Genomic DNA, 123,374 nt, shown 5'->3' with positions numbered 1-123,374 from the left:
CCCCAGTCCTCAGCAGTCCAATCCCTGTACCTTTTGCAGAATATCAGTATGTCTCTGATGTTTTTCCTGGAGAGAAGTGGCTTCTTTGCTGCCCTTCTTGACACCAGGCCATCCTCCAAAAGTCTTCGACTCACTGTGCATGCAGATGCACTCACACTTGCCTGCTGCCATTCCTGAGCAAGCTCTGTACTGGTGGTGCCCCGATCCCGCAGCTGAATCAACTTTAGGAGACGATCCTGGCGCTTGCTGGACTTTCTTGGGTGCCCTGAAGCCTTCTTCACAACAATTGAACCACTCTCCTTGAAGTTCTTCATGATCCGATAAATGGTTGATTTAGGTGCAATCTTACTGGCAGTAATATCCTTGCCTGTGAAGCCCTTTTTGTGCAAAGAAATTATGACAGAGTGATCTCCAGCCTTGTCCTTGTCAACACTCACACCTGTGTTAACCAGAGAATCACTGACATGTCAGCTGGTCCTTTTGTGGCAGTGCTGAAATGTTTTTTGGGGATTCAGTTCATTTGCATGGCAAAGAGGGACTTTGCAATTAATTGCAATTCTTCTGATCACTATTCATAACATCCTGGAGTATGCCATCATACAAACTGAGGCAGCAGACTTTGTGAAAATTTATATTTGTGTCATTCTCAAAACTTTTGGCCACGACTGTGTGTATATATAGCCTTCCTGTATTTTGTTTCAATCAAAGCACATTCTGCCTAGTGGTACGTGTTGAGTTTTGGCTGCAATCATGTTTTTGTGGGAATATTCAGCTAACCAATCCAAAACTCTCAAGGAATGAGGTGGTGTATTTGGTGTAGCAGTAATGTTATACCATGCTATTATATTTGGTTATGTTGAATACTAATGAATGATTATTTGATCTTCCAAGAAATTGATTCAGATTTGATCTAACTTTAACCAGAAATTGAAGCACACCTAGCCTAGGCTACTCTTTTTCCTCATGCAAAATTTGATAATCCATAAACGAGAGAGCCCATGTGTGGCTGTTTTTATGAAAATCTGTGAATATTTGGCCAAGGAAACCTTTCTGGTTGGTCTCAGGGAATGTGAAACCTTTAGGAAAGGAGACTTCTAAAACAGGGGTTGAGTGAAGTTGTAGCAAATATGTGGAATGAGCATGGAGAGCCTCACAAATTTGTTTAAATTACCTTATATTTCAGTCTAATACAGCTATTTATTTTTGAAGGTCTTCATCAGAAGTACGTTTTTTGTAAGTTGTTTGGCCTAACTTTCCTCTCCAAGTTTAGCTGGAACCTATCCCGAAAGGATTTGAGAAATATGATTGTTTGACCGATAGGCCTATGACATTGGCCTACGTCTCGTCTTCCACTGTGCAGAATATAAGATCTCAACAACGATTGGAGAGACTGGTTCAAATGTCTGACTGAAATACGGGACAAATCTACTTTTTTTAATAAATTAATGGTGTTTGAATTTGTTGTTACAATGTGGGACCTGGTTGTTTGGTTCTGGGACGAGGGTCAAAATGCAGGATTGTTCCGCACAATCCGGGACATGTGGTCCCAACTACCAGGGGCCCCCCACCCAGAATTATTATTATTGGGAAACCTGCTAAACGTCCTGTTATTCTACACATTTTGCCATGAGCTTGAGACAAAATGTTGCAGTTTTAAAGCTAATTTCCTCCAATTCAACACATTTTGCCATGGATATTTACATGTTAATATGCTATCTGGGGGGCCACGACCCTAAAATCCCCCAAAAGCGCGGTCGGTAATCCTGCCCCGACTGTGCTTTAGATCAAATCAGAATCCACATCTACTTCCTTCTCACGCCCCCTTTCTGCAATGTAAGTTGCCTATTCAGCATATTACTCTGTCTGCCAAATTGCCCTATAACGCTAGCCCTTTGCCTCCCATGCAGTCAGGTGAGTCAAGTGTTCATGCTGTAAATCCCTTACTCCAATGATTTCAAAGTTCACTTCCGCATTACTGGACATGAGAAGGACCCCCCCCCCCCCCCCCCCACACACACTTAAAATCTGCGAGATGGGTAGATGAGCGTCTCTGAGATTTATTCACATTGTGCATCACAATCTCAATTGATAAGGATACTTTAAAAGGAAGGTAAGCAAAGAAGCCATATCTTTCCTCCTATGGGTTTACGATTCTCTCGTGTTTACTGTGTATCTCCAGATTTGTCTTCCGTGATTTATTTACGTTATTCAAGAGATAATGCTTGTTATACTGTATGTACTGTATGTTTTGACAACAGGTTCATGATGAACACTGTAGTTTACCTTACAAAAGTTTTTTTTTTCAAAAATAAGGCCACATAATACTGCTACAGTACCGATACTGTGTTACCTAAAGTCTTCTTGTCATGCCAGTATTTAGTACGTCCTGTGTACTTCACAGTATGTATGTTGTTTTTAACCTCGTTGCATGTTCAACATATCTTTTATGAGATATTGCTCATTGTTGTAACTACAGTAGTTTAGGTTGACCAGACACCAATGTCTTAACTAGTTACTGAGTAAGGTTTCTTAAAAAATAAAAAAAAACGGCTGTCACATGACTTGGCTCAGATGAAGGATTCCGATGTTGAGTTGAGACAGTTTTAACACTGAAATGTTTTCATCTCTGAGGACGGAGAGAAGGAAAGGTTTGTCCGGTATAGTGTTCAGTTTGAATGTATGTGGGAATAATAGCCTGTATTGTTACTGTAAAGTATAAGTAAGCACCAGCTAAAACCTACTACAAAGAATTATGGATTTAGTTTATCTTAGTCCAAAAAGTACAGTTGAAGTCAGAAGTTTACATACACCTTAGCCAAATACATTTCAACTCAGTTTTTCACAATTCCTGACATTTAATCCTAGTAAAAATTCCCTGTCTTAGATCAGTTAGGATCACCACTTTATTTTAAGAATGTGAAATGTCAGAATAATAATAATTATTTCATCACATTCCCAGTAGGTCAGAAGTTTACATACACTCAATTAGCCATTTATTTTGGGAAGTGCACCAGTCCCTCCTACAGTAAAGCACCCCCACAACATGATGCTGCCACCCCCGTGCTTCACACCCGGGATGGTGTTCTTCGGCTTCCAAGCCTTCCCCTTTATCCTCCAAACATAACGATGGTCATTATGTCCAAACAGTTCCATTTTTGTTTCATCAGACCAGAGGACATTTCTCCAAAAAAGTACGATGTTTGTCCCCATGTAAACCGTAGTCTGGCTTTTATGGTGGTTTTGGAGCAGTGGCTTCTTCCTTGCTGAGTGGCCTTTCAGGTTATGTTGATATAGGACTCGTTTTCCTGTGGATATAGATACTTTTGTACCTGTTTCCTCCAGCATCTTCACAAGGTCCTTTGCTGCTGTTCTGCGATTGATTTGCACTTTTCGCAGCATAGTATGTTCATCTCTAGGAGACAGAACGTGTCTCCTTCCTGATAGCTGCGTGGTCCCTTGGTGTTTATGCTTGCGTACTATTGTTTGTACAGATGAGCATGGTACCTTCAGGTGTTTGGATATTGCTCCCAAGGATGAACCAGACTTGTGGAGGTCTACAATTTTTTTTCTGAGGTCTTGGCTGATTTATTTTTATTTTCCCATGATGTCAAGCAAAGAGTCACTGAGTTGGAAGGTAGGCCTTGAAATAAATCCACAGGTACACCTCCAAGTGAAATAATCTGTCTGTAAACAATTGTTGGAAAAATGACTTGTCATGCACAAAGTAGATGTCCTAACCGACTTGCCAAAACTATAGTTTGTTAACAAGAAATTTGTGGAGTGGTTGGAAAGCGAGTTTTATTGACTCCAACCTAAAGTGTATGTAAATGTGCAACTTCAACTGTAAATATGTTGGAAATAGCAGACTTCAAACACAGTTCCCAGTCCAGGATATGAGCTGGCATTGCCCTGTGAATACAAAGAGCATGGCATGATCTGGATGATATTATCTATAAAGCCAATCATTTTTACAGTCCTGTTGAATAGGCCAGTAAAAGAAATGAGGAGGTATAAAACTATATGGTCAGCAGCAGGGTTAGGTTGGACTAACTGTGATAATTTCTTCAGATTCACCGTATTGACACAGTCCAAAGACAGAACTTTTTCACTCTGTACTCCAACCATGGGAATCGGGAAAATCATGTTCAGCCACCGGACATAGACGTTGCTATTTAGGCTGATTTGCAAACGGACTACCTTACAGCAATTGCGAGTACTGTTTAGTGTTCCAACCAACAAATAGTTTGTTTTGAAGTGACACAAAATATGGAGATTGGAACGAATACTCAAAACTTTGCATTGAGCCGGGTACTGTAGGCTGATTTGACAAGTAATGGTAGTGAGGTTGATATTACTCTCTCCCTACAGGTGAATATATATAACCGTCAGGATGGACGGGGAGGAGTTCGAGACAGGCCGTATCCAGGTGCTTCAGGAGCAGCGTATGGCTGTCCAGAAGAAGACCTACACCAAATGGATGAACAGTGTCTTCACCAAGAACGGGGTAAGAGGAATGGAGGAAAGCAAATGGCCCTCTGAGGCTATAGCGGGTGTCAACACCCACTGCTTCTCCCTCAACTGTTTAGGGTTTAAACAACGGCCTGGCTCAGTGCCTAGTCCTGCTGCCTTTGTGTAAAACGCCTTTTGTAATTGTTTTGGGGTAAATGTTTTGCTCAGTCATTGTTCTTCATGCGTATCAGCTTTTTAACTGTCGTGCCTTTTAAGTACCGTGCTTATCAAGTGTCTCAAAGTAATGTCATACACTAATCACATACTCTTGGTGCTGGTCGAAAGGTTCAACTTGAAAAAGACCAAAGACAACACTTCACTTTAACCTCTCCTTAGCAGCTGGCTGACCTCCTAGTCAGCCCTTGCAAAAAATGTTTTTAGTTTTTAAACTGCAGTATAAGTCCACTAACTGCAGTCGACTCTGGTATTTTAAAGGCTGTAATTGCAGAATAACGTCGGTGTACTGAAGTGGAACTGCACTGTAACTGCAGTAAAAAAAAAAAAAAAAATTGGATGCAGTATTTGCAGCATACTGCAGGTATTCTGCACTCTCTCTGCAATCTTTTTTCATAAAGGAGACCTCAAAGTATCTAATTAGCCACTATCTGTGAAAGCTGTAACAACATGTTGAAGCTTGACAAAATCATAATTATCTCACAGACACTAATCAGCTGTTGGCTCTGAGGTAATATTGGCTAATAGCAATGTAATAAGGAAATAGATCTGTGGTAGATCAATGCCAGCAATATTTGATGAATCCAAAATTAGATTAAGATTAAGCTGTGAAATGTGTTCCATTTCGCTACATTACATTCCATCCATTCCTCTGAGATGTACTCAATATGAGCCCGATGGTGCAAAACTGAATGTAATTGGCAAGAAGCTCAAGTTATTCAATTCAATACACCTTTATTCATCCCCTCATGGGCAATTTAGATGGGTAGGGCTATGGCTTCTTATCTCAGATCAGTTAGAGAGGACATGTAGGGCCAGAACTGAGGATTGAACTAGCTGACGGGACCATCATGCTTTATGGACTCTAGACAGGCAACAGTGCTGACGCTTGGTTAATATGTAACCTCACTTTATCATCTATGGCAGGGAGAGGGGAGAGACAGAGAGAATCCAAGATCTGGCATAAATATTGCACCAGCCAGACACACAGGAAGGAAAGAGTCTCTTTTTATAGCATTAGCTTTGTTTAATGTTCCATTTCTAGGGTAAGATAACATTGTTATTCAGATCCCATCACGTCAGATCTCTCCGAGGAACTGAAGGTAACATAATTGGTCAGAATATGGGCACTGTTCTTTCTTTTATGTCCCTCTTTTTCCTGCATGGGAACAAGGCATATTACGATTGTTGACACCCACACCATGTGAGGCAGATGCATGGTTCACCACATGTATTTGAAATGCTTCCCCTTCCCTTCCCTCCCCTCCTCCTCCTCTCTCTGCCTCTCTCCCCCTGAGTGTTGTTCTATCGAAATCAGCCCACAAGTAACATTTGCGGTGCATATCACGGTAGTGGAAATGTTGCATGGCAGGCAGAGGCCTGTATATAATCTTTTGACTGGACACCACTTCTCTGGAATTACCCATACATAAGCATTTCACTGTAAGGTCTGTTGTATTCGGAGCATGTGACCACAAAGAAAACCGGATCACAAACACACCAAGTCAACCTGAATCTGTATTTACAGTAAAGCATCATGCATTGCCAACTCCTATGGTCATTGTCATGACATGGTCATAGGTATTTTTTGTATTTTATTAGGATCTCCATTAGCTGTTGCAAAAGCAGCAGCTGCTCTTCCTGGGGTCCACACGAAACATGAATCATAATGACATAATACAGACAAGAACAGCTCAAGGACAGAACTACATACATTTTTTTTAAAGGCACACGTAGCCTACATATCAATGCATTCACAAGCTATCTAATAGATCAAATAAGGGAGAGGTGTTGTGCTGTGAGGTGTTGCTTTATCTGTTTTTTGAAACCAGGTTTGCTGTTTATTTGAGCAATATGAGATGGAATGAAGTTCCATGCAAAAAGGGCTCTATATAATACTGTACGCTTTCTTGAATTTGTTCTGGATTTGGGGACTGTGAAAATAACCCTGGTGACATGTCTGGTGGGGTAAGTGTGTGTGTGTCAGAGCTGTGTGTAAGTTAACTATGCAAACAATTTGGAATTTTCAACACATTGTTTCTTACATTAAAAAAAAGAGGAGTTGGCTATAAAGCACAAACAGATCTGGGATCAGGCTAAAGTGCTCTATGCTGTACTGTAAAAATCTACAAAGACTTGAGCCAGCAGGCGTGCATACTGCAACAGTGATGTATAATAACCAGTGTAATGATGTAATGGATGAGCCCTGGCCTGGTACCCCTCCCAGCCTCCCACCACCGTGGATCCAGAAAGACCAGGGCAGATCAGGCCTACTTAGGCGCTCCCATAATTACCCCTCTAGGAGAGAGGCAGTCAGCAGACCTGAGTAAATACTATTTGAAATCTTTCAAATACTTTGAGCAATTGTTCTTGCCTGCCTGGAGTGGTGGGTTTTGCCGTTTTGGAACTAATGTATTGGTCCATTAAGCCAGGCAAGCTCAATCAAGCACAGAAAGTATTTGAAATTAATTAGAATAGTATTTGAACCCAGGTGTGGCTGTCAGGAGGTAAAGCAATCTGTTCTGAGACATGATTTCCCTGGCGTCTGGATTAGGGAGTGGCTGTCACACTGGTCCAAGAGGATAGGTGCAGGAAAGGGCGGGAAGGAGAAAAGAGAGGTCGGGGGAGGGAGGGAGGGAGGGAGGGAGGGGAAGGGTGCTTGTCTGAGTCACACTTTAATGGAGCACAGTGGCAGCAGGCCTAACTAACAGGCCCCGATGTCAGAGCCTCATAGCCCTGGCTGCAGCTGGCTGACTGGGCCGGAGCCAATCTAACATTTCCTGTACCTCCTAACCCAATGTCTCAAATTTACACAGGTCACTGAAAATAGACACCACAGTATGTATGAGAAAGTGAATTGGATTTTTGCAGAAGTGAAGGTGATGACGAGTTGATCATAGTTTCCTTCCTGACTTGCACCATCTGTGAATAAAATGTTTCATCACATAAGCATATTGCTAAGGAAGAGATGAGCAGGTTTAGAGCTTTACTCTAACTAGCCGCGTTAGCTGGGTGATCAGGTGACGTCACAGAGGTGCAGTCTCATGACAGGTTTCGTAACACGGGTCAGTCAGACAGGTGTTCTGTTAAACAGGAAGTGATTGTTTATCACCTATGTCAGTACATCTTCTATCATGTTACAAATCATGTTACAAATCTTCTATCATGCTATGCTTCCAACTGAAACTACTACTACAATAGCAGGAAATTGGCTAGCTGGACGAAGCATGATCATATATTCAACAGTCCAGTATAGCCATTCTGTGCTGTCAACTAAAACTAATAGTATGGAATTACTTGGCTGGAACATGTGACTGAATAGAAGAAACTATGCACACATATCATGTTTCTGAGTGCATGCAGAAAGCAAATAACGAAAAAGGAAGAACCTCCAGCACTCTGGGGATCATGGACGCTCCACATACAGTACCAGTCAAATGTTTTAACACACCTACTCATTCAAGGGTTTTTCTTCATTTTGACTATTTTCTACATTGTAGAATAATAGTGAAGACATCAAAACTATGAAATAACACATATGGAATCATGTAGTAGCCAGAAAAGGGTTAATCAAAATCAAATCAAAATGTATATTTGAAATTCTTCAAATAGCCACCCTTTACCTTGATGAGAGCTTTGCATTCTTTCAGCCATCTTCACCTGGAATGCTTTTCCAACAGCCTTGAAGGAGTTCCCACATATGCTGAATATTTGATGGTTTAGCAACCAATATCTTTTGGTTGCTAAATTATTCCATATGTGTTATTTCATAGTGTTGATGTCTTCACTGTTATTCTACAATGTAGAAAATAATAAAAAGTGGAAACTAGTAAAAATAGAAGTTAAAATAGAAAAACTATTGAATGAGTTGTCTGTTATTATCTATGCATAGTCACTCTAATATCTCTACCTACATGTACATATTACATCGACTAACCGGTGCCCCTGCACATTGACTCTGTTCCGGTACCCCCCTGTATATACAGTAGTATCGCTATTGTTATTTTACTGAATTACTTATTTTTTAACGTATTTTTCTTAAAACTGCATTGTTGGTTAAGGGCTTGTGAATAAGCATTTCACTGTATGGTCTACCTACACCTGTTGTATTCGGTGCATGTGACAAATAACATTGGAATGGTGTCCAAACTTTTGACTGGTACTGTACTTACAGCATTCAACAATTTAATGGACTTCACACCAATGTATTTTTTTACTAGACCTTCATCAGAGTTTGACAACCCCCCCTCCCATTTACACACACATGTTGTCTGTCCCTCTCCAGGAGAAGCTGTCCCTTAGTGATGTGTACACAGAGCTGAAGACAGGGGTCCCCCTTGTCCGTCTGTTAGAGTTAATCTCCAGGGAGAAGCTGCCCACTCCCAGCCGACGCACCCTACGGGTCCACTGCCTGGAGAACAACAGCATCGCTATCAACTTCCTCAAGACTAAGGTACATTCACAATACAGAGTTTAGTGAACTGAAGGATTTAGAAATCCCCCAAAATATCTTACCCCGGGACACTTCGCATGATAACTAATTCTGCAAGGGTCTTTGAGGTAAATTTTTAGGGAAACAGGCCTGTGAAGTGTCATGGGGCAAGACGTTTTTTGGGGCTTTTACAGTTCTGTGGTTGTTTCTGAGTTGTTGGGGGTATTGTTTTGCCTCTGACAGTAGTTCACATGAACAAGTATGCTTACTTTTGTTTTGCAATTTCAGAAACTAAAATTGGATTATTCCATCTAGACTAGTCGATAGCCATATTTATTTGATGTTCTCATGTACCCCTTTTACGACTGTACGTTTTGGATTTCTTCTGAGTAGTTATCAACCAGTACCTGCTGACCTTTCAGATTCGTGTGGATCTGATTGGCCCTGAGAACGTTGTGGATGGAGATCGGACCCTGATCTTGGGCCTGCTGTGGATCATCATCCTACGCTTCCAGATCGGAGCCATCAATCTCGATGAGGTATTTCTCATATCAATTTAAAGAGTAGAACAGGCTAGGAACCTCTGGCCAGAATAGTTACATTTCTATAATACACTACATGACCAAAAGAATGTGGACACCTGCTCGTCAAACATCTCATTCCAAATCATAGGCATTAAAATGGAGTTGGTTCCCCCCCTTTGCTGATATAACAGACTCTACTCTTCTGGGAAGGCTTTCCACTGATGTTGAAACATTGCTGCGGGGACTTGCTTCCATTCAGCCACGAGCATTAGTGAGGTCGGGCACTGATGTTTGGCGATTAGGCCTTGCTCGAAGTCGGCGTTCCAATTCATCCCAAAGGTGTTCCATGGAGTTGAGGTCAGGGCTCTGTGCAGGCCAGTCAAGTTCGGACTGCCAGATGGACTGCCGTCGGACTACCAGATGGTGAAGTGTGATTCATCACTCCAGAGAACGTGTTTCCAATGGCGGCAAGCTATACACCACTCCAGCTGATGCATGACATTGCATGGTGATCTAAGGCTTGTGTGGGGCTGCTCGGCCATGGAAATCCATTTCATGAAGCTCTAGGCGAACAGTTATTATGCTGACGTTGCTTCCAGAGGCAGTTTGGAACTCGGTAGTGAGTGTTGCAACCGAGGACAGACAATTTTTACGCGTTATGTGCTTCAGCACTTTGCAGTCTCATTCTGTGACCTTGTTTGGCCTACCACAATATCAGCACTTACAGTTGACTGAGGCAGCTTTAGCAGGGCAGACATTTGACGAGCTGACTTGTTGGAAAGAGGGCATCCTATCACGGCGCCACGTTGAAAGTCACTGAACTCTTCAGTAAGGCCATTCTACTGCCAATATTTGTCTATGGAGATTGCATGGCTGTATGCTAAATTGTATACACCTATCAGCAACGGGTGTGGCTGAAATAGCCAAATCCACTATTTGAATGGGTGTCCACATACTTTTGTATATATAGTGTATTTCCTCTGTCCTGGGCGTGACCTGGAATACACCTCACTGAATGAATAGAGATTATACACTGAGTGTACAGAACATTAAGGACACCTGATCTTTCCATGACATAGACTGACCAGGGGAATTTAGGTGAATCCAGGTGAAAGCTATGATCCCTTATTGATGTCACTTGTTCAATCCACTTCAATCTGTGTAGATGAAGAGGGCGGGACAAGTAAAAAAAATAGTTTTAAGCCTTGAGACAATTGAGACATGGATTGTATATGTGCCGTTCAGAGGGTGAATGGACAAGACAAAAGATGTATGTTCCTTTTTGAACGGGGTATGGTAGTAGGTGCCAGTTGCAGTAGTTTGTTTCAAGAACTTCAATGCTGCTGGGTTTTTCGCGCTCAACAGTTTCCCATGTGTATGAATGGTCCACCACCCAAAGGACATCTAACCAACTTGACACAACTGTGGGAAGCATTGTAGTCAACATTGGTCAGCATCCCTGTGGAACGCTTTCGACGCCTTATAGAGTCCATGCCCCAACGAATTGAGGCTGTTCAGATGGCAAAAGGGGGTGGGTTCAACTCAATATTAGGAAGGTGTCCTTAATGTTTTGTATTATATGTCATACTATATTTGAAATTTGAACTTCATGTGGCTCAAAGAAATGTGAAAATGTTAATTAAAATTACAAGATGTGATACAGTATATTGTTCTCATCAAGTAAGTGCCAGAAATGCAGACTGCATACTAAGTCTGGTCTACCGGTTTCAGGCAAGTGGGGGTGCCAGCAACGCCCGTCGTTCTGCCAGGGAAGCTCTTCTGATCTGGTGCCAGCGTAAGACAGCAGGATACTCCAACGTCAATGTGCAGGACTTCTCAGGAAGCTGGAGGAATGGGCTGGCATTCAACGCCCTCATTCATGCCCACCGGTACAGAGCAGCAAGGGGAAAATGGCAGGATAGTTCCGAGCGGCAGTTTCTAAGATTCAGATTAAGCCTATTTTAATGGAGAATCTCCATTTTAAAACTGATTTTTAATCATCCAGAAGTACATTTGCTTAATCCGGGTCTGAGAAACTCCCCTAGGAGTTTACAGATGTATAGTTTTTGTTTACTGTACCCATCATATTTTTTTTAATGGATTTATTTTTGTCGCAGACCTGACTTGTTTGATTATAATCGTCTTCGTGAGGAGGACCCTAAGAGGAACCTGGGCCATGCCTTCTCTCTGGCCGAGAATGAGTTTGGCATCCTACAGCTGCTGGATGTGGAGGACATCGATGTTAAACACCCAGATGAGAAGTCCGTCATGACCTACGTCTCTCTCTACTACCACTACTTCTCTAAGATGAAGCAGGGACAGACCATCCAGAAGAGACTGGCCAAGGTCAGAATCCAAAAACGTTGTTACTAGGAATTTCTCTTGGTGATGTACATACAGGCATCCACAGTCCTAATCCATCCTGTCTATGGTTATGTATAGTAAGATGTGTGAGGAAAGCTTATCCTTGTGTCATATCCACATCAGATCTAGCCAGGGATGGGCCCGTCTGGCCTGGTGGCTCAGTTGGGATGATGATAACAACATCCATTCTCTCTTCAATGTTGACAAAACAATAGGCGAGGCGACTGTGCAGTGTACACAACACACACACACACACACACACACACACACACACACACACACACACACACACACACACACACACACCACATTTTCATATCCAGACCTAGGATTCAGGTGCCCTCTGTAGGCCATTAGTTGAACTGCACCTCTCCTAATCTTGAATGTACTGTAATTTCTAAATGAAGGCAACGCCTCCTCTGACTGACCTGTGGATTAGGCCGGGGATTTCACTGTGGAGCAATGGGAGGACGGGTGGTGCTACTGCTAGAGCTAATCAGATCAGTACAAACACCGATCCTGTAATGCAGACCAATGACTGCCCGTTGTGGGGAGAAACAGACACTGAGACACACTGTAGCCGGAAGCTAGGGGCATAACCTGAGTTTAACCTACTACTCACTGACTGACAACTCCTGCAAGATTGGGCCCAGCCAGCAGGACTGACAACTTGGAAGGAAGGGCTTAATCTGACCCAGTCAGTGAGAGAGACTGTGAAGTTAGTTGCTCTGTAGTGGATCTGAGGTCGAGAGAGAGACAGGGAGCTCTATCGAAGGACAGTACGCTAGCGTCGTTTATGTTAGCACAGTGGCCAGAGTGACCTGACCTGCAGCAGGACCGAGTGGAGTGCTGTTTGTTTTGAATGTACTGAGCCTGAGGACTGAGCCAAGCCGGGTGACACATCATCATCCTCTCATCATCACCACCATGCTAACACGTGGAAACAGACACAGCAACGTGTTTCTGCAGTGCTGAGGGGGAGAGCGAGAGCCTCTGTGGTGTGATCATAAAGGTGTATTACAGTACAGTAAAGGATGACTGGCAGGTTGCGTCGGGGATAAGGCGGCAGTGAGAACCAGACACTATGAGAATTTACAAAGAGCAGTGGAGCTGACAGGCATAACATGTCCTTCGGTGGCAGTTTGAGTAACCAATGGTTTAGATGGAAACACAGGAGGGAGTCCACCATTGGACCCCGAATGGAGAAACTGAGCAAGGTGTGTAGTGTATGTGTAGGCCTAGTGTGTATGTACAAGTATAGTGGGTGAGGTGTGTACGGGTGTAGTGTGTGTGTATGTAGCCCACTTGTGTAGTGTGTATGTACTGGTGTAGTGAGCAAGGTGTGTAGCTATGCCTGGACTTAGTTTGGCTTAGAGATTTGGCCTTCTGCACTGTGGGTTTCCCACAAAGACAAAAATGTGGTTGAGAAAGCCCTCAGTGCTGAACTTCTGAATGTCAGGAAATGGCTATGTGACAATAAGCTGTTACTTCACCCTGGAAAAACAGAGTCCATCTTGTTCGGATCCAAAGTGAAACTGAGGAAATCCCCTGATTTTAAGGTGGTAGTAGGGGACATAGTAGCCACAGCAAAAGACTCTGTTAAGTATCTTGGATCTGTGCTAGATAACCATCAGACAGGGGAGAGCATGGCACAAAACCTTATCTCCAAAGTGAACCATAAAATTAGGTTCCTGGCTAGAACCTCCAAATATCTGGATAAGAATGCAATGGGGGCATTGTCAGGGGCTCTTGTTCAATGCCACTTTGACTATGCGTGCTCTTCCTGGTACAATAGTGCCCCCAAGATAATGCAAAATAAATTGCAGACATCTCAGAACAAATTAGGATTATTTTTAAACTTCCAGCAGTTAACCATCTTGACCATTCCCACTTTGAAAGTGGTATGGGGAAAGAAACCTTTTTTTTAAACTCAGCTGCCTTTCTTTGAAATAATCTTCTGAAAAATGTGAAATGTATTACCTCCATAGGTAGTTTCGAGTTCTCACTGAAAATAATTATTCAATAGTAGCATGTCTCAAAAGTTTGTTGTATGTGGCTGAGAAGGAAAATGCCCGGGATAGCATATGGTCTGCCTTTTGGTGCCTGTTGCTTATCATGTTGTGATTGTCTTGAATATATTAGGGATTGATTGTTTCATATATTAATGGTGTGTGAGACAAGAGAGATGTACCTGCCCATAGTTGTTTATCATGAAAGGGAATTGTACTAATTATCTGATGTTATGAATCAAACAACAATTTGGTCTCATTGTCTGTTGCCACTACTATTGTCACTTAACTTAGTTGCATTTCCCCTTCCCTCTTCAAAAGGACCACAATGGAAATAAGCTTTTAAGCTTATTGTGTTATCCTTGATGATTTGTCTTGAATTGCATGTGGAGGCGTCACCGGCGAGCGCCCTTGTGTATGATTTTAAAAAAAATGTTTGTTGTCAAATAAATTCAATCAATCTTAACCCTTTTAAAACTCTTTTTGCAACTGCAGTGTATGTAGTAAACATTGTTTGACATCATTGAATAGAGAATAAAGAATGACTGATTGCTCCCAAGCAGCCACAAACTATAAATTATGCAGAATGCACAGTGCCCTCTAGCCTTCAGATTGAATGAGATGACATGAACTTTATTTCAATATGTTTTCATTATCCATAGGAGGTTCTACTGTATGTTTCATGTGTATCTTTCTGATTCGTTAGTTTAATAACTCCCTCCCTTCTTCTTCCAGATCGTGGGTCTCCTGAAGGAGCTAGATGATCAGAAGATCCTGTATGAGAAAATGGTGTCTGACCTCCTGCGGTGGATCAAGACCAAAGTGGTGGAGCTCAACGATCGCTCCTTTCCCAACTCCCTGAGGGACATGCAGCAGCTGGTGGCCTCCTTCAAGACCTACCGCACCGTGGAGAAACCCCCCAAGTACCAGGAGCGAGGGGCAATCGAGGAAAACTTCTTCAGCCTGCGCACCAAGCTCATAGCCAACAACCAGTGGGCCTATGTTCCCCCAGAAGGAAAGACCCTGGGGGACATCGAGAAGAACTGGGCCTTACTGGAGCGGGCGGAGCATGAGAGAGAGGACGCCCTCCAGAGGGCGCTGCTAAGGCTGGAGCAACTGGAGCAGCTGGCCCAGAAGTTTGGCAGGAAGGTAATGTTTTTTGTTTTGTAACTTATTTTTTAAAATTATTAGGTGTTATTTGATTTATCATTGAGGACCACTTCGGAAAGAAGTGTTTTATTTAATAATAATGCTTGCATGTCTTGGTCTTTGGTTAAACTTTCTATAAAGCACATGCATATAATGCTCTATTACATCCTTTATAATGCCTTATAGTACACTTCTAATGGGTTATGACACTGACTAAAATTCAATTCCATCCATTCAGGCAGGGCTGAGGGAGGGCTATCTGGAGGACACAGCCCAGCTGATCAGCAGACAGGACCTGAGGGGGTTAAACAGCCTGGAGGAGGCCCAGGCTGCAGCCCGGAGACTGGAGGCCCTGGGGACAGACACCCTGGCTAGGGAGCCTCGCTTCAGAGCCATCAGCGACATGGCAGCTGTCATCGAGAAGGGGAACTACCACAGCAAGGCCCAAGTCATCCGGAGGTAAGGCTTATAACTAAATTACCACGGTAAGGACCAAGTCACCTGGAGACTAGCAGTTGCCATTGGCGTTGGCTAATGGGGATCCTAATAAATCAAAGTCACCTGGAGGTAAGGCTTAGAACTAAATGACCACAGCAAGACTCAAGTCATCCAGAGTTAAGGGTCAGTTACCACAGCAAGACTCAAGTCATCCAGAGGTACAGTAAGATTCAGTGCTGTAAGACAGTGAAGGTAAATACTTAGTAAATACCCCAACAATCAGTATGTTTGTTTCCCATTGGTCCAAATAATTCATCAAAAATGAAATTAAGCCTACATGATTGAATAGGAACAGTGAGCATGTAGGAAGCATATCTGCACTGGTGTTTACCGTCCGTCGTTTCAGAGAGGTGAGCATCACAAAGCGCTGGAAAGACATCCTGGTTCAGTTGCAGCAGAAGAGAGAGCAGCTGGGGGACATTGTGAACACACTGAGTGTCCTCAGGGACATCGAACTGGTTGCCCAGGAGCTCAGAGATCTACAGGTACACAACTGATGGACAGCAAACAACACAGTAGAATGTATAACAGTATTACGCTTAATGCTTCATCCTTCAATTTTCATACTTAATGTAGGTTTTAGCAGGGTCCTCTGACATTGGGAAGCAGCTCCCGGAGGTGGAAGCCCTGCTTCAGAAACAGGACCTGCTGGAAACACAGATCTCTGCTCATGGAGAGACTCTGAGTGCCATCAGTAACAGTGCCTTAAAGGGGACACACCGAGTTGCACAGCAGATCCAGACCAGGGTCAAATCACTCAATGCTCAGTACAACTCTCTGGTGGCCCTTAGTAAGAACAGGTGAGCACACACACACAACAACTTAGGCCCACATTTAATACATTGTAATAAACCCCTGGTTTATTTATACAACTATTTTAAGTATAAGTGTGGTTGTACCTTAGCAATGACAATATTTGTGTGACAAACGGCTTTCGTGGTGTGTTTGTTTCAGAGTGGTTTACACAGTGTAAACACAATCTGCAATTGATTGAATTGGTTCTTAGTTGGAACTTACTGATAATTGAGACCTATTAGTAGTGTAGTGCTTTGTCAAATCTAGATCCACAGGAATGGTAACTGTTGATTGATGTGGGTCTATTTAAGTGATAATGCCCGAGAAGCTGGTGTTTTGGAGGATATATTGGCATGGGTGTTAGTCGAGAGCCGGTGTTGTGCCGAAAATCTCCCCCCCCCCCCCTGCCAGAATTCCCCCACCCCCTTCGCGTTCTTCATTGCTGCCACTTGCTTGCGAGTTGAGATTTCTGCTCTTCACTCCGTTGTCAATTTAGCCTACATTTCACTGATCTAAGTAGCAGAAAGCATTTTTGTCTGCAGTTTTCGGTTTGGCTATTTGTTCCAAGTGTATGCGGCGGTTCTAGCTTGTATGGCGCCCTGGGCGAACCCCCCCTTCAGCACCCGCGCCCGCCCCCGGCAAGATGACGAACTGGGCGGCTGCCCATGTCGCCCGTACCTAAATCCGCTACTGATTTTGTATCTATGTAGTCTATTAAATACATCTCTTTGCCAACGTTTGTCATCTCTCCCATGTCTTATTCAACTAGTATTTTTGAAAGTGTAAGGATAATAATTCAGCTATAGTTGTTCTGAAATGTTTATTGCTTTCCAACATTTTTACTTTCCAACATTTTTATTTATCTTTTCAAATCAAATCAAATTTTATTAGTCACGTGCGCCAAATAAAACAGGTGTAGTAGGCCTTACAGTGAAATGCTTACTCGAGAGCTCCTAACCAACAGTGCAGTTTCAAAAAATACGGATAAGAATAAGAAATAAAAGTATCACGTTATTAAAGAGCAGCAGTAAAAAATAACATGTACAAACATTGGTTTCGAGGGCATTATCATTTTTATACAACGGGTTACCAACATATTCAAATAATGATTTACATATTTTAATCAAAAACGTTATTTTTAATAATTTTTCATATAATTTAATCCTTCCACAAAGTCCCTAAACAAATCTAGGGATGCTACCCAAGCCGGCTATTCGCTCTATTGGTTCGGTTGCCAGAGACGCGACTCGGTCTTTCAGTCTTTTTATTCTGTATCTATGGGCGCGGCGTAGTCGTTTGTTCTAAATGTTCCATTGATAAAATTAACTTTCTTATCCCTTGCTTGCTAGCTAGCCAACCACGGCTAACTTACAGTCATATCAAACAGTGCAGACAGAATAACAACAGTAGCTGCATTTGTTTAAGCTGTTTTGTGGTGACATTTATTTGGATACATGCATAACAATGAGCTGAAGAGACACTCTTGTTGGGGCACTGTTGTCAAAGGAGCTAGCCAACAACACAGCTAACATAATAACTTCCAACTGAAGCTGGAAAGACTGCAAACTAGCTACACTTCGTTTTGTTACCTTTTTTCAATTGATATTTCTTTGTATTTATCCATAAAAATGATGCCAGCTGATTCATGATTTCGACTGGCTGAGAAACGCTGCCTGCTTCTCTCTCGTCCCTACTCCGACCCCTACAGGTTCATTACCATGGGACAGTTGGAGATCGAACTTGAATATGGAAACAATGTTGCACATGTGGGAGAGACAAACAGCAAGGTTTATACAAGTCTCCGCTGTTGAAAACGAAATGTTAGTCTAAAATAAATGTGAGATAGTGGAGATCAAGTTGATAACTTCCCTGCCTGGGCTGATGAGACAGAGGATTGAGCAGTCAGGTGGAACAGAGTAAATAGGCATTTTAACTTCATAGATTTAGCCAGTGGTAACTTGTGGAATAGGCTGGAATGCGCTTCTAACCAATCAGCATTCAGCATTAGACCCACCCGTTGTATAATTAAGCAATAAAGCCTGAGGGGGTGTGGTATATGGCATATATACAACGGTTTAAGCGCAGCTCTATCGTGCATAAATTTATTTTGTCCCCCCACACCAAACGTGATCTCGACACGCAGGTTAAAATATCAAAACAAACTCTGAACCAATTATATTAATTTGTGGACAGGTTGAAAAGCATTAAACATTTATGGCAACTTAGCTAGCTAGTTTGCACCTGCTAGCTAATTTGTCCTATTTAGCTTGCTTGTTGTTGCTAGCTAATTTGTCCTGGGATATAAACATTGAGTTGTTATTTTACCTGAAATGCACAAGGTCCTCTACTCCACCAATTAATCCACAAATAAAATGGTCAACCGAATCGTTTTTAGTCATCTCTCCTTCCAGGCCTTTTCTTCTCTTGATTATATTGCGATTGGTAACTTACATAAATTAGGTGCATTAGTGCCACTGGCCTCGTTCGTCTTTCAGTCACCCACGTGGGTATAACCAATGAAGAGATGGCACGTGGGTACCTGCTTCTATAAACCAATGATGAGATGGGAGAGGCAGGACTTGCAGCGTGATCTGTGTCAGAAATAGAACTGACTTCTATTTTAGCCCTTGGCAACACACTTGTTGGCGCGCACAAGCAGTGTGGGTGCAATAATTGAATAATATAGATTTCTAAATTTATTTTGCAATGCTCGCGCACATGACACGAGCGGTGTAGTCAGCCTGTTAGCTGTGTATTGGCCATACACCACAAACCCCCAAGGTGCCTTATTGGTATTATAAACTGGTTACCAACATAATTAGAGCATTACAAATAAATGTTTGGTCTTACCAGTGGTATACGGTCTCAGCATTTAAGGCTCAAACCACCCAATGTATTATGTTGGTTATTGTTTTAATGAATCAACAGGAGGAAAATGCTAGAGGGCCAGCTGAAGCTGTTTGAGTTTTTCCATGACTGTGAGGAGGTGGAGGCGTGGATCTATGAGAGGTGGCTTCCCCTTCAGTCTGCCAGTCTGGGCAGAGATCTCAGCCAGATCCAGCTGGCAATTCAGAAACACAAGGTCAGACCTTGGTTGCATCACAAATGACACCCTATTCCCTATAGTGCACTACTTTTGACCAGGGCCCTCGTCCAAGTAGCACACTATATAGGGAACAGGGTGCTATTTGGGTCAGGCCTTCTTCAGTCACACAAACAGTGATTATTCAACTTCAAGTTTAATTAAGCTTACATAGCAGTCAATATAAACTTAAACCCATGGCATGATAAATACTTTGGCATAAGCCTATCTAAATACATTGGCATTTAAACAAATGAAAATATGTAATGTCATAATGTGAACCAAACCCTCACTTTTATGTGTTTGTTGACCCATCGCTGTTTTGGCAGGTTCTTGAAGCCGAGGTGCAGTCTCATGAGTCTCTGTGCTCAGGGGTCGTGAGTAGAGGTCAGGAGATGTGCAGAGGGAAACACCCCAGTGAGGAGGACATCCAGAAGTCGGTCCGGACGCTGAAGAAACAGTGGGAGCACCTGAAGGATGATGTGGTCAATCGCAAAAACAGACTGCATGCAGCCATCGTTATCAAACAGGTTACAACTATTAAAACAATGCAGAAATAAAAGTCAGAGAAACAGATGGTTTGTCAGAGGAATTACATATAGGAGTATGTACGTAATAGGCTGGTTCATTGACATTCTCTATTTATTTTATAGACCGTGATAGTTTGAATGTAGAGGGGAGACAGATACAGAGGGAGACAGAGAGGAAGGACTGAGACGGGATTTGTACCCACGTCACTAGGGGTATATGTGTTTCGGATTCTGGGGGGCTAACCACAACGCCAGACTCTGGCATGTGATATTCTCCTTTCCAAAGAATTAGATAGAACACTAGATTGGACATTAGCAACCTGGCAACATAACTACAGGACAGCCATCTTGGTCAGGGAAAGTTTTGTTTAAATTGTATTATATTATTTATTATCTGTTATTTTCCTCTTCAGTACTTTGCTGATGTGACCGAGGCCAACTCGTGGCTGAGTGACAGGAAGCCCCTCCTGATCAGCGAGGATTATGGGAAGGATGAGTCCTCCACCAGCGCCCTGCTGCAGCGCCACCTACGGCTGGAAAAGGAGATGGGAGCGTACGTCGTGGAGTTGAAACGCTTGGGAGAACAGGCCAAGGGCGCCTCCCAGCTGGCCCCGCTCACAGTAAGTTCCCCATCAATCACTTCAGAAAGTATTCACACCCCTTTTTCCTAATTGTGTTGTGTTACAGCCTGAATTTAAAATGGATTAAATAAAGATTTTTCTTTCATTGGCATACACACAATACCCCATAATGTCAAAGTGGAATTATGCTTTGACATTTTTACAAATTCATTAAAAAGGAAAAGCTGAAATGTGAGTCAATAAATATTCAACCCCTTTGTTATGGCAAGACTAATTCATTCAGAACTTAAAATGTGCTTAACAAGTCACATAATAAGTTGCATAGTCTCTGTACCCCACACATACAATACTGTATCTGTACAGTCAGTCCCTTTTTATAAAAAAAAATAAAATAAAAGTTGTACTAATTTTATAATTTTTCTTCCACTTTGACATTTAGAGTATTTTGTGAAGATCATTGACAAAAACAATTCAATGAAATCCATTTTAATCCCACTTTGTAACAACAAAATGTGGAAGAGGTAAAGGGGTGTGAATACTTTCTGAAGACACTGTAACTAAACTGCAGCTTTTTAATGTCATTGTGTCATGAATACATCCTCAAACACATTGGTTTTAATAATAAAAAAAATGCTTATTATTAAAATCCACCCCCATTGACTTCCAAGAGTTGCTGAGGACTTTCATATTTTTCCGCAGGCTGAGGCCCAGCAGAACAAGATGCCACAGTACAGTGATTCCTCTGGTGACGAGGAGGGATTGACCACACCTGGGAGAGTGACCTCCCTCAGAGGAGCAAAGATCACTCAGACATCTACCCAGACCCATACACAGGAGGCTAATGCCAAGATCAGGTTTAAATACACAAGAGGTACAGATTCTCAACTTCAATAGATTATGGATTATTTATAGAAACAAATTGTAGAAAATAAATTGTGAAATGTTTTTCATGTTACGTTTCTAAGGTAAATAGTCTCTGTTTTCCAGGTGTGACGGTGTGGGACCGTGGGGAAATTGTGACTATCCTCAACAGAGACAATGAGGATACGTTTCTAGTGAGGGACAGCAAAGGCAACGAACAGCTGGTGCCAAAGACGTACCTCACAGAGCTCCCATCATCTACAGTAAGCCTCACTATTAGCTGTCTCTGTGGCCTAGTAAAGAGCTTTATGGCACTTTACCCATTTGAATCATCGCAAGTACAATTGTGTGCCTACATTAACTCATTAACCGGCCCGCATAATCCCAGGTTGAGATCAACGATCTACACCCCTCAAATTCAAATCTGGACCTCAAAACCAGTTCCACTGTTTTTCCCCCTGTATTATTCCCCTCTAGTCAGGGACTGATTTAGACCTGGGACACCAGGTGTGTGAAATGAATTATCAGTTAGAACATAACACCAGCAGTACTCCGGACCTTGTAGGGTAAGATTTGAATACCCCTGGTCTACACAGTTTAAACTTCATAATTTTCCATTTTAACTAGAACACTCCCTCTACACCACCTCCATCCACCAATGGGGTTACTGAAAGCCCCACAAAGAGGGTGAACCGGGCGCGTCGCAGACGTTCCATGCGCCGGGGGACCGCTGAGATCCAGTCCTCTTCGATTCCTGATCCACATTACCAGAGAGAAACCATAGAGAGTGCCCAGAGCAGTCTAGACCGGGACTTCAACAGCCTGCACAACCTGGCTAATGTGAGAAATAAGACCTGGGGTTTCAGATTCTCCTCTACATTTTTGGGGAGAAAAATGGTTTCCCATTGCATCACATAAGCAGTACAGCAATACAAATCATTACACTACATCTAAGTTATCTACATTATAACGCTACATTTTGTTTTATGCTTTGACATCTTTGTGAAGACATCTTTGATGATGTAGTGGCAGCGCCCAGTACAGAGAATAGGACCTAGAGTGATCATCCTGTAGCACACATGTAAGTTGTCACATACTGGCAACCAAATTGTGTATTTGTGTCTGATTTCTCCACCATACAGTCCAGGAGGAAAACTCTGGAGGAGACGGTTCGGTTGCACCGCTTCTACAACACCTGTGAGGAGTTTGAGTCCTGGATGGAGGACAAGGAGAACATCCTTAACACCTTCAGTCCTAACTCTGACAACGTGGGTGTGGTGCAGGCCAAATATGAGGTAATAAACCAGCCTCATCACTGAGATTATTCCGGACTTCATAACACATTCATAACACACACAACAAAATAATTAGCAGTACATCAGTGTTTGTCTCTAGTGCTATTATTTACTTGATATAATAGTTGGAACTCACCTTCTCATGAACTCCCCATGTTCCAGAACTTTCTGACCGAGCTGGCAAGTGGGAAGGGCCAGCTCGATGACATCACCAGACTGGGGGAGGAGCTAGTGAAGAGCAGACACAGTAAACACAGAGAGATACAGGCCAAGCAAGGACAAGTCACACGCAGGTAGGTGGACTTGCAGAAAACTATTTTGTAATAGTACTACTGACATCTACTAAGAATAACATGATCAACACAGTTTTTCAGATTAGATAGTTCTTGATTGTCTGTTGTTCACAGAAATGTTTATTGCGTACAGAAAATGCACTGCGTTTTACTGAGACGCACACACAATGTTTAATCATTGAAGAGAGCTGTCCATGTTGTTATTGTTGTTGTTGCTAGGTGGGAGCGCATGCAGAAGCTGAAGGATGAGAAGGGCCATGAGCTGCTGAGCACGGCGGATGTGCAATCCTTCCTCCAGAGCTGTGAGGAGGCCCGTGCCCAGCTCATGGAGCAGTTCACCCAGCTGGACACTGTGGACGGTGTGGGTACTACCTCCACAGCCCTGGACACTGAGGAGAGGGCCCAGGCTCAAGCACAAAGAGACATACAGGCCCTGGAGAGGAAGATATCATACCTCAAGAGTGTGGCTAAAATGTAAGGCACAATTGTAAACCTCTATATGTGTCAGACAACCACCACTAGTCCAAGACTTTATACTGTTACTGTTGATAGTTTTGAGTGTAATGCCAGTTAGTTATTCATCCATCCATTCATTCACGTTCTACTTATCTGTGTGAACCAGGAAGCAGGACTGCAGCCCAGCAGAGGCCGCAGCCATCATGGAAGAGGTGCGGGGCCTGGAGGCTCTGCTGGAGCAGGTGAAGGGCCAGGCATCAGAGAGACAGAGGCTTCTGGAGGAGGCCAAGCGGCTGCAGCTGTTTCAGCAGGAGACCAGGGACCTGCTGCTGTGGGCCGGGGCCGCTCAGGACCGCCTACTGGAGGACGACACAGCCTCGGACGTGACCTCCGCTCAGACCCTCCTGAATGACAACCAGGATCTGAGGATAGAGATCGACGCGCAAAGGGAGAGGTGAAACAGAATTTTGGGTTCTTTCCTTTCTGGAAAATGTACTTATGTTTATAATAATATGCTATGTGCTGCATGCTGGGACATGGAGGTATCTGATGATGTTTTCATTGCAACTATTTCTCAGGTAAGCAGTGTTTCTAAGGTAATGTAGTAGGAGAAGGATAGTTTGTGATGAGACAATAGGAAAGCATACACAGTGGTTTTTTTGTACTGTCCTTTATTTAGTTTCTTACAGACATATTCATGAGTCATGACGCTGGGAAAACATACAGTGCCTTGAAAAAGTATTCAGCCGGCCACAAGTTCTTCTTCAAGTAGTCCCCCAGCCACAAAACCCCATAAGGAAAATAGTAAACAATAAAATAATACAAATAAAAAACTGAAATGTCATCATTTTATAAGTATTCATCCCCCTGGCTCAGTACTTGGTTGAACCACCTCTGGCAGTTATTAAGTCTCTGAGTTTCCCTCCCCCCATCCGAAGTTGGGTAGTCATCCCAGTGACCGGCAGACCACCCCTGCCCCCCCAGATTCCAGGGCCACTGAGAGACCCATCTTTTGAAAAGAGCACACAGAACAGAAGCAGATCAACCGCCAAAAGCATTTCCAACGCCCTCACCTCGATTTGTATTATATATAGTTATCAAAACACACAGAACCAGTCAAAAGTTTGGACGCCTACTCATTAAAGTTTTTTTTAATAAAAAAAATAATAATAATACAAATGTAACTCTTTTCTACATTGTAGAATAATACGGAATACATCAAAACTATGAAATAACACATATGGAATCATGTAGTAACCAAAAACGTGTTAAACAAATCCGTGTTAAGCCACCCTTTGCCTTGATGACAGCTTTGCACACTCTTGGAATTCTCTCAACCAGCTTCACCTGGAATGCTTTCCCAACAGTCTTGGAGGAGTTCCCACATATGCTGAGTACTTGGCTGCTTTTCCTTCACTCTGTGGTCCAACTCATCCCAAACCATCTCAATTGGGTTGAGGTCGGGTGATTGTGTAGTCCAGGTCATCTGATGCAACACTCCATCACTCTCCTTCTTGGTCAAATAGCCCTTACACAGCCTGGAGGTGTGTTGGATCATTGTCCTGTTGAAAAATAAATGATAGTCCCACTAAGTGCAAACCAGATGGGATGGCGTATATCGCTGCAGAATGCTGTGGTAGCCATGCTGGTTAAGTGTGCCATGAATTCTAAATAAATCACTGACAGTGTCACCAGCAAAGCACCCCCACACCATCACACCTCCTCCATGCTTCATGGTGGGAACAAAGACACACCGGTTGGAACCCAAAATCTCAAATTTTGGACTCATCAGACCAAAGGACAGATTTCCACCGGTCTAATGTACATTGCTCGTGTTACTTGGCCCAAGCAAGTCTCTTCTTATTATTGGTGTCCATCTGAGGTGCAGTTAACCCTAATGAACTTATCCTCTGCAGCAAAGGTAACTCTGGGTCTTCCTTTCCTGTAGTGATCCTCATGAGAGCCAGTTTCATCATAGTGTTCAATGGTTTTTCAAATCAAATTGTATTTGTAACATGCACCGAATACAACAGTGAAATGCTTACTTACAAGCCTTTATACAACAAGGCTTTAAGTTAGAGCCAGTTTGCGCTCTTCTGTGAAGGGAGTAGTACACAGCGCTGTACGAGATCTTCAGTTTCTTGGCCATTTCTCGCATGGAATAGCCTTCATTTCTCAGAACAAGAATAGACTGACAAGTTTCAGAAGAAAGTTCTTTGTTTCCAATGTCTTAGCTGATGGAGCTCAGGTACAACCCCTTCCCCTGAAACACACACATGCTCTTCCCCCGTTGTGACCATTTTCCCAAGTATCTCTGAGCAGTCAGACCTTTGATCATTCCATGCCACCAGGGCCACAATACTTTTCCCACTCTCTGATTATCTGAGTGTGACCCCCTTCCTATGGGTTACTGCAGGCAGTGTTGCCAGCACTGCCACTACCTGGGTGGGAGCACCCCACCGGAATCCCCACCGGCTTGGTACAAGGTCATCAAGGTTCTCATTAGCAGCTTTGATAAAATCCTTGTATGTTATGCTCACCCATCAGGGGGCTTTGCCAGGCAGACTCAGAATCTTGAAGGGGCGGTGCTGCTTTAGTAGGTCTCTGATCGCATTTATCTTTCTGTTTTGGCTGCCTATCGGCTACTTGCAGTAGGCCCATAAAACAGATTAGGACTTCTCCTTAGTGTGAGGGTCGTTCAGATCGGTGTCTAGGGTATAGGGTTGGAGACTGTTCCATCATGATAGGACAATAAATAAATCAACTATATTTAGAATTTATTTCAAAATGTATATCCCATATCTGCACAAAATTGAAAGCTCTCTCTTATAACCCCTGCTTTCAGACACACACAAGTCTCTTAACTTTGCACACAGTGATGGAGCACTGTGTTTTGGATCATTGTCATGTTGAAAGACCAACTTCTTCTGCAGTTTGATTGTTGTGGTAGAGGGGCGCAGGTTTTTATCTAGTATGTCTCTGTATTGTGCGTCATTCATTTGATTTGACATGGTGCTCTGGGCTTTGTGGATCAATCTGAGACAACAAAACATGGTAAAAGTGTTGGAGGGTGAATACGTTTTTAAGGCACTGTATGTGTGACACATTTTTTTTTGTAAATGTCACTGTAATGTACTTGTGTTCGTCTAACTAAAAGGGTGAAAGACATGGAGAAACTTGGAAAGTCTCTTGAGGAACAATCGAGGGGAAACCGAGGTGTGAAGGACGTCCAGCAGACGCTGGGAAAGCTGAGCCAGGAGTGGACCAAGCTGGACAAACTCTGGGGCAGTAGGAACAGGAGGCTGGAACAGGGGGTGGAGCTACAGAAGCTGAATCAGGAGGCTGATCGTATCGAGGCAGCCCTGTCTGGGCATGAGGCCAGGCTGAAGGTCAAAGACCTGGGGGTAAGATAAAATAGACTGTACGCTGTTATACAATTAATGGGAATATAATAATAAGCCTTATGGGTATGTGGCGATGGATGTGTCTTTGTGTATGTATGTGTGTTTGTTCAGGTAAGACCACCTCTGTTCTCATCCAGTGTGTTTGTCTCTCCCTCTCTGTGCTCAGGACTCTGTAGACAATGTCCACAGTCTGTTGGGCAGACAGGAGGAACTGGAGGGCCTACTGAATTCTCTGGACCAACAGATCAGCCTCTTCCAAGACAAGAGCAAGGAACTCGTCAACAAACGACACTTTGCTGCCAAACAGTAAGGCTTATGTTGATGACCAGTTTGGAGACATTTCCCCCAAATGTATAGCAAATGTGTAGCAGTGAACAATGTATTGTTCAAATAATTTTTTTCAAACATTGAAATAATCAAATAATTTTTTAATGACTTTTTAGAATACAGGAGAGGTCACAGACTATTCAAGAGCGCAATAAGAAGCTTGGAGAGAGCTGCAAACGAAGACGGACCCTCCTGCTTGATTCACATAAGTATCAGGTACACTTGATACAGAAACCCACATTCTGGGTACCTTTTACAATGGCAGTTAAGCGCTTGAACATTTCTCATGTGTTTGTCATCAGGAGTTCCAGAGAGATGCTGAAGAAATGCTAATGTGGATGGAGGAGAAGTCCAAGATAGCTGAAGACGAGTCGTACCGGGACCCTACCAACATCCTCCGCAAGCTGAAGAGACATGAAGCAGCTGAGAAAGAGATGCAAGCTAACCAAGTGTGGCTAGACAGACTCACACAGGTATCACAGGGCTTTCGCCATCCTATCTTTTCTATACCTAATGGCTCATAATGACACCTTCTCTCATCTTCGCCATGAATCGTGGCAAAACTACAACAACAAAAAAAGCACTTATGGAGAAGAAAAAAAAGTCTGTTCACTGTTTGTTGCTCCCACTTCTTAATAATGCTATTGGTGATACAGATGCAAAGTTTCAACCAACCTGATAGAAAACTTGACAAACGTTCAGTAAAACTGGACCACTAAAACCAGTTGGGGGAGGAGATGCTTGTGGATGAGCACTACCAGAGCCAAAGCTTTAGGATGAAGGCCTCCTACTGTACTGTGCTGTTAAATCTTGTACGGTAAGCCTAGTCGCTTTCCATTCGTTTGGGGAGCAAATGCTACTGTTACTGTACTGCTATATTGTACTGTAAGTTAACCTGTTGTCTGGTTCCATCAGTTGGGAGAGGAGATGCTGTCGGAGGAGCACTACGAGAGCCAGAACATCAGGAGGAAGTCGACCCAGGTTAACAGTCGCTGGGTCAGGCTCCAGGGGAAGATGACTGAGAGAGGAGACAAGCTGAGACAGGCTGGGCAGCAGGAGCAGCTCATGGAGCTACTGCAGGTAACACACTAACAACCTCTACACTACCTACCTGGATCTAGTTTGGCTATCGATTTGTGGGTAAGAATGCTGTAGATAAATGTGGGTAGCACGCTTCATTTTACGGTACCTTTTCCACTGGTATAAAATAAATTGGTCAATCATAGGTTATTATTAGGATGTTATTACTATTTTACAAAGTAATTTAATTAGTTATTTCTTGACCATAAATTGAAATGTGTTGATGATGCTTATGATGCCGATCATAATTTGGTCTCGTCCACCAGCCAGCTCTCTCTCTCTCTGTCTATATGAGCTAGCAATTGAACCTGAGGATGGGGTAAATTGTAATCACATTGTTCCCAGGATGCCAAGCTGAAGATCGAGGCCATCCAGAGGATGTTGCAGAATGCAGCCAAAGGTCACGACCTTCGCTCCAGCCGCCAGCTCTTGAAGGAGCACCAGCAGCTAGAGGCAGAGGCCCAGGAACTGGCTGACAAGATTATCACCATCGTGACCCGGGCCAAGCACCTGGCCACTAACCACTTTGACTCCCAGAGGATCCTTCAGGAGACAGATACGTACATGAAGCTGTAAGTAGTAAGGACCGATTAATGTGATCTGTAATTAGTAGCAGTAAAGCAATCCACGGATCGATCCATTGATTGATCCAATTGATTGATCCATTGATTTATGCATTGAATTAGCTAACCTAGTTCTCTATCTAGGGCCCAGAGTTTTTCCGGTTCAGGTAACATGGTCAGAAAAAACATCTGTCTCCTATTCATAATCCGTGTGGATATTTTTGAGACATCATCTCTGTCTGCAGGTTCAAGTCGCTGCAGAAGCCTCTGGATTGTCGCAGGGCCCAGCTGGAGGCGTCCGTGGCTCTGTTTGGCTTCTATCACGATGTAGACATAGAACTCTCCTGGATAACTGAACACTACCCATCCACTGGCTCCACCAACTATGACAAGTCCCTGGCAGGGGCTATCAACCTAATGCAGAAACACAAGGTATCAGTCTGGTAACAAGAAAATAATGAGAAAGTTTGATTTACATTTTATTTTATGTCTAGTCATTTTTGTCTCTCTTATCCAGAGTGACTCTCATCCAGTATTTTTGGTTAGTTTGTTTCCTGCCCAGGGTGGACAGATGTAAATGAGTTAAAGCTGGTGCAATATATGTGTTGTGCATAGTCCCTGACAAAAATCAAATGTGTGTTCTGTGATCAGGAGCTGCAGGCAGAAGTGAACGCCCACCGTAAACACTTGAACCGGGTCCTGGAGAAGGGGCAGAGCTTGGAGAAGTCCAGCCAATATGATGGAGAGGAAGTCCAGCAGAGGAATACACACCTGGCCACAGAGTGGGAGGAGCTAGAGGCAGCCTGTGACAAGAGGGCCATCCACCTGAACAGGGCCATCACTAGAGAACAGGTAGGGCTAACAGGAAAGCAGAATCCTGATTGTGATGGATCCAAAGCATTCCAGCCGGTGTCTATTCCACAAGTTACCACCGACTAAATCTGTGACGTTAAAATACCTATTTACTCTGTTGCATTTGACGGTGCAATCCACTGTCTCATCAGTCCAGCCAGGCAATTTATAATCACGATCTCCACTATAAAAAGCATCTAGACATTATCTCACATTTCTTTTAGACTGTACCTCTGAAGGACAATAATCATTATACCTCATCACTGTACTTTTTTGCTCCTAGATCTTGCTTGACTGTGCGGAGCTGGAAACCCGTCTTTCTGAGACTCTAGCTTTGGTCAGCACTGATGAGTACGGCAAGAACGATCTAGCCACCCAGAGCCTTATCAAGCAACATCAGGTACTGTAACCCCATTCTCCTGTTCTCTTGTGTTTGAATTGGCTGTATTCAAACTATACGTCACTGTCAACAGTTCTGTTGTTTGGATATAGTTGTTATGGATAAAGCCATCTGCTGAATGGTCATAGTATGCTGTGATAATCAGAGGAGTTAGTTAAAGCATCTACAGATCTAGGGACCACTGTCTAATGCATCTGTACGGTGAGGAGCATGGTGTCTAATGCAGCTGCACGGTGAGGAGCATGGTGTCTAATGCAGCTGCACGGTGAGGAGCATGGTGTCTAATGCAGCTGCACGGTGAGGAGCATGGTGTCTAATGCAGCTGCACGGTGAGGAGCATGGTGTCTAATGCAGCTGCACGGTGAGGAGCATGGTGTCTAATGCAGCTGCACTGTGAGGAACATGGTGTCTAATGCATCTGCACGGTGAGGAGCATGGTGTCTAATGCATCTGCACGGTGAGGAGCATGGTGTCTAATGCAGCTGCACTGTGAGGAACATGGTGTCTAATGCAGCTGCACTGTGAGGAGCATGGTGTCTAATGCAGCTGCACAGTGAGGAGCATGGTGTCTAATGCAGCTGCACTGTGAGGAGCATGGTGTCTAATGCAGCTGCACTGTGAGGAGCATGGTGTCTAATGCATCTGCACTGTGAGGAGCATGGTGTCTAATAAATCTGCACGGTGAGGAGCATGGTGTCTAATGCAGCTGCACGGTGAGGAGCATGGGGTCTAATGCAGCTGCACTGTGAGGAGCATGGTGTCTAATGCAGTTGCACGGTGAGGAGCATGGTGTCTAATGCAGCTGCACGGTGAGGAGCATGGTGTCTAATACAGCTGCACGGTGAGGAGCATGGTGTGTAATGCAGCTGCACTGTGAGGAGCATGGTGTCTAATGCATCTGCACGGTGAGGAGCATGGTGTCTAATACAGCTGCACTGTGAGGAGCATGGTGTCTAACACAGCTGCACTGTGAGGAGCATGGTGTCTAATACAGCTGCACTGTGAGGAGCATGGTGTCTAATGCATCTGCGCGGTGAGGAGCATGGTGTCTAATGCAGCTGCACTGTGAGGAACATGGTGTCTAATGCAGCTGCACTGTGAGGAGCATGGTGTCTAATGCATCTGCACGGTGAGGAGCATGGTGTCTAATGCATCTGCACTGTGAGGAGCATGGTGTCTAATGCAGCTGCACTGTGAGGAGCATGGTGTCTAATGCAGCTGCACTGTGAGGAGCATGGTGTCTAATACAGCTGCACTGTGAGGAGCATGGTGTCTAATGCAACTGCACGGTGAGGAGCATGGTGTCTAATGCAGCTGCACGGTGAGGAGCATGGTGTCTAATGCAGCTGCACTGTGAGGAGCATGGTGTCTAATGCAGCTGCACCTTGAGGAGCATGGTGTTTAATGCAGCTGCACTGTGAGGAGCATGGTGTCTAATGCAGCTGCACTGTGAGGAGCATGGTGTCTAATGCAGCTGCACGATGAGGAGCATGGTGTCTAATGCAGCTGCACAATGAGGAGCATGGTGTCTAATGCAGCTGCACGATGAGGAGCATGGATTATGTAATGCTGCTGTCTCTGTTGTGTGTACTGCAGGCGGTGGAGGGGCAGATGGAGGTGCTGAAGGCCCAGGTGGAGGAGCTGGGGGATAGTGTGGCGTCAGCCGTCCATGAGTGGAACCTGGACGAGGTCAACAGACCATACAGCCGCATCAGCAGTCAGATGAGCCAGCTGCAACACCAAGCCCAAGTCAGGTGAGCTCAAGCAATCAAAAACATGACATTTGATACAAAGATGCCATGAGATCATGGTTTAATGCCCCCCCCCCCCCCCCCCCCCCAAACAACAGGCACCACAAGGAGACATATGTTATGGGTGAGTGTCTTGTGTGTAACAGAGGACTTGTCTACCTTCTCTTAGGGGCCAAAAGCTGAGGGAGGCTCTCCACCTCCATGAGTTCAGACGGGAGTCTTCAGAGCTGGACGACTGGATCACACAGCAGAGACAGATAGCCTCCTCTGAGGACTACGGAAATGACTATGAACATGTAGTGGTGAGAAATACCATCTACCACTACTGTCTATACAGTATATATTTGCACAGATCTCCAAAATGTTCAGTTGGAAAATATCATCCAGATTGTGAGCGTGACTAATGCTTATTTCTTCCAAAATGTGGCATTTGTCATTGAAAACAAAATTTCAACAAATGTTCTTGATTTCCCATGATAGCTACTGAATGGTAAATTTGAGGCCTTCCTGAAGAATTTGGACGTGGGTTTTGATAGGATGCGGAGCTGCAAAGAGCTTGCTGATAGTCTCATTCAACAGAAGCACCCTCAAGCTTCCACCATCAGGGATACACAACATCAGCTCAGGTATGGGCACCTAATCGATACTCTTTATTGCTCACACTACCAGTCCACTGTATAAATTAACAACGCATGTATCCACATTCAAATGATGAAATACAACTCAAATCTGGTTGAAATGACATCATTACATGCTTCTTAACTTGTTGCAATGATGATGTCATTTCAAGCAGCTATGTCTACTGGGATGAAAGTCATGTTAAAGAGATCTTACCTGAGGACCTGAGTCGGTTGTTTTTGTCTTGTTTCCCTCCTGTTTGATAGTTTGTCATGGAAGGAACTGCAGGACTTGGCCAAAGACCGCAAAGACCGTTTACTCAAAGCCGAGGAGTGTCACAAGTTTTACAGAGATCTCACCGATGCCTTAGGACATATTGAGGTACAGTTTAAGCATAAATAAATATATTTTGGATGAATTAGAAATTGTCTTGAAAGTAGGGCTCGTGAGTGGCGCAGTGGTCTAAGGCACTGCATCTCAGTGCTAGAGGCGTCACTACAGACACCCTGGTTCGAATCCTGGCTGCATCACAACCGGCTGTGATTGGTAGTCCCATAGGGCGGTGCACAATTAGCCCAGCGTCGTCCGGGTTTGGCCGGTGTAGGCCGTTATTGTAAATAAGAATTTGTTCTTAACTGACTTGTCTAGTTAAATAAAGGTTCAATCAAATAAATACTCTACTGTTCAAAAATGTAGGGTCACTTAGAAATGTCAATGTTTTCCATGAAAACATGAGTTCCAAATTAATAGGAAATATCGTCAAGACATTGACATGGTTATAAATAATGATTTTTAATTGAAATAATAATTGTGTCCTTCAAACTTTGCTTTCGTCAAAGAATCCTCCGCTTGCAGCAATTAAATCCTTGCAGACCTTTTGTTGTCAATTTGTTGTGGTAATCTGAAGAGATTTCACCCCATGCTTCCTGAAGCACCTCCCACAAGTTGGATTGGCTTGATGGACACTTCTTACCATACGGTCAAGCTGCTCCCACAACAGCTCAATAGGGTTGAGATCCGGTGACTGTGCTGGCCACTCCATTATAGACAGAATACCAGCTGACTGCTTCTTCCCTAAATAGTTGCATAGTTTGGAGCTGTGCTTTGGGTCATTGTCCTGTTGTAGGAGGAAATTGGCTCCAACTGAGCGCCGTCCACAGGGTATGGCATGGCGTTGCAAAATGGAGTGGTAGCCTTCCTTCTTCAAGATCCCTTTTACCCTGTACAAATCTCCCACTTTACCACCACCAAAGCACCCACAGACCATCACATTGCCTCCACCATGCTTGACAGATGGCGTCAAGCACTCCTCCAGCGTCTTTTCATTTTTTCTGCGTCTCGCGAAAGTTCTTCTTTGTGATCTGAACACCTCAAACTTAGATTTGTCTGTCCATATAACTTTTTTCCAAACTTCCTGTGTTCGTTCTTTTGCCCATCTTAATCTTTTCTTTGAAATTGGCTGAGATATGGCTTTTTTCTCGCATGGAATAGTCTTCGTTTCTCAGAACAAGAATAGACTGATGAGTTTCAGGAGAAAGTTCTTTGTTTCTGGCCATTTTGAGCCTGTAATCCAACCCACAAATGCTGATGCTCCAGATACTCAACTAGTCTAAATAAGGCCAGTTTTATTGCTTCTTTAATCAGGATAACAGTTTTCAGCTGTGCTAACATAATAGCAAAAGGGTTTTCTAATGATCACTTAGCCTTTTAAAATCATAAACTTAGATTAGCTAACACAACGTGCCATTGGAACACAGGAGTGATGGTTGCTGATAATGGGCCTCTACGCCTATGTAGATATTCCATTAAACAATGTGCCAATTCCAGCTACAATAGTCATTTACAACATTAACAATGTCTACACTGTATTTCTGATCAATTTAATGGACAAAAATTGTGTTTTTCTTTCAATAACAAGGACATTTCTAAGTGACCCCAAACTTTTGAACGGTAGTGTATAATAGCTCAGTGCCTTGCTGAGAGGCTCAGTGTTGCTCAGAGTTCATATAGAGTTCATCTCTGTGTAAAATTATCAGTCTTGACCTACAATGTTTACTGTGCTCCTTATCCGTGTGGTGTCAGGACGTCAACTTAATTTAAGGCACTGATCTGACATCCATCCATCCACCCCCCCCCCCCCCCCCCTCTCACTCTCTCTCCAACCACCACAGGAGAGGTACAAGAGCATTCCTGATGACATCGCCAGGGACCTGCGAGGGGTGCTTTTGCAGCTTCGTAAACACGAGGCTCTAGTCCACGTGCTAGCAGGGAACGAGCAGCAGGTACTAAATACAACACATCAATAGTTTACCCACAACTTTTGTGAACAAATGTTCTTATTGACTCGCTTTAACAACAATGCAATCAATGATAATCCGTTCACCCAGAATTCCGATTTGTTTTTGCCCTGTATTATACTGTAGATTGTATAAAACTGTCACTTACTCTTCCATTTTCTTGATCTAACGATTGAGCTAGGGCTTTCTAAGCTGTTCTTTGAGGATATTTCACTCAGTGGTTACTGTAATGGAGGTTTTGTGAGCCACGCTTGTATGATAAGTAACCTTGCCTTAGACTTGCCCAGCGGGCTAACACAATCTTGTGGCGCACAGGTCACTCAAATTACCATCCAGGCCAGTTGTGGGGGTTGCCTGCATGTCTTCATTGTCCATCTATGAATCTTCCTGTCATATGGGTTGTTCTTAGCTCCAGGAGTTGCTGGATATGGCAGACTCCACCCTGGACCTGTGCTCCCCAGAGATGAGGGTTCTCCTGCAGGATCAACAACAGAAGGTGGTGGAGCACTGGGAGAAACTGCGCCTCCACATGGACCAGAGGGAGGGAGACCTCAAACGGGCACGCCAGCGCTACCTCTTCCTCAACACGGTAACTGACTCTATATTAACCATTAGAGACACCATTTCCATTTGCAAACTCTCTCTGAGCCTTTACCAGGACTAATAAGCATTGTCAATGGCGATTCTACATTGAATGTGCTTTTTAGTCCAGGGTAGACTTCATTTGAGTCTAGGAAATCAGCATTAAGAGTTTCCTAGTTCTTGTCACACTGATTGATTTGGATATTACATGATGTATATATTGCATGTTGGTTTTAACGTCAATCTATTTTGGTGTTCTAGGTCCAGGACTATGCTCTGTGGTGTGCCCAGGTGCTGAATGTGATGACAGCGGAGGAGTCTATTAGAGACGTGGCCACCTGTGACCTGCACCTGGCCCAGCACCAGCAGCTGTGGGCTGAGATCGTGGCCCGGGAGGAGACCTACGACCAGGCAGTGGCCATGGGGCAGGAGCTGCAGGTGCAGGACAGACACAACGCAAGAGAGGTATTCAATTTAAGAGATCTTTATTGCCACAGAAACACAATTCAGTTGCAGCAGAATTACACACATTGAATACACACCCTGTATGAGCATATACAACTCTGTATTCCTGTAAATGTCTCAATGTTTTCTGTGAAAATATTGTCTACTGTCCCAGCATTCTGAGGCTTGAATACATACAAGATGAGAGAGTTGGTTTTACATAAATGGTACCTAAATAAGCTGGCAATGTGTGGTGTCTTCCTCCTACCAGGTCCAGGATAAGCTGAGTGGTCTACAGGAGGAGAGGGACTCACTTCATGGCCACTGGGAGAGGAAACAGAGAGGCCTGGAGGGGACCCACCTGGAACAGGTCTTCTACAGGGACACAGAGAGCATGGAGAAGATCACCAACTCCCAAGAGGTCAGAGGTCAAAGCTGGTCAATCAAAGAATATATGCTCTGTTTCAAGACTCACATTGTCAATGCAAGCCCCTCTGACGGTGCAATTACATCCATTTTGAAGCAAAACACATGTTCTCCTATGCTACAGTACATGTTCATATTTTGAATGCCCCCAACTTCTTGTTTTGCCTTCCAGATCCTTCTGAAGAACAGTGATCTGGGGACGTCAGTTGATGAGACAGAGGGACTCATAAAACGCCATGAAGCCTTTGAGAAACTCCTCAGCACTCAGGAGGACAAGGTCTGAATTCAAGCCTCCGCTGTCCGTCTTTATGAAGGGCACTATCCTATTGTCCTTAACTCTGAAAGCGCCAACATCATTTTAGCTTACAAACACCAACTGGGATCATTTTTGATAATTAGTAATGATTTCAAAGAGATACAATTGGTAATCATTTCAGAGAGATACTGTCTGTCAAGCAGTGTTCCCCCAAATAAGCATTGGATTTTTTTTTATTACACCTTTATGGTCAAAATGTGATGGATCAAAATAGACACGTTTGTATGTTTTTCATGATTTGAACAGATATTTTGATTAATTTCATCCATGGCCACTTGATATTAACATTTGTCTGTTATTCATTCAAAGTGTTGTTTCTGTGGTACTAGGAGGCTGAAAGAGGTGGCGATTGAGCTAATCTGACATACCTGTACGACGTAAAATGGCAACTGATATTGGCTATATAGGTAATAGGTAATATAGGTGCCGGTGCCATCACACTTTCAACTCTACCTTTGGAACATTATGGGCTATCAACTCTGTTCCAATTGCATCTGAAAGATGATAACCACAACTTGGTTATGTAGATTGTGTTATAGTGGCTGCTACGCTCCTGAGGGGCCAAATCTGGGGTTGCTCCATATCTTTAAACGCAGCATGCAACAATTTCAACGATTTTACTGAGATACAGTTCATATAAGGAAATCAGTCAATTGAAATAAATTAATTAGGCCCTAATCTATGGATTTCATGTGACTGGGCAGGGGCACAGCCATTGGTGGGCCTAGGCCCACCGACTGGGAAGCCAGCCAATCAGAAATAGTTTTTTCTCACAACAGGGCTTTTATTACAGACAGAAATACTCCTCAGTGGCATTGTGTAATGTGACTAAAATGTACATTTTAGAGTGGCCTTTTGTTGTCCCCAGCACAAGGTGCACCTGTGTAATGGTCATGCTGTTTAATCAGCTTCTTGATATGCCACACCTGTCAGGTGGATGGATGATCTTCACAAAGGAGAAATGTTAAGTAACAGGGATGTAAACAAATTTGTGCACAACATTTGAGAGAAATAAACTTTTTGTGTACATTTCTGGGATCTTTCAGGTCATGAAACATGGGACCAACACTTTACATGTTACGTTTGTGCCAAATTTGGTTTACAAAGTTTACTATTGAGTCAACATTTTCAGGTTTGCCACACACCACTAGTATACAAAAGACAATATTATTTTTAATTCCTCCATATTAACACAGAAATCATGGTAAAAAAAATGTAGGTAACTAGTTGCTTGACAAAGTCCTAAAATGTCAGTAGGATAAAAAAAAATGTTTTAAATAAAAAGACATGGGTGATTACATTTTTAAATTGAATCATCTATGATATAACATACACTGTCAAGTGTTCTGTGTATGTGTCTCAGCCTGTTCAACCACATCACTCTCATTGCTCTTTAGATATCATTGCTGAAGGACCTTGCTGAGAGACTGAAGAAGGAAGACTTCAGTCGTGAGAAAGCCGGCCACATCCACAGCAAGTTGAAGGCCCTCCTGGAGAGGCGAAGCAGGATTAAGGGACTGTCAATCAAACGCAGAGAGGAGTTGGCCATCTCCAGGCTGCTCTGCATCTTCAACCGCAATGCTGCCGAGGTACAGTACCCCACATCACCTGTGGTCAGACGTGGGTTCCAATCCAGGGGCCAGGGTTCCGGGCCAGAAGCACGCTTTTGACTACACTTACAGTTTTGCTTTGGTACTGCAGTTTAACTGATGTCTGGCCCAGAAAGACAATTCCGGTAGACGTCGACATGGAAAAGTCAAATTTGAACATTTCTAAGACGACACTTTAGTCATCACCTTTGAGTACAAACTATCCATTGACGTGCTTAGCACGCTCTGACAGAGTTCCCAGAGCATGTTCGCGTGATACTGCTGTCTGTCCAGTGTGCACTGAGTGCTAGTGTGCACTGAGAAAGAAAGAAAGATGTAAAGAACCACGAAACGGTGTATGCGAATGTGAGTAGATTACGTTGAAAACTACGGTCGGCCATCTTGGAAGCAGTCTAGTTATTTTATTCATCAATGATTCAAATACTATTTGTTTTCTTTCAACTACTTTCACCCGTTGAGCCTGGCTGACCTGGAGTGCCAGGTGGGCTTGGACTTCGAGACTAGTCCTTTAGTTCCCTTGCACCAGAAAAGCTCAATCAAGTGTAGATGGAGTATTTAGAGATAAATAATTATGGAAAATAATGACTATTTGAACCAAGGTCTGCCTGTGGTAGATGAAGTGATGTTGTGATGTTGTCTGTCTTTGGCCCAGGCTGAGGAGTGGGTGTCGGAGCGTATGCAGAAGATGCAGGAGGACTCCAAGGTGGACCTGAGCAACCTGCAGACCAAGATGAAGCTGCTCCAAAAACATCAAGTCTTTGAGGCAGAGATTCTCGCCCACAGCAGAATCATTGACTCAGTGCAGCTGGTATGAGCTGTTATTAAACTACACTGAGGAGGGTTTCTTGTCAGTGATAACTACAGTGCATAGTTCAGTAACACTTCATCCTTATAATCCTTTACAACTTCTTATAAGGATGTAGGAGCCTTTATAATGTCTCATAATAAGTCATAATATGTCATAGAGATTCATGTATCAATGTTTGAGCTGACTCAAACTGACCCCTGTGCTGGCCTAGGCTGGTGAGGAGCTGGTGTCTCTGCATCACCCTAAGTCCCAGGAGGTTCGTCGTAGTGTTGCAGCTCTGGAGAAACACTGGGAGGAGCTGAAGCTGGCGGTGGCTGCCAGGGGGAAGGTTCTAGAAGACAACAGAGACTTCTTGGAGTTTCTGCAGAAGGTGGACCAGGTGGAGGTCTGGATCAGACAGAAGGTAAGAACGGACTAGAACAATTGATGAAGGAGTCCGAGAAGAGCTATGAAAAGAAGTCCCTGCACACTTGAATCAGATGCAAGTTTCAGTGTTAAATGTGTTAAGCTTCAGTCAACAACAATCTTTTTTGTCAGAGCACACCACTTAGAAAAACAATGTATGAAGGAACTTTCAAGAGGAGGCAGTATGGCAATGTGAGACTTTTTAGATGAGAATGCAACCACAAAACGTTGGATTCCAAGAAGAATGCAGGAGCTACCACGATACCAGTAGTTGTCAGCATGTCTCGCATATTGATAATATAAAAAAACAAACATGGAAATCATAATTTTTTTTACATAGATTTGTTATGTGTTTTCTGTTATTTTTCAGGAGGTGATGATAAACATAGGGGATGTTGGCACAGACTATGAGCATGGGCTCCAACTGCTGAAGAAACTGAATGAGTTTAGAGGGTCAGGCTCTGGGGTGAGTTTGTTTCTGAACGAACATACGGAATTTACAGTGCTGACGTTTTCCATCGCTGCTGGACTTGGAACTTTGGGTGAGTTTAGTGACACTTATCAAGAAGGAGAATTGGAAAATTGAATTGAGTGCGTTTTATTTCAGGAAGTCACAGTGGACGATGCTCACATCAAGGCCATCAACAGCCTGGCTGCTCGGCTGGAGAGGCAGAACAGTGACGAACTGGCCACAGTGAAACAGCGCAGACAGCAGCTTAATGACAGGTGACACCCAACCTACTGGGAAAATTTGTTGATGATGATGATGACTGTGGTGATGTTTGTCCTTCAAGAGGAAAACTATTTCTACCGCTCACAGGTTCCATTGCCTTTATTCAACCAGAAAAGTTGTAATGTGCTGTACACATACTGTAGTGTAATTATATATTTGTTGGACCTGCTCTAACACCTTTTCTTTTCACCACACCTTCCATCAGATGGAGTAAGTTCCATGGCAACCTGAGCAGCTATAAGAAGAAGCTGGAGGCAGCGCTGGTGATCCACTCTCTCATCAGAGAACTGGATGAAGTCCGGGAGAGAGCCAATGAGAAGGTTGGAATGGCTTCATCTTAACCCTTCTCTATAAAACCTACTTAATATTACGTCTCTTACTGTAACTTACTGTAACAGATGTCATATGAAGATATCACAGATCTCAGTTTCAGAGTACAGTATTTGAGTATACACCTGTCATGATATTTTCTAAAGTAATTTCTCTGTAATTAATATTACCTGATTAAACTAATCATGTAAATGTAATTAACTAGAATGTCGAGGCACCACGGAAGAATGTTTATAGAGCTGTTGTCTTCCGAATAAACTCTTAAAGACCTGGTAATCTTTTAAATCAATAGCAGTCAATTATTATTATTCTTTATTTTTCACACCTTTTTTCTCCCCAATTGGTAGTAGTTACAGTCTTGTCTCATCGCTGCAACTCCCGTATGGACTCGGGAGAGGCGAAGGTCGAGAGCCATGCGTCCTCTGAAACACAACCCAACTAAGGCGAACTACTTCTTGACACAATGCCCATCCAACCCGGAAGCCAGCCGCACCAATGTGTCGGAGGAAACACTGTACACCTGGCAACCGTGTCAGCGTGCACTGCGCCCGGCCTGCCATAGGAGTTGCTAGTGCGTGATAAGACAAGGATATCCCTGCCGGCCAAACCCTCCCTAACCCGGATGAAACTGGGCCAATTGTGCACTTTCACCTGGGCTCGAACCCAGAATCTCTGGTGGCACAACGCCACTCGGGAGGCCCAATCAATCACCTTATTCAGTCTCATCTGAACGTCGTAAAATTCTTGGTTATCTTCAAGAACCCTGGCTAACAAGTTGAATAAGCAATAAAAAATTGGTTTAATTATTTATTTACTAAATACCTAAATAATCACACAGAATTGCATATACATAGGATGGATCATACATTGATTACTAATTATGTCATACAAGAAAACGTCCCTAGTGGATGGAACCGGTATGACAGCTGGTTACACAAAGAAAAGGGGTTGAGTTTGAATTAAAGCGCGGGAAGACTGAGGAACAAAGGGATTGGGTCTCTATCGGACCTTATGAAGCTATGCTATCGGAAATACAGAATCTTATGCATTCTAAATAACCGCTCATTTTGGAAAAGGAAAATGTAAGAAATATTTACTCTGAGTTGTGCTTCGATAGATTGGTTGTAGATGGAAGGCTGGGTTGCCCAGCAGAGATCCCTCTTGTCCTTTGAAGAATATGTTGTGTGGTAGAACGGATACGTTGTAGTACCCTGTCTTTCTGAAGAGATTGTCCGTTCTTTCCTAGCCCACGTTTACAGCTGCTGCTGCTAACTTGACATCTAGGATGTATCACTTCTTTAGTGAATAAGAGTTCAAAGTTCATACCAAGTTGCCATACTTTAAGCTCATGCTATATTCTGTCTGGTATAGTCTAAATTCATCCTTCCAGCGTGTTGATCACCACCTCCACGTTGAAATTCGCCCTTTTAAACGTATGGACATCAGTCCTCACTTCACCGGGAACACAATGTTAATTTCGCTAGGTTGTAGTCGTTCAACCATTTGCAACCAGAGCTCCCGCTGAGGTTGGCTTAGTTCTGTAGTTGGTATTAGCCCTTTTAAATGTATGGACAGCAGTCCTCACGTCATCGGGTTCACAAGGTTGACTTTTCCTCAACAGGCTTTTGTAGTGGTGGAGAGAAGGGCATGTTTCATAGTTTACAACCAATGTCTGTTCACATGATCGGGGCCACTGAGTTGAGCATAGTTCACTTATGAAAACAATTCTCTCATTTAGATGCTAAAATTACATTTCATCTTTTCACAAATAGCTTCATATTTAAACATTTAAATTGCACAATAGTTCCATGTGAATCTGATACAATGTGTAGACTTTCCAAGATACAGTTTATGTCATCCTATCATCAGTAATAATGTCTCAGACTTCAACTGATCTGACATCATATTCTTTAAGTACCAACGGATATTTTCAACTGGTTGGATTACCGAAATATGGTTCCGTTCCCCACCCTTTTGATGTTACCAGACTCTCTCTATGTTAGCTTTTCCAAAAGTCAAGTCTGTAGAGTAGAGAGAGGAAAGGGGGGAAAGGTATTTATGGGGGTCATAAACCTCACCAACAAGGCAACGTCATGACACACCCTTGTTGTCTTGACAGTGTGTCCACATCATATTATATTTAATTCCTATCTGCTGGGATTCCTATTGTAGATGCATCTGCTGCAAGGCCAGGACTGTGGCTGGGATGTGGAGAGTGTGGAGAATCTGATACGACGCCACGAGGAGACTGAACGCGAGGCTGGAGTCATACAAGAAAGAGGCAAGGTAAGAAGAAGCCACAACATGGCCCGATAAACTGTAATACGATTTACAGTGAAAAATAAAAATATAGTTGAATTGAATCGAATATTTGAAAGACCAACTAATTGCATCCTGGTCTTGTGTTGATTTGCCAGGCACTGGAAAAGGACACCGCTGACCGCCTAAAAGCTCAGTCTGTGATGGCCGACAAACTGAGCAAAAAGCAGAAAGAGGTCAAAACCGGCCTTGTGAAGCTGGAGAAGGACATTAAACTCAGGTGTGTTGCAAATAATAACTGAAATATCCTGAAAATATGTACTCTTTCCCAACGTGATACACTACACGACCAAAAGTATGTGGACACCTGCCCGTCGAACATCTCTTTCCAAAATCATGGGCATTAATATGGAGTTGGTTCCCCTTTGGCTGCTATAACAGCCTCCACTCTGCTGGGAAGGCTTTCCACTAGATGTTGGAACATTGCTGTGAGGACTTGTTTCCATTCAGCCACGAGCATTAGTGAGGTCGGGCACTGATGTGGGAGATTAGGCATGGCTCGCAGTTGGCGTTCCAATTCATCCCAAAGGTCTTCGATGGGGTTGAGGTCAGGGCCCTGTGCAGGCCAATCAAGTTCTTCCACAATGATCTCACAAAGTTGTAAGCTCAGAATCGTCTAGAATGTCATTGTATGCTGTAGCGTTAAGATTTCCCTTCACTGCAACCTAGCCCGAACCATGAAAAACAGCCCCAGACAATTATTTCTCGTCCACCAAACTTTACATTTGGCACTATGCATTGGGGCAGGTAGCTTTCTCCTGGCAGATTAGACCGTGGGACTGTCAGATGGTGAAGCGTGATTCATCACTCCAGAGAACACGTTTCCATTGCTCTAGTCCAATGGAGGCGAGCTTTACACCACTCCAGCCGAAGCTTGGCATCAACTTACAGTTGACCGGGGCAGCTCTAGCAGGGCAGAAATTTCTGACTTGTTGGAAAGGTGGCATCCTGTGACGGTACCATGTTGAAAGTCAATGAGCTCTTCTATAAGGCCATTCTACTGCCAATGTTTGTCTATGGAGATTGCATGGCTGTGTGCCTTATTTTACATACCCGTCAGCAACGTGTTTGGCTGAAATAGCCAAATCCTCTAATTTGAAGGGCTGTCCACATACGTATGTGTATATATAGTGTACTTTGATCTTGCAAAAATGACACAATGGAATCATTATTCAAGTCATTATGACAGTATAGATGTGTGTGCTCTGTTAGGATACCATCTACTTCCATTTGTATTATTATGGGGTATGGGGAAGCAGCAGAGAGACTTATAGGAAGTGATGTTACAGGAAGGAGAGGCTGCAGGAAGCTCACCAACTGCAGCTGTTCAAGGCTAACCAGCGCCTCCTACTGGACTGGACCCTGAAGCAGAGCTCTGAGATGGGAGAGAAAGGCCTGCCCAAGAGCAAGAACGAGGCAGAGCGATTCATAGTAGAACATCAAGACTGGAAGGTGACGACTGATTATGATATTCAAGTTATCTTGGCTCTCTTTCTAGGTCTTGCTCTTTATCTTTCTAGGTCTCACTAGAAAAGGAGGTTTACAAATATTTTAACCTCCCATAAGACCCATTTTTAAATTGCAAACGTATGTTTCGGGAAGAGATGAAATGTGTTAATGTGTTCTAGACTGAGATTGATGCACGGGGGGAGCGTATCGACTCTGTCAGAGACTTTGGCCTGAGTCTGGTAAAGTCTGGACACAGCTCATCATCAGAGATCAATAAGTCTCTGACCAAGCTGGAAGAGGCCAAGATGGGTCTGAGCCAGACCTGGCAGATCAGGAAGAAGACTCTGGATCAGGCTCTAGGCCTACAGGTAACCCTAACTTAGAGACATTTGTACAATTTATGTTGTGAATGTAGCTCATCGAACATTAGGCATGTTTTCCTGCTTATTTATTGCTTATTGGCAGTCAACGCACCTAATAAAATAAGGGTAAAATACATTTAAACAAGTTACATAAATCTTGTTTTCATTTCAGATATTCCTTGGCTACATGGAACAAAGTGAGAGCTGGTTGAGCAACAAGGAGGCCTTTCTGGCCAATGAAGACCTTGGGGTAGGAACTCAAATGTATTTGCTCATAAATTATGTGTGAACAATTTATGTAGGCCTTTTTAAAGGACTTATGAAGGCTGCATCAGATGTGTTGTTTAAATTGTAACATTGATTGATTATTGCAGAGTTCTCTATCTGATGTGGAGACCCTCCAGAGAAAGCAAGCCCTGTTTGAGAACACTCTGGATGCTCAGATGGAGCAGGTGGAAGGAGTGGAGCGGTTCGCCCAACAGCTGATCCAGCAGAAACACTTTGACTCGGACAATATCAAGTGCAAGAGCGAGTCTGTGCTGCTCAGGTAGAAGCCAACAATGAACTATGAGCCAAATATTTCCCTGTTTTCAAAGACTGCCCATATACAAATATATTGTTTGGTGTATGCAATGATTTCTTCTGCCTTTGTTTGCTATACCTGACTCAAAAAACATGCCTCTCTCCAGAAAAGGAAAACTGTTGGAAATGAGTAAGGTTCGCCGGAAGGCTCTTGAAGAATCTCTACAACTCCAGAAATTCCTGGGTAGCAGCTATGAGGTATGAGAAGTTGGGTCTGCTTGATGAGTCCACTTTAACCAACTCAATGTTAGTGTGGGTCTATGAGGTTGGTATGCAAGACTAAAACATAAGTGTACCCCTGAGTCAATACTTTGTAGAAGCACCTTTGGCGGCAATTACAGCTTTGAGTCGTCTTGGGTATTTCTCTATTAGCTTTGCACTTCTGGATTTGGGGATTTTCTCGCATTCTTCCCTGCAGATTTTCTCAAGTTCTGTTAAATTAGATGGGGAGCGGCAGTGAACAGCAATCTTCAAGTCTTTCCACAGATTTTCAGTGGGATTCAAGTCTGGGCTTTGGCTGGGCCACTCAAGGATTTTCACATTCTTGTTCTGAAGCCATCCTGGTGTTGCTTTGGCTGTAAGCTTGGGGTCATTGTCCTGTTGGAACGTAAATCTTCGTCCCAGTCTAAGGTTGTTTGCATTATGAAGTAGGTTCTCATCAAGGATTTGCCTGTATTTGCCTCCTTTCATTATTCCCTCTATTCTTTCAAGTCTCTCAGTCCCTGCCACTAAAAAGCATCCCCATAGCATGATGTTCCCACCACCATGCTTTACGGTTAAATGGGTGATGAGCTGTGCCTGGTTCTCCAGACATAGCGCTTTGCATTCATGCCAAAACTTTTTGTCTCATCAGACCACTAAACCTTTTGCCTTATGATCTCAGTCTTTTACATGTCTTTTTCCAAACTGATGTGCTGTAGAGACTGTTGTCCTGGCAGGTTCTCCCATCTCAGCCAAGGAACTGTGCAGTTCTGTGTGTTCATTGGGTTCTTGATCATCTCCTTGACCAAGGTCTTTTTTGCCCGTTTGCTCAGTTTGGTTGGACGGCTAGCTCAAGGCAGAGTCTGGGTAGTTCAATATTTTTTCCATTTCCCAATGATGGAGACCACTGTGGTATTGGAAACTTTAAACACTCTAGAAATGGTTTTATACCCTTCCCCAGATATATGCCTCATCACATTTCTATCTCGGAGATCTACGGACAGGCCCTTGGACCTTATATAGACAGTTGTGTGTCTTTCTAAATCATGTCCAAACAGTTGAATTGGCCACAGTTCAACTCCAATCAAGTTGTAGTGACATGGATTATCAAAGAAAATTGGATGCTTCCTGAGCTTAATTTGGAGGTTCATAGCATCGGGTGTGTGAATACTTATGTAAATTTGATATTTCTGTGTTTCATTTTCACTTTGTCATTATGGGGTATTGTGTGCAGATGGGTGAGAACTAATCTATGTAATCAATTCTGAATTTAGGCTGTAACACAAAATGTGGAATAAGTCAAGGGGTATGAATGCTTTCTGAAGGCACTGTAAGTAATGTGTAGTACCTTGAACCTGTAAAGTAATGTGGGATAACTGGAACCTGCAGGTGTGCTCGTGGCTCAATGAGAGGAATGCAGTGGCCCTGGATGAAAGCTGGAGAGACCCCATCAACCTCCAGGCCAAACTGCTGAAACACCAGAGCTTTGAGGCCGAGATCTTAGCCAACCGTAACCGAGTTGACACTCTTACTAAGGTATGTGTGAAGAAGTGCTTTCAGTGCACATTAATCACAGAGTATTATCTCAGTACTTTCCTATGGCTTATGACAGCTCAATACACCTTAAGATAGAATAACATAGCTCTCTGTCCTTCATAGAATCTGCAAGCTCTGAGACCAGTGTCTCGGCAGATGTTATCCACAGTATAGTTAGTTAGCAGTGACTGGTCTAGGCAAGTGTTATTGAGTCAATGTTCACCACCAGGAGGGGGAGAGAATGATAGCAGCGGGTCACTCCACTCCTGGGAAGATCAAACCGTGGCTGAAGGACCTTAACCATGGCTGGGACCTGCTCCTCAACAACTGTAAAGAGAAGAAATCTCGTCTGCAGCAGGCCTACCAGGTATTTGCACCTCATAGATTGTACTCATCTTTGATGATAGATACAGTAGATGATACTGTGAAAAAGAGAATGTAACTTTTATGAGATGATAAACTAAAAATCAAATAACATTTTATTGGTCGCCTACACATACAAAAGTATGTGGATTCGGCTATTTCAGCCACACGCGCCGTTGCTGACAGGTGTATAAAATCGGGCACACACCCATGCAATCTCCTTAGGAAAACATTGGTAATAGAATGATCTTACTGAAGAGCTCAGTAACTTTTAATGTTTTTCCGGAGCTTCGTGAAATGGGTTTCCATGGCCGAGCAGCCCCGCACAAGCCTAAGATCACCATGTGCAATACCAAGCGTTGGCTGGAGTGGTGTAATGCTCGCCGCCATTGGACTCTGGAGCAGTGGACACACATTCTCTGGAGTGATGAATCACGCTTCACCCTCTGACAATCCGACGGATGAATCTGGGTTTAGCTGATGCCAGGAGAACACTATCAACTGCGAGCCAGGCCTAACCGCCCAACATCAGTGCCCGACCTCACTAATGCTCTTGTGGCTGAATGGAAGCAAGTCCCTGCAGCAATGTTCCTGCAGCAATGTTCCAACATCTAGTGGAAAGCCTTCCCAGAAAAGTGGAGTTTGTTATAGCAGCAAAGGGGGGTCCAACTCCATTTTAATGTCCATGCTTTTGGAATGAGATGTTCGATGATCATGTGTCCACATACTTTTGGTCATGTAGTGCATTTGCAGAGACAACATCCCCTCCAGGTAAAATAATCAAGTAATAAAGCATTCTGCTTTAAAGGCCGAATGCAGCTGTTTTTATTTCAATATCAAATCCTTTCTGGGCAACAATTAAATACCTGACTTTTATAGTTTTCCATAAAAATGGTTGAAAATAAACAAAAATAGCTTTTTAACAAAAAAAAATTATCAAACGAGAATTTAGCTAGGACTGTCTGGGAGTGGTCGGAGTTAGACTCTCTTTAGTTATTGGTCTATATTAAAACAGCAAAACCTGCTGAATAGAAGGTATTGTGTAGATTGTTGTACAATATGTTTTAAAACACATTTTGACTGCTCTTGGTCTTTAAGTAAAGTGTTAAGCTATAATTCTTCTATGAATTTGTTATTTTCTACCACCAGGCTTTACAGTTCCAACGTTCTCTGGACGACATCGAGGAGTGGCTTGGGTCCGTAGAAGTTGAAGTAACCAACGAGGACTGTGGCACTGACCTCCCGTCAGTCAACAGGCTGCTGAAGGCTCTACAGGACCTGGAGGAGGTAGTGGATGGCTATCTGGAGAGGGTCCAGGGCCTGGTGGATACAGCCAAGGACTTCAGCTCCAAGGGCAACTTCCTGGCCCAGGAGATCCAGCAACGAGTAGGCCAAACTGTCAATAGGTAAGTTGTTGTTTTTTGTCGAAGATATATAAATAATACTGGCAAAGCATATTATGTCTTTGATTCTCCCAAACTACATTTAAATATTAGTCCGAGTACGAGACAGATTAACAAAACACATGTTTATTACTATGTAACAGAGCACATACACACCAATACTGCATGGCTGTGAGACTACGCTTGTGAAAGGAATTGTAAGGGTTTTGCACAGTAGTAAGTTTTGGGACTTTTTTTTTTTTACATGATCCTTCAAAACTGATTTTAACCAACTTTCGTTATTGCAGATATAACAGTCTGGCTGAGCCATTGCAGAACCGACGGGAGACCTTAGAATCCTGGCAGCTGTTGTTCCAGTTCTACCGTGACATGGAGGATGAGCTGGTCTGGGTCCAGGACAAACTGCCCTCTGCCTCCGCCAAAGACTGGGGAACCTCCCTACAGAGTACTCAGTCTATGGTCAAAAAACATCAGGTCAGAGACAGGGATGGTCAATGTTCCAGTTTGCAGTTAAAATACTAACAACAACATTGGGCTTGGGGTTCTGTCAAGAACTTTGTGAGAAATGTATTTGTAAAAAGTGTTATGTATGTAAGATTCCATTGGTTGATTGATTGAACCTCTGTGTGTATGTGTGTGCAGGCTCTGGTGCAAGAGATAGCGAGCCGTACCCCTCTGGTGCAGGCTGTCCAGAACGCAGGGCAGAACCTGGTGAGGGGCAGACACTTTGCCTCGCATGAGATCAGCGAGAAGCTGGCTGAGCTCAAGAAGATTTTTGAGAGCCTGACGAGAGAGTCAGAAAACAAGGGCCGACTGCTACAGGAGGCTCTGAAAATACAGACCTTCCTCTCTGAGGTAGATAACTTTGACCACTGACCATACTCTCTATACATTCTCTTTGGACACAAACACAGGTTCCACAATCCACAAAAACTCTCTCCTAATACATCTTTCTACAGTGAGGGACTTATGTGCCTCCCAGATATGATGCCCACTGAAGAACCTTTTATAAGCTTACGTTTCTCTTTAGGTTTCAGAACTAGAACTGTGGATGGATGAGCAGAGACCAATGTTAGAGTCAAAAGATTTTGGGAAGAGTGAGGAGGCCACCGAGGTCCTCCTGAGGAAGCTGGACTCTGTAGACCTGGACATGGAGAACCAGCGGCTGAAAGTAGAGTCTCTTCAGGAGACTGGCGCTAAACTGGAGCACTGTGGCCACCCCAACAGGTACAGTATACAAACCTTACAGTATGTACATTATTCACTTTATCTGTTATCAATGTCAGGAATTAACATATGTGGTTTCACAGATATATTCATATTCTATATTCACATATTTAACTTCATTCGCGTATTTGAAACATGTACATTTAGTGATTTCTAAATCCATTTAGTTTATTTCTTAATGTTTGTCTCTCATTCCAAATGTTGTAAGCCCATTGACATGATACCATGTCTCTCATTTCACGTCAGCCATTTAGTGAGTAAGAGTCTTCCAGACGTGCTGGGTGAGTATGAGAGTCTGCTGCGTGTCTCTGGCTCGCGACGGGCAGCTCTGGAGGATCAGCTGAACCTTTATGTGTTTGAGAGAGAGGCCCGGGAGCTGCAGAACTGGCTGTGCTCCCGCAAGACCCTGGCTGAGTCAGAAGACTTTGGACAAGACCTGGAGGATGTGGAGGTATAGATGCAGAGTGGACTATTCCATTGGTTCCATTATACAGAACAAATTAGGTGCAGCTCAAGTGTTTTTAAAAGTTTTGACCCATGTCTTGGAGGATGGGAATAGGGCCAGTATGGATAAGCCAAGTACTGGACAGTTTGTTTCAGCTGTTGGGTGTATGTAACGTTTATATATTGCTGTAGCGAAAAAATAATCTTTGTGAGATTACAGTCTTGGTAAAGTACTGTAATCAGACAAGTAATGATCGATATCGAATGCATTTTAGTTTAGAGGCAGGCCACACTTTTCATAATAAAGTTACTGTCTTCCAGATGTTGCAGAAGAAGTTTGAAGACTTTGTGGCTGAGGTGAACACGCTGGGCCAGAGTAAACTCAACACTGTTCAACAACTACGACAGGAGGTGAAGTCTGCTGAAGGCCCGAGACGAGAGGCAGCGCTGCACAAATTATGGGACGACCTCAACCAGAATGTGAAGATTAGAGAGGAGGTAAAAGTCTAAGTCCAGTTCTTCTATCAATAACATTATAAGTCACTACTTAAGTGGGACATTAAACGGTAGGGCAGAATCTACTCACAATTCTATAGTGGCCCTATTTCTTTTCTTTCCCCCAGCTCCTGTACCAAGCTTGATGTGCGTTAAACACGCTCCTTCTAAGTATTGTTTATATATTACTGTGGGTAATTGACCTGAGCCATGGTGATTTAGCAGCCATTTTGTGTGACAGAACCTGAAGTCTGCCCGAGAGGTGCACCAGTTTGACCATGACGTGGACGAGCTGAAGGGTTGGATGAGTGAGAAGGAGGTGGTGTTGGACTCTGACGACCACGATCACGATCTACTCAGTATCCAGGCACTCATCAGACAACATGAAGGACTGGAGGTACAGTACACAATCCAAGTTTATTCAACATGTTTGACTGAGATGGTAGCAGAGCAGTTTCATTGAGGCAGACTCCATTAGCCATCCAAGGCCTGATGACTTGCTTTAGCTCCCTAAACGAATGCATTTAACTCGGTGGGCTAACAGCCGGTTACACTAACTCACCCATCAAATAACTGTTTGTTTCCAGAGAGACTTGGCGGTCATCGAGGGAGAGGTGTCTCGGACTAAAGAGGAGGGGCGGGGCCTAACCAGGAAGTACCCCCAGGTGCAGGCCAGTCTGGGTGAGAGACTACAGGAAGTGGAGGCTAGCTGGGCTAGTCTGCATGCCAAGGCCATCCAACGCAGGAAGAGACTGGGGCAGGCTGAGGCTATGCAGAGATACCTCACAGAGTGGACAGAACTCATGTAGGTCTACTTCTTTTGATTTCATGTAATTAGGTTTGATAAGCTAAGACCCAAGATGAGACCCAATTCTGTAATGTCACATTTATGATGTGCTTATAGATGTGTAATGTATGCTTTATGAACGTATAATTATTGAGGTGTGATTGATCTAATTTGAACATTTTAAAGGAAATTTAAGTGCGATTACGTTTTCAATCATGAGGTTATTTTATTTTTCCCTGTGTTGCCCAGGGCATGGCTGAAAGAGACCCTGTCCCTGGTGAGAGGGGAGGGGTCAGGAGGGGAGGGTGCTGACCTGGAGCAGCTAATCAAAAGACACGAAGAGTACCATGTTCAGATTGACAAGCAGCTCAACAAATCACAGGCTGTGAAAGATGAGGGCAGATACCTCGTGGAGGAAGGCAACTTCATGTGCCAAGAGGTAATAGCACAGTACTTAACAATTAAGACATAATGTCAAAGAAACCTAAACATCAATGTAATGCTAAGATACGGAAATGTTACGTTTCTCTTTTGCTATTGAATTTTTAGCATTATTTTAAGCATTATTGCCCTTGTTTCTATTAATATGTCTTGTGCCACAATGTTAAACATTGTTATAGGAACATTGAATAAAGCTATCTATTGCTGCCAAATTGCAGTTGGAGGAGCGTCTTCTGGAGCTGCAGGAGCTGGAGACGCGGGTGCAGGAGGTCTGGGAGGAGAGGAGGGTGTTGTACCAGGAGGAACTGGAGATCCTACATCTACAGAGGGAGCTGGAGCAGGCAGAGCACTGGCTCAGTACCTACGAAGCTACTCTGAGGGTAGAGGAGTACGGGGTGAGTATTTTAACTGGTGGACAGCCCAATTAAAAGCCTAGGTGTTAACATAGGATTGTGGCGCAGGAGACCAGGGTTTGAACCTTGTCACTTATATAAATCATCATGCTTTCTGACAATAGTATGAAATAGTGAATATTTTCTTGAATTCCAGATTTTTGATGATACTGGTCATTGGTTTTTAGTTCTATGTAATTTCCTTTTTGACCCACTAAGTGAAAGTTGGTTAAGCCTGGTTAAGATGCTCAGTGATGTCTCCTTTCCCAGGACTCTGTGTCAGACGTTCTGGAGTTGATGAAGAAACAGGAGGACTTGGAGGCTATGATTCAAGCCCAGAGTGACAGGTTTAGCACCTTACAGAAGAAGAAAACCCAGGTGAGTGAAAGATGAGAGGAAGCTATTCACCTTTCCTGACAGCTGATGTTGAATTTTGGCTGTTGAATTTTGGCTAACTCCATTAAACCACACAACTCCTTTTGGTTTTCTTTGAACAATGACAACCCAAAAGATGGCTTTGGCATGGATACAGTACATTACTCTCACACATAGTTTTATAATATATTTTTTTAGAGAGAGCAGAGATTACAAAGCTTCCATGGTGATGATGGAGACAATTCCAGGAAGAAGCTTTCCAGGGTGACCTCCCTGAAGAGGAAACCGTCTGACCCGAAGACCCCCCGACACACTGGCCCTAAACCCCTAAAACCCACAGACTGGGTCCGCAGAACCAGCACCGGCAAACCTGATCCAGATTCATCTCCCTCCATCTCCAGCGGCCCCAATCCCAGCCCCGCCCCTAGGGCCCTGACCACCCAGAACCTTGCCTCTGTGGCCCTCTCTAGATCCCCACGCTTCGCCCCTCCAGTCAACCCTCCTCCATCCCCTCCATCCTCTCCCGCTACAGAGAGCAGTAGCCACTCCTGCTACAGACCCCATAGATTGTCAGTGAAGGAAGAAGAGTTGCCTCCCACAGATAGACCATCTATCGCCCCCAAGCCAAGGCTCTCCCTCAAAAAGACCTTAGCCAGGCATGAGGAGCTGGCCCCAGAAACACCTGTGTCGGCCCCAGCCCCAACCTCACCTGAGCCAGCCTCACATGCATCTCCCCTACCCTCACCTGTATCTGCACCTGTCCTCTCTGAAAATCCTGAGCAGCCAGATAACGAACCCACCACACCCCCTAAACTCCCTCCCCTCTCCGGAGATGTCCCTCCCCCCTCCGGAGACCTGCCCCCTTCCCCTCTACTGCTACACCACAGGAAACTAGAGGACCTACCAGAGGAGATGGCTACGCTGTCAGACTCCACATCTGATGTGAGATCAGATCACTAACTAACTAATTAACAAACTACACTCTGAATCTGAGTGGATAGCACATGTTTGTTTACATTTTACACTATGTCTACTGTTTTCCATCTTGAGAACTGTGTTGTTTACATCTGTGTAGGTCAGTGGTCAAGTGCCTGCCAGAATGGATGGGATGTTGGAGATCAAGGTGAAACAAAGCGGAAACAAAGTAAGACCCTGTTTTACTTTCTCAATGCGGAGGACCGAAACATTCTGACCTAAAAACAATTGTTGATGCTAGGTCATCTCCAGTGTTTTTTTTAATGATCAAATCATTCATGATTTACAGTAAGATAAAGCAGTAGAACTGTGAAACTGTATTGGTTTGCAGGGGTTGGAGAACTGGGATGCTGTCTATGCATTACTGGAGAGGGAGACACTCAATCTTTTCAAAGACAGAGACGCAGCTACAGAGGTACTGCGTATTCATGAAGTCTACAGAACAATATTTTGAAGTTAAATTCACAGGTGCTTTTAGAGAGAATAATGACTTTTGAACGTACAGTATGTCACTACTTTTTTTTTTTTTTTACAGAGGTCTTCCCTATGGCCCCCCATCAATATGGTTGGAGCAGTGTGCAAGGAAAACCCATACTATAGGAGAAAAGACCATACCTTCAAACTAACGTGAGCCTTAAACATTACTGAAAGAGAATCCATGCTTAAAGTGGAAAATCAAGCTATTTCTAAGTACTGTATAAAACATGCCATGTTAGAAGTTTGAGGATTTGTAGATAAAGTATACAAAGACTGCCTCCTCTGACAAAATGTAATTGCATGTGACCGTCTGTTCTGCTGTCTGTGTATGTCCGTTAGTCTGGATGATGGAAGTCAGTACCTGTTCGCTGCCTTTAGCCGAGAGCAGCAGCTCAAATGGGTAGAGGAACTTCAGAACTGCACCAAGTCTGGAAGCTCCTCTGACTCTGAGGATTCTGAGTAAGGCAACTGTCAAACAGAAGGTCCATTTCTTAAAATGTTGTTATTATAAATTAATAACACATCTTTTACCAGTGCCTTTACTGGAATAGTTTGCCAAATAAACAATTTATTTGAATCCTGGTGTTTTTGAGTGTTGTTCTCATTATAAAATTGAGTGAATATAGTATCTTGATATTTGAAACATTTGCCAATTCCCATTTCTTTCAGGAACTCCTCAAAGGACACAGTAGATCATCAGTACTCCAAACAGGTCAACATCAATGATGCTTCTGAGAACAAAGGGTTTCTCAGAGTTGGCTCCAGTGAAAGTGTTGGTTCCAGAGTTGGCTCCAGTGAAAGTGTTGGTTCTAGAGTTGGCTCCAATGAAAGTTTTGGTTCTAGAGTTGGCTCCAGAGAAAGTGTGGTTTCCAATGAAAGTTTTGAGAGCGATATAGGGCCCCCACCAAAGCCCCCCCATACCTATTACAACAAACACCGCTACCCTACAGGAGGGGGGACCAAAGATGAAGGTGAGACTACACATGCATTAGTTTCCCACAACTTGAAATATTACAAAAAACAGCCATTTTGAAACTGAAATAAATTCCAGGTGAGACTGCATAACCAACATAATGGTTACAAACAACGATTTTGGTACACAAAGAAATTAAATTCTTCACTACATTTTTTGGCATGTTAACATTGTAATTATATTAATAAATCCTTATAAAATACTCTGAAATACTTTGATGCCACATAACATAATGTGCGGTCTTGTTCCAGGGACTGTAATAACTCAGAGCCTGAGTTCCTTACAGGGGAGGCATCCCCCCACCGCCCAACCTCCTCTACCGCCACAAAGCCTCAATGACCCTGAGACCAAAGACAAACCCAAGAACAAGAGTGTCTTCAAGAAGCTCTTCGGAAAGTGATTTGGGATATTTCCTGTGTTATTAGAATAGAGTCATCTTAACAATTTATATCTTAATATTACCTTTACAATGGTCAAATCAAATGCCACAATCTTTCTGTCGTTAACCATTAGCATTGGTTTATGATATGTTAGCAACAATTTCTATGTTCATTTTCTCCTTGTGCTGATCTACTCAAGATGGCTGCATGCTCATGAGATTTTATGCCAGTGCCTATATAAAAAGCGAATGTATTTATTCAATAGAAATAATTACATTCAGTTTGGCCTATTTCATTTTACACATTTCAAACCACAATCATTTTCGAATCACCACATTTGGTAATTGAACTAATATCTCTTGTGTAGAAACGTATAAATAGATCATCCTTACCATGCTCAAACGAAGTTTCACGTTAATTATGCATTATGTCAATGACAGATTTGCCGATATTAGAATTATACATGTCTATTTTAAGTAAATATGTCACCGATATTTAATTGTATGGATTATAGGCTGCCAATCTTGTTTTGAAAATGTGAAAATATTTTTAACAGCATATTGAGTGAGAAAGAAATACATGATATGAAGTGTATTCTTTAAATAGTTTAATTGAAATGAGAGGACATTTTTCAACGTTAGTATCATTTTTGCAATTCATTTTAATGATTATGATGGGTGTACTTTTACAACTTTTACATTATACATTTTGCAAAAGTCATTCGTATTTTAATTACTTTCGGTTTAGACTGCAACTAAGAATCAACTAAATGACATATTTTAGATTGGGAATGTGTTAGTATAATAAAAGCCTGCATTCAGATAAAATAAGGGGACAATTTTTGTCATCCAATATTCCACATGTATTACGCTTTTTTGTGTAGGCTAGTAGCCAAAATACCTTCACTTTTGATCATCTCATTAAACGGTTATGAATGTTTTGCGGATTCTGTAAAAATAAATGTCTTTGATGGAAATGTTCAATTTCACTGGAATTGAGAAATGCGTAAAGAATCGGACCACAATATACAACCCTACAATAAGTGTCAGCAAAGTACATGCCACAAATGAATGATCTTTCAGCATTTTCGATCCTAGGCCTTCCGGACTATATGCCTTCTTGAGTCAGCAACATTTGCTACCGCTTGATGGCGTCAGAGACAATAAAGCAACAAGACAGTCTATCCCTTGCAGTTAATTCGAGATGTTGCCGTGTGATTTAACATCTTGAGCTTTGTCTATTTGTGATTATTGCATTTAACTTGTTAAACAATTTGGGTAATGTGCCATGATATTTCAGGTCATGGGTTTGATTACTCATTTGGTGTCATTAAGACTAGACGTGTGGGTAGAATAAAAATCATAAAGGGGATTTCATATGTGGGCTCTTTTATTGCCTCAAACACAATGATTGTAATGTATAGAGGTTATGGGCAAGATAATTTATTTTGGTAGTTTGTTTCTGGATCATTTCTGTGCGGTGGTTAGTATTTATAGTAGGTTTATTTATTACGTTTACATTAGTTTGAGGTTTTCCAGTAGGCCTAATTAAAGGACATTGTGTTTTGAACACGGTAGCCTTAGTTTGAATTGTAATCGAAAAGAAAAAGAAAAAAAAACAGCCCAATTGTATAGTAATAATAACACATTTGACATTTTCAACAATTTAAGGCTTAAGAAGGCCTATACAGAGAATCTTTAGAAATCATTCATAAGCAAATGTCATGCTCTACCAGGTTACAGGGTGGAAAATGGTTTATTTGTCAAAGCACCAGATGTAGCCTTACAAATTCTATTGAATATTAACGCATAATATATGTGCCTGTATTTCCTGTTCTACAAAATCACATCATTCCGCTTGCTTGCAAAAAATATTTCATTGTAAACTATGTTGGTAACCCCAAGCCTATAGAATTGTCTTCATTCGATAGGTTATTTGATCAGAAGCCAGTCCCTAGTTGTTATTCGGATCACGCGTCTCCCAAAGCAGCTGCAGCTGATTTAATGAATCACCACACAGCTCAAAGATTTAACAATGTTGTTCTCGGCCAGTAAAATCAGTCAAATAAATCGGAAATACATTATTCTTGAGAAAATAATTTTAAAACTCCAAATGATAGGCTATTTCCCAAAATGACAAGATTGTAAAAGGGACACATCTCTTATCCTCAATTTTGTGTTTTGTTTCTAATTCATTCAATAGACCTATACACGATAGTAAATTAAAACCCCCTGATGTGTATTCAAATTGGCTTTATATTTAGCGTTACTTTTCATCTTTAAGATTTATTGCAGGATACAAATGTATGCCACACACACATACCCAATTTAAGCCTGGTTAAATTGGGCTCCCACTCCTTGAGTAAACCAATAAGTTCATAAAATAGCCGACTGTACATTAAGGGAAAACGAAAGGCAAATAGTCTCTATTCACCTTTTGAAGTATGGTTCAAATATCCACACATTACTACAGAACACAACAGTCAAAATACTGTAGACTTATCCGACTTATTACACAGCAGCACCTCTAAACGACAAAAACAGCATTGTAAAGGTTGCCGGTAGGTTAGGTCCATAAAAGGAATCCACAACCACACCAATTTGATAATCAAATGTATGATCAAATAATATCGAATACATGATTCATTATTATTTATCAAGTTTATAAATAAATATAGACGGTTTGCTGTGACAACAGTTGTACAGATACTTTATCTTCATACCTCAATTAGCAAATTGTTCTAAGTTGCTTATAAACTGCAGGGTGAACTTGTTTTAATTTTTCCATTAAAACACATGCAGACAATAGTTTTAGGTGAATTTTATTTAAAGTCCCGATCAAACATTGAATTTTCATTGAATCAATTTAATCAAAATTCCTTTCTCCATAAATAATAAGATTCCCTCTCCGGGATACGCCTGCTTTTTAAACCAAAAGCCCTTCGCTCCTCTACCGCTAGGGGGCTCTCTGCTCTCACAGATGTGCGCCAGTTTCCATCAGTTTTATAACGGAGTTTTGCGGTATGTCTGCTTGCCTATCGTCTTATTTCCACACAACACTATTTATTTGTGCCCTAAAGTGAATAATAATGTGTTTACATCAACGGCGTGTTTATAAATATTTTGCAGTAGCCTATGTGTCGAGCAGCCCTGTCATTGTATTCAAACAAATCCATGCCTACACTCAATTTATTATAAAGATTAAACTAGTACTTTCAATAAATTATGGTTGTCAGTCTGAGATTAAATTGTAAGCGTTTTGTTTTAGGTTTGCATCTTTTTTTATACGTGAAACATAACATGATTGGAATTATTGATATCATTCTAGTTTTATGGCCGTAGTTGTGTTCTAAATCAAGGATGGGCAACTTTGGGGGCCACAAAAAACCACACACTCAGTCAGGGCCGGCCCTAGACTTTTGGGGGCCCTAAGCCACATTTAGTTGATGATTACAAGTTTAGATAGCTGGCCACTATACTAATTTACCAATCTTAGCGGACATGGGCTAATTGAGTGACTGTCAGTCACCAGGTTTACATGCAAGCTTTTTATGCCTGTAAAGTAGGCTACATGTAGGATCAAAAACGACAGGACAGACCTGATGGAAATTGAACATTTGTGCCGGTAAACTTTTCAAATGTAAAAAAATATACTAAATACACTAGGCAAGGTAGGTTCTCTTTATGAGTGTAAAATTAATTATATGAGAAATGCTTGGCTGCCTTTTGACAAATACAAATAATCTCGCTATTTTGTCCATAATAATCTCATCATGTAGGCTATACCTTCTTGGTAAACTTTCCAAATATCGACAAAACTAAATATACTAGACAATGTGGGATCTTTTTGTGTAGGTAAAAGGAATTATGCAAGAAAGGGCGGTGTCAACTGTTTTATGCGCAAATATTGATATAATAACAATCATATTGAAGTAAAACTTGAAGTCACACGATGACATGTTGTGTGGTCCTCCCACTACCATTTGGGAAAGCATACCGTTTATTAGGCTACTGATTAAATAAGTGGCTAGAGCACATATGCCAATACCAGAGTGGGCACACTCGCTATATAAAGCAACATTTTTAGTGACAAACCATCAGTAGAGTTGAAAATACGATGGCATTTATTTATTTTTCTCTACATGGGAACTGAACAGCAAAAGTAATTTTTATGTGCACTATGTCTTCACGCATAGACATTGACCGGCAACAAGTCATTTTGATCTGATTCAAATTGATTCAAGTCAATTTGATTTGATTCAACATCTCTGATGTATAAACATTTTATTTATGCAGATTTTTGAATATTTGCATGAAAATCTGCCGCCAATTGGATGGAAACCTAGCTACTGACTGACACAAGAGAAAAACTTCTGATGCACAACCAAATTGTACCTGGTGTATTCTACTATTCTAACTCTCAACAGTAAGTTGAGACCTCAACTGAGTTCCTAATACAGTACATTCAGCATATTATATATATTAGGAACTCTGTCGGTGTCTCAACTTACTGTTGAGAGTTGAAATAGTAGGATATATAAGGTGCAATTTCGAAATTATATGTGTGTGATATATACATATTTCTTCTTTCGTTTTTGGAAATTGATCCTCTGGCCTACAAAAAGGTTCGCTGCCAGTTGCCCATCCCTGTTCTAAACCAATAGTATCATTCTACCATTTGTTTAATGTAGGTTCCCTTATGGAAATACGGTTTCTATAGTATAAGAATAACATTTTATTTTATTTAAGATAGGTCTATATCACTGTAAACCCCAAGGCATGTTTTAACTCAAATACTTCTAGTAAGTTGTACTCAAAGTCAATGAAAAGTAATTATTACTTAAAACGTTAGTACCACAAACTCAAAACGAAATGAGAAGTCACACCAACATTTTTTTTTAAAGATATAACAGCATGCTCTACTGCAGGTCGATTTTTTTTCTGGAATTGTTATTAATATCTGTATTTTTGCATGTACATTTAGTGATTGATTGATTAAATGTTATACTACACAAAGATAAAAAAAATTCTAAACTAATCCAGTCATTTCATTTTTGCGCCTGTTACTGAAATGGGTGTTCCAGTTTAAATGGCTTAGGCTATCCAACAGTTGAACTACCCAACACTGGCTAGATTCCAATAGGAATTACACGTTACTTTGCATGCCAGCACAATGTGATTTACAGTTTCTGGTAAATTTCCCAGGTTTTCCAGAAATCCTGGTTGGAAGATTAATATATATATATATATATATATTTTTTTAATGAAAGTTTGTGGAATTTTGCAACCCTACTAGTAGGCCTGATGTGGCTTGTAAACTATGACTTTCAGGCCACTGTATACCGGGAAATTATTGAAGGCGTGGCTTAGTGGGGGCTGGAAATGTAAGAGTCCCTTACAAATAAAATGCATTTGTATTACTCATATGAAGCTAGTACGGCTCACTTCAGCTATTTAAGTTTCTTAACTGAATTTGTTTTAGGTCATCGGTTTCCTCAAAATGTTTGTGTAGCCAGAACTTATCCGGATTTACAGTGTAGGCAACCATTGTAAATCAGAGAGTAATAAAAGTGTTTTATCATGCATTAGTCGCAAGAAATGCTACTTTCCTACTCTTGACTATTAATCCTCAACAGAGATTTGCTGTGCATCAGGCCTGTGCATGGGTTATTGTAGTATGCTAGGTTAGAATGTGCTATATTTATACACCTTATGATTCAGACTTGTATTATTTACTTTCAGTTGCACTCCCAAAAGTCATCATCATCATCAGTAGCTGCAGCATCTCCAACTGTGCTAAACCCTATGATTGTGTTTATTAAAATAAATGGCCTTCAAACATACACTCAACAAACGATTTTTGTAATCCTAATTTGTAAAGTGTAGAATTTTGATTTGTGATGAAATCGGATGCACGTGCTTGAACACCATGGGCACAGCACATGACTATAATTGTCTTTCATCCTATATTTCAAATATATTTAAAGTATAGGCTACTACTGGTAGTTTTCTACTCATATAAATGGCATTTATTCGTTACATTTATTAAATCATTTATTGGTGGAGTGCAAACTAATTTGCTACAACAAAATAGAGGATACAAATTGCAGAGATAATACCAGGCGCTCATGACCTTGTTTGTTAACTTGCTGAAAGAAAGCGTTGACAACCAGTCCATTCCTTTTAAGTGATGCGATAAGGCTGTTCAGGAGTATCACATTCTTTGTACAACAGCTAATCTCTGGGATAGTTGGACTCATGACCACCATGAGAATGCAAGACAAACCATCAGATTGCGCATAGATGAGATATGAGCGTTGCTAGTGCTTGTAGGCCTACACAGTTTACCTTTCTTTTGCAAACCGGAAATGAAATTACAGGACTAAATAAATCGTTTGCACTTGACAATTATATATATCTTACCAAGGGTGTTGATGAAATTTAACTTACCGATTATATTTGGAAAAATGGGCCTACTCAAATATACTCATCATGCTTTGTCCCATGTTTTTGGCCAGTGTTTCTCCATTGACAAACTATTACATGTCTCTCCAGAAATGTGATAAAAATGAAGTGCGTTACAATAACAGCATCACTATTGTTATTATTATTATTACGTAGGCTATTGTTGCGGTTATTATTATTGTGGTAATAATAGCAGCCAAAAGTATCCATGGTAGCCATTCGTCATAGCACTGTCTTGAATCATCCGTGACTAACCACAAGACGACATATTGTATATCATAACAACATAATGAAATGCCCAAAATAGGCTAAATAACATGCTGTTTTTTGTTTCATTGTGTTGTTAAAGGAAAACGAACTATGACTGTTATACAACTATGTGTTATTTTTGGATATCTATGCGTATATGTAATCACTATTTTAACATTTCTTAAAACACATGATGTTGGCTTGACATTTTTAACAAATGCCACTAATATTTACATGAGTGTGCATCAACAGTAGGTCGAGCCAAAAAAAGTCACCTTGTGGGAATTCACGAGGCTCTCTGTTTGTATCTCTCCTTCCCATCAGTTATTTCTCTCCTGTGCGCTTGTGCGCTCTCTGCTTGGTGAATTTGTCTCTGCGTGTGTGTGTGTGTGTGGGTGTATGTGTATGTGTGTGCGCGCGCGCGCGTGCGTGTGTCGCTCATCCTGACAAATATCCATATGAGTTTACCTTAACACACAAATACAACAACGCAAATAGACAGCTATAATATAATAAACTGGCCTGACCTGGAGCTGGTCTGAGCTGAGCTATGTGAAAACCTATGATGTTCAACATTTAGTCTACTCGTTCTCGCAAGGCTGTTACGCACCTGGACTAAAGTAATACATTTGTGTTTGAATGTAATATTTCAGATGAAGACAATGGAGGATGGGTTATGACAATTGACTCGAAGGTGCAAAACTTGTTTCTTGGAGCGTTATGACTACTGGGGACACATATTTGTAGGCTAAATATACTAGTACAGTTCTCCCCTATCGATAAATTCCCACTATAACTGAGAACCCTTCGTAAAAAAAAGGATTAAACAGTTTTTATGTTTATAATCCCGGTAAAAACGTCTCACCCTTGCTCTATAAATTGCAACATCCCTTGTTACCTTGTTACCCGTCATCGTGATTTACTAGTATGGTGATAATTATTCTCATTATAGGCCTAGGTATTATGTAGTAGCCTACCACCAATATGAATACTAGGCCTATAGGCTACTATACTAGGCATACAACTATTAGCAGGAAAGCCTACTACAACTGGTAGGCGAGTTATAGTAAGCCTAACAATTCTACTAATAATGATATGTTGGTGATGTTTGCAACGCCGCATAGCCTATTGGAAAAAAATATATGGATTACTTCTCAAAACCGTAACTCCAAACCATTACGCACGAGCGCACGATGGAGATCTTGGGCTCCAAGTAGCGGTGGGCCGAGGGTTGAATTTACTTGAGCTCTAAAAAGATGGACCGTAAACAAACATTATTAATTATGAATTAAGTATCTTTAAATACTACCTGAACATGTAATAATGACCACTGTGTTACTGTGGAGATCTCCATATAAAAAACACAAATGAATGTCCATTCTTTAACGTCTAATCTAATATCAACATTTTAATAGTAGGCTACTTATGCTTGAGACATAAAGTAGTACCTCTCCTCGGTCGCTACATTTATGTGTCCCTCTTGTGTTTATTACCATGGGAATGTACACAAACTTTTGAAGACGCAGAGATATGTTGAATCAGCAATCTGGAAATATCAAGAGCAGTGAAATGGATTAAGGTTAGTCATATGTGGTATATTTTCTTGGTATGAATTTTGTCCGAGAAAGAAAACCTTTGTTGATGGGGATGAGCCCATTCTGCGTTGCATTGGTGGATGTGTATCCTTGCGCACTTCAGCAACAGCTAAGAACTGCTCTGTGATTGGCTGGAAGGAGGGAGGACGCGTTAATACTTATGGTGCTGTGGTTGGCTCTCAACTGTAAAGGTTCAACCATTTTTTGTTTACATCTTAGTGTCTGTGGCTCCATAATTAATTGTAGCTATCTGTCTCCTATCGATGTGCTGTAAAGAACATGAAATAGTAGTTTTTTATTAGCAGAGTTGCAGGCGTAAGAGATTGAGACACAACTGTGCTGCTGCTTGTTGTCATTTTACCTTGCGTGTGATGTTGGATATGGGAGAACGGAAAGAAGTGAAAATGATTCCTAAATCATCGTTCAGTATAAACAGTCTGGTGCCTGAAGCCGTCCAAAGTGACAACCACCACAGAACCGTCCACGAGGAAGAGGAGAAGATTCCTTTACCTACCCTGGTGCAGGACCCAAAGTCGGAGAACATTTGCACCAAAATCGAAAATTCGTCCAATGAAACGACTTGCACTGACGAGAAGGAAAAACAGGAAGAGAAGAAGGATAGCAAAGAGGGGGAGAGCGGTGGGAAAGATGGTGAAAAGAAAAACGGCAAGTACGAGAAACCACCATTTAGCTATAATGCTTTAATTATGATGGCTATTCGGCAGAGTCCGGAGAAACGACTAACTCTGAACGGTATTTACGAGTTCATTATGAAGAATTTCCCCTATTACCGGGAGAACAAGCAGGGTTGGCAGAATTCCATCAGGCATAACCTCAGCCTAAACAAATGTTTTGTTAAAGTCCCGCGGCACTATGATGACCCGGGTAAGGGGAACTACTGGATGCTTGACCCCTCGAGTGACGATGTGTTTATCGGTGGGACAACCGGCAAACTTCGCAGGAGATCGACCACATCCAGGGCAAAGTTGGCTTTTAAGCGAGGCGCTCGCCTTACTTCCACGGGGTTGACCTTTATGGATAGAGCCGGCTCTCTATATTGGCCAATGTCACCGTTTCTTTCGCTTCACCATCCGAGGGCCAGCAGCGCGTTGAGCTACAATGGGACATCATCGCCATACCCTAGTCATCCTATGTCCTACAGTACAATGTTGACTCAAAACAGTTTGGGGAACAACCATTCTTTCCCTTCTTCCAATGGCCTGAGTGTTGACAGACTTGTGAATGGAGACATTCCCTATGCCACTCATCACCTAACGGCGGCGGCGTTGGCGGCCTCTGTGCCATGTGGTCTATCGGTGCCCTGCTCCGGGACTTACTCTTTAAACCCATGTTCGTCCATAAACCTCCTTGCAGGACAGACAAGTTACTTTTTCCCCCATGTCCCGCATCCATCAATGACCTCCCAGAGCAGCGCTTCGATGGCGGCCAGGGTTGCCTCCTCCTCCTCCTCCCCGCAGGCGCCCTCATCTCTTCCCTGTGAGTCCTTAAGGTCTTCTCTACCAAGTTTCTCTTCTGGACTTTCTGGAGGACTTTCTGATTACTTCACACATCATAATCAAGGGTCAACTTCAAATCCACTTATACACTAACAAAACATCCCACGGGAGCAAGACTGTAAGTGAACATTTTACACCCATTTACATTGTAAAATATATAAAGAAAAGCGAAATTAAACAAAGAGAAAACAAAATGAAAGCAGCCCGAACTGAAGCCCAGGTATTTTTTATTAATATTCTGCATTTATTTCTCTGTACATAATGTAATGTGTCGGGGAGTTGTTTATTATTCCACTGTCAGCAACGTGCAATGTGATACGGAAAAAAAAACGAAGAGAACGTAGTTTTTGGACTGAGGCATTACCTTAGAATGTGTATTTAAATAGTGTCTGCAGATTTGCCTAATTTTAATATTAAGAATCTTGTGATCTAATACCATCACATGAACCACCAGTCTCCATGTTTGCAGTATTATCACGTATCATGAGTGCGCTGGTGGAATATGATTGTTGCAAAGCAATTCAACACTAATTTTAATTGTTTCTTTTCAAATAAATGTGTTTTTAAAATGCAGAATAACCATACCAACCCATGGCTCTTTGTTATTTTGTCCTCTCCCATAATGAACAAAGTAGTAGGCTACTTTATACTGACATTCATTTATATATAGGCTAATATTTTCACAATGTTATACTTTATAGACCAAAGAATGGGTTTAGAAAAAATACTCGAGAATTTCACTATTCAACACCAGAACAGATTCAGAAGGGGACAAAATGAACGAATGCCTTTTAACTTGTGTTGTGCATATTGTACTGTATGTGGTCACCACCTGGTCACATCCATTTTGTAATTAGTCAAATGTCAATATACCTATTGTAATTATAGGTTAACTTTGCGAACGTGTAACCCGTGTTGAGCAAATGCCTCATAAAAATATGGAGTGATTGTTTATGTCGTCTTTAAATTTCATGGTTGTGATATTGTGGTCTTATTCCCGTGTTTGTCGCTAAAACTGTTTATCGAACAAAATAAAAGAATAGGTTACGTCCATATCTGATGAAAACTTTGTCTTTTTTTCCATTCGTATTACAATAGTAGTACGTTTCGGTTGTTATGTTGTATGTGGTTGTTAATTGGATGGCTGCGCAGGCAACATTGTGCGGGTATAGGACCTAGGCCTTTTTCGTTCAGCGTTTGGCTTTGAGAACAAACTGGCACAGAAATGTTTCAGCTTCATTTGCCTCCCTTATTTTGACCACTTGGTACTTAATATTTGTTAGTTAAAAACAAACCAGTCCTACCCATGTTAAATAAACTACAACCACAAATGACAAGTAGTGTTCTAAAGTGATGCGTAAAAGTAGACACATCTAGTAGTAGGCCTGCATAATGCCGAGACTAATCATGGTCTCGTGCAGGCTGCTTAAGGTTTTGGATACGGTTTGAACGCTTTAACCGCTGTTGTTTGTGTGGTCTTGTATTTGGCCTCCTCCCATCTCATATCTTCTATTTGATGAGTAATGATGTATTAGCTTCGGGGGCATAACTTGTTTAAAAGTGAAGTGTTATGGATTGCAATGTAGACCAGGTCATACATGGTTTCCTAAAGGCACTGTGTTTTAATATAGCCTACATAAATAATAAGGAAATGCATGACATGTCTACTACGACCTGTGGAATACTTTCCACTTCCTGGTTTCTTTGTTTTTGTTTTTTAAATTCCAAATGATAGTAAGGCCTAATGCAAATGAAACACAACATAAGCGTATAACTTTCAATACTGTGCGGTCAGTAATTTGTTAATTTCCTAAAGACCATCGTGTTAAATGAGTCTGAATGTAATGCAATAACCTTACTGCTTTTCACAATGGACTAGTGCAACTCAATATCTCCTCGCTAGATGTTATCGTTCAGATGTTAAATGGGGTGACCACTCAAAAGACAAAGACCGAATGAGGTAGGGTTAAATCTTGAAGAAATATATCTTCCTAAACTACGGAAATATATAGGTGCTACTAGAAATAATGATACATTTGAAGCAGAAAATGTCGTTTCTCACCCATTTCTAAAATAGTATTTAGATGTATTCGTAGTTGAATAAGAAATTTAAAACAGCGAATTCTGTAAATATTCTTATTTCAAGTTTAGGCTATGCCCACAGGGAATATTTGGAATAAAATAAATTGCAACTGGCAAAATAATACTTCTTAGGTTTAAATTTAATATGATTTTTATGCTTATGATTATCCCTATGATTATTATTTTGTATTTAACCTTTATTTAGCTCGGCAAGTCAGTAGAGTACAGTATTTGTTTATATATCAATGTGCGAGTTTTTCGCTTGCCCCTGCCTTCAGTCTTCCTCCTGAGTTTCAGCCACAACAATTAGTAATCAATATACCTGAACCACAGAGGACTCATATTTATGTATTATATTTAGAACAAAGCATCAACTGAAGGATTGCGTGCCAAGCGTTGGTCTTTTATGACTGGGTTGCTTTATGCTGTGCTGTGTGGATGATGTAACAGCTAATCAAGGCGGAAATATAGGCTATAGGTTACTGTCTGTCAGCAAAATAGTAGCTATTTTTAAAGTGAAGAACTTCAAGGGATTGGGTAAGGGCGTGGTTGTACCTCATAGCGATAGCATAGCGATTTGAGGACATCCTCCTGCCTTGTAATCTCCCCATATAGGCTATGGTTCAACCCAGCCACCGGCTACTGAAGAGGCCTAGGGCTACTACAAAGCATATTACCACCGGAAGTGACAAAATCGATTACATATCTAGACCAAAATCTCGACCTTTAGGCCGTGTTAGACAAAATAAACATTTTGAAGTAACCCACATAGGCCTATGCACAATCAACTAAACAGCCTACGACAAACACACATGTTTTTCTTCAAATTAATGATACCACTGATTTTAGAATAACGCCATATCACACGGAATGACATGGACCTCAATACATAGAAACCCGCCGCTTAAGGTAGTTAACAAATATACATATTTACGAATATATGTTGTCGCAGTCAAGTAATGATACCAATTGACTGGGCATTTTTACGCACGTTTACGCACTGATGGGTATAGCGGGCATGTCATGTCTATGTGTTGTCCAATAAGACGCTGCATGCACCAAATCCTGCTTTACTGCATGTAACTAACAGCTGTGTGGCAGGGCACGTGCAGTCACATACTTGATCCTAACCGGCTTCAGTATACACTTAGAGGAGCAATCCCGAGGCTCAGCGCGCACGGGCCTAAACAGACACCCAACTCTCTGACCACAAACATTAACGTCATCAACATGAACAACAAGAGCAACAACAGCCATTGGTGCTGCTGCGTAAGCAGCAATAATAATAATAATACTTACTTTAATTGAATTAATTCATTGTCCGTGTGTGTGAAGAAAGCTCGCATTGGCCATTGTCTAGAATGCGGTGTAGGTCTACGACTCGCAGATTGAGGGCGCTAGAATCTTTTCGAATGCTAGAGCAGATATAACATATCATGCTCTGGGTGTCTTTTTTGATAGCCACCTTAACCCTGCATGGCTAACAATGCGTGCTGTGATGTGGAGAGAAGCGTTAGGGTTATGATAGGGAAGAGCAAGGCTGGACAAAGTGCAGGCAAATATATTTTCAGTTATTTATGATTCCCTCCCAGTAATAAACAAAGTAGTAAGGTGCTGGTCAGAGACGCTGATGTAAAAAGTCTCAATATTAAGTAAACATCTGTCCATTATATGTAGACCTGTAACATATTTACAACACATTGGTGAAGTAATTAGTTGTAATAGTATTATTGTTTGTGTGTGTGTGTGGGGGGAGGGGGAGGTGGTAGGTGTACAGGTCGCGGTTAGTTTGTTCATGCCAAGGCCCACACCACACCAGTGCGACTAAATGTTGCGGAAAGCTGGTTCAACAAGGCACTTATTTTTTGCGGCAGTCTGGCAAACTTGTCCCCAGCTTGTGAGAAGCAACAGGCTTCCATCAAACAACTAGCCACACAAGCAATAATAAAATATTTGTTGTAGTCTCTGACTGTATTGCTTGGCTAGAGGTTCGTGTGAACGAAGTAGAAAACATTCGACAGATCGTGAATAATCGTTTTAATGAGTGTGTAAAGCGTGCGACTTTGTGCACGGAGGTGTCGGGTTAAACAAACAGCCCCCGTACCCTGACGAAATCCGATTGTGTCATTTCAATTGACGTATTCTTTCCGTAAAACTACAGATCCTACACGGGGCTCCAATCGTATGAAATAACAACTATTTCTTCAACCGATATGATCTCTATTTATTGTTATTTGTAGCCTATTCATGCTCGAACACTTTCTTTCAATAACCTATCGATACAAAAACAAATAGCTGGCCTCGTCAAAGGGCTACTGGCCCGATTTAATTAACGAAAAAAACTTGTGATATCCTTTTGTTCCCGCAGGCTACAAGTTAGTTATAGGTTACATCAAAATACATAAATTGCGCTGGAACTTATTCCATAAAGTTGACTAAATCTCAATTGCTAATATTTGCATTATTATAGACGGTTCTTATTATTTGCCTCGAGCAAATATTAAAGTTTTAGCTATAGGCCTATATAACTGCAGATGCCTACAATCATGCGAAACATTATTAGGGATATTGATAGGTGACAGTGACAGAAAGTGGCAAAACTTCTGCCTTGTGGAAATTAGAACAATGGGAGGGTCCGTGTTTTGGCGAGCCAATATGTATCTTGATCAAGCTTCACGTTTAGACTAGGGCCGGTAGGTTAGTATCCTGTGACCAATATGTTTGTGCACACGCCTGTATTGGTATGCACATGTTGGGGAACATAATCCTGTTGCATACAACCCAGTTTTATGAATTTGTCAACAAGCAGATTCATCCACAAACAATGAATGATTGCTTCGCTTCTGCCTTGTGGAAATTAGAACAATGGGAGGGTCCGTGTTTTGGCGAGCCAATATGTATCTTGATCAAGCTTCACGTTTAGACTAGGGCCTACTTGACAGATTCCTAAGCCTACAAAGTACCAACATTCCTGATTTTATGGTAAGTTTCAAGTTGTATTTGTCACATGCACAAGTAGAGTGAAATGCTTAACTTGCAAGCCTTTCCCAACAATGCAGTAGCCTATTCAATATCAAAATAATCCGAAAAATAAAATGGAAACATGAGAAAAAATAAATAAGAAAGGAATAGAAATGTGTAGGTCTTTAGACGAATTTACTTCAAGTTGATTCATGGTTGAAGACTGTTGGAAGCGTACTTATTGTCGATATTGAGACATTATTATGTCCTTTGATTGATCACGCCGGGCGCGCACCTGAGGCAACTTGTCACACTCATGCGCATGTTGCTGACCTGGTGCTCAAAGTTGATTGTTTAGCTTAAATTTGGTGTAGGAGGTGCATCATCGCAACTTTTATATATTAAGCTATACTAACGTCCGTTGTTGCTGTTGTTTATAACGCTGCCCTATACCCAGGCATATACATAGACTAAACCTAAACCTTTAGCAGTGCGACCAAATTCTAACCATAGTCTGAAACATTGGTGCTCGTCTAACTGACAGCGAATACAATGATGGACAGATTTTAAGAACAATTAAGCCTACGAAGCATGAGAGCGATTTTGGAGAACTGTTATTTTTACAACTTGGCAAAGCTTGAGGTATAAGGCTATACATGGCCAGGTCCTTTGACATAATCCCGCAGAGTGGTATTCATTCAATAGAGGCCCAAATACTATTTCAGAGAGTTTTCTTTCTACACAGACGGCATGGTTAAAACCAACATTTGTCTGTTGAACGTGGTCACAGAAGGGGGCACCACCTGGGTGAAGGCAACCAGGTGATGATTGTGTATAATAATAATAATAATCATAATTGTAACATAGCTTTTGGAATGATCAATGATAATGACAGAATATTTTTTAAATAATCAAATATTTCTTATTATTAGGATATTGTTTCATTTTATTTTGCAGTATTGTATTGTTATTACTTCACTACTAAATATAATACTAATGTTGAAAGTGGGCCATTTCTCTTCTCTCTAAATGTAACTATTATTTTGGTTTAATCCGTGCAATAGGCTACGCGTTCACACATACATTTCCTTTGAAGACACCTGGGTATATAGCCTAACCATCAGAAATGTAGCATATTCAAGCGATGGCTTGGATTCACACCTCTGATGGTTTCATGTATCAAACTACATCTATACACTCAGAGCCACAAAGCGTTGTGGTTAGCATGGATGTTTCCAAGAATGTAGGCTACAGAAAAAAACATTAAAGATATCGTCGATTTATTAGAAGCATAGTAATAGCGATAGTATGAAATATATTCACTTCATAATTCAATTTGTAGTTTTAATTTCAATATCTTAACTTTAGTTCAATGTATATTTTATATTTTCGTTTTGTCAACTTCCGTGAGAGAGAATGATTTGCCTTGCCATGTTTATACTTTGTGGACTTTTTAAATTAATATTTTTAAAAATCTAATAATATAGCACATATGTTTATGATGATGATGATTATTATTAGGCCTAGTAGTAGTGTAATAGTATACCTATTCCTAGTGGTACTGGTAGTAGACTAGCCCTATACGTGTAATAGTATACAGTAGTAGTATCTTGACAGCAGTTGTGACTGAAGCACTCGCACGTTTTGTCTGGTTTCGGTTCCTCATGCGTTGTAAGATGATATTTGGAAACGAATAGCAACTAAACCGGTTCATATGCTACCCCAACCACCGGATAGTTGATATGCCTACAATTTACGGACATTTCTGTCTATATATGCATTGTTATAAATGCCTGAATGAGCTCAGTACAACCACACCTTCACACAATACAACTACTACTGTTGTAACCTCCTCAGCTTCCGAGAACAAGAGGTCCAATTGGTGAAGATGCTTCTGAAGGGTAGGTCTGCAGCAGGCTTTATAGGCCTACTTTGAACAAATATTTTATTTTATACAGTAAAAAGGTTTAATAAACATATTTCTCGTTTTTTTATTACGGTATTTTGAACCATTAGATCCATAGGTCTTGTGTGAAAATCATAGCCTACTGACTGCACCTTTAATGGGGTAGCGGGTGTCGGTCTCTACTGCTGAACAGGCTAGTTAAAACCATTCAAGTTTGAAGTGTCTCAATTCTTTGTTCTTTAAAGTAAAAACGTTTGATATATCTCACACACACATGACAGCGTTATATATATATATACAAGATGGCTATTAAGATGACTATTAAACCCGCTATATCTATTGCAACTGGCCCATTATAACGACTAGGCTACTTCATGGCCTATATTCGAGTGACTGGCGCTTTGATGCATTCTCAATGAGCTACAATACATTTCGAATTGATATCAAGACAGGATGTGATGAAATATTTTTGCTCTTCATTATCGATTTTTAAGAAAAATCAATACATTCGGTTGAATTTCCTCTTGTATGTGTGTTCAAATAGATGTAATTTGTTAAACACTTCCATGATTTTGTTGGACATTTAAACAATGTCATATGAATCTACAGGAATTCAAATATAGGCCCTAGCGTTCGCACATTTTTTGTTCAGATCGCTTGTGCTAATTAGTTGGAAATTAGATTGCATACAATTATTCATATCCCTTCCACATGTTCAGCACTGCCTAATTTCCTCCCTTGTTGCGTGTAGAGAGATAGTGGAATGGATTATTCTCCGATGACAAAACAGTCTGCGCGTAATGGCAGGGATTAAATCCGCAAACAAACATAATTAGATTGCTGCTGTATTAAGTTCTAAAATATTTTTCACACATTGGACTCAGTTCTCAGCTTCTCACCCACTTTTCGTTTGACCCCTGAAAAAAGAATGAAGATTTTTTTTTATCCCGTCTTTTGGGGGTGAGGTAGGTTGTCTGTCAGTGAGGTGTAGGCGACAGTCTGTCTACAAGCCGTAAGCTGATCTGGAGAGTGCTGGAGGAAAACGGGCAAGATTCCGGGCTTGCAAGTCGAGATATCGATCTACCTCAACCGCCTAAACAAAGACTCACCTGTTTGCCTTGTTCATACTTTATTTTATGCAGTCTAATGCTTGTTTTGTTTGACTTTTCTTTTATTTCCATGGATCTGAGCTTTGATACACTTTTGGGAGTACATAAACACCGTGTTGTACCTGGACATCCCCATCTCCCGTGGAGCTCCCGTGGTTGAAAGTCAAGACCCCCCCCCCCCCCTCTCTCTCTCTCTCGCTCGCTCGCTCGCTCGCTCTCTCTCTCTCTCTCCTCGTCTTTTCTCTCGCCAGCCTCACCCACTCATAGACCGGAACAGAAAATTACTCTTCGTTGTATTTCGAATCAGGCTGGGCATAAAAGTTTTCATTCAGCCGAATAGTGTCCAATAACATCCAACGTGATATACGACTAACTACTCCATTATGGCCTCCAGTTAATGTTTCATAAATTGGATCCACTAAAGGGTCGTTTATTATTTATCACCCTTCTCCTTGAGCTGCTTGTTAAACATATCAAGATTAGTTTCTGGGGCTTGTATGACTATTCAGCCCCAGTAGTGGCGCGCAGATCCCTCCATTCACCATTGACCACTCCTTTAAAACAGTTACAATATGACAGTGTTATGTGTTGTGGTGGAGTGTTTGTTCTGAATTTCCTTTTTAAATAAATAATCAACAGTCAGCGATGCTCCATAAAGCAAGGATATTGCGTTTCCAAACCGTTAGAGATTGAAAGATGATCAAAAACGGTTGATAGTGCGTTTTTATGAGGAGGCTGCATGCCTCTTGGTAGTATAGGCCTACCAAGACGGTACATGTGAGTCTATAGTCTCAAATATGAGTCTATACTTTCAAAAAAATCATAAAATATATTGGGAGATCGCATTCCCACCTGAAGCCATTACAGAAATCACGTCTATAAATTGAAATGCGGATATCCACTCTCTTACGCACCATTACGCTCGGACTCAAAGACCCACTCCAACAACATGATGCGGGGAGTCTCGATTTCTCGATTTCTATTTTAATTTCAGCGTTCTTATGACAAACGTTGTAATTGCATGACAGATTGAATTAACCCCTGTGTTATGCAGACCTGGCATATCCTGCTGACATTTTGCACTCCCACACCGGAGTAATAGCGGGCTAACTTATTTAGCTGCTGTGTTTTAACAGGTTGGGTCATTGCGTGCTCTGGTGATCTATAAGCCAGCATTATAGATCCGTAAAGTGGATATCACATGTAGCCTATTAGTGCCAATGGTGAGGGTAATAAGTCTAACCTTAGAATGAGGGAAAACCCTCTCCACCAAACACACTCAATTATTATTTCGTAAGTAGATTTGAACCGTAATTAATATTCTCATCAATACACGGCATGAAGTATACTGATGGCTGCATCTTGATTAAGTAGTATGCACTATGGGTAGAGTTATAGTGGGAGTGTGTGTGTGTGCGTGTACGTTTAAGTGCGTGTAAGGGGCTGTTGTGCTGTGCATGGGCATAAGTTGTGTTATGTGGAAACAGGGGTGTTTGGGGTGCCCTCTTCCTGACCTGAGCCCCTGGCGCTCTAATAGTCTGTGCATGAGCCCGTGACTCTCTGAATAGTTTTCACTACTCATCCCTCCCTGCCTGACTGAGTGCGTGCTTGAGAGAGAGATATTTTGGATTTCATTTTCAATTAAAAGCATTAAAGTAATACATGCACTTACATAAACAAGCAATTATGCAAAGAATATGGTATAATTGTCTGTACATTTGGGATGTAGGCTATAATCAAAACAAGTCACTTCATAGAACATCTATGTCATTGTTAACATCATTAGGACTTTTGTTTTGGATGAAAAAACACTGCATGAAATAAAAACATCAACTGAAATTTTAATGATTTTATTTTAACAAGTAATACAACAACAAACATATTGGCACACTGTTTCAATGCTCCAGCACCCGCCCCTATCTAGGATTACTGCATTTAACCTTTTCCCAAAATGTTTTATGAGATTTAAAAACACATTGGGAGAGATCTTAGACCATTCCTCCATCCACAATCTTTCCAGATCCTTAATATCCTTTGTCTGCACTCATGCCCTCTTCAATTCAAATCACGACTTTTCAATGGTGTTCAAGTCCAGAGACTGAGATGGCCATTGCAAAATGTTGATTTTGTGGTCAATTAACCATTTCTTTGTGGATTTTGTTGCTTATTGGCACCCCTAAAGAAGATCCACTTGCAGCCAAGTTTCAGCCTCCTGGCAAAGGCAACCAGATTTTGGCTAAATAGTCCTGGTACTTGGTTGAGTTCATGATGCCGTTGACCTTAACAAGGGCCGCAGGGCCAGTGGAAGCAAATCAGCCCCATAACATCAAAGATCCAACACCATATTGCATAGTAGGTATGAGGTTCTATTCTGTATATTCATCCTTCTTTTGAGGCCAAACCCACCACTGGTGTGCGTGGCCAAATAGCTCTATTTTTGTCTCATCTGACCATAGCACCCAGTTCCAATACAACCTGCCAATGCCGTTTAGCAAACTCCAGTCTTTTATATTTATTTGTTGCTCTCAATAAAGGCTTTTTTTATGGCAACCAAGATGACCCCAAGATTATGACCAAGTTCTGTAATTCTCCCACTGTGGTCCTTGGACTTTTCTTTTCATCCTGAAACAACCATCCTCACTATGCGTGGGGACTAGATACACTTGCGTCCAATACCAGTTTTAAACGTCTTAATTGTTGCCTGAATAGTGGTAAGTGCATATTTGTTTTTTTCAGTCGTTTTTTTTTGTACCCATTGTCTGATTTATGAACGTCAACAACCATTTGTCTCTTTGTATTTGTGAGTTCTTTGCCTTTCCCCATGGTGATGGATGACAAAGGGATTTTACATGAGTGTTACCTAATTTTTATACCCCAGTGAAACAGGACACCATGGAAGTCCACAAGACAGTTCCCTAAGCTGAGATACATTTTTTACAAAGTAGAATGTTAATGCTAATATAATTTTGTTTGATTTTATTAAGTCTTTGGAGTTCCCAATATTTCAGATTTTTTGTTGTTGTTGTACTTGTTAAATAAAATGTATTTATCTGAGCTATTTTATTAGTATAAAATTATATAATTGTTATGTTTTGTTGTTGCATATGATATAGGGTGGTATTTGTATTATTTATTTTATACAGTCTTTTTTTTCATCTTTATCAAGGGTTCCAATATATTTGAAGGTGACTGTACACTGAATCCCCAAATGTACAGCTTCTGTCCTATTGAGAGTATGTATGCCCGGTTTGTAGTCTGCCTTATATGTTGTCTTGGGCATAAGAATATTTTGGCATCCACTGCATCTCTCTGACAGTCCAATCTGGTGAGACATGTTTTGCCAATATTAGTGGTAAAAATGTTTCCTGCTGCTAGCCATAATGCATGTCCGTTAACAACATTAATACATTCTCTGCAAATGACAAGTAGGTTTGTATGCCACCAGTATACTGTTAGAATGCCTTATATGGGTGGTATTTTCTTCTTCTATTTAAACAGAATAGGGGCCCTGTGCTCTAACAATGGCATCCCCCTGAGCTTTGTTTTAATGTTACCTTCTCCCCTGTCAGTCAGGCTAGTCGCTAACTAGATCTGCACTGTTGGGAAAATGACAAGAAATCCACAGATGTGCAGGTCTGTTAGTTTTGGTAACTTTACACACATGAGGCTCCTGAGGGTATCCTAAACATACACTAATGTTACCTTGACAACAATAACAACAGAGCTAGGTTATCAGTTGGGTCCTTCCAGCCATGATTCCCACAAAATAAAGATAACCATCTCTAAACATGACAATCTCTTTTTGTTGTTGAAAAAAAAACAAAAAAAACCTTCAGCTAATTCTTCAAATAATGTCTTGCCAATTTGAATTACCATTCATCCACCAACATTGTGCTGCTGGATGTGCTACAGTACTGCCCTTTACAAAACACTGCAATTCAAAGTCACTTTAACATCAACATCATCATCCTGTGATTCTATTTACCTCTCCCCTTCCAAAACAATCAAAGGAGGTTTTATGGTTTTGACAGTAGTCTAGTGCAGAGCCAATACAACTCCTTAGGTTTGTTATTGTCTTCCTCCCAGCCTCTCTAGCAGTGGGAGCAGCAGTAGACTGCATCCGCCCCATGATGTGTTGCTCACCCATGCTGAGAATGTTTACTGTTGTAATCAAGGTCCATGTAACTTGTTTGTGAAATGTTTTGCCTTTATGTTTTAGAGGTGCTATATAATTTGCAAATAGTGGGGCATGAAGTCACAGTTTGATTAAATTGCTGTCTGCAAAAAACGAAAACAAAAGAAGCGTTCCACAAAGTGGAGATGTGTTTGAGGAGAAAGGAATTTCCTGCTTCCCGAAGACAAGCTGATCTAATATTCAGCAAATGTGAGAGTGCGAACGTGTATTTTCGTAGGTGCCATTTATATTCATATTTAAAGGAATATTATGGATACATAATGAAACGCGTGATTGTTCAATGTGACTTACAGATGATTTCTCTATTCTGTTTCATCTTTGATTCAAGAAGCTATCTATTCTTTACATTCATTAACATTATACGTCAGCTTCTATAAATAATTGCACATCAATAACAATATGCCAGCTTCTGACAGTAATAAAATGAGTAGCTATCAGAATTTGTACGTTTTCTAATGATACCATGTTGCATACAGAGCTTCAAACATATGTGATGTCACTATATGGTATTTAGATGATGATGTAACCCCTCGGAGACGTTGCATAGAGCTCCTGGGTTACTAGCTGTGTTTCCCCAACTTTTCCTCAAGTTTGCTGACAGAAAAGAGACTGTGGCTATAAACAGACTCCTCTGTGTGCTTAAAAGCTCTCAGCCCCTGGGATCCCCGAACAGTGGTTTGAGCTGTCTGAGACCTTTCCAAACATGTTCAGAGGACTAAGGGGAATAAACATTGACAAACACTTGATTATGAATGATGTTGCTGGTATTGTAGTTAACATTTTGCATACAATCTTTTCCTAAGGTCAAGGTGGGTCTGTGGAGTTGAACTTTATGCTGATTCAGGTTCCAGCCCTTTGTTCCAGATGGATCTGTCTGTGTTTTTTAGGTTCAAAAATCCCCTCGACTTTTTGGTATTTTAAAAGTAAAAAATTGGTTGGTGCATCTGTCTTGCTCTGTGCCTTTTGATACCTTGCCAGGACTGTCTCATTTTGAATGTTGATAACAGATTCAATAAACATTTAATACACCTTCTTCTCTTTTTTATTTTATTTACAGTGGGTGAATCAAAACACTCCTTTTGGGGTAATTTCATTTTGTGTTTGTTTTTCTCAAACGTGTTTGACCTAAATACCATGTGCTATGTTTCTTTTATGTTGTCATGTTTGCTTCAGTATTTATTCCATTGTGGATTATTTCAACTGTAATGCAAATGATGCATTACTGCTACGTCATATCAGTAAGGCAGAATACAATGAGGCCAGGTGGTATAGTCGAAGGGTGAGACCCCCAGCTGCAGCTCACAACAACTCATAGCTGATTGTGAAATTGGTGAACATGTTGTGTAGAGGATGATCAAATTCACATGGGATGACATTTGCTGTTTTCCCCAATACCCAGTGCAACACATTAAACCTTGTCACTGTTGTCATGTCTGCCAGTCCTCCAGTACAGCTCCCAATGTAACTTTCTTGTCAATAATGAGCTTTTCTGGAGTCCCCTCCATCTCCCCCATCTCCCTTGCTCCCCAGGTACTGCCAGGTACTGCCAGCTACTGCCACCTGAAAACGCAACAACAGAAACATATTTTTTTTTTTAGGGTTGGTGGTCTCGCTGTGAAGGTTTCTGAAATTTGTGAAAATCAAAAGGGATGTAGACCCCACCAGCTGAGTTGAACATGGAACCTGGGATGCCCCTGCCACCAATTTTACAGGCCAATTATCTACTTGGAATGGTGGGAGTTGAACAAACAAACAGCAGCCCTGCTGAGCGCTGGCAGGTCTCTGGCTGGTGGGAGACCTCTGAGCCTCTCACGGGGCTTTTACACCAGATCAATTCCTCATCACAAAGCAGAGCCAGCGCCAGCCATGATTCTCCCTGCTCATCCACCCACCCGGTCGCATGGGCTCCACACCAACCACCAACCACTTTTCATTCATTGATCACCTCTGTGTCATCATCGTGAAGGAAGGAAGACCTGGGAAATCTATGCATGTATTTTATTTACAGTATCACAGTTTTTAATTATATACTTATCACAAACTGGGGTTTGTAATGATGCTCAAATAAAGTCCTGTTTTGTTTAGTCTGTGAATAAATATTTTCTCTTTTCTTTTTTGTTTGTTTTGGAGAGATAGAGACTGAGTGCATCAGCAAAGCGTGGTTGTAGGCTGACCGTGACAGTGACAATGGTCAATTGCAGCAGGCAGCAGCACAGACAGCTAGCGATTAGTCAGCCACAGCAGCACTACTGCAGAGTAAAATCAATGGCATCCTGATTAGACTGATGACAGCAAATTCACAGTTTCAGGCGGGAGTGTCCAGACAGAGGCGAGTTGTACAGAAAATAAGCTCTACTTGTCTGCATACAAAGAAAATCCACCCACTTTGTTTATCAGGTGTAAAGATTTGGAATGATTGCTGCGAAAAGGGACATTTCAGTTGTTATTCTCCAACAGGGACATTTCAGTTGTTATTCTCCAACAGGGACATTTCAGTTGTTATTCTCCAACAGGGACATTTCAGTTGTTATTCTCCAACAGGGACATTTCAGTTGTTATTCTCCAACAGGAACATTTCAGTTGTTATTCTCCAACAGGGACATTTCAGTTGTTATTCTCCAACAGGGACATTTCAGTTGTTATTCTCCAACAGGGACATTTCAGTTGTTATTCTCCAACAGGGACATTTCAGTTGTTATTCTCCAACAGGAACATTTCAGTTGTTATTCTCCAACAGGGACATTTCAGTTGTTATTCTCCAACAGGGACATTTCAGTTGTTATTCTCCAACAGGGACATTTCAGTTGTTATTCTCCAACAGGGACATTTCAGTTGTTATTCTCCAACAGGGACATTTCAGTTGTTATTCTCCAACAGGGACATTTCAGTTGTTATTCTCCAATAGGGACATTTCAGTTGTTATTCTCCAACAGGGACATTTCAGTTGTTATTCTCCAACAGGGACATTTCAGTTGTTATTCTCCAACAGGGACATTTCAGTTGTTATTCTCCAATAGGGACATTTCAGTTGTTATTCTCCAACAGGGACATTTCAGCACTGATCTGTTTTTCTTTTCTTGCCAGCAATTTGAATTTAATTGTGCACCATGGACTAGAGTCACACAATGCCCCTGTTATTATTATTACCTGAATATTCTGACAAACAAATTTCTCCCATCTGTCTTAGTAAAAGGCTGGGATAATGTGATGGATAGACAATGGGTTGATTATATATTGATTACGGTGATATTGAATCTGCCGTGACCAAGTGTGCATTGTTGTTAGACTATTCATGCTAATTCCTTTTTAATCATCCATTAAACTTGCATACTTAATCTCCATTTAATTTACTCTCTCTGGTCATGAGTGTTAGTGTTTTATTGCTGACAATAAAGGCCTATTAGCGTCAGACTTAGATGTAGGCCCATTTTCTACGGTGCCCATAATAGGAAGCCCATGTATTACTGTATAGTACTCATATACTTCTAATTTATTCTCACTACTTTGCCTCCAACATAATGTTGAGATGTTTACTTTGATGCTGCTTCATTTGTTTTCAAACTCAACACTGCAACATTTCTCCAGCCTCCCACCAACCCTTTGAGTGCCGTCGATGCCGGTGCCCGCGGTCTCCTTTATATCTGAGACGAGACTGCCTTTGTGCATAAATTGCAGCAGTTACATTTGTTGTGAGAAGCTCGGAGAAAGAGAAAGGAGAATGTTGTTTTTTTCTACTCCACATCTCCAGATCAATCTGTGAGCAGTAAATGGATATTATTAAACAGCATGGGGCTGCATGGAGCGCTAGGTTAGAAAGAGGCTCATCTCTCTCTCTCTCTCTCTCTCTCTCTCTCTCTCTCTCTCTCTCTCTCTCTCTCTCGCTGCAACAGGGCAATTGTTGACACGCTTTTCCTGCCAATCTACAGCCTTCCTCCAACTGTGGCTGCCATGGCAACCTGCTCTTGCCCGTTGTGGTAGCTGGCAGCCCCACACTTACAGAGTTGTGCTGCTTCCGTGATTGACGACTCGTAAAAAAGAGAGGGAAAAGAGAGGGGAAAACAGGTCTCTACAATACGCATGGCTACTCAGTACCCCAATGATTTGTCTTGGTCTGGCTGGAGTACAAATAGCCCTGACAAACACCATGGTGATTTGATTTCAGATCCCATACAGCGAGGAGAGGGAGAGCATGAATTTCCTTGGTCTATCAGTAGGCCTGTGTATGTGTGTGTGTGTGTGTGTGTGTGTGCGTGTGTACGTGTGTACGTGTGTGCGTGTGTGCGTGTGTGCGTGCGTGCGTGTGTGTGTGTGCGTGCGTGTGTGCGTGTGTGTTCATGCTGTGCAGTAACACAATACTGTGATAAAAGTATGTCTCTCTTCAGCTACACTACAGGCCAACTCTGTCAAAACTTAATTCCTGTATCAACACCAAGGCCTTGATTTCATTTGACAACCATGCAGCCTTTCCCTATCTGTCACGATCTAAGATAAAAACACAAAAGGTTTCGTATTGTACTACTATAATACATAATTTTTCTGCCCTCCGTGGTACAATTATTTCCCCCCTCAAAACATGAGGCTCTTGCGGCACAGCAAGTCACACCATAGTCATCTCACTATCTTAATCTGTTCCTTTCACTTGCAGTGCAGCGCAACCTGGAATGTTCTCATATGTCAACCTCCTGGCTGCATTGAGCTATCACTTCTGACTGGGGGTAAAGCTTCCCAGTGGTTCACACAGCTAGAAGGAGGAAAGCAGAGGAGCGGGGAACAGAACAGGAAGGATCTTTATCTGAACCAGATGTGATTAGATATACAGCTTCAGCCACGTGTGTATGTTTTCAGACTAATCTGTGTTTAAAGGGAAACTCAACAGGGTCCACCTTTGAGGTCATGGAAAAGTCATTGTGTAGAGAAGACCACCACACATGTTCTCAACAGATAGACGTGTCCCAAATGGCACCTTTTTCCCCTAAAGGCCCTGGTCAGAAATAGTTCTCCGCATAGGGAATAGGGTACTATTTGTGAAGCAACCAAGATTAGGAATGATACTCACTTTCGTTTGACCTTATGTAAAATTCCTTTCTTCAATACAATGTTTGACTTTGTTTTATTGTTGAGAAGTGAGTGAAGAGCCAATGTACCAGTCTGGGACATGCACAGTATCATTATCCTTCCTCGTGATTATGATGTGCATTGTAGACTTTGTATGACCTCTATCAAAAGGTCGCTTGTACAGGTAGTGTTCTTGACAGATGAGGAATAAAGAATATGCCAAATAACCTTTTTTTTGTCTTCATGGTTTATTCTTTAGTAGAGTACCAAACAGCAATACTTCTACACAAACTACATGATTGATCAGGTGCAGAATGTCCTTTTATCACATTAATACATTCCATCTACTTGGGGGTCATTAGGTATTTCTTGAAAATTCACTTGACTCTGGTAGTAGGTAACCCATATGGAGAAGGCTGATGTCGTTCTGAAGGCTTTGACATCTATGGAGATTGAACAGAGCAGCATATCTGACATGAAATATCTTTTTAAAGATAAATATGTTGTGCTATTTCAGAACGCCATTAGAGACATTTTGTGTTGTTACGCTCCATTTTATACATCTCTGTGTGAGTGAAGAGGGCAGAGTGGAGCACACATTAACATCATTTTAGGCTTTCAGCTGTCATGAAATTGCCGCAGAGAAATGTCTTACATGCCATTGTTGAAAATCTGTAATTTTATCATGTTTCGGGAGTTATCTATCCTGTGAAATTGTTAACTGGGTGCTACAATTGGCTTGTAAGTATTAGGACAATAGCAATTCCGGAACAACTGGGGACTTTGTCAAGGGATGTTGAGTAGATTTTTTCCCCTCTAATTCTTTGAAGTACTTTAGGATTGTTTATAACCGGTTGAAGGGCATTTTAGCACATGGAAATGCTTTGGAGTCGATGTTTAAAATACAAATATAGTCCCTCTGAGGAACTATGGAACAAGAAAATATGCAGGTTCGTAGTAGAATTTCATTTATGCAACTGGACAATATTCTAGTTGTAAGTGGAACTTCATTTCAATCTTGTAGCGGGTTAATTTTCTTGTGCTGCCTTCACACATTTGCCCACATTCCCAGTGATCCGGTTACTGTCCCGGCTACAGCGGCTCAGCCTTTACTTAACTAAGAGGCTTTTGGTGGCTGGGAGATTGACCTATGACTCTGCTCCTCCTCCTTCTCCTCCTCCTCCTCCTCCTCTCACAAATCCCTCTCTCATCCAGAGTAGGCACCAATCACGAGGGCCCTCACCACAATGGAAAATACACTACATGACCAAAAGTATGTGGACACCTGCTTGTCGAAAATGTCATTCCAAAATCACGTGCATTAATAGGGAGTTGGTCCCTATTAGGAGCTGATCTCAACAAACTGTATGGACCTCACTTTGTGCACGGGGCATTGTCATGCAGAAACAGGAAAGGGCCTTCCCCAAGCTGATGCCACCAAGTTGGAAGTACAGAATTGTCTAGAATGTCATTGTACGTTAAGATTTCCCTTCACTGGAACTAAGGGGCATAGGCCGAACCATGAAAACGACTCTATGCATTCGGGCAGGTAGCGTTCTCCTGGCATCCCTCCAACCCACACTTGTCCGTCTGACTGCCAGATGGGGAAGCGTGATTCATCACTCCAGAGAATGCATTTATGCTGCTCCAGTGTCCAATGGCTGCGAGCTTTACACCACTCCAGCCATTGCTTGACATTGCACATGGTGATCTTAGGCTTGTGTGAGTCTGCTCGGCCATGGAAACCCATTTCATGAAGCTCCCGATGAGTAGTTCTTGTGCTGACGTTGCTTCCAGATGCAGTTTGGAACTCGGTAGTGAGTGTTGCAACAGAGGACAGACAATTTTTACGCGCTACACGCTTCAGAACTCAGTGGCCCGTTCTGTGAGCTTGTGTGGCCTACCACTTCGTGGCTGAGTCGTTATTGTTCCTAGACGTTCCACTTCACAATAACAGCTCTTATAGTTGACCGGGGAAGCTCCAGCAGGAAGAAATTTGACAAACAGACTTGTTGGAAAGGTGGCATCCTATGACAGTGCCACGTTGAAAGTCACTGAGCTCCTCAGTAAGGCCACTCTACTGCTAATGTTTTACTATGGCTGTGTTCTTGATTTTATACACCTGTCAGCAACAGGTGTGGCTGAAATAGCCGAATCCACTAATTTAAAGGGGTGTCCACATACTTCTGTTTATATAGTGTACCTGTCAGTGAAAGTATATGACGAAGCTTTGAACCTGACACAAAACATCTCAAAATATTTTATCAACCGTCTTTCCCGAAAGGCATCAAATTGTTTTAATTGTTGTAAATATGTAGTTTAGGGTTGATAACTGTGGATTGTCAGTCTGTAAATATATGATAAGCCCCTTGTGAACCTCCCTGTGAAGTGTTGAAATTGCAGTTAACCAGCTGGTGTTCATTCTGACTTGAAGGCTATAGGGCCTATCCCTCCCTTCTTTAAACATGTACAGATCACAACCAGGTTCCTGGAAGTTAGCTAGCTGCAGAACTGATCATGTGTTTGACTGGACAACTATTTTAGCATTTTCAAGGGTTAGCAACCTAAATGATGAATGGAAGACGACGAAGAATTACGCAGCTAGGGAATTATTTTATTGTGAAGTGCAGAGAGTGGAGGAAGTCAAGGGAGCTAGAGAGACAAAACCCAGCTGGGCTGTGGATAAAGACAGCACCTTTACATAGCTTTTCATTAGCCAGGCATATCCCCTTTCAGACTGACATAAGCTAGCTACACTACAGACTGTATGTCTCATTCATTTCTCTCTACTTTATCTCACTTCCTTTACCCTGAAGTGTACTGTAAGTGTTTGCTTAGAAAGTGACTCTGATAAAGTCACCTAAGAATTACTGCTATACAATAACACAGGGGTGTCCCACCCTTGTAGATTTAAAGGCCTTTGTGTGAGCTACCGTGGTCCACTGAAGAGGATTGGGTCAGGGTGCATCCTGAAGCTTAGTCGAGGTAGAGGTGATGAGGTCAGCCTAATGTCTTGACTAAGAGATCAGAAGTCACACCCCTCGCCAGGATCTCTTTCAAGGGGTCTTAAAATGGTATCTTCCTGACTTCAAACACTGGTGAGCATCAGGGTTGGCGTCAATTCCATTTCAGTTCAGTCAATTTAGGAAGTAAACTGAAATTCCAATAGCTTTTCAGTGAGGATAACTGCTGGGCATTAGAGTTTAAACCAGCGAACAAACATCAACCGAACCCCAGCTCCAACAGATTTAGACTCCTCAACTTGAACTTTCCATGTAAACACAGTTGGATATTGCCAACAGGGCACACCTCGGGTCAAGCCAGGGTTTCTGTGTGTGTGTGTGTGTGTGTGTGTGTGTGTGTGTGTGTGTGTGTGTGTGTGTGTGTGTGTGTGTGTGTGTGTGTGCGTGTGCGTGTGTGTGTGTGTGTGTGTGTGTGTGTGTGTGTGTGTGTGTGTGTGTGTGTGTGTGGCAGTGCAGGGGTTGAAAGAGATATGGGAGGCTAGGGTGCACTGAACAATCAGTGACATATTGCTTTCATAATTGGTTGAACAAGTGGCTGTTGATAGAAGGGAACAGAATGTTGGTAAGAGATGTGTGTTAAGAAAGAGATGAATGGGAGAGATCCCCAGGAGGAGGATACGTAAGGGACGTGATGAGGGAATCTTACACTGGGTGAAGTGTGATACAAAACATTTGTATGTTAGAGATTAGGTAATTATAGGAGGAAAGTTCACCATACCAGGAGAGGAGTCAATTTCATGATCTGTTCTCCAGGAAGAGACAAATGTTGATGTTGTTATTTCAGTTTTAAGAGCCAGAAGTTCGTCATTCGTAACACAATTTGTATGCAGCCAGCCATCAACTTGATATGAAAATACTTTTAGCAGTTGAACATAACGTATCTTCCCTAACTACAACGTAAGTGATTCCAAACATTCCATCTAATTGGAATGTGCGAAATGGGGGATCATCAAATACATTTCATCAGGACATGACGTTCCGGCTTAAACAGTAACACTGCCATAAAAAGTTAGGATAAGACTGGTGTATGACAATATAAAATATACTGTATATTTGCTATTTAGCACCTGTTCTCATCAACCTTTGTGTTCTTTTCCCTTAAGCTTCTTTCTGTCCCCAGTGAACGATTTACATGTATACACATTTCATATCACATTTCACTTCATATTTCTCCTCAAATTTAACCCAGAATCAGAGTATTTTCAATCAATCTCCTTAACCAAGCTGATATTAGAGCTATGGTTAAACTCTTTATTTAACCAAACCGCACCACATACTGACACCAATTTCACAACAGACTGTTGGTTAACGTCAGTGTGAGAGTTTTAAATGTGTGACCTATGTACTTACCGTGTGATCCTTACCTCTTGGCCGTGATCCACGTGAACTTTCTGTGGTTGGCAATATCAGGATTCGTTGTTCTCTTCACAGCTAGTTCACATTTGAACCCCAACCAGTAAACTGAACTTCAAATCCTGATTAAATCAGGATTATACATATAAAAACCTATAAATAGTTCCCTCAACTGGACAACTGTTTTCTGTTTGAATACAATCTGATAATGCCTATGGTATTTCATTGTAGCTACGACAAAGCAGCGTTCACCACATCCACCACATCCACACCCTTTCCTGCCCCCTGTCTGGTTTCTGGTTGTGTGTTTTGGTCAAAGTGGATGATACGTCTTCTCAATGCGTTCCTCTTCTTTTCTCACTATATTTCTGCAGCACCAATCTCCTTTATGAATTGAGACAACAGAAGCAACGTCTGAATAAATTGACACTGGTGAACAGAGGCCCCCCCCCCCCATGGGAGCTGAGGATATGAGTGTGTGCTACTTTCCATTTTTGATATTTGCACACATGTTTCTCTTTGCACACAATCCCCTGTGCTTTACCCTCTTCCCCCTATCCCTCTCTCACTCTAATCACTTTCTCTCTCTCTCTCTCTCTCTCTCTCTCTCTCTCTCTCTCTCTCTCTCTCTCTCTCTCTCTCTCTCTCTCTCTCTCTCTCTCTCTCTCTCTCTCTCTCTCTCTCTCTCTCTCTCTCTCTCTCTCTCTCTCTCTCTCTCTCTCTCTCTCTCTCTCTCTCTCTCTCTCTCTCTCTCTCTCTCTCTCTCTCTCTCTCTCTCTCTCTCTCTCTCTCTGTGTCGACTGAGGATCAGCCATGCTGCATATTAACAGTATGTCATGCCCTCACTGTGCCCCTCATCCTCCTACAAAATGACTGGGAACCAACAAGGTATGTAATATTATGTTGGAGATGTTTTGTTGATACTATCATTAGCTACACTATATAGGCAGACAAACTGTACTGTATGTGCTCTGACTACACATACTGGAGTGCTTATTGAGACTGAGTTGAACCGTAACAACACATTCTCAATTTCATTGAAGACCACAGACAGAGCTTACCTCTCAGTCATTCAAACACATGTTGTCTTTCAGGTCACTTAACCACACAACATCAATTAGTCACTTGTCTCACTTGTTCGTCCTGCGCTGTAGACAGGTGTTTTGGCAACATCGGTGATGCTAGCAAAGTATTGTGGAGACTGTCGTCTCCTGGGAAATATATGACCACATTGAATCACTGAAGAACCTCCCACTCTAGTAGATACTGCAAGCAGGAGCTTTGAAACCAGTGGTGGAAAAAGTCCTCAATTGTCATACTTGAGTAAAAGTATATATACCCTCATAGAAACTTACTTAAGTAAAAGTGAAAGTCAGCTAGAAAAATACTACTTGAGTAAAAGTCTAAAAGTATTTGGTTTTAAATATACTTAAAAGTATCAAAAGTAAATGGAATTGCTAAAATATACTTAAATATCAAAAGTAAAAATATAAATAATTAAGAATTCCTTATATTAAGTAAAGCAGACGGCACCATTTTCTTTAAAAACATTTTTATGGATAGCCAGGGCACACTCCGACATTATTAACAAAAGATGCATTTGTGTTTCGTGAGTCCGCCAGGCCAGCGGCAGTAGGGATGACCTGTGTTCTCTAATAGTTTGTGAATTTGACCATTTTCCTGTCCTGCCAAGCATTCAAAATGTAACGAGTACTTTTGGTCAGAGAAAATGTAGGGAGAATGTAGGGAGGAAAATGTACAATATTTTCTTTAGAATGTAGTAAAGTAAAAGTAGTCAAAAAATATAAATAATAAAGTACAGATACCCCAAACAACTACTTAAGTAGTACTTTAAATTATTTTTACTTAAGTACTTTACACTACTGTTTGAAACTCAATTTGACTTGTGTGTGAGGATTGAAAAATCCTTGTTGTACACAGTGGTGCATGTTGTCAAACTTGTAGGTTACAGTACAAAGTATTAAAGAAGCATTCTATGCAATCACAGGGAATATACACACATATGTACGTACACAACAGAGGAGGCTGGTGGGAGGAACTATAGGAGTATGGGCTCATTGCAATGACTGGAATGGAATAAATGGAAAGTAGTAAAACATGTGGTTTCCATATGTTTGATGTGTTTGGTACCGTTCCATTTATTCCATTCCAGCTATTACAAAGAGTCTGTCCTCCTATAGTTCCCACCACCAGCCTCCTCTGGTATACAGTGCATTCGGAAAGTATTCAGACCCCTTAACTCTTTTCACATTTTGTGACGTTACAGCCTTATTCTAAAATTGCTTGAATTGTTTTTTTTCCCCTCTTCAATTCACACACAATAGCCCATCATGACAAAGCAAAAACTGTTTTTTAGAAATGTTTGCAAAGTTATTAAAAAAAAATGTCAAACTGAAATATCACATAAGTATTCAGACCCTTTACTCAGTACTTTGTTGAAGCACATTTGGCAGCGATTAACGTCTCAGGTCTTCTTAGGTATGACGCTACAAGCTGACACACCTCAAGCTCTGTCAGGTTGGAAGGGGACCGTTGCTGCACAGCTATTTTCAGATCTCTACAGAAATGTTAGATCGGGTTCAAGTCCGGGCTCTGGCTGGGCCACTCATTCAGAGACTTGTCCCGAAGCCACTCCTGCGTTGTCTTGGCTGTGTGCTTAGGGTTGTTGTCCTAAAGGAAGGAGAATCTTCGCCCCAGTCTGAGGTCCTGAGCACTCTGGAGCAGGTTTTCATCAAGGATCTCTCTGTACTTTGCTCGGTTCATCTATCATTCGATCCTGACTAGTCTCCCAGTCCCTGCCGCTGAAAAACATCCCACAGCATGATGCTGCCACCACCATGCTTCACCGTACGGACGGTGCCAGGTTCCTCCAGACGTGACGCTTGGCAGTCAGGCCAAAGAGTTCAATCTTAGTTTCATCAGACTAGAGAATCTTGTTTCTCATGCTCTGAGAGTCCTTTAGGTGCCTTTTGGCAAACTCCAAGTGGGCTGTCATGTGCCTTTTACTGAGGAGTGGCTTCTGTCTGGCCACTCTACCATAAAGGCCTTATTGATGGAGTGCTGCAGAGATGTTTGTCATTCTCTTCCCCAGATCTGTGCCTCGACACAATCCTGTCTCGGAGCTCTGCGGACAATTCCTTCAACCTCATGGCATGGTTTTTGCTCTGACATACACTTTCAACTGTGGGACCTTATATAGACAGGTTTGTGCCTTTCCAAATCATGTCCAATCAATTGAATTTAGCACATATGGACGAAGTTGTAGAAACATCTCAAGTATGGTCAATGGAAACAGGATGCACCTGAACTCAATTTCGAAAATCATAGCAAAGGGTCTGAATACTTATGTAAAAAGGTATATATAAAAAAAATTGCAACAATTTCTAAACACCTGTTTTCGCTTTGTCATTATGGGGTTTTGTGTGTAGAGTGATGAGAATTTTTTTTAAATTCCATTTTAGAATAAAGCTGTAATATAACAAGATTTGGAAAAAAGCGAAGGTGTCTGAATACTTTCCGAATGCACTGGACAAATAAAAGGTAAGGAACATTTAGCTTGCTAACATTCTAACTTAAAAATGAGGAATGAGCTCCAAATACAAATGAATGCATGATGTTAGCATGAAGTGTACCATCCCTTGGTGTAGCAATCAATAAAAACGTATGTGCTGATCCACTGTGGGTGCTGCCACTTCAAGCCTCGTTCATGTTACCCATAATCACTCCATTACGGTGGGCCGGATTTCATGCATTTCAATGGGGACGTCCACAATGCAGTGGAAGGCGGAGTCGCGAGATGGCCCCCGTATATTTAGACATTTTCCAAACTTTGCGTCGTCTTCCATCCAGCCAGACTCCATCGAAGAAAGTTACCAAACCACAGAAGATGATGTAAATATCTGGTTTTCAGTGATGGTTTTATGGGATAGAGCTTGCAACTTGAAAACAATGACCAATCTTCTAAGTGAGTGCTATTTTAATAGTAATGTTAAATAATACGCATTGGCTATTAAAGGAATACTTCAGGTCAGATGAACTCGTGGACACCATTTTCATGTCTCTGCATGCAGTTTGAAAGAATTTGCTAACTACGGCTAGCGCAATTGCTAACTAACATTAGCACAATGACTGGCAGTCTATGGGTTTCCTGATTGGAAGTCTATTGGCATCTGCTAACATGTCAGCCAGTTAGTATTGGCTCATGAAACTACCTCTAACTTCCTTCATACTGGACACAGAGACATAAAAATGGCATTTCAATGAGTTCATCTGACTCTGGGAAAGTAAATAAATGGCCACATTGGCAAAATCACGAAGTATCCCTTTAAGCAAATTGTATTATATGACTGTTGCCTCTGGTTTAAAGGTGCAATATGCAGAAAACCTTTTCCAGCTTGCAAAAATTCTAATAATTTACCTAATTTCAGTTAATGTGACAGAACAAGCAGTCATTGTGTAGAGAATCATTGTACCATCTAAACTGCTGTGAAATATAACCAAAATGAGAAAACAAAGGTTCAGAACTTTTGTGAAACGTTACAGCACATTTAAAAAATATATGGCAATTAGAAATAAAAACTGGATGGTTTTCAGATATAGATGTGTAGCTGAAGGGTGGGACTAACAACAAATAAAAACAAATAAAAAAAGACAACTAATGTAAAATATATAGTGTCCGTAAAATGTATATAGTAAATATATAGGCCTAAGTATTGTTGTCCATTATTTTACTCCAATTAGGGTAGGCATGGTAGGGTTAGGAAAATAATAAAGAAAAAATAAACAATAATAATAATAATAATTGTTTAAAAAAATGTAATTTACCGCAGGTGGACTCCAATCAAGTTGTAGAAACATCTCAAGGATGATCAATGGAAACAGGATGCACTTGAACTCAATTTCGAGGCTCATAGCAAAGGGTCTGAATACTTATGTAAATAAGTTATTTCAGTTTTTATTTTTTAATACATTTGCTACAATTCTAAAAACCTATTTTCGCTTTGTCATTATGTCCTGGGATTCTTCATGTGGGTGTAGGCACAGTGCAGTAGTGATTAGCACCCCTGTGCTACTTGTATGGAAACTGGAGGGGGTCTGTGTAAGAGCACACCTCCTTTTTTAGCTGGGAAAGAATCAGCCTTTTAATGTGGGGTTCAAATTTTTAGGTACCGGGCATATGGTGGAAGATAACCAGAGTATTCTGCCTTAGATCTGCCATAGACACAGTTGCAAGATAAAGTATGTGAACCCTTAGGAATTACCTGGATTTCTGCATAAATTGGTCATGAAATTTGATCTGATCTTCATCTAAGTCACAACAATAGACAAACATAGTGTGCTTAAACTAATAACACACAAATTATTGTATTTTTCTTGTCAATATTGAATACATAATTTAAACATTCACAGTGTAGGTTGGAAAAAGTATGTGAACCCCTAGGCTAATGACTTCTCCAAAAGCTAATTGGAGTCAGGAGGCAGCTAACTTGGAGTTCAATCAATGAGACAATATTGGAGATGTTGGTTAGCGCTGCATTGCCCTATAAAAAACACTCACAAAATTTGTGTTTGCTATTCACAAGAACCATGCCTCGAACAAAACAGATCTCAGAAGACCTCAAATTAAGAATTGTTGCCTTGCATAAAGCTGGAAAGGGATACATAAGTATCTCTAAAAGCCTTGATGTTCATCAGCCCACTGTAAGAGAAATTGTCTATAAACGGAGAGTTCAGTACTGTTGCTACTCTCCCTTGGAGTGGCCGTTCTGCAAAGATAACTGCAAGAGCACAGTGCAGAATGCTCAATGAGGTTAAAGAAGAATCCTAGAATGTCTGCTAAAGACTTACAGAAATCTCTGGAACATACTAACATCTCTGTTGACGAGTCTACGATACGTAAAACACTAAACAAGAATGGTGTTCATGGGAGGACACCACGGAAGAAGCCACTGCTGTCCAAAAAAACATTGCTGCACGTCTGAAGTTTGCAAAAGTGTACCTGGATGTTCCACAGCGCTACTTGCAAATTATTCTGTGGACAGATGAAACTACAGTCGAGTTGTTTGGAAGGACCACACAACATTATGTGTGGAGAAAAAGAGGCACAGCACACCAACATCAAAACCTCATCCCAACTGTAAAGTATGGTGGAGGGAGCATCATGGTTTGGGGCTGCTTTGCTGCCTCAGGGCCTGGACAGCCTGCTATCATCGACGGAAAAATGAATTCCCAAGTTTATCAAGACATTTTGCAGGAGAATGTTAGGCTATCTGTCCGCCAATTGAAGCTCAACAGATGTTGGGTGATGCAACAGGACAATGACCCAAAACACAGAAGTAAATCAACAACAGAACGGCTTCAACAGAAGAAAATAAACCTTCTGGAGTGGCCCAGTTAGAGTCCTGACCTCAACCCGATTGAGATGCTGTGGCAGGACCTCAAGAGAGCAGTTCACACCAGACATCCCAAGAATATTGCTGAACTGAAACAGTTTTGTAAAGAGGTATGGTACAAAATTCCTCCTGACCATTGTGCAGGTCTGATCCGCAACTACAGAAAACATTTGGTTGAGGTTATTGCTGCTAAAGGAGGGTAAAACAGTTACTAAATCCAAGGGTTCACATACTTTTCCCACCCTGCACTATGAATGTTTACACTGTGTGTTCAATAAAGACATGAAAACGTATAATTGTTTGTGTGTTATTAAGCAGACTGTGTCTGTCTACTGTTGTGACCTTGATGAAGATCAGATCAAATTTTATGACCAATTTATGCAGAACCCAAAGGGTTCACATACTTTTTCTTGTCACTATATATTTCTTTGTTTGCCCTATCAGTATGTCTCGGTTATCATATTGTCCCTATCAGTTAACAAGGATCATGTTAGCAGAACAAGTACAGTTAGTCGAAGTATCGTCAAAATCAATATCTGTAAGGGGAAAGATGATTGACAGCATATTAAGACCATGTTGGCTACACTCCTACACTGTTGTTCAAAAGCATGGTTTGTGTAAAATATTTATAATCATTTTGATTATATGTTATGTCTATTTCCTTCTTGTCCTAATTGCTTCTCTATTCACTAAAGTTGGAGGTGAAACAGCTTTTAGTTTATTTGCCCCTCACCTATGGAACAATCTTTGGAATAGTCTACAGTTGGATGCATTGGTGCTTTAGGGTAATTCAGAATGTTGATACATCTTCACTGAGGAATATACAGTGCCTTGCGAAAGTATTCGGCCCCCTTGAACTTTGCGACCTTTTGCCACATTTCAGGCTTCAAACATAAAGATATAAAACTGTATCAACAACAAGTGGGACACAATCATGAAGTGGAACGACATTTATTGGATATTTCAAACTTTTTTAACAAATCAAAAACTGAAATATTGGGCGTGCAAAATTATTCAGACCCTTTACTTTCAGTGCAGCAAACTCTCTCCAGAAGTTCAGTGAGGATCTCTGAATGATCCAATGTTGACCTAAATGACTAATGATGATAAATACAATCCACCTGTGTGTAATCAAGTCTCCGTATAAATGCACCTGCACTGTGATAGTCTCAGAGGTCCGTTAAAAGCGCAGAGAGCATCATGAAGAACAAGGAACACACCAGGCAGGTCCGAGATACTGTTGTGAAGAAGTTTAAAGCCGGATTTGGATACAAAAAGATTTCCCAAGCTTTAAACATCCCAAGGAGCACTGTGCAAGCGATAATATTGAAATGGAAGAAGTATCAGACCACTGCAAATCTACCAAGACCTGGCCGTCCCTCTAAACTTTCAGCTCATACAAGGAGAAGACTGATCAGAGATGCAGCCAAGAGGCCCATGATCACTCTGGATGAACTGCAGAGATCTACAGCTGAGGTGGGAGACTCTGTCCATAGGACAACAATCAGTCGTATATTGCACAAATCTGGCCTTTATGGAAGAGTGGCAAGAAGAAAGCCATTTCTTAAAGATATCCATACAAAGTGTTGTTTAAAGTTTGCCACAAGCCACCTGGGAGACACACCAAACATGTGGAAGAAGGTGCTCTGGTCAGATAAAACCAAAATTGAACTTTTTGGCAACAATTCTTCAGCAGGGACAGGGAAAATTGATGGGAAGATGGATGGAGCCAAAAGACCTGAGACTGGGACGGAGATTTGTCTTCCAACAAGACAATGATCCAAAACATAAAGCAAAATCTACAATGGAATGGTTCAAAAATAAACATATCCAGGTGTTAGAATGGCCAAGTCAAAGTCCAGACGTGAATCCAATCGAGAATCTGTGGAAAGAACTGAAAACTGCTGTTCACAAATGCTCTCCATCCAACCTCACTGAGCTCGAGCTGTTTTTCAAGGAGGAATGGGAAAAAATGTCAGTCTCTCGATGTGCAAAACTGATAGAGACATACCCCAAGCGACTTACAGCTGTAATCGCAGCAAAAGGTGGCGCTACAAAGTATTAACTTAAGGGGGCTGAATCATTTTGCACGCCCAATTTTTCAGTTTTTGATTTGTTAAAAAAGTTTGAAATATCCAATAAATGTCGTTCCACTTCATGATTGTGTCCCAACTTGTTGTTGATTCTTCACAAACAAATACAGTTTTATATCTTTATGTTTGAAGCCTGAAATGTGGCAAAAGGTCGCAAAGTTCAAGGGGGCCGAATACTTTCGCAAGGCACTGTATATATATATTTGCATATCTTTCTTTGTGTATTTCCTAGGGCTCGTGTAATTATTTGGTCTTGTAATACAGGACTCCCTCAAAAAAGAAACCTTGGTCTCAATGGGAATCCCCTGACTAAATAAAGGTGAAACATAAAAATATAAAACACAAATCAAACTGTTGATCAGACATTGTAAACTCTTTTTTGCTCCAAAAATGAGCAAAAGAGTTTTACTGAGTTACAGTTCATATAAGGAAATCATTCAATTGAAATACATTTATTAGGCCCTAATCTATGGATTTCACATGACTGGGAATACAGATATGCATCTGTTATTCACAGATAGCTTAAAAAATAGGTAGGGGCGTGGATCAGAAATCCAGTCAGTATCTAGTGTGACCACCATTTGTCTCACGCAGCGTGACACATCTCCTTTGCATCAGGCTTTTGGCCTGTAGAATGTTGTCCCACTCCTCTTCACTGGCTGTGCGAAGTTGCTGGATATTGGCAGGAACTGGAACGCGCTGTCGTACACGTCAATCCAGAGCATCTCAAACATGCTCAATGGGTGGTGGCATGTCTGGTGAGTATAAAGGCCATGGAAGTACTGGGACATTTTCAGCTTCCAGGAACTGTGTACAGATCATTGGGGCCGTGCATTATCATGCTGAAACATGAGTTGATGGCGGCGAATGAATAGCACAAGAATGGACCTCAGGATCTCGTCATGGTATCTCTGTGCATTGAAAATGCCATGGATAAAATGCAATTGTGCTCGTTGTCCGTAGCTCTGTCCGTAGCTTATGCCTGCCTATACCATAACCCCACCGCACTCTGTTCACAACGTTGACATTAGCATGCCGCTCACCCACACAATGCCATATACATGGTCTGAGGTTGTGAGGCCGGTTGGACGTATTGCCAAATTCTCTAAAACAACGTTGAAGGCGGCTTATGGTAGAGAAATTAACATTAGATTCTCTGGCAACAGTTCTGGTGGACATTCCTGCAGTCAGAATTTCAATTTAACGCTCCCTCAAAACATGAGACATCTGTGGCATTGTGTTATGTGACACAACTGCACATTTTAGAGTGGCCTACACCTGCCAGGTCAATGGATTATCTTGGCAAAGAAGAAATGGTCTCTAACAGGGATGTAAACAAATTTGTGCACAAAATTTGAGATAATACGCTTTTTGTGCGAACGGAACATTTCCTGGATCTTTTATGTCAGCTCATGAAACATGGGACCAACACGTTACATGTTGCGTTTACATTTTTGTTCCGTGTAAAAGAGAATTGCTTATGCATTCCATTTTTTCTATTGTTTGAGGGAACTCACCCATATATTTGACATTTAAAGGTTCTATGTTGTTTTTACGAGTCATACGGCATTAAAAAACAAACCTATTTATTCTACGTTTGAGAGCCTTGTATAGACTAGCTCATTATCTGTAGTGTAAACTAGAAAGGTGTTCCATCGACTTTTTGAGAAAAGCAGGGGAAAGAAGAAGAGAGCTAATTTACACTCTTCCGCGACTCCAGTATTCTTTTCTCTGTCGGAGTGCAAAGCCAGCAATGGCTGTTGATTGTGTGAGTCTAACTGCTGGCCTTTCATGCTCTGTTAGGGCATTTCCTATGCGATTAATTGGTTTTGTTGGTAAATCTGTTCATTACTAGGTAATTGCTGTTAACTTCAGGGAATGAATGGCTTAGGAGGGCTTGACCTTCAAGTGGTAAAGGTTGGGACTGTGAATGTGTGACGTTTCATCTACCTGCATTGTCTGGGTCAGAGAGGGGTGGGAAGTGCAGCCGGGAGCTTTGTCTGCTTTGTTTGGGGGGGGGGAAGGAGAGGGGAGAGGGGACTCTAGCCGTTTGGGGCACAGAGCATCCATAGCCTCAGCCTTTCCACCCTCAACCCGGGAAGGTGAAAGGATAGTGTGATCTGAGGATGGATGCATTCAAATGAAAGCACACTTCCTCCAGGGTCTGAGTGAAACGGCCTGAGGGCAACAGCCCTATCTGAGATGTCTTTCTTTTATTTCTCCCTGCTCTCGCTCATTAGCAGAAACATGCAAGTCCCCACTCCCTTCTCCCTCTCTCTTCCTACATAGAGAGAGGGAGCTGGTCTCAATGGAAAAGAGAGAAAGAGAAGGGGATTAAAAAGAGGGGGGGTGGAAAGTGAGTGAGAGAAAGAAGAGAGAAATAGAGAGAGAGGTATAGACCTTGTTTTACAGTTTACGAGAAATGTTTAAATCTGTTGGTCAGTAGATGCGTAGCTGTTTTGATAGGGAGGACTGTTGTGGAGGACCGGTGAAATGACTAATTAGGCTAATTATATCCATAAGGGAGTGAACGTTATTTATAATAAGGATTACATGGAGAAAATGGAACCTCTCTGAAATTAAAATGAATGGCCCTCCCTTCAGCAAAATATATTTGACCTAAATCCTCACTGAGCACTTGAAAAAAATAAAATTAAATAAAATGACCCTCCCCTATACCCAAAATAATAATATAAACAAACTGGATAGCAGAGAACATGTCTACTGTTTGCCCTCACTTCTTTGACAGTACAGAGCCTTAAATAAGCACTTTTCGTAACTTTTCTTTGTCCTGTAAGCATTACATAGCAATGCAGGGATTTTGATTGCGCACAGGGCTGCGGGCCAGAAGGTTGTGGGTTCGCAGACCACTGTGGACAAGAGTAGGGGTGGAAAGATCTCCTTTACAGTTAGATAATTGCATGTATCTATCATCATATTTGCAGATCCAAGAAAAAAAAGGCCTTTCATAAACATTTCATGCAATTCTACATCATTTTACAAATTAGCAGAATATTTTTTTAATACCTGTAACGATGTGCGCTGAGAGTCGGGAAGCAAGTTCAGGGAGTGAGTGTTTAAATAAATAAACAAACACAACATAATACAAAACAAGAAACCACAAATGCACAGACATGACAAAGGAACAGAAACAATAACGCTTGAGGAAGGAACCAAAGGGAGTGACATATGCTGTATAAGGAAGGGAATCAGGGAGGTGATGGAGTCCAGGTGAGTCTGATGACACGCAGGTGTGCGTAAGAGGCCGGAGAGGGAGCACACATGAAAATACCACACAAATGACAAAATTACAGGCTAAGAATGGACCTTTTCTTTTTGGTTTGGTTTTGTCTGTCTTGTTATTCACCTGTGTCTAGTTTAGGTTAATTAGTGGGGTATTTAATCTCGCCCTACCATCTAGGTTTTGTGCGGGATTGTTTGTGTAGCTGTCATTTGTTTGGGTTGCGTTTGTTATTTTCTGTTGAACAGGTGTTTTTTCTGGACTGCGTTCCTGTTGTTTAGTGGCTGCTGTTGTGGTCCTGTGCCTGTTCTTGATGGACTTGTAAATAAACGCCTTTCTTGGTATTCGCTCTCTCCTGCGCCTGGCTCCACACCCACCTCTCGCCATCACTTGATCCATGGCCGTCCCCAGACGGTGTAGCACGGCTGTATGCTGGAGGACTCCACTCCTGCTGACTCCATGATTTCGGTGCGGGATTCTGTCAACCTCTGGACAACCTCTGGATATGACGCTGAGCACGTGCACTCAACTTCTTTGGTCGACCATGGCGAGGCCTGTTCTGAGTAGAACCTGTCCAGTTAAACCGCTGTATGGTCTTGGCCACCGTGCTGCAGCTCAGTTTCAGGGTCTTGGCAATCTTCTTATAGCCCAGGCCATCTTTATGTAGAGCAACAATTATTTTTTTCAGATCCTCAGAGAGTTCTTTGCCATGAGGAGCCATGTTGAACTTCCAGTGACCAGTCAGTATGAGGGAGTGTGAGAGCGATGACACCAAATTTAACACACCTGCTCCCCATTCACACCTGAGACCCTGTAACACTAACAAGTCACATGACCCCGGGGAGGGAAAAGGCTAATTGGGCCCAATTTGGACATTTTCACTTAGGGGTGTACTCACTTTTGTTGCCAGCGGTTTAGACATTAATGGCTGTGTGAGTTATTTTGAGGGGACAGCAAATTTACACTGTTATACAAGCTGTAAACTCACTACTTTACATTGTAGCAAAGTGTCATTTCTTCAGTGTTTTCACATGAAAATATATATTCAAATATTTACAAAAATGTGAGGAGTGTACTCACTTTTGTGATATACTGTATGTCACTGAATCTCTGGGACAGGGGTACATTCGGCCCTCCACGTCACCCGCCTCCTTGAGTTTATTTTTCATTTCACTGAACACACTTCTTCACAAAACTGGATCTCAGGAGCGCATGTAACTTGGTGCGAATCCGGGAGGGAGATGAGCGGAAGACCGCGTTTAGTAACACATCTGGCCATTATGAGTACCTCGTCATGCCGTATGGGTTGAAAAATGCTCCAGCCGTTTTCCAATCCTTTGTAGACGAGATTCTCAGGAACCTGCACGGACAGGGTGTGGTGGTTTACATTGATGACATTCTGATCTATTCCGCCACACGCGCCGCGCACGTGTTTCTGGTGCGCAGGGTACCTGGGCGACTGTTGGAGCATGACCTGTATGTCAAGGCCGAGAAATGTGTGTTCTCCAAACAAGCCGTCTCTTTCCTGGGGTATCGCATTTCTACATCTGGGGTGGTGATGGAGTGTGACCGCATTGCGACCGTGTGTAATTGGCTGACTCCGACCACGGTAAAGGAGGTGCAGCGGTTTTTAGGGTTTGCCAATTACTACTAGAGGTTTATCCTGGGTTTTGGGCAGCTGGCTGCTGGCTGCTCCCATTACCTGACTACTGAAGGGGGGGGGGGGGGGGGGGGTGCGTTTGCGGTGGTCGGCTGAGGCGGACAGAGCTTTTGGTCGTCTGAAGGCGCTGTTTACCGATGCTCCCGTATTGGCTCATCCGGACCCCTCTTTGGCATTCCTAGTGGAGGTGGACGCGTCCAAGGCTGGTGTTGGAGCCGTGATATCACAGCGCTCGGGCACGCCACCGAAGCTCTGCCCCTACACTTTCTTCTCGAGGAAGCTCAGTCCGGCGGAGCGAAACTATGATGCGGGGGACTGGGAGTTGCTGGCTGTGGTAAAAGCTCAAAGGTGTGGAGACATTGGCTTGAGGGGGCGCAACACTCTTTTCTCATCTGGACTGACCACCGTAATCTGGAGTACATCCGGGCGGCGAGGAGACTGAATCCTCGTCAGGCAAGGTGGGCAACGTTTTTCACCAGATTTCGTTTCACCATCTCATATAGACCAGGTTCCCGTAACGCTAAGGCCGACGCACTGTCGCGTCTCTATGATACCGAGGAGCGGTCCATTGATCCCACCCCCATACTTCCGGCCTCTTGTCTGGTGGCACCGGTGGTATGGGAGGTGGACGCGGACATCGAGCGGGCGTCACGGTTAGAACCTACTCCACCACAGTTCCCAGCTGGTCGGAGGTACGTCCCACTTGGTGTTCGCAATAGATTGATCAGGTGGGCCCACACGCTACCCTCCTCTGGTCATCCGGTCTGGGGGTCTCGATCAGCCTGACCTCGGGTTTTCACCCCGAGAGTAATGGGCAGGTGGAGAGAGTGAACCAGGATGTGGGCAGGTTTCTGTGGTCGTATTGCCAGGACCGGCCAGGAGAGTGGGCGAGGTTCGTCCCATGGGCCGAGATGGCTCAAAATTCACTCAGCGACTCCTCCACAGACCTGTTGCTGTTTCAGTGCGTGTTGGGCTATCAGCCGGTCCTGGTACTGTGGCATCAGAGCCAGACCAAGGCTCCTGCGGAGGAGGAATGGGTGCAGCGTTCAAAGGAGACCTGGAGAGCCGTCCAGGAATCCCTGAAATGGGCCGCTGTGCGGCAGAAGGGGAGCGCTAACCGCCACCGCAGTGAGGCCCCCGTGTTCGCACTGGGGGACCGGGTCTGGCTCTCGACCCGAAACCTGCCCCCCCGCCTGCCCTGCCGGAAACTGGGCCCGTGGTTTGTGGGGCAATTTAAAGTCCTGAGGAGAATAAACGAGGTGTGTTATAGGTTACAGCTCCTTACTATCGTATTAACCCCTTGTGTCATGTGTCTCTCCTCAGGCCGGTGGTAGCCGGTCCACTGCAGGACGTTGAGGTGCGGGAGGTCCCCCCGTCCCCCCCGTCCCCCGTCCCCCCTGGACATCGAGGGGGCCCCGGCGTACACTGTACGTTCCATCCTGCACTCTAGGCCTCGGGTGAGGGGCCTGCAGTACCTCGTGGATTGGGAGGGTACGGTCCGGAGGAGAGGTGCTGGGTGCCGGTGGGGGACGTCTTGGACCCATCTCTGCTGGGTGAGTTCCACTGCCTCCATTCGGATCGCCCTGCGCCTCGCTCTCCTGGTCGTCCTCGAGGCCGGCGTCGGCGCGCTGCGAGAGCCGTGCGTCAGGGGGGGTACTGTCACGACTTCCACCGAAGGTGGCTCCTCTCCCTGTTCGGGCGGTGCTCGGGGGTCAGTCGTCGCCGGTCTACTAGCTGCCACCGATCCCTTTTCTTTTTTGTTTGGTTTTGTTGTTCACCTGTGTCTAGTTTAGGTTAATTAGTGGGGTATTTAATCTCGCCCTACCCTCTACGTTTTGTGCGGGATTGTTTGTGTAGCTGTCATTTGTTTGGGTTGCGTTTGGTTTGTTCTGTTAAACAGGTGTTTTTTCTGGACTGCTTTCCTGTTGTTTAGTGGCTGCTGTTGTGTTCCTGTGCCTGTTCTTGATGGACTTGTAAATAAACGCCCTTCTTGGCATTTGCACTCTCCTGCGCCTGACTCCACGCCCACCTCTCCTAGGGAGAACCTGACTGATAGGCCTATGTGTTCATCTTATCATATTTCTCCAATGCCGAATCAGTGTGTCTTGTTTGCAACAAAACTGTCCCTGTCTGCAAATAATTAAATCTGAGACATCATTAAGAATCTGAACATGGTACTTTCAAAAGATAGGCCTACCTTTCCACCCCACACAGAGTAGGCCAACCAAGGCAGAAAAATGTCATCTTTAACTTTAGGCTACTCTTCTTCCGGGGCTCACTAGTGTTTCCTTAAATGCTATCTGGGTTTAAACATCTTCTATTGTACAGAAAGGGAATAGCTTAATCAATTGATAGTGACAGAATTAGATTACTTCCCAAGCAAAGTACATTATGTGTACTCGGCTATAGAAGATTGTAGCTCAGCCTCTGAATAACAAAGAAACAAAACAATGATTTCCCCACATGCATTGGAGTCACTATGTTAACGCTTGTTTCTAGCGTAAAGCATCGTGGACCAAAATCTTAAATTAACAATGGGCAGGCCTGTGCTTTTTGCCATTTTCTTTAATAAAAGTTAGGCCTATGGCATACCCTCTCATACCCCCTCAATTCAAGTCTTGGTTTTAACTTAACAGCCATTCACTGACATGGAGGTAGGATATTTAAATAGTGCATGGTAGGTGGAGGAATTGACTGACAAACTCTATGGATAAAGCAGCTTAACGCCTCATTTTGTCTTTCAAACCTCTTATGTCTTAAATATGAAGCATTAGGAGCCAACACAAAGCCCTCTTGTTGTTAGTAAAGTCTAATTAAAATAAATGATGCCTACTCGAATTTGCCTGCTTTTAGCACCATGAACTGCCCTACTCATCTTCGCGCTCTCCTGAAACTGATCCGAACACAGCCTATAGGCTAATCCGTCCAAGATAAGGGTTTATTTTAACTAGGCCCTAATCAAAAATAATTTTACGAAGAAGCCTTTGGCCCTCCTCCTGAACTGCCACAGTAGGCCTACACAGCACAGTCATTGGTTAAGCAGCACAAAGTTATTGATCAGCAAGAGCAGAACAGGCCGGGGCTCAGGGTTGGAATATCCTTTGCAGTGTGTAATACAGCCTAGATTTATTTACACCATCCCAGCAGCTATCTTAGAAATAAAACACTGTTCTGCACTTCTCTGAGCATGCACTTCGTAGATCATTTGATTGAGACCACACTAAGTAGCCTATACTGTAGGTGCACATGATATTGCTCGCCCAGCGGAGAATCAGAGATGAGGGGTGGCATCGGGCACACATCGATATATAGCCTAATAAGCAACTAATTATAAAACATTGAGAAATGTTGACATTTCATCAACTAGAAATTACATGACCATCCCCAAGACGAGATTCAACAATACTAAACCCTCCCCTTGACTGAAATTGGAAAAACCATGACCCTCCCCCATTTTCCTCCAGGCAACCATCCTGTCAATTTCGATCCATCCCTAATTGAACCCAAACCCACAATTCACATAAAAACATGCCTGTCTTTCCAGCTTAGAAAAGTGTGTATAATATGTGTCATGTAAAGTGATGTTAGATACATTAATGTGTAGGTAGTGCACAGCTAGATCTTCTCTAATTGAATTCATGGTATTTGACATCTGAACGTATTACATGCTATTCACAACACACCTACACTTTTCCATGCTATATGTTCTATATTGGTGGTTTTGGATAGATGCCTACTGCCTAGAGTAAATCCAATATTCTCTTGTTGGATGTGTATTAGCTTAGAAAAGAATCCTTAACAGTCTGTTCTCTAAAGCATTCCATTACCAGAATTGACATTACTATGCATCCCACCTGTGTTGTCTAAATATTGAGTTCAGTTTCCTAGAATTGTTCATAGGATTTATTGTAAGTTGACACTACATTTCTCATGTCAAGCAGACTGTCTCCCTCAGGTACAGTGTGGGGTTTAAGAATACACTTTCATTAGCCTTAGCCGTGACTTTGATCGAACACAACGCTGAGCCTATATCACAATCTGTGGAACATAACGGTTTCCCATCAGGCTAAATGACAGCTAATGGCAGCCTTTAAGTTCTACAAGGACACACTCTGCAGCCTCGGTTGTCAACTGATATGTAGCCTGCTGAATTCTGATGGGTTTTTTTCCCATGGAGAGATGTGTACACTGGCGGGTTTAAGAGATACTGAGGTAGAGATGGGGTTGTGAGCTATACAGGTAGTAGGTTAGGTGGGTGGGGGTGTTGCATGTTTTATCTTTGACAGAGGTGGCTGGCAGGCAGCTAGCTACATATTCTTGACAACCACTAACTGCCATTAATTACCCATCACTGTGCGAGAAGAGGTGTCTGTTAGGATTGGGGTTGCAAAGCTACAGGTCATTTATAATTTAATCATAAAAAAATATCCATATTCATATATAGTAGACAATTTTATGTGTCCATATTGTCCATGAGTTTCTAGTGGATAGACCATATGGTTCAAGATAATAAAATAAAACAATTAATTTCACTAGGCAAGTCAGTTAAGAACAAATGCTCTTACACGAGGGCCTACACCAGCCAAACCTGGGCCAAATGTGCACCGCCCTATGGGACTCCCAATCACGGCCGGTTGTGATACAGCCTTAGACCGCTGCGCCACCCTGGAGACCCAAGAGAGCTCTTCCAACCATTGTCTTTTGTTCACAACTGCCACCAGTTTGGGCACAAAACATTTACAACAAAGACAAATTGACATAGTAAAATAAATAAAAGTGTGTGTAAAATAAAAAATAAAAAAAAGGATATTTAATGCTGAAACCCTCATATTAAACACCAATGGTATTCACTAGCTTTGTCACTCTAATATATATTTTCTTATAATATTATTTGATTTAAAAATGTATATTTTACATGTGATAAGGTCACACAGAGGGACAGAGATAATTACAGACACCTGGGGTTTTCTGAAGTACCCAAAAAGGCCACTAGATGACATCTGATAAAATTCTATATATTCCTTAAAAGTTATCAAAATTCTGGTAGTTTACTGGTAAACTTAGAAGGTTTCTAGTAATATACCCTCCCTTTGCAACCTTAATTAGGATACCTGTCAATGGCTGTTAGTTATAGACTCTATATTAGACTCCTATCCTCTAAAGGACATCAGTATCTCGTATCCTAAGCGTATCCTCGGCTGCACCTTGACTCTAGGTCAAATTGAGCACTGTTTTCCTACGGCCAGAAAATCTCCCTATCATCATCTGTGTGGGTGACGGACTAGTGGTATCAGAAACTTTAGCATTGGTGCCATCAGATTATTTGACTGTTTTCAGGTGTTTGTGCTTTCTGAGTCTTAATTCTGTTCTGTTTGCCATTAAAGTATGTGCTCTTCAAGGTACAGAGACATTGGCGACACTAATCTTCAGCACCTGTGTTGGCAGCAGTCTCCGTAACACTCGTTTGACCTCAGACCATACAGGGATTTATTAAAGGAGGGCTTCAATACCTGCATATGGTTATTTTCTATTGACACGTTGTGAGACAGTTAATCCACAGTTTATATTTATTTTGTAGAAGCTAAAGCGAAGACAGTATGTCTGCACAGATAGAGATAGAGCATTCATTTCTGCTCTACAGTGTGGGAAAGTAACATATATTTTACTTGGAGACTTGTATGCCCATTTATATGATTTACCAGAAACATTAAAATAGCCATCAGTTGCCAGTTAGCTGTTGCCTAATGGTTTTACAGAGAAGCAACGTGCTTTGGGAGTTATAAATTGATCTTCAACTCGGTCCCTCTCGCGAGAAGCGTTACCCTTTTTATATAAACAACAGTTTCCTGCAAAACCATTTAAATGATTCATTCTCCTATTGAGGTGAAACTTTGAGAGGTCATTACTTAGGCTAGCGAGACGATTAAGATAATCCAATACCACCCGTGAGTGTTTGAGCCCCAGCCTGGCCCAGGCCTCTGACTAACCCCACTATTTAAGGAAAATAAACACTGCAGATGGTGTGGAATGTCATCACATTGAGGACATTTATTAATTTGTTTAGAGACTGCAAAGTGGCCAGTCAGTAAGTGAGTATGATATCTTGGAAAAGTAGCGGAGGGGAAAGTAACCCAAGAAGCTAATGATCTTCGCCATTACAAATGGCTGGGTGGGAGAGAGAGAGATCTGGGTGTAACAAGATCTGTCCAGAATCACCCCTGAAAGGTGCAACAGCCATTGTCCAAAGGGATAAAGAAGACAAGATGGCAGTCCTTATGAATCATTTCTTCCCCCTTCCCCCAAAGGCACCGTAGCTGTAGACAGATTGTCATGCTTCGTAGGAATTTAGCTTGTTTTGTTGTACTGAAAGACAAATATTGAGTATTAGTATGAGAACTAAAGTCTAATTAAATGTTAGATTCCATCATGGTACCTCTCCAAGGTTTTTCTACACTCAGAAAGTCAGTCCTTCAGGAAATAAGCTAACTAGGTCCCAGTAAAAGAGATAATAATATACACTGCTCAAACAAATAAAGGGAACACTAAAATAACACATCCTAGATCTGAATGAATGAAATATTCTTATTAAATACTTTTTTCTTTACATAGTTGAATGTGCTGACAACAAAATCACACAAAAATGATCAATGGAAATCAAATTTATCAACCCATGGAGGTCTGGATTTGGAGTCACACTCAAAATTAAAGTGGAAAACCACACTACAGGCTGATCCAACTTTGATGTAATGTCCTTAAAGCAAGTCAAAATGAGGCTCAGTAGTGTGTGTGGCCTCCACGTGCCTGTATGACCTCCCTACAATGCCTGGGCATGCTCCTGATGAGGTGGCGGATGGTCTCCTGAGGAATCTCCTCCCAGACCTGGACTAAAGCATCCGCCAACTCCTGGACAGTCTGTGGTGCAACGTGGCGTTGGGGGATGGAGCGAGACATGATGTCCCAGATGTGCTCAATTGGATTCAGGTCTGGGGAACGGGCGGGCCAGTCCATAGCATCAATGCCTTCCTCTTGCAGGAACTGCTGCCATACTCCAGGTACATGAGGTCTAGCATTGTCTTGCATTAGGAGGAACCCAGGGCCAACCGCACCAGCATATGGTCTCACAAGGTGTCTGAGGATCTCATCTCGGTACCTAATTGCAGTCAGGCTACCTCTGGCGAGCACATGAGGCCGGCCCCTCAAAGAAATGCCACCCCACACCATGATTGACCCACCACCAAACCGGTCATGCTGGAGGATGTTGCAGGCAGCAGAACGTTCTCCACGGGGTCTCCAGACTCTGTCCCGTCTGTCACATGTGCTCAGTGTGAACCTGCTTTCATCTGTGAAGAGCACAGGGCGCCAGTGGCGAATTTGCCAATCTTGGTGTTCTCTGGCAAATGCCAAACGTCCTGCACGGTGTTGGGCTGTAAGCACAACCCCCAACTGTGGACGTCGGGCCCTCATACCACCCTCATGGAGTCTGTTTCTGACCGTTTGAGCAGACACATGCACATCTGTGGCCTGCTGGAGGTCATTTTGCAGGGCTCTGGCAGTGCTCCTCCTGCTCCTCCTTGCACAAAGGCGGAGGTAGCGGTCCTGCTGCTGGGTTGTTGCCCTCCTACGGCCTTCTCCACGTCTCCTGATGTACTGGCCTGTCTCCTGGTAGCGCCTCCATGCTCTGGACACTACACTGACAGACACAGCAAACCTTCTTGCCACAGCTCGCATTGATGTGCGCCATCCTGGATGAGCTGCACTACCTGAGCCACTTGTGTGGGTTGTAGACTCCGTCTCATGCTACCACTAGAGTGAAAGCACCGCCAGCATTCAAAAGTGACCAAAACATCAGCCAGGAAGCATAGGAACTGAGAAGTGGTCTGTGGTCACCACCTGCAGAACCACTCCTTTATTGGGAGTGTCTTGCTAATTGCCTATAATTTCCACATGTTGTCTATTCCATTTGCACAACAGCATGTGAAATGTATTGTCAATCAGTGTCGCTTCCTAAGTGGACAGTTTGATTTCACAGAAGTGTGATTGACTTGGAGTTACATTGTGTTGTTTAAGTGTTCCCTTTATTTTTTTGAGCAGTGTGTATGAATAATAATACAGTTCATTTGTAAGTTGCTTTTCATTGAAACATTTCATCTCAATATGCGACAGTGAGTGCATTCAAATAAATTAAAAACAAGACAAGAGAAAGGACACAACTAGACAGTGACACTTTTTACAACGACAAGTTCACAGGCGACAGATCGACATCAACAACAATTGAACAGATTTTGCAGCACAAAATGGGTACACACACAAACACACATTTTGCAAATCCTCAAAGTCTGTACAGTTAGCTGATGCATGTTCAGGTTTTCCTCCTTGGTAACAATGGAAAAAGTCACATCTCATGCCAGCAGTGCATTGTAACCAAGTATTAACGACAGAGCAATTACCATCTTATATCAAATGAAACGAATACAACTTTTGTCTGTGTGCCGTCCTCTTCCATTTCCATTTTCCCTCTTCCTTCCTTACTATTAATATGAATCGTGACGGAGGTCAGTCGTGAAGGTACAGTGTGAATGAAGAAGTTGTAAGGACTATGACATACAGCATGGGTATTCAACTCTGACCCAACAAGGTCCAGAACCTGCTGGTTTTGTGTTCTACCTGATCATTAAAAGCACACAACTGGTGTCCCAGGTCTAAATCAATCCCTGATTAGAGGGGAACAATTACAAAATGAAGTGGAGCTGGCTTCAAGGTCCAGAGTCTGAGTTTGAGGGACAAATAGAATCTGCTATGTAGCCTAAAAAAAGTATCAGGATTGTGTTGCATGCCTTTTTTAGGGATTTAGAAATCATACAGTGCCTTCAGAAAGTATTCACACCACTTAACTTTTTCCACATGTTGTTGTGTTACAGCCTGAATGTCATGCAGCTAGGAGTGGTGGGTGCGGAGTCAGGTGCAGAGAGGATTCATAAGAAACCGACTTTATTTTGGTAAACGGGTAAGTGGTCAACGCCAACACAACAGGCGAACAAAATATGACCGACCCAAAACAGGACACCAAAACAGTCCGAGAACATTCTACAAACAACCAACCACAGACAAGCAGAAAACAAGCCCGCACAAAAGCAGGCGGGCCTACCCGGCTTAAATAGCCCTTCAACAAATGTCAAACAAGGAACAGGTGAAATCAATACAGACATAACAAACAGAAAAGGAAAAAGGGATCGGTGGCAGCTAGTAGACCGGTGACGACGAGCGCCGGGCGCCGCCTGAACAGGCAAAGGAGACACCTTCGGTGGAAGTCGTGACACTGAATTTAAAATGGATTAAATTGAGAGGTTTTGTAACTGGCCTACACACAGTACCCCAATATGTAAAAATGGAATTATGTTTTTCGAAATTTTTACAAATGAATAAAGCATTTAAATCTGAAATGTCTTGAGTTAATAATTATTCAACCCCTTTGTTATGGCAAGCCTAAATAAGTTCAGGAGTAAAAATGTGTTTAACAAGTCACATATAAGTTGCATGGACTCACTCTGTGTGCAATAATAGTGTTTAACATGATTGTTAAATGACTACCTCATCACATAGTCTGTAAAGTCCTTCAGTCGAGCAGTGAATTTGAAACACAGATTCAAAATTACACTTTGTATGATGTGTTAATACAACCAGTCACTACAAAGATAGAGGTGTCCTTCCTAACTCAGTAGCAGGAGAAGAAGGAAACCGCTCTGGGATTTTACCATGAGGCCAATGGTAACTTTAAAACAGTTACAGAGTTTAATGGCTGTGATAGGAGTAAACTGAAGATGAATCAACAACATTGTAGTTACTACACAATACTAAACTAATTGACAGAGTGAAAAGAAGGAAGCCTGTACAGAATAAACAATATTCCAAAACATGCATCCTGTTTGCAACAAGGCACTAAATTAATACTGCAAAAAAATGTGGCAAAGCATTTAACTTTAAGCCCCGAGTACAAAGTGTAATGTTTGGGGCAAATCCAATACAACACATCACTGAGTATCACTCTCCATATTTTCAAGCGTAGTGGTGGCTGCATCATGTTATGGGTATGCTTGTAATCATTAAGGACTAATGGGGGTTTTCAGGATAAAACATTTACGGAATGGAGTTAAGCACAGGCAAAATCCTAGAGGAAAACCTGGTTCAGTCTGCTTTCCACCAGACACTGGGAGATTAATTCAACTTTCAGTAAGACAATAACCTAAAAAAAAACAAGGCCAAATATACACTGGAGTTGCTTACCGAGAAGACAGTTAATGTTCCTGAGTGGCCGAGTTACAGTTTTGATTTAATTAGGGATAGCCCCCTTTTTAAAAAAATTCGCCTAAAATGACATACCCAAATCTAATTGCCTGTAGCTCAGGCACTGTAGCAAGGATATGCATATTCTTGGTATCGTTTGAAAGGAAACACTTTGAAGTTAGTGGAAATGTGAATTGAATGTAGGAGAATATAACACAATAGATCTGGTAGAAGAAAATACAAAGAAAAAAGCAACCATTTTTTTCTAACACCATCTTTGAAATGTAACAGAAAGGTCACAAATCTAGCCATCACTCTGGTTGGTAATTCAAATGGTGTCCACAAGATGGCAGCAGTGTGTGTGCAAAGTTTCAGACGGATAACTTGAAGTATGAGCAAACTACATGACATTTAGTGTCACCCAGGTACATTTGGGCAAATCGTGAAGGTGACATTTATATTTACATTACATTTTTCTGCACGAATATCGTCAATCTGTATACTTGAACTTTGATTGAACTTTTCCAGTATTAGTAGCCATATTATAAGTTCAACATTTGCAAAACACCCAGTTTTCATAACTTCATAATTCTCCACATTCTTGTAATTTTTTCCAAAAGGAAAAGGCTAGATGTTGCACAAGGTTAGCAGCAACATTTTGCGACACATACGGGGTTTCCCATAAAGCACAGCTCATTGGCTATCTAGCTATCTTTGTTTGACCCCGATTGGTGCTTATTTGACAAAGTTACAGTCAATCAAGTGAATGAAGGCTTCGCTCTCTGACCAAATTTGGTGTCCTATAGGATATACTACACTCCTAATGATAATGTGAAGTCTGGTTACGTTTTAGGATCTCTGAGGAATAAATACGAATGAGATATGACTGGTTGAGACGACGTTTAGGATTAGATTTTCACAGATTCCTTTCTTTGCAAATTGAACGAGTGGAAATACAAAATCAATCGTGCATGATGTATGGACCTTTTTAGGATATGAAAAAGGATTTTATCTAACAAAATTACACTTCACGTTATCTCTGGGACCCTTTGAATGATAAATCAGAGCAAGATTTCAGAACGTATGAATTTGTGAATTTATCAAACCTATCGCGTTGAAAAAAGTGTTTAGTTGTTAGGAGCTCTCCTCAAACAATAGCATGGCATTTTTTTTCGCAGTAATAGCTACTGTAAATTGGACAATGCAGATATACTAACAAGAGTTTAAGCTTTCAGCCGATATAAGACACTTATATGTACCGACATTTGTTGTTTGTCTAAAATCTGCGATCGTGACACATGGCGCTGCATGATTTACAACTGTCCCGTTGACGGCACGCCTATCCCTAAGATACTTCAAGATCTAGGGCAAGACCTGAAAATGGTTGTCTAGCAATGATCAACAACCACTCTGACAGAGCTTGAAGAATTTTGAAAATAAAATTTGACAAATATTGCAGAATTCAGATATGGAAATCTCTTAGAGACTTACACAGAAAGACGCACAGCTATAATCACTGCTGAAGGTGCCTCTACAAAATATTAACTTAGGGGTGTAAATACTTGTTAATGAGATATTTCTGTACTTAATTTAAAATTTGCAACAATTTCTCTTAAACATGTTTTCACCTTGTCATTATGGGGTATTGTGTGTAGATGGGTGAGAAAGAAAAATATGATTTAATCCATTTTAAATTCTAGCTGTAACACAACAAAATGTGGAATAAGTCAAAGGGTATGAATACTTTCTGAAGGCACTGTGCAGTACATCATCTCAGCAGCACCTCCATTGGAATCTGTGTTCTTTTGTGATCACAAGCTTTATAAATTATGCTGTATTTTGAAAACCCTGTCAGAGAGCAATTGCACCAATAGTACATCTTCAGTCCGAAAAATGAATGTGTGGTGAGGTTCTCAAAGGGTTAAAAGACATCTTTTTCCCAACCTGTCTGTGGAAGAAGACTGTGTCAGAGGTGTCTGGTCGACAAGAGGTGCTCTAGTTAGCTTCCCTCCACCTTTCCTCCAGTCTGAGTCTGGGAAAACACATTTTCATGCCTGGACTAGTCCAACCCGTCAAATGCCTGTATTATGTGTGTTTCTTCCTGTTGAGGACTTCCTATCTCAGTATCCAATTTTCTGCTCTCTCGCCGACTAAGACTCAACATCTATCCTGATACACGAGCTACATCCCTCATATATATATGACCTTTTGCGCCGTTAGTTCACAGAATAATATTCTCTACCTAACTGTATGGACTGATCAATCGTTCCTTGATTTGCAGACAACCTCACACAGGTCTCCATGATAAGCAGTGACCCCCACTAATGTTCCTTATCATTGGTTACCAAGGTTACTTGTGGACCTATGCTGCCAACAGTCTCTGTGCTACAGGTGTGAGGTGAACTCTGTCGACCCTCTTTGACAACTCTGGCTCCTTCCCAGAAATGAGGAGGATTCTAAGAACTCTGTTCTTTGTGTTCAAATTAGACTTACAAGAGATAACACAGGTATTGCAGCTTCGATTACAATCAAGGTGCAAATGAGGATTCACCATTGATGAAAAAATAAAGAAAGTAGAGGCAAACGAATCAACAAATTCTCTTCTTTAGCATTCCTCTCATGAAATTGGCTTCAGGTGTCATGACAAGCTAAGGATCTGGGTGTCTTAAGTCATGTTCACAGGGCTATATCAAGCAGTCTGAAATGTCTGCCCGACAGCAATATTTCATGCGTGGGTGTCTGGTGAATGAGCACTGTGCAAACTCTGAGGCTACCTGTGTGCTTTATTGTGACTTTTGAGGACAGGTTTCCTTTGATGTTTATGAAGAAAGGTGAGACTAGCATTAGGTAGCTACCCTGGGGCCTGACACTAACTTTACATGAGGCAATGACTCCACGCAGAACAATGGCTCTTTACATTTGTTATTAGGAGCCATCAGTCACTTGTTTACATTGTCTCCATGCAGGTGAAACATAGCTCTTTGTCATAGCGGGAGAAACAAAGACTACAACCAGGATTTGGGATCAGTTTCTCTTCTCGCTCCCTGCGTGGGCACTCTCCATGCCAGCCAGAGAGACAGATCAAAATGCAACCCCATTAGAAAACATGTCAACTTTTTTCCCTCCAAGTTTACTGACTCACCCCTTTGTTGTCTAACTTTTTTTCAGATGTAGGTTCAGTCCATACAAACATGACTTGAAAACACGTCGACTTGTGGTATTATATGTCAGCTGAAAGGATATAATTACACCCAAGGTGCTAATAGCATTTTTCTAGTCTTAGAGAAAGAACACCATTGTGGGACAAAATAATGGGTAGTGTTGTCTTCCTTTGAGCAAGCTTTGTTGCTGCAGTTGAACTTGACAAAAGATTCTGGTGAATAACAGGTGCGTCGACTGTGCTTTACTGTGCATGTGACCACATCCCCGGATCAACCTAAACAAGGATTTCCCCCCCAAAAAAGAACAAAGGCTGCTCTCTCTTTTTTTCATTTATTTGCTTTTCCTTTGTAAATTGCACTGTTGGGCCCAAGTCGGAAAGTGTTTTCATTAGAGAGCGAGGAGGCATATCTTCCTTTTAGTGTGATGAAAACAGAGCACTCCCCGCCGTCCTTGTCGTCCCTGGGCCCCGGGCCCTGGAACAGAGCGCGCCCCGCCGTCCTTGTCGTCCCTGGGCCCTGGGCCTGGTGAGGGGATCAGATGTTTGTTTGTTGTGCCATAACCACAGCTTTTCCCAGGGTGCACTGAGAGAGGCATCACATAAACCGTTTGTGTTTGTGTGTCTTTGGGAGGGGTTAGGATCAAAGCAGAAGACAGATTTGTGAGACATACTGTATTTGATTTGTGAGACATACTGTATTTGATTTGTGAGACATACTGTATTTGATTTGTGAGACATACTGTATTTGATTTGTGAGACATACTGTATTTGATTTGTGAGACATACTGTATTTGATTTGTGAGACATACTGTATTTGATTTGTGAGACATACTCTATTTGATTTGTGAGACATACTGTATTTGATTTGTGAGACATACTGTATTTGATTTGTGAGACATACTCTATTTGATTTGTGAGACATACTCTATTTGATTTGTGAGACATACTGTATTTGATTTGTGAGACATACTGTATTTGATTTGTGAGACATACTGTATTTGATTTGTGAGACATACTCTATTTGATTTGTGAGACATACTCTATTTGATTTGTGAGACATACTCTATTTGATTTGTGAGACATACTGTATTTGATTTGTGAGACATACTCTATTTGATTTGTGAGACATACTGTATTTGATTTGTGAGACATACTGTATTTGATTTGTGAGACATACTGTATTTGATTTGTGAGACATACTGTATTTGATTTGTGAGACATACTCTATTTGATTTGTGAGACATACTGTATTTGATTTGTGAGACATACTGTATTCTTCTTCTAAAAGTTTTACAAGCCTTGTTTTTTTTGTGTGTTTTTTTAACAGCTAACGATATTAAGAATATAGTCGATAGATACATAGTTATAAATAGGTATAAAAATCATAGAGGCATCAATCTTTATCTCCAAAGAACAGTCAACCATGCATTAGTGACAAATGTAAAAATGGGTGTATTTAAATAAAAATAGAAAAAAACATTTGGGACTTTCTGAGCCGCATTCATTTACCCTGGTCATTCAGATATTCAACTTTGACCTAAACAAAGCATTCCATTCATAAGGAGGCCTTCCTCCTTAAAGTAACACCACAGCACTCACCTGCAGAAGAAGCAGTCCCATCATCTGTAGACAGGTATTTTCTGGCAGTGTTACTCTGTACATTTTTGGGCAGACGATTACATCTAGACCTGAATGAAACATCATGTTACTGATGTTATTTCCTCTTCCTTTTGCTAAAGAAAACTGTCCATGTGTCGGCAGTGCAGAGATTTGCTGTTCAGATCTGAGAGAGAGAAGAACAGGGAATATGTTGTTGGACCTGCGGAACCTTCTTGAGTTTCATGTTGTAGACCAGGGATGGGCAACTTTGATGGGGGGTGGGGGCTACAAAAAATCGGAACTCATCAATGGGAGTAGCAGTGGCTCGCGGGTCTGCATACGCACATCCATACCCACACATGCAGTCAGAGCTGGCCCTAGCCTTTTGGGGGCCCTAAGCAACATTTAGTTTCCCCCACCTTGCGAGCAAAACATGTAGCGGTATAATTTTTTTGCAATTCTTCACATTTTGCCATGGGACGTAGAGAAAAATGTGTAGTTTTACAGCTAATTTCCTGCAATTCTATACATTTTGCCATAAGGTGAAGAGAAATGTTAGCATTTTTTAATACGATTTTTGAGTGAGAATGACTAGCAAAATCTGTGAAAGCACCCTAGTCAGTAATTTGACCATGAATACTAGTTTTAACAGCTGGCCGCTATACTAACTTACCAATCTAAAACATTTCAGCTGGTTTAATTGAGTGACTGTCAGTGAGTGACATAACAAGAGAAAAACTTCTGATGCACAACCAAAATTGCACCTGGTGTATTCTCCTATTCTAACTCTCAACAGTAAGTTGACACCCTGACTGAAAAAAATATATATACATCCCGTGTGTATCAAGAATGGTCCACCACCCAAAGGACATCCAGCCAACTTGACACAACTGTGGGAAGTATTGAAGTCAACATGGGCCAGCATCCCTGTAGAACGCTTTCGACACCTTGTGGAGTCCGTGCCCCAACAAATTTAAGCTGTTCTGAGGGCAAAAGTAGGGGGTGCAACTCAATATTAGGAAGGTGTTCTTAATGTTTTGTAATGTTTTGTACACCCAGTGTATATGTGTATACGTGAAAAATCCAGCAGCGTTGCAGTTTTTGACACAAACCGGTGTGCCCTGTCATCTACTACCATATCCCATTCAAAGGCACTTCAATCTTTTGTCTTGCCCATTCACCCTCTAAATGACACACACACAATCCATGTCTCAATTGTCTCAAGCCTTAAAAATCATTCTTTAACTTCTCTCCTCCCCTTCATCTACAATGATTGAAGTGGATTTAAGTGACATCAATAAGGGATCATAGCTTTCACCTGGATTCACCTGGTCAGTCTATGTCATGGAAAGAGCAGGTGTTCTTAATGTTTTGGAAACTGATCCACAAACCTAGAAAAGGTTGCCCATCCCTGTTGTAGACAATTCCTTTAATACGAACAAAGACTTTGTTTGTGTTTATTGAATAGGACCTGGTATTCTAAGTGTCAATTCAAAGTCAGTTGCTGTTGAACTTGGGTTTTATGCGTTGCACTGTCGGTAAAGGAGCCAAATCGACGTTGTCATTCACAACACATTCTGAATAATAACACACAACTAGGGGTCATGTATCATTAACTGTTTCTTGCAATGTCTGTTTCCATGACTTTTGATTCCTTTTAAATCAAAACACAATTCTCTGTAAATGAATTAAATGCATTGTCAAATTATATATATATTCCTTGACTTTTGTCTCCTATTTTACTACTGAAAAGGACTGAATGTAACTTTGCACATTGTTTTGCACATTTACTGACTTAAACAATCCTACCATGATTCTTCTACCCCAAATGGCAATGGTGATTATTCAACAGGCCTAGCTACCACTTTCCTCTTTTCAAGAGAGGAGTCCATGTTTTTCCTAATGAGGTACCTAATTTATCTTGTCAATAAAAGCCGGACTTCTACCCAAGGTGTCAGTGAGGAATTTGGAAGTGAACACTCTCTTGCCCTTTCCCTGTAAGTAAAGCTCCTCTTCAGTTCTGTTGAGTGCTACATGATAACCCAAACTTGGCCAAAGTTTGCACACATTCCAGAGAAGCTTTTAAAAACGACGACATCGCCATTGTACACAATCAGCAAAATACCTGGTCAAATGTCAAGCTCTTCTTATGGGATGTTTTGTAAATAATGTGTGATAATGACTTTAAATACTTGCAGACAACAGTTTTACTACAAGGGTACTTTTTCCAGGACACAAGAGGCTGTCTGGAGTCGCCCGAGGGCTCCACTTGTCACATAGGAGTAATGGTTCTCTCAGTTCTGACTCCGCCACTTGACTTTGTTGCTGCTGCATTGAATTACAGCCCATGGACAAGTCCCTCTCTTTCTGTTGGATATTCAATCTTCTGATAAATTGTTTTGGAATTTGAGGCCTCAGTGAACAGGACGTGTTTTGAAGCAGGTTTCTGTTGCTTAGGTGGAGTGGAGCCGCCGGGCATATGAGGTTCAGGAGTCTGACAGCCGAGCAGCACTCAAGTTAAGCCCCATTTAACAGACTGGGTTGAGCAACAGGGACTAAAGTTGACTTAATCCAAGCTCACTCCTAACAAATATGACATGTATGAAAAACAAACAGTGCTCGAGCAGCTAGCACCAGAGGCTAAGGTGTAATGAATAACACACTAACGCTGTGTCAAGATCACGACAAACTACCACAGGAGAGTAAACATGAAAATATTATTTCTGGTTGGACTTCAGCCGGACGAGTGGGGCCACAGGGTGCGTGTGTGAGTATGTGCGAACTCAAGCACCGTTATCCCTTTTCACTTCTTCTTCAAATCCTCTGTCGCGACTGACATTTCCGTGTCATGATGTATGAAATGAAGATCCCAAAGTCTACAGCTTTATAACTCATGAAGACTGCACAGTAGGGGTTCATAACCTGCCGTGACACGTCAAAGGGACTATATCATTCCTTTTGACAGAATATGTGGATTTTATGTCAAACTAATAGTACATTTCTCAATCTCTCTCTTGACCTTTCTCAGGAAAGACTAAATCAAATAACATTTGTAAAGCATTTTTTAAATGTTTTATTACAGTACATTGTTACAGAACACGCAGAAAGACCCCCCCCCCCCCCCCCCAGGTTACTGTAAACGCAATAGCCAGGATCATCCTGTATTATCAGAGATTGGCGTACGATAAAGGGCTTGGGGAAGTCAGGGTCGTGGATTTGGAAGGTTCAGTGGTCACTGGCAAGAGCCAGGATGATATAGCAAAGTAGAAAATGTGCAATAGGCTGCTAATGCTATCTTCATGAATCATACTATAACAAAGAGGCTGAAGAGCGTCAGAGAGTGGAAACAACATGAGGTTCAGGAAGAGGTGAACTATGGCAGCCTCCAACAAGAGAGAAGATGAGAACAACCAGGAAACCAGGATCCTATTCAATAGGCACCAAATGAAAGAAAGCTGACTAAAACAGGGAGGGACTACCTGGATTTGTTCAATAAGAACAGCTTGTTTCATTTTTCTACGGTGTGCCCTAATGAATACAACCCAAGGGAGAGCTGGAACACCTGCTGTGGATGGGTTTCCTACTTTTCCCCTTAGTGCCACCATAGTTCCCCATTAGCATTGAGAACTTTTATCCTGTCTCTAATAGATTTCTTATAGTGTAACAATACAGTATTTTAATTTAGCTGTGAATTAAATGTAACATACAGTACAATGGGGTGTTGACTTAAGATTCCTCTCATTTTAGTTTAATCATTTGTTGTTTTATAAAACTCAAATGACTGGCACCAATGTCCTCTGGTATGTGTCAATATTGGAGTTTATACAATGTGAGTCTGGACGGCTGAATATCTCACTATAGTGGAAAACAGACGAGGAAACAGAAAACAAAGGCATGACACAGTTTGCTACCCTTTTAAGCCAAGTAGACAACCTGAAGTCAAAGCATTTGGGAACATTATGCAGAGCAGACATGGTGAAGGCGTCTGCGCCACGCCATGCATTTACAAGTCAACTTTCGCTGCTTTAGAAAAGGCTTGGCATTTACACTGGCATTTAGACTTATTTATTTATTTTCCCAATGTGCAAAAACATTCTGCGGTAGATGCAAATTTGGTGAGTTCTTATAAAGGCATGACATTTCAAAAATGTGAAATAAATTCATATGGTCCAATTAAATTGTAACGGTTGCTTGAGAAATCCACAGTGTTCAGTCTATCCCAAATTGCTTTGTGCCTTGCATTCGGTATTTAATTACATCAGGAAGCGAAGAGTGTTCTGTGATAACAGCAGGCTTCTCTCTATATATGGCTAAGAAACAGGGAAATTATGTGAAATTGTGCCTGAGGACTGTAGACGTCGGAAGAAAGCCTTGGTATTGCTGATCGAAACACCCACAGAGCTACCTATAGGATGCAGAAGTTAAGTTCAGCGTGGTGACCCTTATTTGTATTCCACACAGTGGTATTCATTCCAAACCGAACTAATACACATTTACTAGAATAAAGCAACCCAAAAACCATCAAGTTTTTGCAATGACCTAACGATTGTCAGAGAGAAGGCATGTCAGCTATTGTATTGAGACAACAATAAACAGACTACTCCATTCTTCAAACCTTCTACCGTGATGTCACGTTTCAAAATGGAGAAGAATCTCAGATAAAATGGTTTAGGAAAATGTCCACCTGAGTTGATTTCAGCTCAGACGTGACAACTATGATTCAGCAACCTCTACAATGCCTAACATGTGATTCAAATCGTTTCTATATAACTTCCTGAATGGTGTATATCTAAAGGGCCATTGTCATGGTCAGCCTCCAATAGCCTGCAGTACCGTAGTTGCATTAGATGAAAGAAACAAGACTTTTAGTGTGAAAGATATTTTGAACAAGATATTCTACAAGGAGAGCCTGTGGGGGTAAATGCAGAGTTGTCCGACTGCTACTCTAATAGGTTAGCATTGCTCTGGGGGAATGCTTGGTGTCTATCATCCTGAATGGCTGGAGGAAAACTAGAAAAGGAAACATGAGCACTACGTTTGAGCTACGTTTTTACATCTAAATGATCATCTACCGGAGAGGTCTATCCCCATTTAAATACTACAAATGGATTCAGCCTGATTTGTCAACCGTTATTACAGTTGTTACAGATGATTCTTTAGTAGCTTAATATACTGTGCATGAACACCTCCAGCACCCACCACCTACTTCATAACGACAGCTGGCTATCTCACTGTTGACCATTTCAGGTCTATAGGCAGAAGTGGCATAACAGTGGCTGAATATATACATCGAAAGGTTTCAAACTATTCTAATCTTCTAATTACACTGAGACAGAGAACAAATATAATTGTTGAATTATCTTTTATGCGACACAAATCTGTAAGCAAATACTTAGAATTTTTCTCTCTCTGTGTAATTAGAAGACGTTTACTGTGCTATCATGGTTTGTCCTAAGAAAACAAATCACGATAAAATAAAGTGAGTACAGAAATATTTAGAAAACCATTTGACACCTTTTGATTTGCTGCAGACAATCAGGATCAGAATTAATTGGCACACTTTCATGTGCTTCGTGTTTGCTTTGTTTTCTCTTGTTATTGTGATCGTCGTAGACAGCTGGCCTGGAGGCATCAGGGGAATTCATAGTTCATTTGTAAAAGGCTTCACCCAGAGGTGTATCTGTCTGGTGGAGGACGGAGGGCGGGAGGTGAGTTGTAACTCCTTGTGCTAAGAGCCGTAGCATGGTGTGTCCTATCCTCACCCACACCAGGACATGATACCTCTGTTGAAAAATTAAGAATTACAGCTTTTAACAAATGCCACGGAACCTGTCAGAGAGGAGGAGGGCTTTTTATTTTGCTTGTGGCTGACAGCAATTTTGCTACAAGCCGCTTGCATATTTGTGCTACGGCTTTCTTTGTTCCTATCAAAACAACACGACAACTCCTGTGTTCCTAGGAGACTTGTATAGAATCAGGAGCGTGCAGCAGCTCAGGGAGAAAGGGAGAAAAAAATTACAGTCGGAGGTGATGCAAATTATATCTTCAGTGTATCTCCCCTAAACTCCAACAAGCACGGTGACAGCTGATGCCAGGATTAAACAAAAAGATCAGGAACTTATGACTAATAGCTCAAAGCAATCATCTCTCATTATTTCAATTACATGGGTAAATGCATGCAATCATGGATCAAATTGCTCCTCTGAAGAGGGTATTTTCAAGCAAAGCATTTCTGTCAGTAAAAAAAAAGACAAAAAGTGAAAATATTTGCATTGATTTCTTTATGAAAATACACCTTTGTTAGATCAAAAATAATCTACTCGCACCTGCAGTTGTAGTGTGTTAACAATAACAAAATAAATAACAACAAGAGCACACACTGGCCAGTAAGACAATAAGCAGAAGTTAAAGGCTAGAGGGAGTTAAATACCCTCTAGCCTGTCTGTGCAACTGAAGTTTCACAATGCTGCAGCGCAACCTGAACTAAAAGTTCAATAAATGGCAACCATTTTGCCCAATAATAGTACCTGGCTGGCTTTGAGAGGAGAGCAGCTCCACTGACCGATTCAGGGGTCTTCAGCCTCCTGGGCTGCACCCCAAATGGCACCCTATTCCCTATATAGTTCACACAGGGCTCTGGTCAAAAGTAGTGCACTATATAGGGAATGGAGTGCCGTTAGGGACACAGTCTTTCTGTGATGTGATTGATGACTCGGTGACTGGAGGAAAATTGCCTCTTATAAATTATTCATCCAGCAGCTATCTATTTGCTGGTGAAGTAGCTGACAGGAAAGTTCTGACTGTCTGGGCACAATCTGCTCTCAAATCACTTAGCCTACAAGTGAGAGAATATTTAAAGAAGCCAAGTGATGTACGACGCCTAGTGGTATCAGGTCAGGTCTTTTCATAGACACATCGAGTAGAGGATCCGGGTTAGTCTATTGTCTATTATACAACGCTTATTAGGACAGTACTGCAGCTTGTAGGGTTCACATTGTTTCGAATCTGGTGAAAGAAGTGGCTGTTTCAATACATGCGCAAAGACAATGGATTAACAATACACTCTCCAAGTGGTTGAGCCAAGTGGTTCTAAGGCCATAGACAAACGAGTGTATGCAGAGACCTGAGATGTCAAAAAACTTCAGAGACTTTCTGGAATGTATTTTGTATTGACTTGGTCCCTCAGTAGTGGTCTGGCTGTAACTGAGCCCAACCTTTGTCGCTGTGTCCCACAGACAGAACCCTCAGCAGCCAGCCTGAGCAGCAGATTCAAGTCCTGGGTGGGTAAGGCGGAGGCAGCAGAGATAGTGTTGGGGCTAGGGGAGGGAGGAGGAGGAGGTGGGGAGCGAGCTAAGGAGGGTGAGGGGTAGATCCAGCAACCCAATTGCGCTTCCCTTTGCATTAGCCTTTCCTGCTCAGGCTCCATCGACCTGTCACAGACATCACAGTGATTGACTGGCTTGGCAGATGCGCTGCTATAACAGGTAACCTGATCCACCGGTCCCATCTGGCGCCCAGCCTTTCTCAATTCACACCCAGCCGAAGAATAGACATCACCAGGAGCAAAGTCTTCTTTGTGCACGAAGGAAACATTTGTCATATATGCAATATATGTATATAGCCTACGTGTAGGTGTGTGTGACTGCGTGCAAATGTGAGGGAGAACACGTTGATGGAGGGCTGAATTTGCATAGATGTGGCGCGCACATGCAGGCACGCGCGCACACACACACACGCAC

The 123,374-nt window shown here is 42.0% G+C and overlaps 2 protein-coding genes across 2 annotated transcripts; both read left to right on the top strand.

The window, feature by feature from the left end:
• Positions 1-1,861: 1,861 nt before the first annotated feature.
• On the top strand, positions 1,862-57,058 carry sptbn5 (spectrin, beta, non-erythrocytic 5). Its single transcript, XM_036954684.2, has 71 exons — positions 1,862-2,110; positions 4,369-4,504; positions 8,969-9,136; positions 9,538-9,654; positions 11,371-11,528; positions 11,757-11,985; positions 14,748-15,161; positions 15,400-15,620; positions 16,006-16,144; positions 16,236-16,459; positions 19,383-19,536; positions 19,866-20,066; positions 20,480-20,686; positions 21,347-21,518; positions 21,635-21,771; positions 22,136-22,348; positions 22,651-22,803; positions 22,966-23,096; positions 23,316-23,570; positions 23,719-24,006; positions 26,710-26,956; positions 27,123-27,262; positions 27,400-27,499; positions 27,586-27,756; positions 28,199-28,363; positions 28,709-28,935; positions 29,172-29,358; positions 29,578-29,778; positions 30,062-30,178; positions 31,775-31,932; positions 32,099-32,231; positions 32,410-32,555; positions 32,814-32,928; positions 34,719-34,829; positions 35,254-35,433; positions 35,688-35,891; positions 36,142-36,291; positions 36,469-36,573; positions 38,010-38,201; positions 38,875-39,030; positions 39,242-39,433; positions 39,806-39,901; positions 40,043-40,161; positions 40,374-40,488; positions 42,671-42,784; positions 42,916-43,037; positions 44,107-44,269; positions 44,446-44,634; positions 44,801-44,878; positions 45,003-45,175; positions 45,318-45,408; positions 46,801-46,947; positions 47,177-47,314; positions 48,460-48,716; positions 49,001-49,187; positions 49,356-49,568; positions 49,744-49,940; positions 50,187-50,391; positions 50,706-50,882; positions 51,121-51,276; positions 51,467-51,684; positions 51,916-52,105; positions 52,326-52,502; positions 52,770-52,877; positions 53,073-53,816; positions 53,950-54,018; positions 54,181-54,264; positions 54,385-54,476; positions 54,666-54,785; positions 54,996-55,297; positions 55,551-57,058. Exons 2-71 carry the CDS (start codon positions 4,391-4,393, stop codon positions 55,697-55,699), a joined length of 12,282 nt encoding a protein of 4,093 aa, XP_036810579.2. The 5' UTR covers positions 1,862-2,110; positions 4,369-4,390; the 3' UTR covers positions 55,700-57,058.
• Positions 57,059-64,178: 7,120 nt separating this feature from the next.
• On the top strand, positions 64,179-66,557 carry foxg1a (forkhead box G1a). The gene has a single exon (XM_021573997.3). The coding sequence runs from the start codon at positions 64,359-64,361 to the stop codon at positions 65,595-65,597; it is 1,239 nt and encodes a 412-aa protein (XP_021429672.1). The 5' UTR covers positions 64,179-64,358; the 3' UTR covers positions 65,598-66,557.
• The last annotated feature ends 56,817 nt before the right edge of the window (positions 66,558-123,374 follow it).

The sequence above is a fragment of the Oncorhynchus mykiss genome, chromosome 19 (assembly GCF_057628025.1).
Source record: "Oncorhynchus mykiss isolate SJ-2025 chromosome 19, ASM5762802v1, whole genome shotgun sequence".
Classification (NCBI taxonomy): domain Eukaryota; kingdom Metazoa; phylum Chordata; class Actinopteri; order Salmoniformes; family Salmonidae; genus Oncorhynchus; species Oncorhynchus mykiss.
This window is presented reverse-complemented; position numbering and strand designations above follow the sequence as displayed.

Bases quoted from the DNA above. Each gene is read 5' to 3' on its own strand.
- sptbn5 (XM_036954684.2), top strand. From the start codon at position 4,391: ATGGACGGGGAGGAGTTCGAGACAGGCCGTATCCAGGTGCTTCAGGAG. The intron at 22,349-22,650 runs GTGAGAAATAAG...TCCACCATACAG, and splicing joins GCCTGCACAACCTGGCTAAT to TCCAGGAGGAAAACTCTGGA. The intron at 45,409-46,800 runs GTATGAGAAGTT...TGGAACCTGCAG, and splicing joins TCCTGGGTAGCAGCTATGAG to GTGTGCTCGTGGCTCAATGA.
- foxg1a (XM_021573997.3), top strand. From the start codon at position 64,359: ATGTTGGATATGGGAGAACGGAAAGAAGTGAAAATGATTCCTAAATCA.